Here is a 142,778-nt window from a genome sequence, read left to right on the forward strand (position 1 = left end):
TCCCAGCTCCTGCTCTCCAGCTGGATGGATAGTGCATGCACCGCTGAGCCCCTGACCTTCATAGCCCAGGGTGTTCAACAGATGTATTACACTTCAAATTAATACATCAGGCCAGGAGCTCGGGGGAGGTTGTAACTGCTTCAGCCACATCATCTGGCTAATTACACTGTGGCTCTTATCAAGCCCTGCTTTGCTTGTAGCATGCAGTGCCCTCAGACAGGTTTGGGCTGGTTAGGAAGATGTGATCTGTAGCTGGCGCTGATTATGGAGAGAAAAGGGAAAGGATTTGATGATCAGTCAACTCCAGATCTCTTTAGCGAATAAATTGGGCAGCATTTGCCCTCTGGTGAGGAAGGACAAGAGCCTAATTTAGATCTACAAAGCTGCTCAGTGAAACCAAAGCTATCCTTGGAGAACAAACTTGTCTGGAGAGACATGCTTCTCTTCTCTAATTTAAAAATCCATCTCCTTGGATCCTGAGAGAAGCCAAAGCTGCCTCCTTGCTCTTTATGGGCTCTTTACAGTGAAGCCTGGCATTTACAAATAAGGTGTAGGGGTTCATCTGATTTATAACATGAGGTCCTTAATAGTTGTAGAGCTGGAAGCCTTAATGAGGCCATGACCTGCTGCATTGCTTCCCTTCTGTTTTCAATGGTTGGCTCACTTTGTTTGTTGCTTTGTTCTAGCATAGCAGGAGCCACAAATCCTCTTGTTGCTTTATTAATAATGAATCTTATTCAGAAATTCCCAGGATATGTCTGAGTGAGGAAGAGGAGAAATCCAAAGAAGAAGAAATGTCTGGATGAGGGCATTTTGTTGACACCATGAGTCAATGGTTGGAGTAAAAGATGGTCACCGTGTTACACAGCAGCGGAGGAGATGTGGGAACCAGACAGGAGACAAAGGTGGTGAGAGAATTCCCCCTGCTCTCCATCAGCACAGACTGTCCATAGGTAAATACAACTGGATGCTCCCCAAAGCTTCGTTGTGGAGCTAATCCTGTAAAGTGCTGAACTCTCTTAAATCCCAGCTCAGTAATGCATGAGAATTTCAAAGCATCACAATAGGTTAATGCATTAGGGCTCTTGTGCTTGGATTCAGATCTTAATCATCTCAGAGAAAGGAGGCAGAGATGTTGCATTAGCCATACTGTCCTGCTGTGAAGTGTATATATTATCTGCTTCATGCCCCATTGAGCATCTGTGCATGGCTGGAACCGTGGGAGCTGCCCCGAGTCAGGGCTGTATTGCCCTGGCTGGAGGACATGTGCCCACGGTGGCCCTGAGGACCTGGAGCCAGGCTGCCAGGCAAGAGGCTGCCAGTTTTGTCTGCTCACTGTGTGCGCTTTGTGATGGAAACTAGTCTAGAAAGGAACCACGTGGGTGATGCAGCTTTGGACCATCTCACAGCAGATGCATTGCTCATTGCCAATGGGAAGCTGTTTTCTCACTATGGATGCTGTAGCTGTGTAAAGCCATGGTGGTTCCTTTGTTCCTGGAGTCTGACCATTGCCATGAGGATGCTCCAGGAAATAATCAGAGGCTACAGAAGTGCTGCAGGGTTGGAAACCCACCCACTCCACAGCCAGCTTCCTAGAAGGGAAGAAGCCTTGGAGAAGCCTGAGCTTCATAACCATATCTACTGCTTTGGAAATAATTTCAACACTTGCTTTTTCTCTGTTGTTTTACTCCCATGCAAGCGTCTCATCTTCCCTGCATGGCCAGAAGTCTCTTCCATGGTAAAAATATTTGATGTAGTTAAAAATGTCTTTCAAAGTCTTCTGGCACTTCACTGACAATCTGAAATAAATATGAATAAATCAAAGTCATTCTTGTGAGGCCAGCAGTACCTTGCAGATTTCCCCAGAGGCAGATCGAGCTGCTCTTCTGAGAAACAGCTTTGCACGTCCCTCTGCTCTGCTCATTTCAGTGCACATCTCACTGAAAGGAGATCTCTTCCCCTTCAGTGTTGGTTTTCTTCCTCTGCTTTTGCTCCACCTGAAGTGTCTGTTGATGACAAAACAGGAATAGGAGAGAGAAATCTTCTTGATCGCAAGAATGGAGAAAAAACATCAGATCAGATTTGAATGTACAGTTGGTGTGTCTCAAGCATTCCATTAACTGACTTTGTCCCATGTCAAGCCCAAACAGGGAACGAGTAAGGAGATATTACCATTATTATGTCCCACTTCAAACATGCAGATGACATTTTACAAAGTAAACAGAGGCCAAGGGCTTGCCCTGGAGAGCTGACAGTGACATCCAGGACAAGATCGTGGAGAGAAAGGGCAAATTCAAAGGAAATGTGCAGTCCTGGGATTCCATGTCACTGCAGCGTGCCTCTGCCTCCTGGAGCAGCTGAATTTTTTCCATATTGAACTAGTTACAGCAAGAGAGAGGGCTCAGCCACAGCCTACATGCAAGGACCCAACTCTCAGGGACCTTCAAACCCCTTTTGTCAGTGACTTCTATAAGACAAAAGTTATTTGAGAAATGGATAAAATAAGAGAGATATGCAGGAGTGCAGAATGTGAGGCAGTGGATTCAAGAGTTACCAGATCCTTGTAAAAGTATGGAACTCTACAAAATGACCCAAACAAATTTAACTCAAGCTTATTACTGGCTTGCCCTTATTCCAAGGACAAGTCTGAGATCTCATGGAAAACCTTGTGGGAAACACTGCCTTAGTTCTGCTTAGTTCAGTCTGCAATCTTCAATAGCTTGGATGCTTGCATTCAGTTTTTGTGAACATCTGGATTACCCAAATTATCCACATCTTTTCCAGACAAAGGAAGATAATAATAATGAGGAGGCTCAGAGCTGGGTGTGAGAATCAAGCCAGAGTTGCAGCTTTCTCCCCCAGTAAAAAAATCGTCAAAACCTTTAAATGGCATCTTTTGTCCCTGTCAGAGTGAGTCCCTTGCACATGTACCAGTGGCAGGCATTGCCTTCCAAATACACACAGGAGCTGATGGAAATTTTGTTATGGCCCAATGATGCAGAAAGAAACTGGTAGTGAGATTTAACAAGGTCACTTTAAGGCACAGAAACCTCTGTAAAATATGCTCATTCCCCACATCGTATAAAAATAGGGCCAGGGAGGTGAGGGATAAACCTTTCACTTATAGGAACTGATGATTTACGATTAATTTCCAAAAGACAGAAATCCTTTTTTAATCAAAATTATTTATAGGGTTAATCCAAAGGCAGTATTTGCTCGCCAGCTCCCCTGCTTGCCAGCACAGAAACCAAGGCAAGGTAAAGATGGATGGGGTTTGTCCATGGGATTTGAATCAGCTCTGTGCAGGAGGGTCTGTAGTCAAGGATACCTGTGTTATTTATGGCCAAGGTTTTCAAAACGGAATAGCTGATCTTTGGTCCCTTGGGTCTGGTCGCCCAATGCGTGACCTGTGCAAAGCACCAGCCTCCTTGAAAAATGGCCTTTAGAAATCCTATTTCCCACCATGAGCCTTTGGGAATTTGTAGGATCTGCTGTATCTGATGCTCGTTGCTGGAACTGGGCAGGCTGTAACCCAGGACGCCCCTGTTTAATGCTGCTGGGTGCAAGCGGAGCGGTGCTGAACCTGGCGAGGAGCAGAGGGGTGCATGAACTGCGATGTCCCCCCTCCCTCCAGATTTCATAAAGCAAAGGAGTTTAAAGAAATGGGGGTTTCTGGTTGCTGCATGGATTTTGGCTGCTGTGTGTGACTGAGCGATGCCGGTTTTACCCTGATGAGGAATGATTGCCCTTCTGCTGCCCTATTGCTGGCTGTGTGATGGAGAGGTGCTCAGTGCTGCACAGGACCTGGCCCTCAGGTTGTAACCTGCACTTCAGCGTTAAGTTAATTTCATCTCACATCTGCTGTTTATTAAATTATTGCTGGATGGTTCCCTGGAATGAGCAGTACAGATTTATATAGCATGTCACAGGTGCTGCAATGAGGGTCAGGACACTGAAAGCAAGGCAGGCAAACCATACAGGAGTCCATACACCCAGTGGCAAATGTGGTGGGGTTTGTCATTCGAAAGGCTGACAACTGTTGAGGAAGAGATGAGACAAGAAAAGACAAGACGTCTTTGGTACTACACTGATGTTATTTATAATCTCACTACAGACCTAATTTTTCTTGTAGTTTTAATCCTCCCCATTTTCAGCCTGCAACCTATTATATCGGAAGATATTTGAGATGCTTTGGGAGTAGGGAAATTATTATCCATAAAATATGTAGCTAGTATTATTAGAATAGACTTTGATTAATTTTGTAGCTGGCAACATTACCCCTGCCTGAAAACGAGATCCATTTACTATCCATATGGAAGTAATTGTGTTAATATCAAAGCTAGTTTCAAAATGAAACAGAGAGGGCTCTACTCCATGTCTCCCGTGTGAAGATTCAGGGATGCAAGCTGATGCTAACACAGGGAATCATCCTGTCCTGTACAAAAACTCTTCGTGACTTCAACAGAGTTCTTGGTGGTGTCTTTAAGGTACATTCAAGTATATAGATACATTCAAGTAACCTCTTGTTTCAGTCTCACCTCTGATTTGCGTATTGCCTGTGGACAGAGACTAATATTTGTATTTGTACTATGGGTTTGTGCAGCACCAAGCACAGCAGAGCCCTGTTCTCATGGGCAGGTTCATCAATCCAGTAACTATTGACAGCAAAGATACAAGCCCAGCCAGAAATCCCTTTCAGGCTAATTACCCTGTTTGTCTACAGGAGTGATTTTGAAAAGCACTTGGACAAGATTAAACAGACAGCTTTCGTTAATTGAGAACTGTTTGGGCTTCAGGTGCTATAAAGATCCCAGATGCCCCCACATCCACCATCTCTGGCTGCAGCTGGGATCTGCATCTCCCTCTTTATTCCTCATACTAAAAGTTTTCCTCCCTGCAGCCTGTTTGCTGGAGCGCATAGATTCTCTCCTCCTCCTAAGCAGGAGGTGGGCAGGTCTAACTACATTAAATATACAAACATTCAGTGCTCCCTCTCTGCTCCACCAAGGGCTGGCGTGGGCATCGGTGGCCCATCAGCAGCAAAAGCTGAGCAAAGGCTGCCCAAAGGGCTGGGGGAAGGGTGAAAACAGCAGCAGCAGCAGCAGCAGCAGCAACAAATAAACCCAGCAGCCAAACCGCCCCGTAGGAAAGGGGAGAGGAGCAAGCAGGAGAGCCCAGGGAGCCTGTGCATTTTGTGTCTTTACAGGAGCTTTCTGCAGCCCTTACGCATCTCTTGCCAGTGTATGTGCATCAGTGTCCCGGGGAAGAGCATCCTTTTAGGAGGAAGAGCTGGAAATCAGTCAGAAGAGAAAAGAAAAAACAAACAAACAAACTCCCCACCAGCTATTACCCCTTCCCAGAGGAAGGTGAGAGGGAGAGAGAGAAAGGAATTTAAGGGAATGAAGCTGGAGGATCCAGAGGCTCAGAGAGGAAAAGTTGCCCTGACGGGAGACTCTGCGTACTAGAGCCTGAGCTCTGCTCCACAATGGGAATTCTCGTGTCTAAAGGAAACCTCCTCCTCCTGCTGTGTGCCAGCATCTTCCCCGGTAAGTTTGAGAAAGCTCTTCTACCCCTGCTCTGCTTTTTAGCTCTTTTCTCCCTTAACCACCTCAAAGGCATGCTGCAAAGACTGGTCCCTGTGAATAAGGAATTTCCCCCATTCCTGCATCTTCCTGCCCCATCATTGCAGGTCCCCTAAATACCAGCCTCTGCTGAGCAATGCTTTGCTTTTATTTTCTGCTCCTTGCCTGATTTGATGGGGAAAGGGTTAAAGCTGCGGTGGGGAAGGGGACAGGAGGGAGAATACAGGAGGGGTTCAGCATCCTGCTTCTTGCCTGGGTTTTTCTTCCCTGGGTAAAGTGTGTTAATGTGTCTCCGGGCTACAGCTCCGGCTGGGGAGAGCACAGCCAGCGCTCGGCTAATGCTTCCCTTTGTATAATCCAGGGCAGCTAAAGACTAAGTAGGAGCCATATTCCATGAGGGATGCGGGGAGAGCCCCCGGCTCCCTCTCCCCGCCATCCATGGTGAATGATGCATCTGTGTGCAGCTAGCACAGGAGTGCAGCCCTCCCCCCGGCAGCCCCCTGGAAGAAGGGTGGCCTTCATTTTTAATAACCAACAGGCACGCACAACAGTTCCTGTAGTATACATGGAGGGTCAGGGCTGCTCCTTAGGGCTTCCAACTTTTAAAGTTATTGAGGAAAACCGTGGTCTTGTTATCTAATTTCTGCTCTCCCCCATCCTCTTCCTTCACCCATCATTTTTGTGAAAGACCAGCTATGAAGGTTAGTTTGAAGAGCTGAATTTCAGTCTGCCTTTTTTCCCTAATGCATTTGATGCCAGTTTTTGTGTGTAAATCTGATCCACCATCCCTAACTCCCAGCAGAAGTTTGCTTTTTCCTTTTTGGTTTGCTCTTCTAGCATCCCTCTTCCCTGCTTGCCGACTTCAGTGCTAGAAACTTGCCACAACGTGACCATAAAATTTAGACCAGATTCAAGGGAGAACAGCCCATGCAGTGTTTTTCAAATGGTATTACTGATGCCCCCACTTTCTTCAGATCAATCCTGCTTTGCAATAGAAACCCTACACTGGGAATTGGCCACTGTGGTTGGATAGGGTGAGAAATACGTGGCAATGCCTGGGGTAGAGGGGAGGCAAGTCACCAAGGGTGCATCGCCCTCCCATGTGACCCTACTTGCCCACTGCTGGGGTTGGCCTGGGGCTGCTCCTCGGGGCAGGCTTCAGCTATGCCACCGCTTGGAGCTGCATGTGTTTCATGCCATTGTGCCTCGTGCCTTCCCCACAGCCTTCGGTCATGTGGAAACACGAGCCCACGCGGAAGAGCGTCTCCTGAAGAAACTCTTCTCTGGTTATAACAAGTGGTCCCGTCCCGTCGCCAACATTTCAGATGTCGTACTCGTCCGCTTCGGCTTGTCCATTGCCCAGCTCATCGATGTTGTAAGTGCAACAAGTGGCCAAGATTAACCGTGTTGGGGTGTGAGGAGAGGCTCCTGGTGCATGTGGGTTTTACTGGCTGATCCAGGGTTGGGGTGGGAAGACTTTGCTCTCAGCAGGGAAGAGTTGTCACGCAGAGAGCTCTGCTGGAATGAGGGATGAGTCATGTGTGTCGCTGGTCATCGAAGTGTATCATTTTTTCTTCATTTACTATAGGCAAAATCCCAAATGCCTTATCAAAACCTGTGGGGCTGATCAGAGTAGCGCAGTGGAGCAGCTGGTATAAATGCCAGAGAGTCCTGGCTAAGGGAAAAACCAAATAGCTGATTTGGAATTCAAGCTGTAATTATTAACACTAATTTACGCAAGCTAAAAGGAAGAGTGGTTTAAGCATCTCTGGAAGATAGCTTGTCTGGAGAGCTTTCTGCAAATTAAAGTTTTGAGGGTTTTTAGCTAATCTGGCAGATGTTAACAAGAAAATTGTTTCAGAACGTTTGCTCAAATAGAAGTTACATGTGTACAAACTGCATAAGCTGTTTACAAAACGGAGTGGTTTACACTCCGGACTGATGAGCACTGAAATGTTATTTAAAGGATTACTGTATCACAGTGAGCTGGGGTCAAGTGTTGAATCCAAAGGAGATCCCTGCGGGGCTTGCAGATGTTAAGCATACACACAGGCTTTCCAGCTGGTGCAGATCTTGCTCCCGCATGCTCCTCTCTCCTGTCCCCGTCTGCACACAACTCTTCCCAGGACAGTGTGTTTGTGTCGGTACAAGTACCAGCATCACTCTCGGAGGCTCTGTGCTGCTTTTTACTGTCTTTGTGTGGCCCAGAAAAAAGTGTGATAATGGGAAGTGGAATGGAACTTAAAGACATTGCTGATGTGGAACAATCATAACAGATGACTGTCCACAATATTTTAGATTTTGAGATAAGAGTTTGGAGATGCAGAGGAAACAGAGCCAAGGTGGTGCAGGAGGTGGGAAATCAAAGAAACTAGTTGCTGGACAGTTGCATCTCCTTGTGCTCAGGCCATCGGCTTCCACCTCTGCAGCACAGACATGGTCTCCTGTTCCCCTCCTCTCTCTTACGTCAGCCTGAGGGATCCAGGGCTGTTTGCAGTTGCTAATGTTGAAGTTGTACGGTTCTCATCTGAATAATTGATAAGACTAAAGATGAGACATTAGTGACTGTGGAGGCATGAGAGAGACTTTCCATTATGCAGCTGCTGAATTGTGGAAGAGGGAGGATCGATACACCTGCTTCATAGTGCTTTTCTCAGTTTACTTAAGGAGAATTAATCTTCTTAAAATCATGTCAGTGGTTAGAAGTGCAACTAGCAGGCAGTTCCATGCTGGAGCCGGTGGGTACGGCTGGAGGAGAGCTCTCACGCCCTCCTGCCCCATTCCGTGTGGCTGGGGACTGATGACACCCCCTGCCAGCACTGCAGCACTTCAGCTGTCTCTCCTCCTTCCTGACAGTGACACTGTTTTAGTGCAAGCCCTGCTGCAATTGCTAGACCTGACATTCAGCTTCCAACGACAAGAAGTCTGAAAGAGAAATCAGAGCCGTATTCAACTCCCATCTCCTGCTGACAAAAGCTGGGGGTGGGGTAGGGGCGTGGGGATGGGACGACACACAAAAATCAATGTGGAACTTGACATCCCTGCATGTCCTTACCTCACCGTGGTGTGCTGAGGGTTTTCTGAGCCCAGAAAAAAGTGCTAAGGGATCAAGGATATGTCTAGGAGCAGCCACTGAGAAACACATCTGGCTTTCTCAGCCCGTGTCTCTGCAGGACCTCATGTGCTGCGTTCACCTTGAGAAGAGAGGCCAGGCAGGGCAACACCACCGTCTGCTGCAGCCTCTGGGCTGGCTCCGTGCGGGAGAACTCAGCCGTGCAGGCGCAGGAGACTCATCAGCACATCGCAAACCCCCTGTGAGATAAAGCCATGGACCAGAGTCCTGCTTCGCTCAAGTCGGGAGGGTGGTAGAGCCCTCGGCTGTACTGATGGGCAGGAGTTTCCACCAGGGGTATGCACCCAGCCAGGGAGGGAAATGCCAGTAAAGGGTAGCACCTGCAGGACTGGGATCCCCAGTGCAGGGACTGTGGTGGTGACCCTGAGATGCTTGAATTGCAAAGCTGTAAGAGAAGCAGATGCTCGAGGGTTGGTTCAGTCCAGGGCATGGCAGCCTCCTCCTGTGGCATTCCTCATCTCCCATCAGCACCCAAGAAGACAGCTGCATGATTTCCCTTTCTTTCTTTGTTTAACAACAAACAAAATTTGAATGTTTTTTTAATTTCTCCTTCCTCCGTGTGCTTCTGGTCCCTAACCCCGGACAAGGGTATCTCTGATCACGTTTTACACTTGGTGCCACAACAGCAGTGCAGATGCTCGGCGAGGGGAAGGCACAGCACCCACCCACCCCAGCCTGAATGTCCTGGGTTTAATGTTCAGAATTAATCCTGAACTGCCACAAGAGCAAGGTTAACAACAAACAGTTTGCTTTCAAATTGAGCCCTGTCAGTTCTGTAGCTGACCAGAGAGAGAGAGAAAAGAAACAACCACATGAAAAAGCTCCAGGCTCTGATGTGACACTTGAATCAGATCAGCACTAGGCTCTGCCCCACATAATTGGTCTGAGTTATTTACACAGGGGTTGTAACAAGCATGCAAGGCAAGCAGCAAGCAGTAATTAGTCCTACTACAGTGCTGCCAGCATTATGCCTGCATTATATTATTTAAAAGTATTTATATAGTATAGTTTTACCTTTCCATACTTTCTGTACTTCAAGCTGGGAGAAAGTCTACCAACAGACAGCATGGGTATACCTATGAGTAAAACCATAAATAAGCCCCAGAGCAGCTTGGGTTTATTCAGAAAACCCAACCCATAGCGCTCTAAGTTCATGTAGTTGGTAGAAGGATGAACACTGCTGAGCTTCATGTTCCCAGAGCTGTATTCACGGATGATGTTTCACATCTAAACTAAACACTACTTGCAGATGATGCTGAGCACTCATAGGTGTGAGTAAGGAGATCTGTATCCCTCGTTCCCCTTCCCTCAGTGCTCAGGTCAAAGCCAAGCTGTGGAGCTCTTTCTTCTGCCTGGTCCCATCATTTTAGGCTGAATCCATCAGCAGTGAGAAAAATCCCAATAAATTCAAGTCTGTCTGCTCACAAGACCGCTTAGGTGCAGGCTCAGCTGTTCAGCGGTATCAGGCAGCTGTGCCCTGTCCCATGTTAAATGACAGAAACATCTGTTTTTTAATTCCAAGATGGAATTTACATTTATTGCAGAGGTGGTTTATAATTACAGAAATGAAGTGCAATTAAGATAAATTTAATGAGTTCCTTGGGCCGCTTCATCTGCTTCTGTAACCATTGTCTGACCTTGCATTTCAGGATGAGAAAAATCAAATGATGACCACGAACGTGTGGGTGAAACAGGTGGGTGCATTGAAATACATACTTTTCCAAGTTCCTTTTCAGTTTTACAATCTGAACTCTCCCAGCTTTGTAACTGCCTTGTTTTTGGCAGGAGTGGCATGACTACAAACTACGCTGGGACCCCCAAGAGTATGAAAATGTCACATCCATCCGCATCCCCTCGGAGCTCATCTGGAGGCCAGATATTGTCCTCTACAACAAGTGAGTGTGAGCACTGTGGCCAGAGGGCAAACCCATCCTTGCAAATGTTCTCTGCCCATGGTGTTAAGGTGTTTATTGCAATTATTCCTCCTTATTTTGTTCTCTGTGGTTGAATTCCATGTAGACTGTCATAATATCGGTCCCAGATGTGCCTTAAATGACATGACTAACATTCATCACAAGGGCTTTGTTCTCCTAATGATCCTTTCCCTGGGCAGCGAGCTTTGTTGGGGGATGCCAGGTATTTTTTCTTTTCACATGTCAGATACACAATTAAGCTGGATTTGAGCTTTCAGTCCTCTTCAATTTCATTTCACCAAGGAGCTCTCCCCTAATTCATCACCATCAACTGGAAAAGCCAGTTACTGAGGATAGGCTTAAATAAGGCAAATATGCTGAAACGTCAGACTTGTGTGTCTACAAATACAGGTTTCAGGTCAACCCAATACCATTCTAGAATTATTCTTAAATACGTATTTGTTCCTTACCCCGAATGCTCGAAATCCATCTCTTGCATGGGCACTTCCTAGGGAGCAGGTGGCTATTTTCTTTCTTTCCTTTGGAGGCTGTTGATATTCTTAGAAAGATTGTCCAAGTGCCAAGACTGTTTTCTCCTTGGCTTATCATACCAGAGCTCTCCAGTCTCCTAGGATGTAGGATATCCCAGTCTCCCTCCACAGCACAGGCTCTAGAGAAAAACACTTGCTGCAAGCATCAAACAAAAACATCTTTGCATGTGATATTTTCTGAGAGAAAACACTCAGAACAGAAGCCGGGCTCATTTTTAATAAAGAGTTGCCTGGTTCTAGTTTGATATGATTTTGCTTTTGTGTTTTGGTGTTTTCTTTTTTAAAAAAAAAAAATATATATTTTTGCTGAAGGAGAAATCTGTCCAGGGAATTGTGAGCTTTGGAGACTGTGGACATTGTTATCTTTCCCATTAGCTTGTCTCTGATCCTCAGTGATGTGGAGTGATTGCAAACCTCTTGAAAATCACTGCATCCTCACATAGCACCTTTCAGAGATTAGACCAATGGAAATAACTAATTCATGGGCACTTGGACCTTCCTATCCTACAGGGACACACTCCGAGCATTAACATTGTATTACAAGTGCCTCACATTGCAGCCAAGAAAGGTGTTCACAGCTTCCACTGGAAAAAATACATGTCCTCATCCTTCTCATTGCTTAATTAATGGAAATGGTAAGGATTATTATTTTTGGAGCTTCTGGTAGTTGTTGTGGTGGACCATATTGCCAAAGGAAATAGTGCTACATGAATCTCCATCACCTATGGGACATCTGTGCTTTAAACCATCTGTTTGCTGGAGCTACCGGTACACAAGAGCCAGCTGTGTCACCTCTGCACCTTGGCTCACCGTGCTCACCGTGGCTGATGGCACCATCCATGCAAGGAGGGCCCTAGCAGTGACAAGGAAGCCCTCAGTACCCTTTTGTGCCCTAGTTATTTTGGGACTTCATGCTAAAAGCAGCCCCCAGAGGTCAGTGGGCACCCAGACCTCTGAGCTGGGTAGCCTTTGGCTTCTGACCCTCTGCCCTGCTGTCCTAGTTTGCTGCTGCTCTCACTCCGGGGAGCAGCTGCCAATCTGCTGGCCGCAGCAGCTATTCCGGAATGTCTTTCTTCTCCTCATCTGGGGTGCGAGTCTTCCAGCATTGCCCACCTTATTGCTTGGCTTGGACTGACTTGCAGGGAGGTCTGGCAGACAGCATGTCTGGCTGTGCTGGTCACCTGCTGCCGCGCACGGAGATCTAGTGCCCCAGCTACCTAAATCTGAGCTACTTCTCTCCTTTTATCCATACTTACCATTAATAATCATGCATTCCTCTGTTGGTTGTCATGAGTCTATCATGCATTTTTAATTGGTTACTTTTCTCCATGAATTAAACATGGATGTAGGCGCCAAGCATTAACCAGTCTGTAATGGTTTTCCATTAATTCTATACCTCTTTGCAGATATATTTGCCCATGCTTTTTCACCCAATCTTATGTAAACTCTTTTCTGCCCTGGGATATACTTCTCTCTTCTACCTAACTTCCTATCGAACACATCTGAAGCTGCAGTCAATATCTTAGCTGCACTGCTCTAACAACCAGGTTTCATGGGGTTTAGGGGTTGCAGGGCAATGTGGTGCAAATGCGATGCCTGCAAGGCAAAACTGGTATCATGATGGGACACCAAGATGAGGCTCTTCTGCATGGCAGCTCACCGGCTGCATAACCAGTGTTTGTCCTTGTGGGCATCTCAGCTAGGAATGTTTCAGAAAGCAAGGTTTTGCAAAGACAGCGACTAGTTATGGGTGATGGTGACAAGGATTTCATCTCATATTTTACATATATATATTATATATATATAGTTCAGAGGGAATTTAAAGTAGATGCACAAAATTCTGGGTCCCTAAGAGCAAAAGAATGTGCACAGAGACTTCAGTAGAAGCCAGAGAATGGCCACACTGGCCTTTTACACCCTTCAGGCTTTTTCATGTGAGCTATTTATTGCTCATCACATGCTCTGGCAGAAGCATGGCATTTCTGTTTGGGATGGTATCCTTTGGAAAGGAGACTTTCTGGACAGGAGATTATACAAATGCCCTTCTGTTTTCACCTTGGGGTATATATAGAAATGGCGAAATTTAAATTGATGTGAGATTTACATCTTTAAGGAAACCTAACCCCTTGTTGTGAGGTTATTCCCATATCTAAGCTCATTATTGTCAAAAACTTCCATTTATCCACTCTAGAGGCCCAAATTAAATCAGTAAACTCAGCTGGTTTGGCCTAGAGAGTATCTGTAGTTGTCAACATTCATAAGGAATCTAAAACCAAATTAATATCCGACAGGGAAATTAATATGCTGTTGAATTTTCAGGCTTGATGAGATAAGTTCCAAGGCTATGTAAACAGTTTCTACTAAATGTGACAAAACTTATGTATAACAGAGGAATATGAGTTAATAGTGAAGCAACAAAGCCTCTTCTTTGCCAAGGGCAGCTGTCCCTCAGATGAGGCTGTAAATGCTCTGCAAACACTTCCAAATAATTTATAAATGAATTATCTAATCTGCGTTGACTTATTTTCCCATTCATGAATGGATTCAAAGCACATTTTAGTTTTCCTTTGTATATTTAAAGTATATTAAAAAAAAATCAACAAAAAACCACACCCAAACCCCACATTGTTGTCTAATCAGGGAATAAGCTATTGGGGCTGCATTTTGATTTTCTTTTCACTTCTCCACTGCTCTGTTGAACTGTTTGGACCCCATGCAACACAGAAATGCCAGAGGAGAAAACTCTGTAACTGCGGGCAGGTGCTCCAGCTGCTCAGAGTTGCCTGGCAGAATACAGGACCATGTTCTTGAGCAAATTGGATGGGCAGGGAACTTGACATGTGATCTTCACTGCCTAGTTTTCAACGTGGATATCCATGATAGCATCATGACATTTGCCTTCTCTAGCCTGATGATTGTAAAACCTGGGAGGAAGCTACTGGGAACATTCAGACTTTGAAATTGTCTTCTTTTTCAATATTTTCTGGTGTTAGCTGTTCCAAAAATTAATCCCTGCCTTAGACTCCATAGTCATAAAATAAACTAAAAAAACCCAAACAAACCACAAAAAAAAAAAAAACAACCCAAAACCCCAAGATCATACATGAGGGGTGTTCAAATACAACTTTCTGTAATTAGGAGTAGGAACTATCTTGAGGAACTCACCCAGTGATAATATGGTCACAAAGGACTACGGGACTGGGTTAGGAGATGATCTGGCAGGCAGCATTTGAAAACGATGAAAATGCAGAGTTCTTTTGAACTACACTATAGCAGCTTGTTCTTTTGAACTATACTATGATATCTGCAACCAGCGAGACTTCTGGAGTAACACTGGTTTCCTGACTCATCCCAAAGCTGTTTGGAGGAGAAATACCAGAAAATGCCCTGGACTAACCTTTGAAATATTGGAAACATTCTTGACATTTTTATTTGTGCGTATGTGTGCACTTGCATGGATCTTGTCATTTTGCACCAGTTTGTTCCTATAACAGGCCCATAATCACTACTTCACACTTAAGTTTTCCTGATTCTTCTGGGAGGAATTTAAATGATTTCTGGAGAGGCATTGTATCTCTAGATGCTTTTGAAGTTTGCTGCCAAGCTCTGCCCAGTGCTACAGGAACTGATAGAAAGAAATCTGTGAGAGGGATCTCTCTGGTGGGCTGTTGCTGTGTTAGCATTCAAGGACTTCTCCTACCCTTATGCTAAGGACAGAGCTAGAGTTCTGCCTCCAAACTGCTGACAAGGGTTCTTGGCAAAGGGAAGAATTGAAGCAAAACACATGAATTCAGCGGTGTTAGAGCCTTCTGAGAAACTTGTGCTCATTTCTTTGGTGTAGCACAGCCATTTCTGAGGCAGGTGCCTATTTTAATGAGGAACAACCAAAACATCACTGATTTCTAAACATCTGAAGGAAGGAAAACCTGGGAAGCGACCTGAAGAAATCCCATCAGTGCACAGACACCTCCATCTACATACCCAAGATGTTTTGTACCCCAGTTGCCAAGACCTTGGAGATATTTAAAACCCAACTGGGCAAGGTCCTGATCCTCTTGTAGCTGACCCTGCTTTGAGCAGGGTCTAGCTTTGGACTAGGCAATCTCCAGAGGTTCCTTCCAACCTGTGCATTTGTAGTTATCAAGGTTCCTTCCAGCCTGTGCGTTTGTAGTTATCATTTTGGTAGCACAAAACAATCGTTAAGCAAAATATTCTCTGGTTTGCCTTTAGAGAGTATTTTAATCTGAACATTACAGAAGCACATCTTTAATGTATACCAAAGGGTGCAGGGCATGGTCTTTAAAGGGGTCTTGAAACTGCAGTTTTTCTCATTTACTGCTGTTTCATGAAAAATGCTTTAAATGAGGTCATTCTAGCTTTATCCATATGTGTATGTAGCTAATTTTCAGGGTTTTAAAGCTCCGTTTGGATTTAAATTGTATCATCAGAAATTAAAATAAATGTGTGCCTCATTTACATGCATTCTGAAAACATTTAATTTTGTGAGGTGATGTATCTCCCAACTGCAGGGAAAATAGAAATGGGGAAAAAAAAGAAAAAAGATTCTCCATCAGCAGAGCTTTTTAATGAAATATGGTTGATGACTGCCAGTAAAACAATGTCATTTTTGAACCCTCATAAACTTAGAAGGTTTTAGAGGAACAGCCTTTATTCTCGAAATGAGAAATCAGCGGCTGCAGAACACAGCATCGCTATTTCCTTGGCAAAAAAATAAGCAACTGTCTTCTCTCTTTAAAGATTGCTGTGCACTGTTGTATTTGACATGAAAATATAAGAGCTCCAGTACTTTATTACTGACAGATTTTTAGAGCTGTCAGGTCAGAGTAATCAGGAGAGCCTGACTATCTTAATTCCCATGTTCTTGTGATGTTTACCTTGCACTTGCTTGTTCTTCCAAACGGTTTCTCATGACAACTGTCGCAACGCAGTGGTGTGGACTGAATGAGCCGAAAATGCACTACCACTGTAAAGGAACACCTGCAGATTTTCTCTGTCCCACTGTATCACATCTCCCACCTTCCTGTGTAAGGGAATATTCATGTTATGCAGTCAGGGTTGTTGGTACAACTTGGCCAGGATTGGGTTTTCACGCAGCAAAGCTTTCCACGAGAAAACAGGAATTCCCCAGTCTCCTAACTGCAGGCTTCATTTGCAGTCGGCTGTCTCACTGTCATCCCTCAGAGGAGGCTGGGGAAAGGCTTTGGAAGACCGTCAAGAGCCAGGTGATCTTTTTGCTCCCTCTCTCATGTCAAAAGGACCAGGATGAAAGCCTCACCCAGGATCAAAGCATCCCTCTAGGTGCACCCCACATCGGCAGGGCACCAGCAAGCATAGCTTCCAATCCAGTAAGCATATGCTTGAAGGTCTGGTGTGGGTGGTAAGCTTTGGGAAGGCAAAAATACATGTATGCATGAAGGCTTAGGAAAACTGCGAACACCTGTGCACGTTAATAGCTGGCTTGGGTACAGCCTGTGTACAGCAGCTTGGCTAATGTGCCCTGCTTACAAACTGCTGAAGTATCTCTACGTTGAACTGCAACGAGAAGTTCAAACATGCCCAGTAAAGTCAGGAATTACTTCACAGCCCTGTTAGGCTGGTGAGGGAGAAGCAGGAGCATCCCAGGGTATTTTATGGCTCCTCAGAGTCATTATTTGACTCTCAAATGCATGGAGCCGTTCTGTTGCTGGTTTCACACCTGCCATGGCACTGTAGTCAAAATCCACCTTGGAAGGCAGTACCAGTGTTATTTGTAATAATGTGTGAGCCAAAGAGGACCCACAACAATGCTGTTTAGGCAATAAATTAAAAAATAATTTCCTCATCAAAGAAGCAGGTCAATCATGGAAATAATTGACACGAGATCTGCAGCATCCCACTTGGTTACATCAGTGCTTGCAAAAGAGAGGCGTGTGGCTAGTCACGCAAGGACTGCAAAACTGCCAGACGTTTCTGGAGATGAAACACAATTACATGAATTATTATTGTTCCTGGATGAATTTTTAGCAAGAGTTTCATGCCCTTTCCCAACACCTTCCAAAAGGAGAAACACACGTCTGTGTTGTTTACCCAGCCACTTACACATTGCTCTACCTAAGAAGGAAAACACTAGTGGATGCTCGTTATCCCTTTTCTGTAATGTATAATCACATTGTTTCATTAATGAATGATTTAATCATGCCTCTGAGATCTCATTAAATGCAGAATTAGATTCCAAATTCCTATTGAGATTTAGAAAGAAAACCACCGAGAACAGCAAACACTGGACTGTCACTTGCTGTGCATGTTTCATGTCTCAATCTGGCTTTATAGTGCAGGCAAAACCCAGGAGGAAAAAATAAATATGGTTTTCATTCAAAGCAAGTGGTCCTGGAGTATAAATTAGACTTAAGAAAGAACAGGTAAGAAAGAAGTTGCATGGATGGTACAATGGCATTGCTCAGTTTTACTTGCATTGGAGTAAAACACAGGGGTGGTTTTGCCTTGATCCTTTTGAGACAGCAATCTGGGTTTGTACATATTTTTAGCTTTCTTGTCTTAAAATTAAAAAAAAAAAAAAAACAAAAAACCAAACCAACACCACATTTTAAAGCTTTAGAAAAAGTTCACTTCAGAGGTCAAAAAGCACTGGGTCCTTCTGTGTTCTTTTGATTTTCAAAAATCTGCCACCAAGAGCAAAGGCTTTCCATTATAGAAACAAAGAAGAGTTTAGTAAAAACATGATGCCCCACCACACAGTAATTCTGATTTATTTTTCCATTAATTCATCTAACCTGGAAAACAGTCCTAAAAGACAAAGATCTGGGCTGTGACCCTGGGGGCTGGGAACATGTGCCATGTCTGCCCAGGTATTGTGTTAGTCAGAACAGCTCACTGAGGGCCGGATCCTGCCACTGTTCCCCAAAATAAGCAATACTTACACCAGCCTCACTGCAAGCCAGTGTGGTCATGGGCTGACAAAGATGCTTCACAGGGCAAGAGGAGATATCAGAAAGTCTGGTTTTTTTCCCTTTTTGCATATGAATTAATGGGTGGTCTCCTAAAGAAATAAATTTAGGGAAGTTCCTCTGCCTTCTGCAGCTTGAGGGACCCACCACAACATCCCTGTGTTGTTTATCTTACTGCTGGTGAGGAAGAGGAGAGCTGTGACCCCTGCGCACCCCGTCACCGTGCGGCTGCTGTCAGGGCACATCTGAGCGCTGAAGCAGCAGAGCGGGGCCAAGGGGGGTTGCCAATTGCTGGGAACGCGGCTGCAGGCTGGATGGGCTCCAGCCGGGAGGGCTGGGCAGGAGCAGAGAGCTTTCTATCTATATCAGCCTGAATAATTCATCTCAAGTTTTTAGCAGAAGCTCTCCCTCCCCTGCTCAGCTTCCCCTTTGTTTAGCAGCGTTGCTCTTTGCAACTCAGCATCACACAACAGGCTTCTTCCTCTGTATCCCCTAGCTCTGCAGCGGCGCAAGCTGGGTATATAAGACGGTCCCCAATTCCCTCCCTGCTTTTTGGATGCTCTTTTCTTTTGGATTCTCTTTTCTCTGTTCCTGTGGCTAGATATGAGGGCATTGCTCTACAAATAGATCCCACCTGCTTTTTTCAGTTGCGATTTCAAACTTTCAGACATTTGCTCATGATAAAAACCACTTCAGCTCTATCCAAAGCTCACTCATATTTTAAAACCTCTTTAACCAGGGTGTTTTATCCAGGTTGTGACTGTCTATGGATCCCCAAATCCTCTGTCTGCAAGTAGAAATCAAGGGAGAGCGAGCAGGTTTGAAGTTTCAGCCAGTCACTGCACAAAGGGGCTGCAGATGTCGGGGCTTGGCTCGTTTTCAGGTGAAGGTGTAATTTTGTGGTTTAAACATCCCGTCTCCAACCACAATGACTATTTGAACATGAACATATGTCACTTGTGCAGCTCTGAGCACTTCAGTCCTGGCTCTTTGTGTAAGCTTAAGCAGGCTGCAGACACTGCAGACACTGCCTGGGGGAAGGACACTGCTGTAGAGAAGGTGCCCATGGACTTGGCCCCAGATGTGGAGTTTACAAGTCACAGTCCATGTCCTCCCTGCGGAGAGCAGGGGAGGAACAGCGCTTCTTCATAGTCATGCAGGGCATTAATTACCTGCTGTGCTAACTGAATCTATTAATGAGCTAATTTCTTTCCGTGGCCTCCACACACCAGGGCAAGCAGTAGGTTCAACATTTGATGTGTAGTAGCAGAGCTGCGGGTGTGAGGAAGGTGTGGAGCTGTGGCTGGTGATGCTAAGGCAGGTGGAGGACAGGGCTGTCTCCAGGGCTGGGATCCCATTCCTGAAGTTTCTTGGCCTCCCTCCTCTCTCCCACACTGTTACAGCTTGAGTATGGCATTCCTTGGTGGTCTTTCTTCCCCCGAATCCCCAGTGCACTTGCCTTTCCTGTTGCCTTATTTGATTTCCCTCACCCATATCCCAGTCCCCCCGATGGGCTGGAAGCAGCTGGTGTCATGGGTGTGTGGCACGCTGCTGTGGGAATTCAGTGCGCTGATCAGCTGAGAAAAGCAGATCCAAACTGAAAAAATGCTGTTTTATGCAATAGCTTTTTCACTGGCTGGAAAATGGCTTTCTGATATAAAATTCTGGCTTGTTATCTATTTGTCTTATGCCAGCACACAGACCCCAACTGAGAGTCCCTGTAAGAAGACACCGTAAAAGACAGCTCCCTTCCTGACTGGGAAATCAAGAGATTAACTTTCATTATTCCTATTAATAGGATGTTCTTGCTGTTTTACATGTAAGAGGCTGAATGATTACCCAACACTGTTTCATTTATAGCAGCTGTCACAATTAATTCTGCAGAGCCCACGGCCACGCTACCTGATAGTGGTTCCTCCCACCTCCCTAAAGCAAACTCAACCCTTTCCAGAGAGTTTGGGGGACACCTTAGAGGAAAACTTGCGTACATTCATCTCAAGGACATGACTTATGCAAGGTGAGGGCTGACTTTTGCATGTGAATCCAGTGCCTGCATAAGCCAACAGAGTTTGAAATCCACTGGGTAGAGTGGATGGATCCAGAGTTTGCAGACAATGTGCCTCTTGCATCTCTCAGGTGCTCCGAGTGCATTTTTGGAAGCCAAACACTAAATATCCTATTTCTTTAACAGAGCTGAGATGTACCAGAGAAGCCTTATCCTTTTTTTTTATCTCCTATCTCTCCCCAGTGCTGACGGTGACTTTGCAGTTACCCACCTGACCAAGGCTCACCTCTTCTATGATGGGAGAATTAAATGGATGCCACCTGCAATCTATAAAAGCTCCTGCAGCATCGATGTTACCTTCTTCCCCTTTGACCAACAAAACTGCACAATGAAGTTTGGCTCCTGGACCTATGATAAAGCCAAGATAGACTTGGTGAGCATGCACAGTCATGTGGACCAGCTGGACTACTGGGAGAGCGGGGAATGGGTCATCATCAATGCTGTGGGCAATTACAACAGCAAGAAATATGAATGCTGCACAGAGATCTACCCCGATATAACTTACTCCTTCATTATCCGGAGGCTGCCACTGTTCTACACAATCAATCTGATCATCCCTTGCCTGCTGATCTCCTGCCTGACTGTCCTGGTCTTCTACCTGCCCTCTGAGTGTGGAGAGAAGATAACCTTGTGCATCTCCGTGCTGCTGTCCCTCACTGTGTTCCTGCTGCTCATCACAGAGATCATCCCATCTACCTCCTTGGTCATCCCTCTGATTGGAGAGTATCTTCTCTTCACCATGATATTTGTTACCTTGTCTATCATTATCACTGTCTTTGTCCTCAATGTGCACCATCGTTCTCCACGTACCCACACGATGCCTGACTGGGTGAGAAGGATCTTCCTTGACATAGTCCCACGCCTCCTCTTCATGAAACGTCCCTCCGCAGTGAAAGACAATTGCAAGAAGCTCATTGAATCCATGCACAAAGTAACCAATACGCCAAGGCTTTGGTCCGAGATTGATGTGGAACCCAACTTCGCTACCTCATCTTCCTCCAGCCCCCAGAGTAATGAGCCATCACCCACGTCTTCCTTCTGTGCCCACCTCGAGGAGCCAGCCAAGCCTCAGCCTATCTGCAAGTCCCCTTCTGGGCAGTACTCTGTGCTGCACCCAGAGCCCGTGCAGGTGACCTGCTCCTCTCCACAAGCCTCATGCCGCCCTCTGGGTGACACCCAGACCACCTCCATCTTGAAAGGCAGATCACTAAGTGTGCAGCAGATGTACAGCCCCAATAAGGCAGAGGAAGGGAGCATCCGCTGTAGGTCCCGGAGCATCCAGTATTGCTACCTGCAAGAGGACTCTTCCCAGACCAACGGCCAATCCACTGGTTCTCCAGCATCCCAGCGGTACCACCTAAATGAAGAGCAGCCCCAGCACAAGCCCCCTCAGTGCAAGTGTAAATGCAAAAAGAATGAGGCAGCTGGCACACCAGCCCAAGGAAGCAAGACTCACAGCGCCAAAGAGCAACACCTTGTGTTGATGTCCCCAGCCCTGAAGTTGGCAGTGGAAGGGGTTCATTACATCGCAGACCACCTGCGAGCAGAAGACGCGGATTTCTCAGTAAGTATGATAACTCGGCCTGCTTTCCTTGGGTAAGTCAAAAATTATCTGCTAAGGCAGCCCCCACAAACCTGGGGCTATACAGAGAATATCCTGGCTGACACGGGCTCAGCCCTCCCTGATTGTGTGGCTTTGGAACACGTTGGCCACTATAGGCACAGGTAAAGACTTTGTCCCTGGGGGCCTTGGCAGGCATGTAAACCAAGAGGGTAGCACAATCAGACTACACTCAGGGCTGCTTTAGAGCAACAGGATTCTCCAGCAGAAAATAGGAGTAAATTTGCTGTTAGGTAGGAAGAAAGCAGCTAAGATGGTGAGAGAGACCCAAAAAGCAGTCATCTGGTGGGAACACAGCAGACATCCTTTATAGAGAAACCTCTGACAGATGGGGAATTCACACTCTCAGTTTTTTATTAAGCATTAGCTCTGGCTACTGAGCCTAGGAAAGCAAATTCCCAAAATAGGTTGTGGATGTGGGAAGCATGTAGTAGCGTGGGGACATCACAGGGTATGTTTAGCTCCGCGTGATGCGATTCCTCATTAGTGGACTTCCACTGGAGCAGTTGGCTCTGTGCAGGAAGGTGGGTGGACAGACAAATTTCACACTTACTGTGAAGGGGTAAATATGGCTACAAACGGAGATGGAAAGAATTTTTTTTAATGAAGATGGTGATGCATGTACAAACACCACATCCCTTCACACCTCTTGTAGCTCTTCCCCTGCAATACTATGGATACGGTGTGCTAGCTGATTATTACAAAAAGAAGGAAGCCACAAAATAACTGAAGTTAGTGTTTGTACTAAAGTTTTATTTGGCTTTTCCTAGAGGGATTGTTCAGCAAAAGGTACTTTTTCAGCTGTGCTTACAGTTTGATTTTCTCAAGATTTAGAGTCAGTGCAAGTGCTTTTATGCAAGACTTGCTGGGCATGAAGAGTGTCTTTATATTTGCATTTTGCACAGCACTGAGCACTTAGCAGCAGCAGCAAAAGATTAAGTGCTACTGTCCATTTATATACTCTTCGGCAGCACAGTTTGAGAGGTCTCTGTTCTTTAATGTATTTCACTTTACAACATCCCTTTGAGGAAGTAACTGTTTATTCCTCATGTTGAGGAGTGACAGCCAAAATACAGAGATGGGGTGACCTACCCAAGGTCACAGAACAAATCTGTGGCAGAGAGGGGCTGTGCATCCCCACCTTCATTAGTCAGCAGCTCGGAACTTTTGCCAGGCTAAAGCACTTCACAAGTACATTAGGACCACGGGAATTAAACTCTGCTCTCTCCTCCTGGCAATAATCACAACTAAACCCATGGAAGTCAGTTGATTTTAACTCACTTGTTTCCCCATTGTGCAAAGGAAAGAGTATTACACCAATGATACCCCTCATTTCAACTGATTCTCTTTCTACTAAGCTTGTTGGTATCATCAGGAGCTGAGTCAATTAATATCTTGGGTTCTTTGCTTTTAATCCATGTTTACAACTGTCTTTAAAATTAAAACGGTCTTCAGAAGCTACAATTTTTCATCATATACCTTCTTCTACCACTCCTGCTTGAAATGGAGCAAATATCCTGAGGAGGAAGCTATTTACAGCACCAAACATCAAAAGCAGAAGAAAAGGAGCAGTTTTGAGGGCTCTGACCAGACTTGCTGCCAGCTCAGCCTGCGAGCAAAGGCACCAGCAAAACACCCAGTGATGAGCAGGGAAGGGTTGCCCCCCAGACCACCAAGCACCGGGCTCCCCGGGAAGAGCCTGCAAACCTGTCCACAGTTTTCTGCTCTTTCCCAGCAGTTGTGGCTGGCACGTTAGGCAGAGGTTGGCTTTTCAGGTTTGGGGAAATAATTGCTGATGCCACTTTGAGGCTGTACTGTTTTCTTTTTCTGGATCCAAGTAATGTTAAGTGGGAAAGCATTTTTTCTCCAGGTGGAAATGACAAAGAAGAAGGAAACGTGACCTTCTGGAATTGAAATTTACTGCAAAGAGCAGAACTGATCTAATAAAATGAGCATTTATTGTGGAAAAAATCAGTACTCAGGAATTTGCTTTCATCTCAAAATCAAATTGTGGCATTTCTTCATGGAAGTCTTCAAGAAATCTATCAGCAGGCACCTCTGATGCAGCTGCAGCCCCTGAGACACAGCTCGCTCTCTCTCGGGTAATATTTCCAGACACATGCACCTTCCCAGAATGAGAACAGAGCTTCTTTTGAAGTTCCTGTCTTTTTTTCTAAAGCACCATTGCCACAGGGGCAGTGCTTCTAAATTAAAAGTAAATAGCTCGTTTAATTAAGTGCTTCAGCAAAGAGAAAATGGGAAATGCAAGAGGCAGTTGTTTGTTACAAAAAGACGTCTGCAAACAATACAAGCACAATGGTACACTGGGGAAAACGCAAGACCGAGTTGTCCCAGCATATGATAGAAATGCCATTAGGAATTAATTACAGACTGAGAAGTAAAACAAGTCGCATGTCACACACGAGCCAAAATAACGAGAAACCAGTAGCACCGTCTGGAAAGCCTTGTTGTCCTTACGCTGTGTGCATCTCTAGACTACTCTGATAAGAAGACTTTGAAGACAGTTTAAAAATAAAATGGGAGAGAATGTAACTGAGGGGGAGGAAACACAGGATAATCTCACCGGTTTATTTTTAACAAAGTACAATAAAACCACCCGGGAATGCTCTAATCTGTGTTGCCAGCTCTGGGTCCTGGGGATCAGATGTCACCAAGGCACTCAACCCTCCACGCAAATCCCGGGGCAGGATGCCCTGTTCCTGCTCCTCAGACCTGCAAGGAGCTAGACCAGGGAAGAGCTGCAGATTCCCTCACTTTTCAGGAATTTGCGGGTGGGGAAGTCTGCTGGTTCCTGCCCGTGATCCTTTCCTGAAAACAGTTTTGAGCGAGCTTCTTAAAAACTAATCAAAATACAGCTCAGGAGTTGGGTTGGCAGATGTTGACAGCTGCATAGATATTGTCAGAGAGACCTCTGCAGATCATGCTCCACGTCAGGAGCTGGACCACAGGGAAATGCTACAGCGCTGTCAGGAAACAAAACAAAACAAAAAACCCAGATAATTTTCTTTTCCTTCTCCTCCTTTTTTCTTTTCATTGTCTCTCCATAATTTCCAATTTCACCCTTCTGTGCTCTTGATCTAAAGCTGGATATTCATTTTGCAAACATCTGACGCACTCCCAGCCATCATTTTCAAGATGGGCTGAGTATTTATGCATATACCATTACATTTGAAAGCAAATTTCTGTTGAGCTTTTCAAGTTGTTCCTCTTCTCCCATTTCCCCCTTCTTTTCTCAAAGAGAAAGTAATTTAATTTCCTTCCTTCGCATGATCTAGCTCTTACTTTTAGGAGCATAAATACTCAAAAAAGCTTCTTTTACCAGAATGGGGCACTATTTACTCAATCCAGCTTTCCAGCGGGACATCAGATGGTAAATTTCAGATTTTCTTTACACATTGGTTGCATCATGAGACATTAATCCCATAAATACAATAATCCAGAGCTTGCTTAGCTACCCTTCTCATGAGGAATTTTAAGCATCAGAGTCTTTTTTTTTTAACTTTATTTTTTATTTTTTAAATTTAGGATTTTTAAGCACTCTCAGCAAGTGACAAATAGATCAGAAAACATGTACAGGAAAGGGGACTTATCCATGGAGATCTTATCCTTGGGATGAGAGAATTCCTTTTGATTTCAAGGGTCACTGTTTCTTCTACTCACTCTAATTAATGATGGGTATGCTAAGGGTTGTACAATCATAAACCAACATGGTTTCCCCCAAGAAGGTAACACGCTTCAGGATGAACCTCTGATTACCTCTGCCTATTGAATACTAAAGACTTGCTTAACTTGGTGCTATTTTTAAAGGGAATAAAACTATCCATTGCATGAATTTTTTTAATCAATTCTTCCAGGTATTCCTGAAATTTAAGATGCTTTGTTCAGAGAACAAATTATGGGAAAACATAATATGCTCTTCAGTGTGTGCCTCATTTCCCAGTGTTCAAAGCTGCTTACTGAGCCAAGTTGATGAGCGATGCCGGATGATTTAAAGCTCTAAGGAGCAGTCGGCATGGCAAATAATGAGGTGTAGTTAAAGTTAAAGCACTGGTTTTGCTGGTGTTGCTTCTGCTGAACATTGCCTGCATTGAGGCACAGGGTGATGACAGGTGCTTTGCAAATACATTGAAAGAGCCATGATCAGTTTATGAATGGTTCAGCACACCAAAATGAGCTAAATCCACATACTTTATCTGAGAGGAGTAATATTCTTAGATCAATGAAATGTCACAACATTGGTCATAGAAGCCAGGGTGGTATATTCCCTCCCTCTGACACATCACAGTTTCTCTGTACCATCCACAAGGTATAAGATAAAATTTAGTGGGACATCCGTGACTGATGAAGAAAGAGAAAACTCAAGGTGAGTTTACAGTCACCGTATTGTGCTCAGAGCTTGTTTGTTTGGTGCCAGATGGATCATAATATTTTAGGACCTGAAGTTGCCACTATGCCTGTGAAAACATCACCTGCTACAAATGACTATTTCACTGATGTTTGGAATGCTTCCCCTTACCAAAGTGAATTTTCAGCATACTCAGCAAATCCTTAAAGAACCAGAAATCAGGCCAGGTCTCCTACAAATTGTATTTTACCTCACACCTCCTGTTCTGGGCTACTCCCTTATTATTATCTGTTTAAAGCAAACTTAGGATCTGTGGATGAAAAGGCCTGTACCGTCAGTGTTACATTACTATTGTAGTGTGTTTTTCACTCATGCTACAGCCCAATGGCTGTGGCAGCTTTGTGCACAGTGACACCACTCTTTGCTCAGGTCACAAACTGGGGGTGCAGTGAAGCAGCCCTGGCAAAGCACAGCCTTGGCTTTGGTGTCTCCTCCTTACACCACACTCCTGACTTGCTGCAACCGTGGCCACTGAAAAAGCTGGAACTAGCTCCTGCTGAGATGTTTTCCCTAAAGAGTAAGGCAGCAAGCCAGATTTCAGCCCTCGGATCTATTAATCACCAAGTGGTATGTTGTAGGAAATTATAATGGGTAAAGCCGTATCAAATAAAACGTTGCCATCTGATCAGTCCTCTTCCTCAGAAAGAAATTAATAATAATAATGTAATAAAAGAGGTTTTCATATGTATGCGGTTTCTTACTTAATGAAATAGCCATTTGCAATTCCTGCCTGATGGTATTAATAAGTACTAGACCTCCCCAGAGAGGAACTGCTGGAAATCCTCCCACAGCAAGGCAAAAGTGGAGAAAAAGCAGGGTGAGGGAGATCACCTCGCTTATTTGCTGGTTCATTTGCACTGCTTACTCACCCGAAGCTGCAAGTCCCTTCACAGAAAGAGTCTTGCTTCGTTAATCTGTAAGCAAATATGTTTACGAGCATGGGGAAACAAGTAATTCCCCCCTCCCCCCCCCCAACTAGAATAGCAGCATCACTTACACACCCAATTACAGCCGTTGCTCATGGAAAATGGGATAGTGAGTGTGCAGACGAGCTTAATTATCCACAGGCGTATGTCATCCCCAGGGAGCTGTGAACAGGGTTGGCAATTGCACACGCACACCCACACAGTCTGGGAATCTGGCTCCCACATCAGGAATTGATAGAATAAATCTGTGCCATCATATAGGGCCACTAAATGTAAGCAATACTTTCTCCTCCTGTCTCTGGCTTGAAATGAAAATACCCTGTTTTGGAATAAGGCACTAATAGTCATCACAAGTTTTAACCTCAAAGAAACGTTAATAATTGGCCTTTCATCTCTGTGTTCCCAGGTGAAAGAAGACTGGAAGTACGTTGCGATGGTCATTGACAGGATCTTCCTCTGGATGTTCATCATTGTGTGTTTGCTGGGAACTGTTGGTCTCTTCCTCCCACCGTGGCTGGCTGGAATGATCTAAATATAGCCCCAGAGGGAAGAAAGTATATCCCAGTCTATGGATTTTAGTTTACCTGGAAGGAGAGGAGCAGAGAAATGAAGGCAGCCCTTTGAATAATTCACTGCGTGTCCGCGCTTGAGTTGCTCCAGAGCTCTCTGGGAATACTTTCCGAGGTTGCATTGTTTTGCCAAGCCATTTTCATTTCCTTCATCTAATTTAGGGGAAAAGTTCTTATTAAAATCTGTACATAGCATGGTGGCATTCATTGCCATGTACTCAGCAATGTAAGAACACGAGCTTCTTCCCTCGAGCAGCGCATAAAGAGGCTTCGCATCAACCCAGCCCCTGGCAAATTCGCTCCAGTTGTCTTCAGAGGTCTCAGTGTGCCCTGCCTAGTAAGTAACCTTGCCCTGCCAAGCTGAAGTGATTCAGGACTGTGTGTCCCTGTATGAGTCATTTTATAAATAAAATTCCAGATCTGGGATACCTGTGCAGGATGTGGTCTGTGGTCAGCTGGTAAAGACAAGACAGACTGGAAAGGCTAAAAGAACTGCTCAGAGCAGCTCAGCCCCATCGGTACCAACCGTGACCATTAGCACAGCAGCTGCAGTCTTTATATTGACAGATTTTACTTTGGCCAATGCCTTGCAGAGGCCATGGGGACCACAGCTGAGTGAGGTCCATGCAAATGAGAGAAGTATTTGGGAGTAAGATTCAGACCATGTTGGTAGCCCTTCAGTGTTCTTTCAGAGGAAATCTCCTGGATGCAAGTTACGGCTGCAGCAAAATAGCAGAGGATCACGCTGAGCTGTAAAACCCTTGCTGTAGGTGGGGAAGGTGCTTAGATGTGGGGAAGCCACAACAGAAATGGAGGATGGTGTGTTAGCATAGTAAGGAAAAATGCCGTTATATGGGGAAACCTGAGCAGGACACCCAGCCACACTTGGGAATTCAGAATGCCGCTTTGCAGAAATTACAGGTATGATGGCCTTAAATTTGGCCAGTTGTGTCAGCAGCTGTGCTCTTCCCAGCTCTAGCCAAACTAAACCAACCTTTTTGCACATGCTTGCTGCGAGACCTGCGGCAAGGAGGCAGGGACAGGCACCACCGGCCAGACAGAGCGGGGCATGCTGCAGCCTTGTCTTACTGCAGGGAGACATTAGAGCATGACGGCACAGCTGAGCCAGATGTGGGGGGGAAAGGCTGGAAGAAAGTGTGGGCGTCATCTGTCTTCTGCCTCTTCCATGTATGTATTTGCAAGTGCAGGAGGGTGACCACACTGGAACAGACCGTAACTCCCCCCAGCTCAGCATCCTCTCTGTTCAGCAATTACAAACCCACCGTCCCCCTCCTTGCTGACTGCTGCGTGCCAGGTGGGAACAGCACAGCAGCACCCAGCCCAGTGTCTCCTGCTTATTTCAGAGGTCTCTTAGGCCGAAGGGCTTATAAACATTTAACCACAGTGTGCAAGGAAAGGCAGACAGACATGGTCTAAAAATACAGGTTTCCCCCGGGACCTGCTGTAACTGCATGAGTCAAAGCCCAGGATGGCAGCTGAGGGGCTCTGGTCTTCACCCAGCATCTCCTCCACAGCCCGCAGCTGGATCAGCATGCACAAGGCTGTCTGGCCACTGTGAAAGTTTGCTGCCAGGCAGCTCTGGCTGGCCCAGAGCTTCAGAGAACACACACCAGGAGAGGCAGGCAGCTGCCTGGAGGCCAGCACAGAAGGTCCTGGTAGAAGCCAGAGCCTGGGCACAGTGAGAGCCCAGGTGGGACGTGTGGCATTCCTATGCTGTAGCCTGGCATATAAAGCTTGCTTGTGCCACATGGCTCAGTGAGGAGCACAGAGCTGCACAGGCTTGTGACAGTAATGCTGGAACTGAAACAATATGGTTTAAAGAGACTTCTTTGAAATACAAGTTACTGCATTCAGTCCAAACAGTACAGGATAAAATCAATGCAGTGATCAGCCTGTTTGGCCTCATTTAAGAAGCTACAACTGACCTCTGTGTTCACAGACTCAGCCAAGTGCTTAAAATCTGTACAGCTTATAAAAACCTGGAGTAACCATGGTTTGGGCCAGATCCATGAAGAGCTGTGCTGGCACAGCACGGGGAGGGAGGATGAGGGAGCCAGAGCTGCTGCTCTTCTTTGCTTGTTTTCAGAATAAAGAGAGACTCAGTCTTTGGAGATGCTAATTTATCCCTTTTCACAGTCAGTGAGTTTGCTTATGGCAATGAAAGGAAAACAAACAGTCATACATCTTCAAGGTCTAGTGCATAAATGTACCAACGCAGCTGCAGTCTGCATCGCAGGGCTGCATGCCACGGGGGTTGGGGGGGGATGGCGGCAGGGCTGGCTTACGGTCCGTGCTGCAGGCAGGCTGGGCTCACGGAGGTGGCCTGAACTCTCTCCAGCGCCTTTTTGAATTTTGAGTGCACCAATAAAATAATCATGAAAGTGCGAAGATTCCTGACCCTGGGCATTTCTGGGTCAGGGGCATCACATCACCAGACCACAGCCATGACCACCGATGGCTGTTCAGAGCTCCCACTGCAACCTCCTCCTTCTCCCGAACCCACAAACACGGATAGCAATGGAGCAGGTGGGAGGCTTGGCTATGCATGCACATTTTTAGCAATAAAACTGTAGACACTTTCCAAGCTAGGCTGGAGAGCCAGCAGCTGCTCGAGTCTCTGCTCACATCTCCCAGCAAATGTGGGCTTGGGCAGCAGCCCACAGCAGAGCAGGGGTGGGGACATGCAGTGCCCCCACCTGGCAGAAAGAAATGATTTGGGGGTAGCAGGAGAACTGATAAGTGTTTAAGGACATGTCTATGAGTCAAATGTTTAAGGTGGCATATTGGGAAATACAGCAGGCACAGGCTGTGCTTTATTCACAGCAAAGGGCCCGTCTCAGATCTCCACGTTTTCTGCAAAAAGTTATTGCCAGTGCACACAGCATGAACTGTAGCATCTCAGGGGAAGCGTGGCACTGAGACAGCAACAGAGCAGGACCACCTGGCAAGGACATGAAACTGCAGTGCAGCCCCTGGCACAACTGCCCTGCCATGCAGGAGGAGGAAAGAGCCACATGCATCTGCTCCATTAGCACATAAAAGATATCAGGTGTGATTAGGAGTGCTAAGGATGTGGCTGTGTCCCTGAGGAGCCAGCATCACTGTGGGATCACAGGGTTTGGCAGGACAAGCTGAGAAGTGGCAGCTGAAACCAGTTACAAAGATGTCACGGGCATTTGGGGAGAAGCTGCTCTGAAGCAGGTCACTGGCACCCTCTGTTTTGCTAACATCGTAACATTCTTCATACGGTGGCAACTTCATTTCTTCTCACGTGGCATTAATAGTTCCGCAGTTTAAAGTTCAAATAAGGTCTGGCCTGCTTCTGATGTGCCTCCTTGTAAAATCTAAGGGGAGAAAATAGGAATCAACAACTACTGCTCATTCTTAGACAGGTTATTCCATCTTGGAGGTGGTTAAGGAGGATGCTATCCCTCCATAGGATTCAATGATTAGAAACTGGAATAAAAATGAGACATGAACCAGAATATAACCGTAGAATAATGAATAATTCTGCTATTCCAAACCCATGAAACACAAAGAGAGGGGTTTAGCATATGAAAGACTCCAGAAGAATGTATGCAGCCAGGCTGTTAACATTTGCAATGTTCCCAGCTCAGAACTGATTCCCAGGACTTGACTGAACAAGCTGACATCAGAAGAAGAGTGAGGAAGCAAGGCTGGGATACAGCAGGAACTCTAAAACTGCCTTGGAAGAGACCCAGAGCAAAGTAACTGGTTTGCAAGATCTGGGAGTACAAAACTAAGCCCAAAGACCCTAAAGACAGAAAGCAGACACAGATGCTGATCTTTTCTGTTTTAATTGTAGAGATTGTATCCTCACCACAGTGTTTCATGCTTTCCCTCCAGTACAGCTCTATTGGCCATGAATGGAAGAGCAAAGGCATAGAAACCTGACTGTAACAACCTCGATTCCTATAGAGGAGTTATAAAGGACTGTATGAAAAGTTTATTTGTAAAAAGGTTGTAATGATTGTTAAAAATATAAGGCATGAAATGTAAAAAAAAAAAAAAATAAAGGAAAGAAGAAAAAGGGGGTAATTGTAGAGGGATGAATCTGGGTTAATTAACATTGATAATATACAACTGTGGGCTGGCTTCAGGGGCAGAGGGGTGGGGGGTGGCTGATGTAGATAAGGTGCAGCTGTGGCTGTTCTGTTAAGAGGTTGGGCAGCCAAGGAACAGAGAGCAGCAGAGGAAGAGAGGAGGAAGGAGAAGAGAGAACAGAGAATGAGTGCCCAGGATGAGGAGAGACCAGGAGAAGGCAGCAGAGGGACTGGCACGAAGAGTATGTTGGTATGAGATGGTAAAAGACCTTGTTACAGCTGGCTAGTTTGGGGAGTGCTGTGGCAAATTCTGACCATTTCTCTGTTTTTCTCTCCACCGTTCTGGTTCCCTAATGCTCACTTTGGGTCATCTTTCCAGCCATAGGGCATGCAGGGTATTTTAGCTGCAGCTGGCTGCTGGGGTGATCTATACAATCCCCGTTCCCCCAGCATTTTCAGGGCTCTCTTCCACCATATCATCTCATTCTCCAATGAGCTAATCTGCATAGTTTGTATCACCTCCCTTTTGGATAAGTGTCTCTCTGGACCTTTATCAACAAACTGAACTTGAGGAAATCCACTTGTGCAGAGACAGGCAGGCAGAAAGCTGCACGTGTGAGATGTAAGGTTCACATGCAGCGCTAAGGAAAATCCCCCTACAACAGCCCCACCTGCCTTGATAGCCCCTATGGGCTCACCCCCCCACACCCCGCAGCAATGTCCATTTATGAGACCTTCCATCCCCACCCAGGAATCCCCCCCTTGTTTCCAGCCCTCTAAATCTGGTCAAGCTAAGCTGTAGAGCCCTGGAGAAAGCCTTGTCAGAACTGCTTGTTAGCAGTGTTGATGATTAGTCCCCTGTGCTTCTTGTATCTTACTCCCGAGATCAATGTAATGCCTTAAAGTGGTGCTTGTAGCAAAAATATAATCTGTCTCTGAAAGGCCCTCAGCCTCTGCCAAAATCCAGCTGCACCACACCGGTTGGACTTTGCAGGGGTACAAAAACCCAGTTATCCCAATTTAAGGACTGGAGGATAGAAATTTTAAGGAAACTGAAGAGGTGATGTCATATGAGACACTGTGGAAAAGAAAGTCTCTATGACACAGATCACTTAAGGGCAGTAATAAGAACGAGCAAATCAGGACAAAGAACTTGCATAAGGACAGAAAAGGCATTAGCCTGCAAAGGGGAAGAAATTATAGGAACGTGAGGGATTTCACAAGGACATGTTAAATTTATGCACTGTGGTTAATTCACATTTATCAAGAAAACAGGTTTAAATCCAGAAAAAAGAATATCCAAACTTTCATTGTAGCAATTAAAGCTTTGAGAACAAGGTCCCTACTAAGGAAAGCTGCAAGAAAAATTTTCAAATGACATTGCTATTGAATGACACTGTTCTTAACCACAGTTTGCACTAAAAGTGCTGAATGGGGCCAGAAAAGCACAAAGCATGCTAAAAAACAGCACAAGAGGGAAACCAACAGGTTGTGTTCAGCAAAGAGTTTGGGATAATCCTATCCACAAATGGCTGGATTCGGTACTCACTGGCAGAGGAGGGAACGGCAGTGTTGGCTGGGCAGGGTCTCCCTGCACCTCCACCTTTATGGCTGCTGTGTTTTTCCAGCTTCTAAAATCTTTTCTTTTTTGCTGTTCCATAGCATGCAGCATTCCCTGCTGGGTTAGGACACTCTCAGCACCTGAAATCTCTCAGCAGAAACTCTCCTTGGCTTCAAGTAATAGGTTACGAACCGCTTGCACGTGTGCGGTGTGATTCTAGGTGGACTAAATATCCATGATTTCAAAGAAACAAAACCACTCATGGACAAAGTTTAGGAACATAAATGGACAAGTTGTTTGTTCAGGTTGTCTGTCTCTTAATCAATAAGCCTTTCTGGCACCCAATTTTGTTCAAGTCCAACCCTTCATGTTGTAACTGAAATAATCAGACAAAAGCAAATGTCATGTGAAAATCTACCAGGTTAAATCCCAAGGCAGGCAGTGAGGTGGTATTGGCAACTTTCAAAAACAGTTGATAAAGAAAAATAAAGGAGCTGTATCTCAAATCACCTGCAGTTACTTTTAAAGGTTTGAACCGACAGAACAGCAAGTTCAGGACTGGGAATTTGGCTGCAATGATTTAAATCAGAAAGGAAGCAGAATTACCTGGGAAATGCAGATGTTCCACCTCAAACTGCTTATCTTCCCGGTCCCTGAGCGCTTCATGGGAGCAGGTGTAGGTTCTGCGGTGGGGGTACTCCTGCCTGCTCACCTTCCCTGCCCGCTGCCTTGCACCTGCCAGGTATCTCAGCCACCGCCTTTCATCCAGTGCTTAAGGCAGAACCATTCTGAATGCAACTTAATGCAGGTTTGGTAGGTTTCTTTTCAGAATGTTTTCATTTTTTTTAGAGAACAGGAAAAACACGGATCAAAAGCTCTTTGACTTGTATAAATGGAAACACCCCCAACTCCATAACACGTGTGCAGGGTGTGAGCACATCCCTTCTGAGCAGCGTGCTCCCAGCGGGCTGTATGCTTCAGCTCCTCTGACCTGTCCTTCTTCTGGCTGGAGCTTTGTCTGCAGCAGCACTTCATCTAAGCTAGAAAGATTTCTATTTTATATGTCAAGGCAACTCCAAATTGAACAGAAATGTTATTTTTATTAGGGTGGTATTTCTATGCATTTTCCTATCTTTTCCAAAGGGAATGTATGTCATACTGAAAACATTCATTCTTGGGAGTTTCTAGAGAATGAATGTACGTTAAGCCAAAGATTACTTTAAATACTTATGGGAAGCAGTAATCATGTTTTTATGTGACTTATTGTAGGATGACTCCCATACAAGCCTGATGTGTTCAAATATTCCTTTAGCAAAATTTCTTAATTCTATAGGATTTTTCCATAATGACAAGAAGAAATAATATTTGGTTTCCTTGTCTAAACAACCTAATTTTCTTAAGGTAGACCTCTTTCTTTTTGGTATTTATATGACAATCTACTTTATAAATGTGGATGTATTTGCTGTTAAGCTTTCAAAGGTTGGCTATAGCCGTATGAATACTGAGCTACCTGTCTGCATGTAGCTGCAGAAATTGCACTTCCGAGCTAAGTGCACTAGAATATACATGATGCTCCATTTTTTGCCTCTTACCATCTTTGAAAAATCTGTACTGAAACTTTTTGCTTCATTCTGCTTTTGAAAAAAAATGAACTTTTTTTTTTTTTTGCTCCCAGTTTAAATGACAGTTCACAAACAATTCTTTTGGAAGCAGGGACAGTTTACAAGCAGTGTAACCTGAAGCAGGGGTTGCAAAAGAGGAAGTACATTTTTATCAGTATCTGTACGGTTTTTTGTGGGTACATATTAGACTATGGCTTATGCAAGGAATGGGCTGTAACAACACAATTACCTCCATGTCATACAGTTAAAAGTCAGGCTCAGAGCTATTCAGTATTCTACCTGCTAAAACGTAAAGTAGCTACTCAGACTGCAGGAGGAAGAGATGGACAAGGTGGGCAGGTTAATCTCCAGCTCCTCTCAGTACACAAGTGTGCTCTGTCTGATCTAAGGCTTTGCTTGACAGCTACCGAGCCCCAGAGAGCAAGGCTAAATGGTGGGGTTTGTCACATTATGGGAAGGTTATCACGCTGTCTGCGGTGCATGTGTACATAATACCCCTCAAGGGAGCCATCAGCGTTTTGCCAAAAGCAGAAACAGTCAGAAAGGTGCTAGACTTTGTTACCTTGGCAGCCAACAGAAAAATGCAGTTTTGCTCCAGTAGATTTGCATCTTTGGCCATGAGGTGCTGTTTTTCTCTGTGTTGGGGACCCAGAATAACAAGCGACAAAAAAATAAACAACAAGCAGACAAATGGACAAAAATTATCTGTTATTTTCTGAGCATTTCAATACATTCTTTTTCTTACAAGTCTGTCAACCTGCACCTCTGACTGTGTCTTTGTCTTGCTGTGGGACACGCAATGTGAGTTTGAACACTGCAGATGTCCAGGGCTGAAAAACAGACAGATGAGTCATCTGAACACTGGCTGGGTCGGTGCCTTCGGTGTTTGAACGACTCGTCCGTAATGAAATGATGGGGCATTAAAAAAACACAGACAACACATTTGGTGTTCAGGTTGCTGCTTCTCTTGGAGTGCATGGAGCTTCCACCCAGAGATTTCCAGAGCAAAGCAATGTCTTCAGCTGCCTCCGCACCAGCCATCAGGGGATGAAATCTGTGTGTGGAAAGGAGATGAGGCCATTGAGCAAATGAATAAATCAGTGTCGAGTACTGAGAAGGAATGGCACAGAATTAACGCTTTCCCTTGTAAGTATTTTATTCAGTGCCAGTGATTTTCTTCATCGCCCAGGACTTTGTACAACTGAGCCTCCATGGAATGTGTGTGTATTAACTGAGATATTGCTCCTCTCTGTCCACCATGGCAATATGGCTGGGGACATTAAGAACTGAAGATGGCCCCACGATCACCCCACATGATCGACGGCTGCTGCAGTTATGTGTTAATCTATAGAGGGCAGCTAAAGAGCAGTCGATTGAACTGGCATTTATCCATATGAATTGCACATGAATCATCCTGATTGCTTTGCAAAAGGGGCTCTTGCAGGACTGACAGTGCCTGAAGGATGAGCGAAGGTCTCTGCCTGGCTTAAGAGAAGTAACCAGAAATGAGCTGCAAAATCATCACTTTTATACTGAGATAGCTGGGACTTACCTCTTCTGCCTGCCCCATAACATCCAGAGATATCACAGCCTCCTGGATATCCAGACTGCCCAGGCTGTCCTCTGACACCAGGAAAACCTTGAGGACCAGCATTCCCAGGGTAACCCTTCGGACCTGGTTTCCCCAGCACAACTTCTCCTGGTGGGCCTGAAGAAGAAGCACTGTAAGCTGTAGCACATCTAGTTTAGCCGCTGCAGTGTAATACTTCATGTATATTTTTTCCATCCTACATGGTGGTTAATTTTTCCTCATTTTGGTAAAAAATAGGGTGTGCCAGTTGGAAAACCTTTTCTGAATCCCAGTAACTAGAAGGCTTATTCTTGACCTTAAGGGTGCCCAGCTTGGCTAAAAATGGAGCCTGGTTATGAGAATCCGAAGTCCACCTACACGTCAGTGCAGAAAATCACCCTAACCCCAAGATCCATCCCAGAGTCATTGTTGTTGGTTTTTTTTGTCTTTACATCCCAACTATAAAAAATTAAATATAGAAGAATATGTTTGACCTCACTCTTTTGATAGTGCCTGCTTACGTCAGTGGCAAACCTCCCACTGATTCCAAGTAACAGGGATCAGGATGGAGGAATACACCAAATCCTAACATTACTCAAAAACCCTTGTGTGTCATGAGCTGAATTTTCAGAGCTTCTATCCCCTGAGCATCTGGTCTTGCATGCAAAAAGGCAGCAAAACTAAAACTCCCTGGATATGCTGCAGGTCATTAAAATACATCATTACCTGGGATTGGGTACCAGAGGGAAGAAACTGCCTGGAGCAGTCTCTTACATCTTTGCAGAGAGGAACCATCCAGGATGCTGCCATCAGTGGGAAGGTCAGTCTGCCCTACCACAGTGGTCCTCAGGCTGAATGATACTTTGAATCTGACAGCTGGTGAGCACCGCATGGCACCGCTGGGGTAATGTGAAGAGGTTATATTCACTCTACCTGTTCTGCCTCTGGGTCCTTGGATCCCTTCCTCACTGGCTCCAGACATCCCTTTTTCTCCTTTGGGCCCTGGGGCACCTGGTGACAGAAAAGAGAGGTGTCACTTCATGGCATTTTGCATTTCACCCTGAATTAATGCTCCTGCAGCCTCCCCAACAGGCTCTTAGATGTTGGAGTCAAAGCCCTTGGCTGTGCAGAGAAATATCTATTTCCTTTAACTCTGTCTGGGCACCTACTCTCTTTTCCAGGGTAGTGATTTGCCCATGATCAACAGGGCTCCAACTAGCATTGATCTGCAGCCTGATATGGGTGAAAACAGTTTTTTTTGCAGAGAAATTCATAGTGCTGGTGTCAGTGCTTTGGCCTGGGTGCGAGGTCCACCCCTACGCCCTTCACCTGGATCAGACAAGTCACAAAGCTGAGCCATCTCTTTGACTGGTGCTGGTATATCAGGATTGCTGGTTTTGTATGAAATTGTTCACAAAGCCAGTGTGTCTCAGAGCAACAGGTGCTTTTTGAGAAAATACCATTTTTCGTATTTTTGAGATTAAAGTATTTCAATCAGCCATGTCCTTAAGTTTGTTTTTCAGTGAGACCTGTCTTCTCCCATCTCCTTACTGGACAGACTGGAAACATCTGCAGGTTGTTCCTTCCGTTTTCTCTTAAAGGTGACATTTTGATAAGCTTTGCAGATACCAGCTATGACTGAACAGTGCCAGACTAGGATGTTAAACAGAAGATCTCTAGTCACTTAGAGGTGTTAGGACACTGCTGAAACCAATGTTTTTCATTTTATTTTGACAGACAATTACTTGAGCCACTGAGAAATGTCTGCAAAACCAAGCAAAACATATTCCCACCATTCACTCATTCATGTGCAATGACTGATGCCGCTTTCTGAGATTACATTAATCTATTTCTTTAGTCATGTGTGAGGCTTTTGTTGTTCAAACTACTGCTCCAGAAACCTACTTCCACTTTCAATAATGCTTCAGCTGCCTCATGCCTTCCCTTCAGTGTTTTCCAAGACTCGTCATTTCTGCCCAGAGGTGATCTGTTCCACCACCATGCCTTCATCCTGTGAAAATGGCTGTTTCTTTTGCCTTTCCATAGGGAAAACCTCCTGCCCTGTAAAATTAAACTCTCTGTTCCCCAAAACCTACACATCCTAGCAAACTGGCCTTCCTCTCAAAGCAGAGCTTGCAACAGAAGACAGAAGAAGACAGAGCTGCTTCTGTCTTCTCCCTTCTCTTTGAGCTGTTTGACTTGCGTTTCTCTTCCTAGAAGACAGAAGTCCAAAAGGAAATAACAATGAAATGAGATAATATCATGGGTTATCTTTACAGTACTGCTTGAGGCACTACAATGTTTAGTTAAAGTATCAAGGTTATAGTAAAAAATGCTTATGAACGCTTCTGCCCATACCTCTTTCTCCAGGATATCCATCTTTGCCTGGCTGCCCAGGAATGCCATTTTCTCCTCTTTCTCCATTGCTTCCAGGGGGACCTGGAGGACCTGGTGGTCCTGGTTCTCCAGGTTTTAACCTTTCTTCCCAAACAGGAACTGGCTTCCTGGCATGTTCATGAATGAATGAGTCAAATTTCAACACATGAGCTAGGAAGGCAAGACAGAAAAGAATGGTTCCTTGGTTGGGAGCTTCAGAAAAGAGACAAAATCAAAGGATGTTGTTTGAAAAGGTATTTAGAATGATCAGCTAGTGCTAAAAAGCTGTCAATCCAAACTGAGAAACCCAGAGGCTGAAGAAGAAGATGGGCAGCTGAGTCATGACTTTGCTGCCTGACCCTGGGCGAAACGCCGCTTCTCTTCGTGCATCACAGCACAGGGCTTTCCCAAAAGCACCCTGCCTCAGGAGGAATCGGCACAAATCACCAAAAGAATAATTTCTTTCAAATTAGTTTCAAACTTTTCCATTTAAGAAATAAAGGCATCTTTGCAATGTGCGAGAGGGTTTCCTAGGTCTCTGTGCTGATGCCACCCAATAAAACCAGCATCGCCCTGACAGCCTGTGATGGGACATCTGCTCTGCGTGGTGCTCCGCACGGCACAGGGCGGAGAAGCTCCCTGGGTCACCACAGCTTCATACTGTCTCCCCTCCTGTGTTGTTCACCACTGCTGGGGGGGTGTGAGCCCCCTCGGGAGCTGGGCTGCTTATACTCACTTTGGATCATACGCTCACAAGCCTGGCTAACAAGCTGGTAAATTGTGGCCAAGGACTGTGGTTCCCCCTAAAGTGAAACAGTTTTTTAAATTAAAAAAAAAAAAAAAAGAAAAAGGAAGTATTAATACATTTTAGAAAGGATCGATAACATAATACATGATAGCTTTCTACCCATTCTTTTCCTCAGCTTGAGTTTCAGAGACATTAATAACTGTGAAATGCAACTTTATTTATTTATCACAAAGCTCTGAAGCCATAAAATTGAAATTGGGAAACATCAATAATTGCTTTTCTCCTGCACATCAAAAAGCCCAGATTGAATCTCAATAATTACCAAAGCTACCAAGAAAGGGAGAGTAAATTTCACTCTCAAATTTTATCAAAAAGGATGCTAAGTCTGTAGCTCAGTGTTCTGTGATATGTAAAATATCTAATATGATCAGATACTACAACATCCTATCTTTGTTTAAATCTTTTATGAATATTGATTCTTACCATTACAATATTCTGAATAAATCATATATTAGTGGTCCTTTAAAAAGTTTTAGTGAAGTATGGAAAAGTGATAAAAATGCAAAAAGCTGCTTAGAAATAAACATCGACTGTAGCTGTGAAATTTCCTAACTAACACACTGCACCCTTCCAAAAATGTTTATAAAATATACATTTCTGGCTGGATCACTGTGCAGATTACCCAGACTTAAAAAAAAAAAAGCTTAGCACAACACTCAAGACAGGGGAAAAATTAAAGTTCCACTGCAAAAAAAAAAAAAAAAAAGTATAGAAAAAGAAATGGAGGGAGAATGTTGTTAATAATTATAAACCAAGGCATTAACTTGAGACAGAAGCACCTCACCCCTGGCTGAAGCCTAATTCACATAAATTAATCTTGGCAAAGCACTCGGACACCTGGAAAGACACGGGGTTTGTTTTTAACCAAAAGACAGGATGAGAACAACTTCTCACAACAAAATAACCTTCACAGGCAGCGTGGTTCTCCTGCCTTCAAAGGCTCTGTGCTGGGCCATACCAGGGGACCGTTACCAACGAGTCTCCCCTCATGCACTACATTAAAAAAAGAACAACTCTGTGAAGCCAAGTCTCAGCAAAGAATGGATTTTCAGCTGGTATTTCTTCTTCATTGCTACAATTGATACTAAGGAGCTCCTGACTGCTGCAGCCTTCTTTACATCCCACCGGCGTAGCCAGTGCTGGTGAGTGGAAAGGCAACAAGTTACAGGTACACGAAGTTACTCAACACTAGAAAGGTCCGGTTTGTATTTGTAAGCGTAACTTGCAAGCAGATTACCACATCCATTTTTTGGTTTTGTTTTTTTTTAGTGTGGGATACTGTGAAACTGTTGGTTAGTACCAGAAAAAACTTACTTTCTCTCCTCTTTCTCCTTTTGGACCTGGCAACCCCTATAAGGAAATAAAAGAGAAAAAAAAAGAAAAGACTAGGGAAAGGAAAAGGAGAGAAAAAAAAATAATCCATGGGGATGTGGGTGACATTAGTGGGACATGGAGCACGAAGTTTGTTTCCCAAACTGATCGTTTCCTTGACCTCATGACAGTGACTAGAAGAGCTTCAAGCTGATAGGAATCTTTTGGTCTCTTTTGTAAGAAAAAATAATAATAAAGCAGCTTCTGGAACAGTGGCATAAAGCACTATCAATGGGGATGCAGAAATTCCTCAACTGCAATCTTAGAACAGATTTCCCAACATAGCAGGTGGCTTTTAACATCTGAGAAGAAGAAAAAACTGTGACATCTAGACCTGCAGCTGCCCCTAGGAGCCCAGTGCTCAGGACTCCAGCTCAGAATGGACTCTCTTGCTTTACTCTAGAATCTTACACTAGAACTTTGTTGGCATGTTGGGTTTTGTGTAGCTTGTGAATCTACAGAGAGCAAGGGGAGGTGGGATTTGTTGAATGCTTTATCATCAGCTAAGTGGCCTGGGCTTTGCATATCCAGACATCTCCTTAAGAAGGATGATTGTGAATAAAATTTTCTGAGGGAGAAAAATAGTGAAAAAATGTTCTGAGGGAGAACTGCTGTGGGAACAGCTTGTTTCCACTGCATTATTTCACATCTTGACCTTCTTTGAGGCCCGAAAGCAGAAACTTACTGTTGGCCCAACGTCACCTGGAGGTCCCTTCTCTCCGCTGCTGCCTCGGGAGCCTGTCACTCCTTGGAAACCCTGCAGACAGTAATTACAAGACACAGATAAAACTCCAGTAACTTCCTAACTTTCTTCTTTTTCTGTTCAAGGCTGACATCTCCCTTCAGCTCCAGGGGCACCAGCAGCTTTTGTTTAGAGGACTCTAGGAAGGGCATTGGAGCCTTAAGGTTTGTGTCAGTACCTCGTCCAGCCATGAGTCCAATGTTAAGAGTATATCATGTATGAGTCATGTTCACATCATTTCCTATTACTGTCTTAATTATAGTCAAGACAGAAAAGCTGAGTTTTCCCAACAAACTGCAATGTGATTTTTACCCTACAGGCTTTAAAACCTTCATTACATATTCAGATTTAGACATAGCTTAGAGCATCACCCTTTTCTTCAGCCTCCTAATACCATGCTTTTTCGTTTAAGACCTGTGTTTTCCTCTAATACTTCACAACAACAGCTTAGAGAATGGGAAGTGCCTTCTTTGGTCAGCTCCTCTTTGTGACGTTTCTGTGTCCTTTGGAGCCATGAAGGGAAGAAAAAATAAGCCAAAAACCACCAGTAGAAATGCTTTTTTATAACTTTCCAGCTATTATGTTTAAGTTCAATGGAGATTAGCAACTCTTCTGATCAGCAAAAATGAAGGAAATCTTCAAGGCAGCACCAGTGCAGCTTTCAAAGCCTGCTCTGAAGGCTACAGTGATTTCCTCACGTTTAGAAAGCTGAGGTTCATCCCTGGCAGCTCCACATCTTCCCAGGATGAGCAAGTCAAAGTGACAAGCCGAACTCAACCTCAGCTGCCATAAATACCTAACTTCAGCCCAACTACCGTGGGGTCTAATGCAAAGACAGCAGTGAGCAATCTCCATCTTACACTATTCAGGATTGCCAAATTCCCTATAGTTCAGCAGCAAGCATCAGTAACTACCAGATCCACCACCCAACACCTCAAAGCAAATTTGTTTCATCTTCCCACGTGAAGCTCATGTTTCACAGAGCTTGGAAGGGGCTGTGATGCATTTGGATTAGCAGATGAATGTAAATCAACAAATGTTAAGGTTCTGCCTTCCTGGGCACAACAGAGTGCAAATACATTTATCTACATAGAGCCCTGGCTGCAAATCCTGAAAATGGTGTGGGGAGAAACCTTTCACACTTGCCTGCATCCTGCAGCTCCTGCTGATCTCAGTCCAACAAGCCCAGATACCTCAAATTCAACCAACAGATGATAAACAGTAGCACCAGAAAAGCAAAAATAGAAGAACAAGCAGCCTCTTGCTGGGTCAAAGCTTCCCCAGAAATTGCCAGAAGCAGCCAAGCTTTTTCTTCTTGCCCTGACAGTGGCAGGGAAAGGGGACATCTGGACAATGTGCCAGGAATTCCCTGTGATGCCTCAAGAAGGGGTTTTGCCCTCGCCCCTCTGGGTGACAGCTAGTTAGCAGAAACCACAAGCCCCTGCTGAGGAAGAGATTTCGATACACAGCACAGCGAGTACTCACCCTTGGTCCAGGAGGTCCTGGAGGCCCAGCTGTGCCTTCTAGTCCCCTCACCCCCTGCAAAGCCAAATCCAGTCATTTATTAACGAGAGGATTCAAAGGGACCTAGTAAGCAGTAAGGTGTTTTTTCCATGTGCTGCTGTTAACAGAAGCCTGCTAGGAATGGGTAAAAAAATGCATCTGCCAAGCAGGCAAGGAGGGTGGCACCTGGTCAAATCTGGCCAAACCTAAGATGGCCACATTAATATTTTTTTCCCCCTAATCCCGCTGACTTTGTGAAAAGACTATTCATTTATGCACTGAGTGCATTAGGAGAACTGAATGTTTCAGGTCTCTGCTGGTATGATCACAGCAGGATTTTAGGCACCCATGCATGAAAACTCAGAGGAAAGGTACTTTACCTTTGCACCTTGAAGACCATCCTTGCCCGGAGCTCCCTGCGCACCAGGAATGCCCTGTAAATCAGAATTGCTGGGTGAAGTTGGTATCTGATTGTCATTGCCCTAATTCATCTTGTAACGGGGGACTTCAGAAAAAGATGGAAGAGGAAACAGTTATTCGTTAAACAGAGCAATCGCTGTTATCCCACTTTTAATTCCATTATATCTAGCTTCCAGATAGGTCTTTCTTGCACCAACTGACTCAGTTTCCCTGGGGAAAGTGAGGACACTCCAAAACAGAAGGCAGTTTCCAAGTAGGCAACAGTAATAACTCTATGGCTTTTCAGTCTCACTCAAAGCAGTTACTGGGAAAAATGGGCAAATATCTTCAACAACTAGAAGGAACGGTGTCTACCAGTACCTGCATGCCAGGACTTCCAGTGTCTCCTTTCTCTCCTTTAATTCCCGGTGGTCCCTTGGATTAGAACAGAAGCACAGTTAGGCACACCGCAGCACCCTTTAAGGCAAACAACATCCTCCTGCTCCACATCCACGTCCTAGGTTGTTGCTGCTCTCTGCAGTGCTACAAGGTAATTTACAGCCATGTACAGCATGTGCATGGGGATTCTGCCATCCCAGGCGTGCACGCAGCAGCCTCCACCTCTGCTCCTTGCCAAGCAATGACGATCATTGCAAAGAAAAATGCTTGAATACTCCACTGGGCTGTTTTCATTAAAGGCTCATTAGGGAGAGTCTGGACAAAAGCAGTCTTTTGCCAGAATGACTAAATGCATGGGTTTGTCAGCATGAAGAAAAAAAAAAAAAAAAAAAAAAAAAAGACCATCTCTCCCTAGTGCAGCTGTCCAGCTGTTAGCAAGGATGATGTAAACACATAGATACGTTTTGGGGGCTTTATTGAGACACTCACTTCTGAGACATGTTCTAACTGCAAAGAGCAAGTGACAGAAAAAAAAAAAGGCAGTGGAAGAGATCACATACCACAGGACCCTGAACCGTGATTCCTTGGGAACCTGGAGAGCCTTGCTGGCCACTAGGACCCTCTGGCCCTACTTGTCCAGGTGGGCCTGGTTCACCCTAAAGCCAAAGACAAGAAATCAAACATAAGGAAAGAAAGCAATTAGCGCCTGCTCTCCACATGGGCTGCACTGCATGACCCGGGTCAGCATGAACCATCTGCAGGATTCAGGATGACATCATCCAGGGCAGTGAGGGGGTCTTTAGTAACCTCAGCTGCCTTTGCCTTTTAGGTCTGTTTTGGTGCATCTTTTACAGGAGAAGACAGCAAAGCTGCAGAAGGTGCTTTGCAAAGCACAATTCACCTTCCCAAGCAGCAGGGCATTCCCATTATTCAAGGTGGCCAGAGAGCAAAAGGGAATGTTCCTTTTAACCCACAGCTGAGATCTGCGTCCATTCTCATTCCTTCCCTAGCATCTTCCCCCTGTAACCATGCTGCTTTCCCAGATGTTATCCCAAAGAAGGGGACCAATGGGCTGGTCTGGCTCTGCCCTGTGTTGATCAGACGCTTGCACCAGGGCTTGCTACAGACCAGGGTTTGGGGATCCATACCCGGCCATTCCTCATGCTCACCTCAGGACTGCTCCTGAAGGTTTTGCGTGGTTCTTGCTCTGCTTCACTCCTCACTCTGCTCTGCCCCAGAGCAGCACCAAACTGTCTGGTTTGGAGGCTTGGCAGCCACAATCACAGAACAGCACAAAGACTGACCATTTTCCAGCAAGGCTGCTTTCAGAGAACATTGCTGACCACGTACATGGCATTAATTCAGTGTAATCAGGCTCATCATCTCAATTTCCAAAGCCCAACTGAGCATTTAATTAATGATAAGTGAACCCATCCTCCTCAATGCATCAGTCCTTAAAGCTCTGTTCGGGCTCTGCTTGGCACAGTGAGACAGTCCCCAGCCTAAGGAGTCCAGCCCAGACCAGGAATGAACACATCCAGCTGCGCTAGCAGAGGAGTCTGCACTCCTGCATCGTAACTCTGGCGCAGCTTGAAGCAAACAAAGCCAGAGGTAGTGCTGAGTGTCAGGACTCACCTTGGGTCCTGGCTCCCCCTGCTCCCCTTGTGGTCCTCTTCTCCCAGGGCTGCCCTGCCAGTAGGACACAAAGCTGCCATTAGGAATGTTGTCACCTTTATTGCAGTGTAACCAGGAGCCTAGGAGACAGAAGCTGGTGCACTTGGCTATGCACAGGGAATCACAGAACCATGGAATGGTTTGGGTTGGAAGGGACCTTAGAAATCATCATGCTCCACAGGCAGGGACCCCTCCCACCAGCCCAGGTTGCCCCCAGCCCCACCCAGCCTGGCCCCGAACCCTGCCAGGGACGGGGCACCCCCAGCTGCTCTGGGCAGCCTGTGCCAGCACCTCGCTGCCCTCACCACCAGTGAAGAAGTGACACACGTTTCCTGTGCCAGAGAGCTCGCAGCAAATGGAGACAAGAAGAAAATGAATCAAGTCACCCAGCAAATGTAGAAAAGAGAAGGGAGGAACAGCACAGCCCCTCCGTGACGGGCAGTGGGTGCACTGCACTCGCCCCCAGCAGGGAAAGCTGCAGTTTCAACCTCCTCCCTCCAACTCCCGCAGAGAATCCATGCCGAGACACATCACGTGTGAGCCTGGGAAGACATTTGAGAAGAAAAAGGAGTGGTGCTCCCATCCACAGCCCTTTGGGACTACGCTGGCTTTTATGCTCTTGTCCCAAGAGAACAAACCCGTGCTGAGGTGGGGGACAGCCACCAGCTCTGGGGACACCTGGCTTAGCTCTGCGTCTGCAGAACTGCTGGGTGGAGAGAAGAAACCAGTCTTCTGGCATGAACCAATATCATGTGATCTTAATCTGGAAGCTGCTATTTTTGAATCTAAAAAACACAATGGGTTTGAATTAAAAGGCACAGGAAGGCAGCTTGGGGAAAGGTGCATTCAGAAATGCCCAGAAGCTCATTTCAGAAGTCAGCTGGACCTGGTAAAAAACACTCATTAAGGGCAGTGATAAATACAAGGTGGGACGTAGCCCTGCTAACTGGAGTTTTAAAAATAGCAATGAGTGCTCCTGTGACTGCAGCAAATTATCAAGGGTTTAGTGGCATGAGGGTAAGGTTATGTGTCAAAACCGTAATTTCTCTAATGCGTAAGAGAGTCCTGCTTTTTTTAAAGACTTATACTGCAGCGATGTTTAAACCACGGGGCAATGCAAGCTGGTAATTATGCACTTAGGATATTGAAGCAAACCGTGATAGCGGAGTGTGCTGTTAATTAAACTTCCACCAGAATGAGCACATAATTACTCGGCAATGAAGCACTGTTCCTTGCAAAGCGTGGAACTGAATTCACGGTTAAACCACAGTAATGCAAGAGGTGATCTGAAACCTGTGCACTTGAGAAAGGAGGCCAATGTTTACTAAATGGTTATTTTCCAGGAGAAAAGCTCCCGGAGTTGTTGAAATGGAGTGCTCTGGACACGCTGTCAGGCTTCAGCTGCCTTGTGCAAATAAAATGTTTTTCCCCAAAACTTTCAAAAAGCAAACTTTTTTGATAACTGCTTCCTAGTGTTTGATTGGAATATTTTCTCCTGCAATTTAAGCCCACGGTGACTCTCCTGTGTCCATGATGAATAGCGCAAAATATTGCATTTGCCTTTTATCCCTGAGCATGTTACATACTTAATGACTGTTATCACTTGCCCCTCTTTTTCTTCAGGGTTTTCTTGCAGGGCACATTCACTGTAAAGGGAGAAAGCTTTGTGGACAGACAGGATTGCAGTGTCTCCCCTTTCTCTTTTCACTGCCATCTCCCCACCCCCCTTCCAACAGTTAGAAGGCTCCTACCTAACACAGAAACCAGATAGGAAGGTTTTGTGGTGGGTTGGTTTTGGTGGTTTTTGTTGTTGTTTTTTTTTCATTTACAAAGAATTTCAGAGCCTCCAATCCATGAAATCTCTGCAGGCACCAAGGGTGACCCGTCCTCCTCTCCTAAGAGGATTAACGTGGCACCAGGAACTGCTCAGCCTGTTCCCAGCTGCAGCTGTTGTGTTGCCACCTCGCCATCTCCCCATTTCATCAGCATCTGAAATCTGAAGGGCACCTCTCAGCCTCGCCCTGCGCGAGGAGGCATCTAGGACAAGAGCAAACGGCCTCCAGTTGCGCCAGGGGAGGTTTAGGTCGGATATTAGGGAAAATTCCTTCCCCAGAGGGTGGCCCAGCACTGGGACAGGCTGCCCAGGGAGTGGTGGAGTCACCAGCCCTGGGGGGGTTAAAGGACACGTAGATGTGGCGCTCAGGGACGTGGGTTAGTGGTGGGCTTGGCGGCACCGGGTTAACGGTTGGGCTCGGTGATCTTAAGGGTCTTTTCCAGCCTAAATGGTTCTCTGATTCTAAAATTTTGCGGAACCCCAGGAGCATTATCCTCATGCCTACCATGCCCAAACAACATGAATCAACACCCGTGCATGCAACATGCTGCGTGGAAGGTGAACTCACAGGGGGCCCTGGAGGTCCTGGCAAGCCCGGGCGGCCAGACGTACAAGAGCAGGCGGGAGCTAAGCTAGGGCAGGTGTCCTCATCCCTCTGAAACAAAAACAAGCCCAAGTGGCATGAGCAGCTGCGTAGCAAGAACAGGATGGATCAGAGGTAACATTTTCAGTGTTTCAAAATTCAGCCTTTCAGTTGGAGAAAAGCAGAATTTTTCTCTACTCCACTGAGAGAATTTTGTGAGCAATTCTTTTATTTTTCTGTTTAATATACAATTAATAAATTATATATATATTATTATACCTAAATATATAATGAGTACACATATATAAATATAGATATATAAATATAAATAAAATATAATTAATAAATAACAAGTTTAGACAAAAAATATATGAACCAGTCCTGCCTAAAATTTATATAACACATACTGGAGGATAATTTTCTCCTTGTTAAGTATTTGTACACCTCACAAAGCAAGTTTCTGTGTTGAGAAGAAAAGGAAAGGAAGAGCAGGGGGATGTTGTGACTCAGCACAGGGCTGAGGTGGCAGCAAAGCCGTAGGACTGTCAGAGCTGCTGTTACAGATGAGAATATACACTGCACCGGGGTTTGGAGTTCTGTTTTCTTTTGAAGCAAACACAGTTTTGTTCACTTCACCAAGAAACACACAGATGTTAATCCCAAGAGAAAAGAAAAAAAGAATGGTTTCCCTCTTGAGTCTTTGCAGTGTCATGTCAGTGCCATGGACTTGTTCCATCACCCCCAAATTCATGTCAGTTAGCAGAGTGGTCCCTCGTGTCTTACCAGTGCAGGGAGATCACAGCATCTGTCTTCCTCTGCCCCCACGCTGCTGCAAGTGATCTGCAAAGACTGCAGCTGGAACTGGGTGAAAAAGAGAGTTTGACAAGAAAGTAGCAGCGGCATGCACAGTCCATCACCAAATCTCAGGACATTCAAGTGCTAAAAATAATCTTCAGTGATAATTTAACAGGACTCTTCCATGTGATCCCAGCTATAAGTGTGCCCAAAAAAGCCACAAGATGAAAGGTACCCCTGGCTACAGGGTGTTTTACAAGCCCTCAGGTCTCTGTGTCTCGCTAAGCAAGTCAGCCAGCAGCTTCACAGTAGCAAAAGCCAAGTCTGTGGTGCACTCACAATCCTGCAGCAGCAGGCAGGTTCTCAAGTAACGGGGCTCCAGCATCACCAAAATGTGAAAGCAAACTTTGCTTTGCTGCCCTTAGGGGCATGGACACAACAGTAAATGTGGCAGCAGCATTTCCCAGGACAGATGTGATCCCCTCCCAAGAAACCCCAACCTGTCTCTCACCACATCCCTCAACTGCCACATGCGCCCATTCTGATTGACAAAGGAGCACACGCTGCACAAAGCCAAACCAAAATTATGAGGCAGATTTTTTTTTTATTTCTTTGACACCATTTCTCATCTTTTTTCCTTCCTCTCCATGCATTTAACAACAAGCAAGCTGTACGGTCCAGGCAGTGTGGCAAGCAGCATACAGGTATAGATGAGCCCCATAGATCAAGCGGCATTTAAAGATATCTTAAATTAAATAAGGTTCCATCATAACCAGTACTGAGACACTCTGCCTTCTCAAGGGCAGCAGAGCCATGGAAGACATGAAACTTTTCTGGGCTTGAAAGGCAGTGGGAGCAGGGATGGCGCAAAGCTGTTCATTATTTAGCTCGCTCTGTCTAGCTAAGCTGCTAGCAGGGAGGGTTTGGGGGGGACAAGGAAAGCACAGATTCCTGCCTTGTTGCCCCAGGCTTGCGATCAAATTAACACAGAATTTATTCAGGAAATAAGTGAATACTGCTCGAATACCACTGTCTCCTGGTTTGCTACACAGATGACCTCATATCTTACAGACAATTCCAGTGTTCACTTTTTTCCCAGTATATCTCAGATCTCTGCTTCTCTCTTTGCAGCTGGGAAGGCATATGGGACAAACTGTTTTTACTGTGCTGCTTTGAGGCAAGGGAAGTCATAAATCAACTGATGCACTGCTTTCCCCTGGGCTTCTTGATCTAAAAGCAAAGCCAAGGAGTAAAAGCTTCACATAAGTCGTGAAGGATTTTCTACAGTCCCACTGGCACATTGCAAGTAATGAACTTGCCCCTTATTCTGCAGGTATTTAACACTTGTTTTAGGGACTAAGTACAGCAACAGAATGCCAGGCAATGCCATACTTGGGTGGCTTTGCCCTTTGGACCATGCACCGGGCTGTCACAGGGCATGACACCAAGCCCATGCTTCCCCTTACTCCTCTTTTTGCAGGGAGTGGGCTCCTGTGATGCACTAATACCCCCAGGCTGGCACCGAGTGTTTGGGTTCCTTGGGTTTTTTTCAAGTAGCAGCTGATGAAGAGCCTCTATAGTAAAGATTATTTCCCTGTCATTTGCATGCAGATAGGCAATCCCAAACAGGCTGGAGATGGAGGCGCATCCAGCTCTGCTTTCAGTCTCTGGCATTTCCCGATATCACTGGGTGGGGGCTGCTGTGCACAACCTTCCCTTGCAGAAGCAAGGAACCCTTCTGTCTGCTTCAGCATCTTAGCGCAGGATCTGTGCTCCCCTGGTCCCCAGACGATGCAGCCAGCTGAAGGCACCTCCGGAACATGCTCACGCTGCTGCCTCTGATCACAGACCTCAAACAGAGGTAGGAAGCGAGGGGGAGAAACAGCATGCTAGGAAAGCTCATTAAAATCATGGAGATCAGTGGAATCAGGGCACGGTTGTGCGTCACAGCAGCATTTGGAGGAATTCAGAGTCAGAAGGGTGTGAGATGGCACTCCTCTCCATCTGCCCACCCAAGCCAGCTCCAAATTTAAGCCCCCCTCCACTCCCCAGCCACTGGGGACTCACCGATGCAGACCCGCTCCTGGGTCCTCTGGTCCTCGTCACCTTTCCCAGCATGATGAAGCCAGCGGTGGAGATGCTGCCGACAGTGTTGATAGGTTTCTCTGCTATTTTCTTACAGTCCAGATAGAGTTTGATCTTGAAGTGGCTCACAGCCACGTGCACCTGGGCGGCAGGTGGAAAGAGGTGGGTTGGAGCTCCGCGACGAGATGAGGGAGTCTTTTAAAGACAGTAATGCCTTCTGCCCAATTCCCAGACTGCTGGTGTTACTGGCGGGGTGTTTTTAGGGAGCAAATGGATCAAGGGGGGCTCAGGAATAAGTTTCAGTATGTGCTGTGTCTGCTGTGCAACACTGCACTTTTCCCTGATGTTGCCCTCACCTCTCCTTGGGAGAAGCCTTTCTGGAGTTGTAGTATTTAATAATTCAGTTTTCAGATCTAGCTAAATAATGAAACTGCCTGCAGATGCCTGATGCTCATTTGGGTGGGATATCTTTGCTCTGAGGACATAGGTGGCCAAAACCCCACCCTGTTATGAGCAATAAGGTGGCTTTCTCACAAGGCTAGATTTTATTATTCCTTCTTTCCAGCACTAACTGGTCACCAAAATCCCAAATTCTAAAAAAAAAAAATGTTTAATTTTTCAGGTTTTCCTGGTTATCAAGACCTAAAAAAACCCCTCAGTTTTGGAGTTTTGGGAGGGAAAGGGAAGCAATCAACATACGGAAATCATATTCTGAACATGGGATGAACCTTAATTCTTCACAATTATAAACTTCAGCATATCAAATAGGTTTGCCAGTTTCCTAGCAATCTGGATGCAAAGCATTTGTATAATTACTCCTCACTCTGAGCAAAACACATCAATGGCATAATATTCTCAGACTGGAGTGAGATAGTGAGCCATGTTTCTCCCTCTCTTGATAAGGACCTTATGGAAGCTCCCATAGAATATCTTCTTCACTTCCTGCTGGTCAAAGAAGACTTCCTGCAAATCAGCCTTGTAGTCATGATTGAAATAGGTCAAGGATTTCTTACTGGCTACAGGGAAAATAGGACAAATAACAGCTTAGAATTAAAGAGGAATTGATTTCACCCACGTATGAACAATAGTAAATAAATAGGTTTAAACATGGTGAAAGACTTTATATGTTATAATGAAATCCTTCTAAAGAATGGGAACGAAAAAGAATATGTAAAAGTACTGAATATGTTACAAATAGAGTAAAAATAAAAGTACCCCTTTTAATTGCACCAGACGGTATTTAAAATGCAAGGTTGGCAGCAAAACAAAGCTTCCCGAAAAACTGCTGCTGTGTAACAAAAACGTTAGAACTTGCCAAGTGAATGCCGAAAGGAGTTCTGCTGCTCACACAAACATGAAAATATGTTAATACAATGTCTTCAACAAGAAACCTTACGGTCAAGGTTAACGCCAAGGAGAGGCTGGAAGTCCTCATCTGTTATTTGCCACACAGCGAAGGGCTCCTTGGGGGTCTCGGGCAGGAGGCGCAGGAGGATGCTGATGGTGTGTTCAGGTGGGATTGCAAAGAGGTGGACGTCACTGCAATAAGATAAGCCAAGCAAGGGTCAGAAGCTTAAAGCAGCGAGAGCCAGCAAGCAAAATCCTACAGAGAGGGCTCATCCATCTTGTTTCTTGGGCAGGGTGGCCTGGAAAAGCTTCACCCCCAGGAGCTGAACAGGATATGCCAGGAGACAGCCTGACCCCTATTCTGTGCACCCACCTCAGGCTGTTGAAGCCTGTGCTGAGTGACGAGCCCTCAAGGGCCTTGCCCTCATGCTGGGGGGGATACCCAGGTGGAGCAGCTGGTGTCAGTCCATCACTGCCAGAGCTGCCTTGGGGAAAGCCAAGACACAGTGGGTGCAGCCTCGATGCTTTTCAAAACAGCCCAGTGTAGCTTACAAAACATCCCTGCCAGGCTCCAAAACACTGCCCCAGGTCTCCTCTTCAAGAAGGAGGAATAATTCTCCTGTATTCATGGGGTAAATCTTTAAGCCTTGGCAGACATCAGTGTACGTGCCCTTCAGGAATAAGCTCAGAGCCCACAGAAAGCCCCCTCTGGGTCCCTGCATCCCAGCTGCAAAACCTGGGCTGAGCGCTGGAACTCGTGACTGTGCAGCGATGCCGGTCAGCAGCTGCTGGCACAACCCTGCTCCCTCCGCAGCCGCTGCCAGACCCATCAAAGCACCCTGGGTAGGAGCAGCAGCGAGAGGAGACAAGGCAATGAGGAAGGTCAAATTGGTTATGCCTGAAATACATTTGTAATCTGAAACAGGACACATTTGCATGGGCGTATACACAACTCATCAAGCGTCTTTTCAGGACTGATTCATAAATAATGCCAGGTTCTTCTTTCTCTCTCTGTTTCTGAAGGAGTAATGTCCTTGGAAAGGCATATATAGAAGCTGAACAAAAGGATTTGCCCATAATTTTCTGAGTATTTAGACCAAAGGGTTCTCTGAATCTCTCCCACTCTGTTTACTCTTAAGAAGATTTGCTTCTTTAACTAAGATTAAACTGAGCCAGTGCCTCAGTAATTAGGCTTTAAACAAAGTAGCACTGAATGTCAGGAGTCAGATCATTCCTGATTTATCATTGTAAAAAATGAATGAGGTCATGGGAGCTGCCTGGCCCGCCTGGGACCCTGCTGAGAAGCTTCGTGTTCAGTGAAACAGGGTCAAGTCACAGCCCAGAGCTACTGGTTATGCCCTCTCATCAATACAGACCAAGCTGCAGAGAGCAGGTCTGTCTCCACACCAGAGATGTTGGGAGAAGGGATTGAGGATGAAAATATGACCTCAAACTGCCATCACTGAAGTGTATGTGGTTGTGGATGGAATGCCTAAAGAATGGTGCAGCGTCTATACCTGACATGATCCTTATGCCCATCACAGCAACTAAAACTGCTGGAAAAAGTGACTTGGTAAAAAGGAAAAACCTCGCTGTGAAAATGGTGGGGCTGTGCAAAAGATATAATGAATAACCCTACTGTGTCGCCTTAACTTCTGTGTGGCACGTTACAATTCCTCTTGAGGAAAGTCAGAGGTTCATTTCTTAATATATTAAGGAAAAACTCTCTGGCGTTCTTTTCAGTCTAGTACGGTCTGATTTAGCTCATCAACTTTATCATTTCATTTTGAAGTTGCCAGTGGGGCTGCACCATTCATCCACAGATCAGTGATACTCCTCTGCTGTGAGCATAGCTAATGTGTGCACATGAGACGGACCATGGAGATGACACCGGTCACAGCTCCACTCCCACCTAGTCCTCTGGGTGAGCTGAGTGTCTCGGAACAGGGTGAAGGTACGGGAACCACTGAATATGAAGGGCTCCATGGCTACGCCTTTAATGGAGGCATATTCCTTCTCTACCAAGCCAAAAATCTCCATCATATCAAATCCTGGAGCAGACAAAGAAAAAGAGAAAAATAAGTGTTTAGAAATGAGAAGTGTGATTGAAGAACAGGTAGAATTAGCCTCTAGCTAGCATGGAGAAGGCAATAGGAGAAAGCGCCAGAGCAACACGGCACCATCAAGGCTGTGCAAACCCACTAGAAACCTGGAGCGTGCTCCACAAGTGGCAGCCAAGGAAAACAGTTCATGCCTGCACCCTGCATACACCTTCGCTGTAATCCTCTCCTCTTGGAGAAGAACAGACTAAAGATGGAGACTTTCACAACTGTGTTTTCAAACGTTCAGAATGAAAAAACAAATGTGAAAGAAGTTACTCCAATAATTTCGCCTTTTCAACCAGATGCAAATCTTCACAAGACATGGAGCCAGTCCAGTAATTACTAGGAGGGAGAAAAAATTACTTCTGCTCTGAAATGCCTTATATGTAAGAGTCAGAAAAATTAGGAAAGAACTTTAAAATATAAGCATTTCTATTTCTCTCTGTTTTCACAAGACACCCAGGGGTCACCTGCCTTATGCGGTCTGCAGAGATTTCTCCCACTGACATCTCTGACAATCGCCTGCTTGGTTCATGCAGCTTCATCTCACTCTCCCCGCTCACCATTAAAGCTCCAAGTCATTTTCTCATTTCATTTTTCTGTTCAGTATGACAAGATCTTGCAACTAGGATTCTTTTTTTAGTTAATCTGAATTTGCAGCAGGCTGGGATGAAGGCAATAGCTCATTTTTTAGCAGATGGAAAGGCTACAATTTTATTTCAACAGGGTGCTTTCAGTCTGGATTCCCTCACCTATTCACCATTTACAATTTTCTGCAGTTTCTTGGCTTGAGTTTTTATTTTGCCTGGGGGTTGATCTGGGGTGTTAGGGTTTTTTGTTGGGTTTTTTTTTTTTTCCCCAGTTTCAACAGTACTAGGGAGTTTGCCAAAAGAAATGACCTATTTGAGAACCATTTATCTGTTGTGGAGCTTCTGGCACTGGAACTTTCTTTAGAACATGCAGGAAATATTGTATCGTAAAGACTGAGAATAAAGCTTGAGTCACAGTTATAACTATATTGTAATATAATTGTATTATTACCAGATTGGGCATCTGCCTTGTAAGGGTTTCAGTGAACTGCTAAGGCAATGGGCTACTCCTGCCACCTTTGTCAAGGAGAAGGAGAGGTCAGCATTTGTTGTGGCTGTATGATTTGATTGCTTTAGCTTCTGCATCCATGGACAGGGCAACGGCACAGAGAGCCAGGGGGATGCACATCCCACAGGCTGCGAGGTCTGGGGTGGGAGCTGAGGAAAGATGAAGTGACCAAACCATGGAGTAACGGCAGAGCTGAGAACTGAAGCCAGTTTCTCATTCTCACCCATATCACAGCGCTCTTTGGGAAGGAGATGGTAGCACTTTATAAGCAGAACTAATGGCTTTCAAAGTAACCCTAACAGCGTGAGCAGCTGTTAGGGCAGAGGCAAGAGAAACGGTAACCTGCTACCTTCTCAAAGCCCACACTGCGGGGAGCACCTTGGGTATCTGCACCTCCTCTAGAGGATGCTAAGGTGATCCTGGGGACAGACGGAGTTTTTCTTAAGGAGCCTATATGAGGTAGGAATTGAAATCCTCTTGAAATTCCACAGCTGTTTGAAGACAGCTTCCTTAAGACTGGTGAAAATCCCAGCGTTAAGCACTAACAGCTCAGAGCATGAGCTGGTGTGACAGCAGGGGCATACTGATTTGGTTAGTGCAGAATATCCTTCTGCTTGATAAAGGCTGTTTTCCTATTTCAGTTCTCAGACTTCTCCTCTTTCCCTTAAGACAGGGAAACCATTTCCCTCCTGCTCAGATCCTGCATATTTCTCAAAAGCCAAGACCAGGTAGTGTTTTCCCATTCACAGCTCAGCACCATCAGGGCTGGATACGGTACCATACCTCGTACGGAGCCTTTGGTAGAGCTGATGGTGGGGCAGGCTGTGAGAAGAAAATAAAAAACTGTTAGGGAAGAAAAGACAGTAGGGGATTATGGAAGCAAAATTAACAGAGCTCCTCTAAGCAGAGCAATGGAAAAACACAGCAAAACTTAAGAATATTCTACAGCTTAATTCATACCCTGGACTTTAACCTTGTTTTTATATATATGGAGAGAGAAAGAGAATTTATGTTCATGCAGACATAAAGGTTGTTTTTCAGCTTGCCCATTGCAAAACAAAAAATACCCTCTTTCATCATCAAGCATCTTCATGATCGCTTTCTTTTAACTAACTCACCTGGCACCTTACACTATGAAAATACAAAGGAGCGTCATGTTCTGCAAGTTTCTCTTTAAAAATGGACATCAAAACACAATTTTTTTTTTAAAAAAATAAAACAGTGCTTTTACTGCAACATGCACCTTAATGGTGTTGTAATTAAAGATAGATATCTGCAGTTCTGAATTTTGTACCTGAAACTCAAAGTGCACACAGCAAAAATATATATCTCAACCTGAGAGTCTGGCTTTTGAATTCTTTTGAACAAAAAGAGTTTTGGCAAAGTTTTGCAGTTTGCCTTTCAGAAATTCCCTTGATGAATCCTCTGAGATGCCACAGGGCAGAAAGAAAAACCAGAGGAGGAAAGGCTGGGATGTGAAGCTGGAACACAAGGCGCCATGGCTATAAGCACTCTCCATTTAAAAGGCTCAGGTAAGGGGGGTTTTAGAAAACAGCGCACAAACATCACTTTCAATTATCTGCTGCCATGTGTATCCCAGGCCATGGGTGCCAGATGGAGCCGGGACAAAGGGAATGCTTGACGCAAAATGAGAAACGTCCCTGAAAATCAAGGACACTTGACAAGATGGGCTATTTCATAAATGGTTTTCTAGGTCATCAGTATAATAGAATCTAGCAGATCATTATACGAAGGCTTTGTTACAGCCTTGCTAGTGCTATCCTTGCATCAGTGCCGTTTTGTATCTCATCAGAAAAGAAGGGTTTCCAATTTTCCATACTAACTTCTGTAAAATGTGTACAAAATTTAAAGGGGGTGACCTACCCTCCCCAAAGCACCCGAGATTCCTAAGTCCTTAGGAGTTTCAATGTCATTCTTCATGATCAAGACAAAGAAAGGGCACCCGGACCTATGACTTTGATGGACACAGGACTGCTGAAGCCAGGAGTTAAACTACAAAGACCTACAAGTTGCCACGACCTCCATCATTCCATTATTCAACCTGATGCATAGCTTTATACATACATACCATAATTCCGGTAGAACTGGATATAAAACTATTGAAGGGATCTATGGAAATCAGTGAAGAAATCAGTTACGGAAGCTTCAGTCTCAAACCCATCTCTTCGAGCTTGACCAGCCTCTGGCTGTGGAGCAGTGTCCTGCACCCAAGATGAGCTGACTCATGTCCCCAAGCTGTACACTGCTCTTTCCCTTCCCCTTCCAGAAACCAAACAGCTTTCCAAAGGTGAGGCATTGCTCAGAATTGAAGCATGATGTAGAAAATAAAAATAAATCCCCCCACAGTCATATAAGCAAACTATAAACCTTCCCCTTTACCAGATACCTGACTCTCACTGCAGTCAGGGAGCTCCTTCTGACCCTTGCCTAGACCCCAGGGTCCCTCTTGCCAACATCCTTGGCAATTCTCACCTCCGTCCCAGGCTGGAGGCACTGGGATTGCTCACAGCTCTTTGATCTGGCAATGCTCAGCTTAGATGAAGCATATCAGAATCAGGGTAAGAATCCCTGACACTGGCAGTTTGCAGTTCTGCTTTGAAGATTTTTTCCTAGACTTTCCAGCCTAGGACTCTTGCTGCCTTGTGCCTTGTTGTTCTTTTTTTTTTTTTTTCCTCTGTGTGTGTGTGTGTGTGTGTGTGTTTATCTCCCCAAATCCCAGCAAAATACAGCTATTCACTGTACAATAAATGTTCACTCCTGCAACATCAAACCATTTCTCTCAATAATTTAGGTACATGTCAATGCTGGAGTCTTCTACTGCACATTCAACAGGTCTCCCAACATTATTACGTATCGTCTCCACTTCTTCTTCAAAAAAAGTTACTTTATAGAACATACAGAATTCAATATTTCTTCTATTATCTTTTCAGCTATCATAGCCAAACAGCTATATTGAATTCTGCAAGGTGACTCATCAGCCTTACGGGAGGATCATTTTCTGCTTGAAAGTTCGCGGGACTTCTCCACTGTGGTCTGAACACCTGTAGATTTCCTCAAGAGCACACTTGAAAACTTAGTCTGATATGTTCTGTGTTGTGTATAAACTAAAAATTTCTCATCTAATCTGTTTCATTTTTCCTTCTTGGCTTCCCTCAATATATTTTAAAACTGGAGGTTTGTTTAGAATAATTTAAAATAGGAAAAGCTAACACTGCCACAATATCTGTATTCTAATGTTTACTTCTTAATAATTTTTTATAACCCTATTAATTCAACATTTCTCACTAATCCATTTCATAGTATGCTTTATATCAGTTATAAGAACATACGCTCATTAAATTTAATAAGGGACTTTACAGAGAACTTTAATTTAAAACATGTAATCATTCCCTTTGCTCCATTTTGGTTCAAGTTGTGCAGAAATCCTCTAAAAATACTACCACTCTGTTTACTAAGTGAGTCTGGATTTAAGAAGTTATGTAGTTTCTGGCTGTCCTTGGACAGTCCCCAGAGGCATCTGTCAAGGAATGACATACCCACCCCTGCCGGCTCTGCAGAGCCCACACTGTGCAATTTGTTAGTGAAAAGAAGAAAAATAAAAAGCAAGACTTTATAGGAAGTAATTTACCCTCTGTTTTAGATGGAACGAATCCTCGTATTGAAGGTAATTTAGACAACACAGGAGCTGAAAAAGAAAGCAATGCATGTGTGAGCTCTGTTCTTCAGGACCGTGACACCTTCCTTGAGACCCAGATGGTCACCAGCCCTTCCCAGTCATCCTGGAATTGCCAACAATGCACAGGAGTGGAGAAATTGGGAAAGGATTCTCCCTTTTCAAGGCTAGTAGCCTACCACACTGAGCAAAACCCTGGCTTTGCCCACAGCCCAGTGCAAGCGAGGACATTGCTGTCTGATAGACATTGTCTCAAGACTGATAGATGGAAGATTATGAAGAACATGCACACTCTGACTGATACACTTACTCGTCCGTCCCGTTGTGGATGTGGTCTCACTCTCTCCTGTGTAGTGGATGGCAGAAACAATCACCTTGTAGGCTCGATCAGGCAGCAGCGACTGCAGGGTCACGCTGCTGCTTTTGCCAGAAGCCATGATCTATAGCAGGGTGGAAAAAGAGCCCGGCATTTGGGCAGGCTTCCCGTTATAGCTCTTACTCACAGCCCAGAGTTACATGGAGGGGTTCTAGTGGCACGTGCTGGGACAGCAGGGCTCAGGGCAGCATCCCTCCCTGGTTCAGGCAGCAGCAAGAGCAAGCCGAGGAAGCCTGGCTGTGCATTGCCAGCAGAGCAGCCGTGTTCAGGGGAAGAGCATTTTCTTATGTAAAGACCCCAATATTCCCCACACAAATGCAGAAGTGCATTATAACACTCTGTGTTTGAGTATAAAATCTAAGGTTTAAAAGGTTAATATTTAACCTCCATAAGTCAGAGGGGCAGTGGGTTTATCCTCTATCCCTCTGCCTCCAAGAATTCCCCATGGCAGTTCAAGGAGGGCAGAAAGCTGCATTAGCAGCTTTGATGGACACAAATATCTTAATCACAAAGAAGCCTGGAGGTCCTCTTCACAAAGCAACTCATCAGCAAGTCAGGGAAGAGATTTGCTTTTGTAGTCCTGTGAACCAGTATCCTTATGGTAACTGCTACTGGAGTGCGTGGAGTGGGCATAAAATTGTCCCCATGTCCTTCTGGTCCAGTACCTGTCACCTACAAAGGAGCCCGAGACTTACTGTTTGCTGAGCACCAGCATCCGAAACAGGGCTGTAAGTGATTTTGTAGTGCTGTATGCGGCCGTCGGGGGGGGTCCAGTGGACCTGGAGGCTGGTGGGGGTCTCAGAGTCGATGAAGAGGTTGGTGGGTGGGCTCCGGGAATCTGCAACGGGGATTAAAGGTGAACAGCATAAAAGACAAGCAGTAATGCTTGTCGATGGGCCACGTGCTTTCCAGCCCATCTCTGAACGCTTCAGTGCTCAGCTGTGCTGTGCTAAGAGCAGAGGCAGTCATCTTGGGCACCAGGCAAGAGGGAAAACAGATTCTGGAGGGATGAGGATTCCCCAAGTACAACACAGTACAACTCAAGCATTCAGCAATTTGAATCCTTGGACATGGAAAAAAAAATTTGGAAGGGGAGAAGAGTCCTGGAAGCACAAAGGAAAGAGATATACATGACCGACAAACACCAAAGCATGCCCTTCACACAGACCCAAACTGCAATTGAATTTTATCAAGGAACTGGAAAAACAGCTTTATTGCCAATTAAACCTGGATCACACATCAAAGTTAATCCATCATAATTGCTAATATTTTCCAGCTTTTTCTTTCTATTGTAAAATTATTCTTAAAACCCCCAGAGCAGCCAGCCCACGACAGTTTTGTCTAGCAGTTCTCACACCACCACCCACAGCCTCAGGGAGGGGATCACATACGCTACCTGAGCTACACTCCCTGTGCTGGTCCTGCACGGTGATGTATGGATGTATCCCAGGCAGGTGATGGTCTGAGCCATGGGCAGTCAGGAGAGGGTTTGCCAGAGACCAAAGCTGAGCAATTTTTAATTATACAAATGCGTTTCTTTCCCTGGGGTCCCACTGTGTAGCAAACACAACTTGGTGACAGAGGCTGGAGTGATTTCTTTGAGCAGGGGCTGGGAGTTAGTATGAGAAAGGCAAAGTGGGCCAAATCCATCCGCTGTTTGAGCAAGGGGCTCAGGACCATGGGCTCATCCATTCCCGGAGCTTGTTTCCAAGCAGTGTCTTGCTCTGCATAAATGCATGTGTCTGGCCTTGAACCCATGCTGCTGTGAATGCACAGAAGTCTTGGACAGAGAAAAGGAAGCATTTATTCAGAAGAAACTAAAAATTATGGGCGAGCCCTGAAGATAGTCAAGGGCACACTCCAGGCTAGGAGATTTCTGTTCTGCAGTTTTACCTGTAAAGCTCTTCTGCCCACCCAGCAAAGTCTAGGGTGACCTTAGAGCACAGGCTCCATGAAGATCATTTGCATCTTCATTGATCCTCCTTCTCTTTTCTGTATAAAATAAGCTTACTTTTCCCGAGGCTGAACCAAGATTGCTAGCAGCTGAATCAGGCTGGAGGCTCTTCCTGTGCATCATCACAAGGTAAAGTGGAAAAGAAAATAAGTGTGGGAGGTAAAGTCACTTCAACAGCACTATTATTAGTGCTGTGCTATACATCTGCATCTTTGCTGGCTGCCCTGGCTATTTCCTTGAGCAGAGGCAAGTGGAGACACTGCTTAAGTGAACTTTAAAGGGAAAGTTAGGGAAAGTCTTCTGAGTTGGTTTTATTCTGGAAAGCCCGCAGGCTTGGCAGAATTTGATGGCGTGGATCTGACAGCCAGGGGAAAGGTCACCTCTTGAAGCTGCCCAGGAGGATGGAAGCATCTCTGACACAGAGGACACCATCTGTGTCTTCAATTACCTCTTGAACCTCTGCTTCTCCATAGGAGGAATCCCAGCCTGCTCGTTCTCGGGTCTAACCAGCATCACAGGCACATTTTCAAATGAGAGTAAAACCCTAGAGTTCACCCCATCAAAATACTCATCTGCAATGATTATATAGGTAATTTTTTTCCCCCTCGCTGCCATGGGTTGAAGCTTCTCCCTCACATTTCGATCCCTTTTATTTGCAATGTATGCTCTGCTAGGAAGAGCTCATTGATGAAGAGCTTGAAGGCAGTTACCAGCCCCAGACTGGAGATGCTGCTGGCACAGCTTAGCTAGAGGAACGGCACCTTCTGCTCCACTTCAGTGCAAAGTCAGCCAGGGTGGCTCAGCCCAGCTGAGATGAGACACGTTTGCGTTCTCTGGCCTGGTAACAAAAACTTCCAAGAGACACTTTCTGAGCAGATAGAAAAGATGGGGAGGGGTAACATTGCCAAATTTGTGAAGATGATCTTCCCAAGTCTATATTTACTATTTTTTATCTCATCATGCCTAAGCTGAGGGACTTCTTCCATGGCCCCACCTCTGTGGTTCTTATTCTGATGGACCAACAGACTGTGTGGGCTGTCCTACTGCAGTCTGGTCCATTTGTGCCTCTGCCTGGAAAAGCCCCTGTCAGCAGAAGATTGAGATTCAGAAACACAGTTGGGATATGGTGGCTGAACATGTCACCATTCCCACACTGAACCTGGGACACAACACGACCTCACTTTAAATTCCTGGGTAAGATTTGAGTTAAACTGGGCAAGGATGGTAAGCAATACCTAAGCATTTATGGTGACAGCATATCTTAGCTGACAGCTTGAATAAGTTGTTAAACCGCTGAAATTCTTTTACATATAAAATCCACCTTGAAGTGCTGCCCTTGCATCCAGGTTCCCAAGTCATGTCACAGCCCTTTTACTGTGGGGAGAGTCCCTGTGTCACCATGGGCGGCTAACAGGTCCTGCAATGCTCATTCACATCACTGCTGCCTCAGAGCCTCAGTCCTGAAACACTGTGGCAGAGAGACACCCCCAATATCCTTGTCCTTCAGAACAAAGAGGTGACTGCTTTGTAAGATAACAAAGCTCCTTTTCCTCAGCCTGGGTGAAAGAACTTCCCCTCAGTACAAAAGAGATCAGCAGGATAAAAAGCCACCCCTTCCAGCATCTTCCAAGGCCACCCCCTTCCAGCATCTTCCAAGGCCACCCCTTCCAGCATCTTCCAAGGCCACTCCTTCCAGTATCTTCCAAGGCCACCCCTTCAGCATCTTCCAAGGCCACCCCTTCAGCATCTTCCAAGGCCACCCCTCCCAGCATTTTCCAAGATCTGCTCAGCAACACCTCTGTGACCCAGAAGCTTCCTCTTCCAAAAAGCATCTTCTGCACTCCCACTGGCTTGCGTGAAAGGCTTGTACCATTTGAAGTACCACTAAGGTTATTTATTAATATGACAAATGATCGCTGCGTAGAGCCTTTGGTAAAGGATAAGGGCTTTGTTACACTTGACAATTTATAGTAATGTACTGAAATGAGAGCTCTTAACCCAAATGAGACTTTAGTCTAATTATAACAGAGAGACAAGAAGAAACATCAGAACCATGGATAAGCACATGGTAACAATTTCGTTATCCGTGGGAAAGACATCAGTGTGCTTTTGTTTCTGCTCTGCCTCTTGGTGAGTCTGCAGAGAAAGGTTTGCTTAACTGGGTTACTGAAAAATAAACCTAAACTTTTTTTTTTTTTTTTTCACCCTAGTCAAGACTAAGAATTGAAAACATTCCAGTTGCTCCACACATTTTGCAACAGCTAAAGCACTCCCTTTTGCACAAGATTTTGCTTGGATTTTGGACTCATGTAAAACTAAGGCAGTGGCAGGGAAGGACTGGACTCGTGGAAGGAGAGAGGCAGCTGCCAGCCCTCCCTCACTAGCACAGCAGCAGGGAGGGGTGCCCTTCTCCTAGAAGGACGCCCAGAGCACCTGGCACTAGTGGTGGGAATGAAATTAAGTTGTCTATCTTGATTATTTGTGTTGCCACAATCTCACTCCACATAAATAGTTAAATAATCAAATATACAAAAAAAAAAGACTGAGGACCTGAGTTTTTCCAGCTGCACATCTTAACCTCAAAATTAATTTTTACTTCCTCTTCCTCTCTCTGAATACGTAAGTACACCATTACTTATACACCAAGTGCTGAGCTAGATAAGCAGATAAGATGGGACCTGGACCATAACCACTGTCTCCAACTTCTGTTCCTTTTCCAGCTAAAGCTGTTCAGCTCTTTTGAGTTCATAAAGTCTTCGGGGATAAATCTCATCCATAACTTTGAAAGAAAATTTTCTTCCTACCAGGAAGAGGAGAAACCTCATCCCAAGCCCAAATGACACATCACAGTGACAAATGGTTTTGGGTTTTATAAGAGGATGATGTTTCCGATGACCTGTTGTCTGTGAGGGCCTGGTGTCTGCAGGGTCAATGGGTGTTTCAGGTGGGGTGAGAAGGATCAGTGGTCCTGAATAAAATGAACCCGTTGTTCTCGCCTTGCCCCAGGGAGGAGCATGGTTCCATTTCACAAAAACAACGTGCAAAGACCATTGCTCTGACCTGGCATTTTTTTCCCTTAACCTTCAAAGAAGAAAGTATTCCAAGGAGGACGAAGGACAGGGACAGAAGCTTGTGTTACCAGTGCTTCCTGCTGACTTTCACTTCAGCCGCTGCCCTTAAACTTCAGTGATTCTTGCAAATTCTACTGAGATGTTTTTAAGAAAACTTACATGTCTTGACCTATTCCTATGTAAGGGGATGTTGCCAGGAAAGAAAAAGGGAAAACCAGTGATGAAAAGAAAAGCCGTTCTCAACCTCCTCTAACACATACTTTTGTTTTTGTTCAGCACAGCCTTATTGCTGCTATTCTCCAGGTTGCCACCCAGAGTCTACCGACCTGAGGAGAACCAGGTAGCTTTCATTGGTGTTTCAGCCCCCAGAATTTCATTTTATAATGAAAATTAGAGTGAAGCAGGCTCAAAAAATCAAACCAAGGGTCTGAAGATTGCCAGATAATATAAGAGATTGTTCTGCTCTAGCTGGAGGAGTTACCATTCACCAGCTCTGACACATAGATTGACCTTGTTGGACACCCTAACAATGCATCATTACACAGTACAAGATGGTAGCTTTTGCTTGAAACAATAAAGGCTTGAAGTATAACCACATCTCAGAATTTCTCAGAGTCCTGCCTAGTGCCACATCTTCCCATACATCCATTGTACAAGCCTTATTCCATTTCCTGGAGTCTACAAGTTTCCTCTGAACTGTCTGGTATCAGCACCGCCTCCTGGAAACCACCACCTATCCTTTCTCCTGCGCCACGTCTCACTTTAAACATTAAAAAGAGAGAATCACCATCAAAGACATCGATTGCACATGCAAATATTGGCCCTGAGGAGTGTGTGGCACTGTCCTGACTGCTCATGCAAACCCACCAGCAGCACCCAGGCACTGAGGCTCCGGTTTGGCTGCCCAGCTGCACACTCGACTTCTTTGAGTGCTTTGCTTTCTTCATGCAGTAAGGAAAAGTCTGACATCCCTCAGGCATCCTTGTTCCTTTGACAAGGACAGCAGCTGACCAGCAGAAGTCAAATTGCCTTCCATGTCCCAGCGGGGTGCCAACACCAGCAAGGACCGGCTTGTCCAAATATGCCTAAGAAGGTCGTTCACGGGGGGTGAGGAGCTCCTCTGACATTTTGTAATTCATGGCCTAAAACAGCCATTGATTTTCTGAAGCCTCTAAACAGCTCTAATTGTCCTTTTATCATTATATACCTGTAGGATGCCCCCCCCCCCCGCTTTTTTTTTTTGGTCAGTATGAGGCTTCTGGTACTTGCCAAAAGTAGCTCTCTATAAACAAATGCTATTATTAGTCATTATTAATAAAACCTGAGCTTCTTATTCCAACATCACCATTTACTCTGAGCTTCATCAGCTCAACACCAGCCTAAACGAGATTATTCTGTGAAGCAGGCTGAGAGATAGAGGAGGACTCCGCTGTTGAATGAATTGTGTTCCACTCACTGCCAACAAAGCCATTATACAGGGAATACTAATTAAGAGGACCTCTGGGAGTGCCACATTTTAACCTTATACCCTGCCTATAGAAAGCAAGATTTAAATAATGCTTCCAAGGCAGAGGCTGCCTGCAGGATTTTCTCTCATTTTTGTAAGTGTCCCTCAGATGAAGCACAGCTCAGCAATGATGTAGCTGAAGTAATCCTCACCCTCATTAAAAACAATATTTCACTAACAAGAAACATTTGTTAGGCTGCACAGTGTCACGTTCAGCTGAACACCCAACAGAAAGCCAATTCATTTGCATCAATCCATTGCACAGAAGCAGGGGAGGAGAAATTAATGTATTCTGCATGAAGCATGTTGCAAGGGTATCAGATACCTATAAGATGCACCAGCCTGCTTGTGTTTGCCCAAGCTGTTTTTCTCTGGACAAATTCAGAACACTTTAAGAAGGTGGCTAAATATCTCTAACTCCTGTCAGACATTCAGATTTGGGATTTCAGAGCTGGAGATAACCAGATCTGAGCTGCTGGTCTGTGATGGCGTCTGAGGCATCCTGTGCCTTGTTTATTATCCCTAGGCTGTAGACAGTGAGCACTGATCACTTACTGGTCCGGTGTTGAACAGAAACCGTGTCACTTCGAGCACCATCTTTGTAATAGGCCCAGATGGATATTTTATAGTCAGTGTTCTTCTGCAAGCCTGGCAGGACAGCAGTTGCCACATTTCCAGCGATGGAGAGCTGCAGAAGGGAAGAAATGAGTCAGTCGAGTTCCCAGGCATCCCTAAGCTATCTCATGCCATCCAAGCATCTGGCTCACAGATCGCCTGTAGGCACAAATGAGTTAGCACTGGGCTTTGGGGACAAAATCTACTGTTGTGGGTTGCACACATCTAAGCAAAGGCAAAATTCCAGCCCTGGTTAATGCAGACTAGATGCCCGTGCATTACAACCCAGTTATATTCAGCAGCTACTTCAGTCCCCCAGTGCAGTGCCCTGACACAGGGCAGCCCACCTGCCTGGGGCATGAAATCCCTTTGCCCAGTTTCCAGCTTTTAGGTGTGCTGAGGTTGGAAGCCCCAGTGCACCCCTATTCCAGCCCAGGTGTGAAGTACTGCAGGACAGACTCGTTTATTTAAACCACTGTATAAACAGCTGTTTGCATTTGTACTGAAAATAGGGGCTTGCAAAGGCAGAGGTCCACCCCTGCCCCTCCAGCACCAGCTCTGCCTCTGGTCATTCTCCTCCCTGTGTTCATCATTGACCTCATTGATGAGCAGTATCCCAAAAGTAGTCAGTGCTCACCGGCACGGAGGAAAGCAGAAGTTGTTTCACCTGTCTTGGAGGTTCAATGCCTCTGGCTATAAATACTTGAGTGTTATCTTTGTCTTTTTTCACAACAACTTGACATTGTGGGCTGGTGATTCTCTGCAACCCCAGATCTTTTTCTACCGAATTGCTTCTTAGCTATTTGTTCTACATCCTGTATACCTGTAGTTAATTATTCCTGCCTAAGCTTAATACTTTCTGCTTGTCCCTATTGAATTTCATCCTTGAGATTTTCCAGAACACTTCTGCAATCTTCCTAGAGCCTGTAGGACTCTGGCTTGCTGTCCCTCCTGCTTCCAGCACTCAAGGTGACTGCTCCACTGAACAGAGCCAGACCCAGGACAGACCTTGTCTTATTCTACAGGCTCCTTCAGCTGGGTGCCGAACTGCTTAATTGCTCGAGGGCATTAACCTGAATAGCTTTACACCGACCTATGCCACTGAGTTCAGAGCCATCATGTAGGCACGAGGCCAGGCCAGCCTCCCCCAGAGCCGCGTGTGGGTCCGTACCTCCTGAGGCTTCTCTCCACTGACTGTGCTCCATCTGATCTGATAGACAACCACATCGGAGGCAGCAACAGCTTCCCACTGCAGGCGAAGGCTGTTCCCAGAGAGCTCGGTAACTTTCAGTGCACGCGGCGGGGGGACCTTTACTGAGGGAGGCAGAAGGAGAAGGAGCTGAAGCGAGGGCATTGACAGCGCCTTGTCAGAACCAAGGTGGGGAGCAGATGGTCAGGGAGCAAAACATCGACCAGGCAGATGTCTGAGACCAGCCAGTCTTTCACTTCTTCAGACCCATATGCCAACAGCCATCAGGACAGAGACAGGTAAATTATTTTTAAAACCCTAATTAAGAAAGATTATCTCATTTGGGGAGAGGACATGTATCACACGGGTATTGTAAAGGGGAGAAGGCTAGGAGGGCTCTCAAGGACACAGAGGTTGGTGATACATCATGCTTTTTCTTCATTTGCTTCCTTTCTTTATTCCTTCCACCTCATTTTCAACAGAACACAGTTGAACGTACTCCACACACACAAAACAATAGTCATTCAGGTTTTATGCAAGGGCTTGGGTTGTGAGCTGTTGGGACCAGTCCTCAAAACATCCCAGTTCAGACACACATCAATTTTGTCACCTTGTACTGGGACCAAAAGCATTTTCATTCCCTACTTACAGGTGGTAACGTTGCCGGTAATTGGAAAGGAGTCCCCTTCATCATACGTAGATCTGACACTGATGAAGTATTGGGTGAGGGAAGACAAAGGTCTCAGGACAGTGGATGTTGCAGTGCCAGGAACCTCCACCTGCAGTGGAAGAGTTGTGTGAGTGTTGTCAGAAGGGCTGAGAGAGTTGGGGTTGTTCAGCCTGGAGAAGAGAAGGCTCCAGGGAGACCTTACTGCAGCCTTTCGATACTTACATGGGGTTTCTAGGAAAGATGGGGACACACTTTTTACAAGGGCCTGTAGCTATAGGACAAGGGGTATGTTTTTAAACTAAAAGAGGCTTGATTCAGACTAGTTATAAGGAAGAAATTTTTTACAATAAGGGTGGTGAGACACTGGCACAGGGTGCCCAGAGAGGTGGTCAATGTCCCATTCCTGGAAACATCAGGTCAGGTGGGACGGGTCTCTGAGCAACCTGATCTAGTTGAAGATGTCCCTGCTCATTGCAGGGGAGCTGGACTAGATGACCTTTAAAGGTCCCTTCCAACCCAAACTATGCTATGGTTTGAAGAGAAGCATGGGTACAGCTGCAGAGGGTTTAGCACATTGGGTAGCAACTGCATCAAAAGCAGAGCTAAAACAATACCAGCGGATAAGGTCTCCCTAAACCGTGCAGCTGAAGGAAAACAAGGCAGTGCCTGACCTTCCAAGTTTCTTTTCCTTCCACCAATCCCTTGAGGACTCACCTCCCCAGTGTTGCTGCCCCTGCTAGAAACGTAGGTGAGGTGGTGAGCTTTCACGGCTGAAGACGCAGCTTCCCAGCTGACTCGAACAGATGCATGGCTGAGCTCGGAGAAGCTCAGGTATCTGGGAGGACTCAAGGCCACTGCAACAACAGTTTAGTGACAGCACTCCGAGCTTTCACAGGCTGCACAATGGCAATGCCACCATTTGCCTCCTGCTGCTCTTAGATGACCCCCACCTTGAACCCAGAGACTCATTCACCATGCTGGGAAGATACTCTCTTTGTACCACTACCATACTTGCCTCTAGGAGGTCATCAAAGCCTACCTGGGCTTTGGGTGAAGAAATAGCCAAGTAATTCCCCTTTTTATCCCCTGACAACAAAGGTCTGAGGGAACAACTCTTTCAGAAGTCCTTTTTTACCAGGGGAAAATCACTCCTTTTTCACAGCTCACCACATAATTAGAGATCCCCTCAGGGACAAATATTCGCTTAAGATCAGGCAGGGAAGAGACAGGGTGTTTACAAGCTACACGCACAATATGGGAAGCACCTCACTGAACAAGTCTCTCCTGCCTTAAGTGTTTAGTAACAACTCAGTAAGCAGCAGCAGCACTTACGGGTGGTTTCCTGGATGCTGGCTGGATCACTCGCATCTTCCCCGTACATCGCGTACACTGCGACAGAGTACTCCGTGCTGGGTGACAGCCCATCCAGCAGGACCTCAGGCTGGACCACCTTCACCTGTCAACAGAGAGATAGTTTGGGGTAGCCTTCAGCTCCAGGGTACCTGCCAGTGCACTCAACAGGACAAGACTGTACAGAGACACAGGCCAAGGACCCTTTGGTTACGCTAAGGGGACTTGTCTCCTTTGGGATGTCACCACTTGGGTAGGTGCTCTGCAGCGGTCAGTGCTCTTCCTTTCTTCTCAGGGGACAGCCAGGTACTCATCACCTTCTGCTACCCTGGTCTGCAGAGGTGTAAGTCTCTTATACAGAAACGCTGCTGCTGTTCTGGGTTGGATCAGGGGGCACGCGAGGTGTGACCCCACTTTGCTCGGACACATGGAAAGCTCCCGCAGAAGAGCTGCCTGCCGATCGCAGCCGGCTTGCTGCCACCTGCCCCTAATGCAGCACAGCCACAGCTCTCCTCCTTCAGTCTGCTCGCTGCAGAAACACCCAGAGACTTTCAGGAGTCTGCACGCAATGGACCACAGTTGTATAAAAGCCTGGGAACATTTTAATGCCGGTTTTGTGGATATCCTGTAGCCCTGGAGCATTGCACTCTTACAGTGGGTAGGTCAGGTAACTGCCGAAATGTTTTAATATGCTAAAATACAACTTTGTATGTTGGTCTCTCTTCAAATGTTCTGAATCTTAAAAAAACCCACAAAATTATGCACTGAAAGCAGAGTATAAACATGAATTGCCCTGTTTTAAGAATGATCCTGCAATTGCTGCTGTTGCTGTGCATTCAGGGGGGGAATCTGAGACACAGAGGCAATACATGTTCCCACCCACCCCCCCGCCTCCGCCTTTTTTTTCTTTTTAATTAATTTCCTCAGCCTACAAGTACTCCAGATAACTCATTAAAATGCACACATGAAAAAAAGGTTCTTCGGTGTTTTTAAGGATTTTCCATTCATCAAACATTGTTTCATTCTTATGCGGTGTCGTCAGTTTGTTTTTCGAGGTCAACAAAAACAGCCCTAACAAAGGTTCCATTAACAGTTTAAGATGAACACAGTGAAGACATTTATGTACAGCCTCAAGGATACAGCAATTACACCTGGGGCTGCAAAGATATGAGTTCAGTGCCTGGATTTCCAGGGCCCCATGAAGCAATGAGTTTTCTCCCTACTCCTTAATTGCCCACGTGAAACCTTCACGGTTATAAATCGCTTTGAGATATGGTATAAAAAAAATAATTTTCCATGAAAGATGTCACTGGCAATAATGTTGACACTTTTTTTTTTTTTCAAACACACGATACCAATTCACAAAGGTTAGAGCTAGAACTAAACTCAGCCCACACAGAGAAAAAATTATATTATCATTATTCCCATGAACTTTACCTCTGTTGTATAGTCCTCTGCTCCATTGGGTGCTGCGGAGCAGAGCACCAGGTACTGCGTGGCTCCCTGGGCTGCCTTCCAGCTCAGCCTGATACTGTTGTGGCTCAGCTCAGAGACGCGCAGGGACCGAGGGGAAGACAAAGGCACTGAAAGGAAAAACAAGGCAGAAAGATCTCTTCAGCATATGATGTCTGCAACAGCTCAAACCCCAGAGAACACCTGGCTTTGCATCAGCTACTGCAAGCTGGTGGGCATCTAGCCCACATCTAACACTGTGGAGCCACCACTTCACAGAGAATAGGTTTAACTCCTTTGGAGCCCAAGGATAAAAAAACAGCAAAGAGCTGTAAGATATTTCTAGCATGGTGTGTTAATGGCATGTCAGTGGTCTACTTTGCAGAATTACATAGGTGGAAAGGGACCCTGAAGGTCTCTGTTCAACCTGCAGCTCAAAGAGCAGGTTGCTCAGGGTCTTGTCTGGTCAAGTTCTGAACATCTTCACAGATGGAGATAGCTGTAAACAGACTGAACTTGAGGAAGGGTGAAAAATACAATGTCAGGCTCCAGTCTGAGATGGTTGCAAAGAACAAAATTAGTTTACCTATTATAACCATGCATCGGCATAATTCTCTCTACTCACGACTTACATGTGGAGGTGACGCCTCTCAGCCCATCCCCAACAGCTGTGTCATAAATAGGAAACACCGAGACCAGATACTCCGTGTGCGAGGTCAAATTGGAGAGCTGCAGAGAGGAGACTGCTCCATCTAAAACCACCTGAAAACACAAAAAGGGCTGTCAAGGCAGAGAGATGCTAGCCAGCCTTCAGCAATGGAATGGCTGAACTGCCCTTCCCTAGCAACCATGGCTTCTTTGTGGCAGATCTGTGCCCAGAAACATGAAGTCCAGTTGTCCTCTGCATTTTGTGCAAGCTAGCATCTCCCCAAAATAGAGAGGTAAGAGGCAATAAGCATTTCTGTTCTCCTCTAAGGCTGGGGTCTGTGCAAATACCAAGCACAAGACCCTAATCATGCTCTCACTGAAATCAGTGGAAATCCATCAAGAATCTGGATTTGCTTTTCTAAGTCATATCCATCCCAGATGAGCATCCTTGGACAGCTCTGTGTACCTGAGCATCCTTTTTGAGTCAAAACAGATGCTTTAGGGAGGGAATAGCACTGCAAAAGCAAAAAACTGATGCAGCATGGCTTCCAGTGTTTCTGGCAAGCTGATGTTTATCCCATTTCTTCTTCTGTCTTTTCATCCTATCAGCTGATCACATTTACACTTGTGCATTTAATTTCATCCCTGGCTTCAGCTGATATCCCACAAGAACTGTACCTCTACCTCATCTTTTTCTCTCCTCAAGCCTACTTAAATTCCCAGCCACCACCTGGAAGATGCTGCAGCCCCAGACGACCAGGGAAAGGTCTCTCACCTCTTTGGGGACACCACCCTTCGATGGATAATACACAATGCGGTATTTCTTTGGTGGTCTCACAGGAGGACTCCAGGTCAAGTGCATGCTCTTAGAGGTCACAGCTGATATTTTAAGGTCAGTTGGGCTCAGCTGGGGACCTGTGTTCGCAGGGATATCTGTCACAGCGCTGCCTAGGAATTAAAAACACAGTTACTTTCCTACATTCAAACTTCTCACACCAAATGTACTTTCCAGCTCATAAATATGAGTGACATTTTTCAAATGAAGTTACAATCTCCTTCCCTATAGAGTATAGAAACTGTCCAAACTACTCTGAAACAAATATTTTAGAACTGGGCATACAGAGAACATAAATACTCCATAGAGAACAGGCTGTATATTTTGCAGGGTGCTGGGAATATTTTTTCAACACAAATCTGCATTTTTGCATGTATCCAAAAGATGACCTAGCTTCACTCAGTCACAAAAATCTGTCAAAATGAACAAGCAGAAGTTATTTTGGTTTCTTTTCTGAGCAGCTCATCTTTCTTCAGCCTAATCTGCACCTTTGAAAAATGTCTAATTATATCGAACAAGTACAAATTAATGAGTAATCAATTTATTTATATGAATTGTTCTCCACAGCATTAAAATAAAAGTATGCTTGAAAGTTGGATTTTCCCATTCTCCTTAGGCCAATCTTTGAGCAGAGAGAGACGGAAATATGTTGGAAATATGTGCACGATATTTCTCCTGAGGATCTAAGCTAACATCTGGAGTGGTTCTTTACTCTTTTGTTCATCATACAAGCTGCACTCCAGCAAAGGAAAGAAATAGGCTGTTTGGTTTTAACTTGAAAGTGTCTTGGAGATCCATCATTTAAAGTAAAGTGTGGAGAAAAATAATGTGCTTAGGCATTTTATCATCTCCTCTTCCTACCTCCAATGTTTCTTCTGTACACTCTCCCTAATGCATTCTCAAATTAGCTCTTTTTCTGCGTCCTTTTGGTCGGAAGAAACTCAGAAAAGACGGTTACAATGCATTTATCATATATATCTATATGATAATGGAAGAGGGGAAAGACATCCCCTCTTCCTTGCTATGGTAGTTATTGTCATTAGGTGATGATGTCCATTAAGAGTTATCCAGACCCCTGGTAGGAAGGGCTGCTGCCTGTATTGGCTCACAGGCTGGAAGCAAGTAACTAAACCAAGAGCATCAGAATGCAAACATCTACAGGTAACATCTCTCTGTGACTTGTTAGAGACAGCAGGGAGTCTGCAGCGGAGTGAGAGCAGAACTGCATCCAGAGGGTCTTGTAGAAGACAATGATGACAGGAGAAACCGGCCAACTTGTTGACAGGGCAAGGACCATTGTCAGGCAGAAAGAGGGCTGAGCAAGTAGGTCAGCACTGGAGGAGGAAAGTGAGGTGGTGGAGCGCATAGAAGGAAAGGTATGAGAAAGGGTCAGTCCTGATGGCAAGGAAAGTGCATGGCTAGCAGAAGGAAGCTCAGCCCTCCCTGAGGTTTCACTTCACCTGTGTTTTCCTTGTTGCTCTTCTCTTTGATCCTGGTGCACAGGACCTGGGTGAGCCTGCCAACCAGAGAGCTCAGCAGTGGGAAATCCAGCACGTTATACACAGTGAGCTCCAGCGGCTCCGAGGCCACCTGCTTCAGCTCTGCCTCATCCGCGTTCTTCACCCCTGCAACCACAGCAGAGAATGAGAGTGAGAAACATCCCAGGGAGAGCAGCTCCTGCCTCCTGCCTCTGTGGTGTTGGTTTATGGGCAGGATGGGTCCATCGTCATCCTGCTCTCCAGGCAGAGCCTCCCAGTCATTCCAGTAGGGGGCTGGTGTCTGAGAATGACCTTGGACTTTCCTGCAGCCACAGCCTTAGTCCAGCCTGGGAAGGGCTTTCAACTTCGTGGGCTAAGAATGTCTTTAGTGGCCTGGAGACAGTCCAGTGAGTCCTCGTTCTGTTTCTCTGCCTCCTCATGCTCGCAGGCTTTGCTACCAGGAAGGCAAATAATTTTCACCCTAAGAGGCAGTTGCATAAATGGGGGAAGGAAGGAATGAATAAACAACAATTTTGCATTTATGAGGTGCCAGCACTCCCCACAGAGAGTCTATTATTCATCAGAACATCACATTGCATTTCAGGAGAGTCAGGGATGAGCAAGAAGCAGACCGTTTATTTAGCAGAACTTCACCATCACAGAGCATCCTCCATCCCCTCGTTAACCCTCTGCAGAGCAAGCTCTACAGCACACAACCTATTTTGTTTCCCAGTGCTAGGCTCAGGGCTGCCCTAACATTGCCCAAGCAGCACCATCACCAGGCAGGGATCCCACCTGGTTGCTCAAGTCCAAGACCACTACCCCAACAGCTTTGCGAGCCTCCCTTCCTCTTGCTCTGCAGGGAGAGCCAAGGTGCTATTGAGATTAACACTCAGGCCCTGATGTCTAAAGACCAAACAGGATGATCTTTCTCTAACCAGAGAGGAAAGGCAAAGACCCCAGCCAGGATCAGCTCTCCCAGCGATTTCAGGCACACAGCTGTCAGCCTGTTGTGCTGCACAGCACACGTCCATGGGAGGAATCACAGTGCCAGCCACTTAGCTACATAACCCTACACAATAAAACCTTGCTCATGTGTTCCCAACATAAATTAGCACTTAAAGTTTTGGGGACCGCAATGTTAGGAGAGTTTTCTATGCAACTTTTATTGCTCGTGTATTAGTCTCTAGCAGAGCCGTGTAGTTATCAAGGACATTGCTGCTCAAGGCCATTTTGTGTTTCATTATTGCCACTGGATAGTGAAGAACAGGCAATGTTATTATTCAGAGAAATGGAAAGTTGTGAGAGGCAGTAATTACAAAGAAGGTCTCCTGCCCTCCCCAATACAATATTCTCTTGCCTAATTCCACAGCTGAGAATATTGTTCTGATGGCACAGGTCTCTGAGGCTCACAAATGTCTTATAGACGGAAGGTGTGAAATCTCTCGTGTGAATGAATGTTTTTGCTAAAGAAACAAAATACCCTTTTAAGACACTGCCTGTGCTGAATAAAAAGTTAATTTCCATCCTACTCACAAAGCAATGAGGTCTTACCCACTACCTCAGTTTTGCAGCTTCAAGATGCTTCTATGAAAGTTGAGGAAACATAACCTTCAATGTGAAGATCAAAAGTAGGTTGGCTTTGTCCTACAGCTTGTCAATGGCTGTGATCTTACCAATGGCAAATATCTCTATGCCCAGGTTTTTCAAGGTCTGAGCAGCCAGGTTGGCATCATCCTGGGATTTTCCATCAGTCAGGAGTATTACCAACTTCTCAGCCTCCAGCCGGGCACCAGCAGCCGGTTTCAGATTCTGCTCCAGGACGTGGGTGAGAGCCAGACCTGGAGAGGAGCAGAGATGGGGGCTGTGCTACAGCCTCGCAGACAACCCCACCGCCTTTACTCTTGTCTCTGCCCCCACAGAGACGTCATCCCATGGGAACAGCTTCCCCTGCTGCAGCCAAACAGGTATTTTAACAGACACCTGCAAGATGGAGTTACCTGTAAAGGTGTTGCCGCCCTTGTACCTCAAACTCCTCACGGCTTCCAGCACCTGGTCCCTCGTAGAGTAAGCACTCAGATCCCACTCCGTGCGGGGATCACTGCTGTACTGGGACAGCCCTGGGGAAGACAAGAGCGATCAGCATCATGCAAGCCAAGGTAAGCTGCAAGGGCAGAAACCCTTTGGGGAGGCAGTGTCAGGCTTGCCATGGGAGGATGGCACAAAATAATGAAAGGGAGAGGAGGTGAGCAGATTTGGCTTCTAAGTCCACTTCTCTGCATGGTCCTTGTCATGCAGGCAGCAAGATGATGCCCCAGACCCCACTGGTACAGTGGTACTTACCCTGTGATGATGCTCTGAACTATTTGATAAGGTCTCAATGTTAATTGGGGTCAGACCGGTTGGCTACAAGGAGGTGGAAGGATTTACACTGTCCTTTTTCACGTACAGCCTGGCCAGTATCAGCACCACTCAGAACCGGCAGCAGCACCATTCTGAGCTAAGCTCAGAGCAGCTCCAGTGCAGCTTTGCCACTGCATCTGCCTGCACCTGCTGCGGAGGCCGAGCATCTCCTCAGAGGCAGGCAGCAGATCCCAAATATCTCGGCGTCGACAGAAGCCATCGCCGCTGTTGACTGTGCAGCTGTTGCTTACAGCCACTAGAGGCCAGAGCTTGCTACCAGACGGGCAAAGCTGTCACGAACAGCAAGCACGGACCGCACTCTAAAGGAATAAAAGCTCCTCAGAGGAGCACATAACCACAGGAAGAGAGACCATGACCCCTTGAAACACGGGCTTCCCAAGGTCAGGAAACAGCAAAGTGTCCTACCTACTCTTATCTTGTCTTGGTCAATACTGAATGGGGAAATCAAATTGCTCAGGAACTCCTTAATCAGCTTGAAATTGCTGCGTCCGATGCTCCAGGATCCATCCACAAGCAGGACAATATCAATCATCGCAGATGTGTCACACTGGAACTGGGAACCTGGAGGGGAGAAAGATCTCATATTGAGAAAACCAATTGTAAAGGAGGACAAACTGCTTCGGTTTTAAGACAAGAAGCAAATCTGCAGTGTAAGGACTTGTCTGGATGGTAAATTGGACCATCTGCCAGCCTGATGCATCCCAGCACCTTGGGAAAACCACATGGCTAAGGATAACCCCTCTCAGTACCAAGAAACTGAGTGGTGCACAGCTGCATTTCTGCAAAGAACGGGTTAAAGCTGTCAGGAGGCTGTACCTAACCCAAGCACCACTCTCTGCAAGCTGTCAGCTCCATTACATCTCAGCCCCAGCCCAGAGCTTCCCTTGTATTTAGCCTATGTCTCCAAGAATTGCAGGTGATTGCTTAATTCCGTTCCATCACGAGATCCCCTGTGGGCTCTAATTATTTCATGGCTTTATATTAAATCCAATCTCTCTGTAAAAACCTGCTGGCATCACAGATACTCAAGCCCTGCCTTTCTCCCCACCCCAGGCCTGCAGCTTAACAGAGGATAAGATGGGACATGTTGCTCACTGAATGCATCTTCCTTGAATATTTTTCAGATGGGGGATTTTCCATCTTTGGTGGAAGGAAATAGGTATCCCATCAAGATTCAGTGGACTCAGAGAAGTTACTACCCTATCTCTTTTCACAGTCACAGATTCCTGCTGGCCTCAAGGGACCAAAAGAGGATGCTCTTGCCAATCTCATTCCCGCCATTTCAACAGTTCTGAGAGCCACCTGCCCTGCCATAGTCTCAACTGACGAATCCGAAGGACCATGGTGGATCAGTTATCTATGAAACATGAAGAACAAGTCCAGAAGGTGGAGCAGGTTGAATAATGAACATCACTGATGCTCTCCTCCCTTTCCGAAGGCTTGGAAAGGCCCATGGGTGGAAGGGGTCTGTTCAAGAATACAAACTCTTACATGGATCTGTCTGAAGCAGGAGGGGGTGGCAACATGAAGAGAGAGAATAGTGGGAATGTGATAAGTTACATCATCTGGAAGGAATTTTTAGCCTAGCTTCAGTTTGCCTTAAAATCAGTGATGTTCTACAGAACTCCCAGTGATCCTTGACAGTTCCCCAAAGTGCAGCCTAGCAATGGAAGGCACTATCAGCAGTGCTGTACTCCTGAAAATCTTGGTGACAGGTGGGATGGAAAGCTTGTATTCAACAAGTGTTAGGGAAAACAGTAGGGAAGAAGCAGCAAGACATGTCTGAAAGCCCTCTCACCTCGCCTCAGTGAATCCTTTGTCGCTTTTTCTTTTCCTAGAGATTGTCGCTCTGAATTTCCAGGAGTGCGCTGGGACAATTTCGTGGTTGTTGGTGTTGCTTCTGTCACACTGGCCTCCACACCGGGCTGGTTTCTTGTTTCTCCTGAGGCCTTTGGCTGGTTGCCCTTCTGCCTTTTTGTTTCAGCTCTGTCCTTTGCTGTGCTCCAAAGAGAAAAATCCCCTTGTCCCTAGCTGTGTCATCCCATGCAACCTGCTCTGCTCGTCAACTGATTTAAGCCACATTTGACAGAAGTACAGGGGGCTCAGGGAGGATAAAAGTCCTACAAGCTTTATGCAAAGCAGTAGTTAGATGAAGGAGACAATCTTCATTCATGCTTCTCTGAGAGGGCTGCATGCGGGCTCATGAGTTAATAATAATGTTAGTAGTGGATCACATCAAAAATTTGTCCTTCCCATTATCTTTAATGATGAAATATAATGAATGTTTATAAAATACAAATCTGGGAACACATACCGTGACACCTGTTACCCACTGTACTCTCCAGACCTCAGCAATCTGTGACTCGGAAACACCCTGAGCTAGTGCAAGCCTTTTTGCAATATGGCCCTGATGGATCTTTCTTCCATCAGCACACGTAACTGCCTTTTGAACTCATGCAAACCTTTTTGCCAGATACGTGAGAATCTATGCAGTTATATACAGTCCTCAGCCACAGGGGAGGGCTCACACCTTCTGGCAGACTCTCTGCAGCCAGCCTTGGCACACCAAGCCGAGGAGGTCAAGCACCATTAACCCCAGTGCTCAGCTGGTTCTCGAAGGATTGGCTCTCAGTTGACTGTACCTGCTGAATCTGAATACCTCTTAGCCCTGGGAATGCACAGATGTGCTATTTCAGGTTGACTGGCAGGAGGGGCAAGTATTTTTAGGTTGCTCACTGTGTTTTTGTAGTCAAGAACTGCATGCAAGCACTAAGACTGGGCTAGCATGCCTCACTGAGGGAACGGCCCTGATGAAGGGAGCAGGGAGAGGGTGGGAGTCGTTTTAGGGACAGCTGTGCTTAATGCTCCAACCACGGGAGCATGGAAGAGACCACAGCTCAAAATCAACCCAACATGACTCCAGGGCAGTCACTGCACCCACCTGGCTGTGTCAAGAGGGCGTTCAGGGGTGGTGGGGTGGCCTCTGCCACCCCACTGTGCTCAGCTGTTGAGTTCCCCCAAGAGGTGAGATTCTTTCCTGATGCAGCTCCTGAGTTTCTTCGATTATTTCTAGTCTGGGATGCATTTTTTAGTTCCTCTACTGTAGGAAGACCAAAAACAGAGAAAGTCATCTAGACAGGTCTGTGAGTCACAGTCCACCCTTCCTCCCCTGGCTCTTCACCATCACCCTTTCTAACCTTCCAATGAAAATAGTAGCAGGCTCTGTGATTGCCGCAGAGCCTGCAGGGCATATGCCAGAACTCCGAGGAGCCACATCTCCAAGAGCCTTAGGAGGTCTCTGAATAGTAAAACGTAACACACACTACTTACTCACAAATTTCCTCTTGGCAAACAGGGCTTCCTGGGAACCGTTGAGCACGTAGACCTGCAGTGTATATTCCTTGGTAGGGCTCAGCCCCCCCACTGTGGCTTTGGGAGTCTTGGTTTTCAGCATGACTTCTTGCTCCGAGTCCCCTGAGGTGGGATGAAGCCACAGTTCAGAGCCTGTTAGAGCTTAAATTTAAGCTGACAGTAGCAAAAGCACCGCTGAAATGCCGGGAATGTCTGCCTAGGGACCTCAGTCAACTCTTACTTCTTTTTTTAAATTTTGTGGATCTCTGATTTTCGCTTTTTTTCCTGATCCAACGTTGAGAACGTTTAGGATATTTTTTTTTTAAAATCCCTGATGCATGCCCAAAATGGAAAACCAGTTTGTGCCCAGCATTAGTGCAGCTCTCACCAACTTCTCAAGGAGTTGCTGAGTGGAAAGTCAGTCAGTCTTCAGAGGATAAAGACTTGGCAATTGTTAGTAAATACTGCTTATAAAAACATCCAACCAACTGATGTGCTTGAGGTCATACGTGACAAAATGAGGCAGTGGCTTGGTGTCTCTGGGATCATCACTGGCACGCGGGACTCATCCCAGCCACTCTTGCTGTGCTGTCTCTGCAAGCCCTGTCTCTCTCCAGGGGCAGCTGCTCTCTGGGAAGAGACAGCTCATTTCTGGGGTCAGCACTGCCTCCAGACCCCTCCAGCCATGTCCCACGGTGTTGGGACCTGCCCTGGGTCTGTGATGCCTTGACCAGCCAAGAACTAGGTGATTTCTGCACTGGCACTGCAGTGAGCAGGTGGAGCGAGGCAGCTCTGCAAAGCAGCAGCCAGTTGCTGCACTGTGCTCTCTGCACTGCACAGAACGGAGAGAGGCAAACCAGCTCCTAAACCCCTCTGATTACGAAAGGTCTACAGGCTTGAAATTATGGAGACGGATGTGTTTCTGACCCCGGCATCCCTAAGCTCATGCCTAGGGCTGGAGATGGAGCTCCCAGCCTGCTAAGAGGGAAAGCCTCAGGCACGTGCAGGGCGTGCTGGCGGGGATTCCCTGCATTCCCGGGATGCTCATGGCTCTACTGAGCTGAGACCAGGGGAGGAGCAGGGCAGGGAAGGAATGAGAAACCTCCTGCTCCAGCTCGGGAAACAGGTGGGGGCTAAGCTAAAAGCGGGTGGACGATCACAAGAGCTGTGCCGCATGCACTCTTGCCTGGCAGCTCCCTTCTCCGGCTTGCTGGGAGAGCAGCAGAGACTGAAACCCAAATGCCAGCCAGGGCTAAGGTTGCCTCCAACCATCGCTCCCCACCAAGGGACATCATGTCCTTCCAACACCACCAGGTTCGTTGTCAAAAGTCAGGGAAGCTGTAGCTGGGCTGGGGTAGGGAGCTAAGGGGGCTGAGCTCTGCCACACATGGGGTCAAGGAATTCCACTCCCATGTTCCTGCTGGTGGGGGAAGAGCTGGGAGCTCCCACAGAAGAACCAGACAATGAACCTTTCCTCATCTTTTTTCTCACGCAATTCCAAAGAGCAACATTCTCTGGCTAAGCCTTTCCCGTAGGATAATGAGAGCTGGATTCCATCTCTCTCTTGTGAGCGAGTGACAGGGGGACTGTGCCTGCAGCGATGTGGCACTACAGACTGCTCTCCTGGTGACCCGAAAGACTTCTTGTCTGCACTGTGTGTACAGCTCGATGGAAAGTTTTGACCTAGGTAATCACTTGCAAGCAGAACAACCAGAGGATAATTTTCTCTGCCTTATCCCTGTCACCTTAAGTTCTAAGTAATGCTCTCACCAAAGTCCTGTTGTCCACCAGTCACAACGTGGAGCTCAGTCCTTCACTCATACGTAAACCTCTGCTGGTTCTGTTGTCCAGCGCACCAGCACATACCTGCCATGGGCTTCACCCGAACTTTGTAGCCATTGATGTTCCCTTCTGTCTCTTTCCATTTCATTTGGAGCCTGTCTTCTGAAAGGACAGTGAGTTTAAGCCGGCCTGACCCTGGGGAGGAGAAGATGATCCGTGCTGTTATGGATGCAGTTCTTCCCTCCATACATGCACCCACCAGACACCACAGATGCCACCTCCTCTACAGACATGGGAATGGTTGCAGTGTAGAGGAAACCTTCACCATCTCATGCAAGTCCTCAGCAGCCCCTGACGCTGCACAGCAGCTCCTGCAATCCCCCAGCACCTCTGCCAGGAAACCCTCCACAGGTCACTGCAAACCTGTAGCCTCCACCCTACATGAACAGGAGTTTCTCAGGTGCTCAAATGAGACCTCCATATACATTGCTGCAAACAGGGAAAACAGCCTGCCCGTATTGGTGAAGGCTTTCTCTGCACCCCTCGCATCTTGGAGGACTCTCCTGGAAGATGTCATGCAGACTGTTCTGTTTCAGCAAGTGTGTTTAGTGCCAACATCTGAAACGGGAGGGCAGAAAACAGCCCAAAGGGCTCAGTGAAGCTCCTCAGTGGACTTGGGCTGCTGAGAAATAGACATTCCCCAGCTGATGGATCCCATACTTCTGCAGAAAGACCATTTCAGAGGCAGCTCCAAGGACCAGCTGGGTTTAGAATGAAAAAAAAAAATTTAAAAAAAAATTAAAAAAAGAATAAAAAGAAAGAAAACCTGATAAAGTGTAAATAACTGTTCCTGGCAGCACCGTAACTCATGGGTACCAGCTTGTATCAGTTTGCTGCAGGGAGCAGAAAACTAAATGACAGATCCTGAGGAAAAAAATAGTATCAGACAAGGAAGTAAAAAGAAGAAAGAGCACATTCTCTTATCATCTCCAGATTTCACAGATATCTTTTAAACCCCAGCTAGATGTCTGAACTCATGTGTCACTATTTGAATCAATGATTCCTTGGTAAAACATAGCCGTACTGTCGTGCAGATGTCACCATATGATACTTTTTCACTTGACTGGATATAGGATGGCAACTCAGCAGATTTATTTCCCCTCCTTCCTGACACTGCACCTATAGCTGCCTTTCCAGCAGGCTGCCCTAATTTGCAATGAGTGAGTGCGTTCTTCGCCTATGCACTAGAAGCATCTGCACTCAAATGCCCCCGTCATTTGTAGTTGCTACCAATCTCTTTCCCTTTACCATTACTCACAAAAAAAGCTTAGGGTGACCTGGAGTGTCTGGCTAAGTGCTGGCAAACTGTGTTGCTCAGGACTCCTCAGGTCCCTAATCTGTTTTCACATGATGTCCAGACATCTCCTGACATCTTTGCCCTGAAGTCACAGCCCAGGAAAGCAGTGAGAGCTGGCAGTGAGGACTTGCTAATCTCAGCCCAACATCTGTGCCTTAACCTTTCCTTGCAGAAACTTCCTGCAGGCTGCCCAACAAGCAGATAACTATTTTGGGGAAACAAAGCTGAGATTCACATCTAACCCCTGGCAAATCTGAAGGGGAAGAAAGAAAACGTGGGGAAGAAGGGTGAGGGGCAAAATCAAATCCCAGAATCATGCCTAAAAGAAATGGTAAAAGATCATTGAACAATAAGGGGAATTCATACTTAGATTAAACATGAAGCTGTCTTCTTTTGGCCGAGTGTGGTCCAGCTCCTCAAGAAATCACTCTAGGAGCCCAGAAGCTAAAAAGGCAAGAATGTCCCCAGACAGATGAGGACAGCATCCTCTAAAGCACCATTATGTGCTGGATGCAAATGAACCCCGGTACCATGAAAGCTCCACTGTTCCCCTGCCCTGTGTTGGATGTGCACTGTTTGATGCTGTGACCTTGCTTTCCGGCTGATAGGGAGTTAAGCCCAGATTTAGCTGCAGAGGCTGGTCTGGAAGATACACAGCATGGAGACACGTTTGTCCAAACTCTGAAGTGCCATCACCACTCTAGAAACATTTGTGCTGACCGCTTCCACAGAAGGCTCAAATGGAATACAAATGCAATCCAACACCAGAAAGGCTATGGTGAGGTGCTGTCGGTATTTTCTGCTCATTTATGGCACTATGGGCATGCTATAGGTTACAGGAGGAATGCACCTTATGTGCTTTTTTCTCCAGATGTCGCACCACAGATCATCGATACATCCAAAGTTTCAAGGCACAGGACAAAGGCAGTGACTAACAGAAGCAACGCCCTTTTGCTTCCTGATTTCAAGCTCCATTTGCAGATCACACAAACACCCTTCATTGCTGACACAGGCTGAAATGCAGCCCCGGTGCGAGGGAGCGGCACGCTGAGCTGCTGCCAGTGATGAGCACAGGCTTGGCAGGGTGGGGAGGGATCGAGCTTCTCCCCCCACATGGGTCCCCTGACCTCCCATCGCTCTTCGTGTGTGCGAACAGGCTGTCTGGAGCTTCACCAACAGACACCAGCGCACAGCATCCCCCTGAAATCCTGCGTGTGAGCAGGAATGTCCCTCCCATGCGGTGCCACTGCTGCAGGAAGGGCTCTGGCATGGGCTGGGTGAACCCAGGTGACAGCCGAGCCACCGGGAATGGCCCAGAGCAAGGCAGGCGGGCTCCTTACCTTGGCCCACTCGTCCCCAGACATGGCTCGCCACAGGCAGGCAGGCAAAAAAGAAACAAGTGTGGATCAGCATAGTGACCAGGACCTACAAGAGGGCAAACATCAGGAAGGAGAAGGAAATGTTACATTTCATCATGTCAAAACCCAGATTTTTGCACTCTTAGTTCAGGGACCACAAGCTGAGATCTATAGCTCTATGCCACACCGACAGCACTGGAAGGATGGATGGAGAAGCACATATGAATTTTCCTACAATTCCTAGATATTCTTTTATATTCTTGGTCTCTCCAATACAGCTGTTCAATGCCTTGGACTAGTACTAAACTGTGTTTAGAAACCTGACGGGGAGTAGGCTTTGTTTGCTTTCAGCGTGCTTGGTCCTGGGGATGGGCACTGCTCCCTCAGTAGGATGGGCTCAACAGTGGTACAACAGCTGCTGGGCTCTGCTCTGACCGTGGAAACAGGCAACACTGGCCGAATCACTGGCTAGACATAGATTCCAGAACAACTTCTCATTTAAAGCATACAAGTAATGAATTCCAATTATCATGACCAAAATCAACATAGGTATACAAACGCACAGCACCTTTCTCATGTCCCCGCAAGGCACACACTGATCATGAGGGGGAAAGCATTCAGAGGAGCATTCTTTGGCAGACAGACTCCTTACACCGCAGATGTAATGACCCTGTAGTCGCTGTGATAAAGCAGTTATGCTGCAGGAGGGGTAGGTCAGTTTATATGTCAGCCGTTCAGAACCGAGGGGTTTATTTCTTATTTCACGGTGGAGTTCCCGAGAAGCTGCATTCAGGACTTGCTGGGATAGTCCTGTTTGAACTTGTTCACCTGAACAGACTGTAAACAGATGCAGCTACAGACTTAATCATGGCAGAGGGTCAGTTTGGCTTAGAAGTAACTTCTGCAGCGTTGACAAAACCGGCTGGCTACAGCCAGCCAGCCTACAGCCCACGGACCTCCAGTACCTTCAGCTATCTCTGCTGGCCTGGCTTTCAGTTTTGTTGAGTTTGGGTTGGAAATGTCAGCTCAGCATAGAACCCCCCTGATGGAAACAGTGCCTCTCCCTCGTCTCAGTCTCAAGACACCAGGTTTTAAACATACACTGTTGGCCTTCTGCAACGCATCATTGGCATCTGTCATTTTTGTGCTACGTATTTCAGCCTTATTGCTTTTGGCAGAACCAGACCATACACAGGTTTCCTCCACTGCTGTCTGCAGTGACATTTCACTTCTATTCATTGTGATGGACAGGTATTTAGAAGCTCCTGGCAAATGCCTATTTCCCTTCAAATACGTCAGCTTTTTAGCAATTTCAAGGAAAAATAAATATGCACATGAGTGACCCAGCCATGATCTCCTGGGGTTTAAATCAGTTCTAAATGCTGTAAGAACGAATGGAAAAATATGCAAGTTATAACAGGGAGATGTTAACTCAGTCTGTGATTTATTTATCTTTTTGATTGAAGATCAGGTTATACAGAACAACTGCAGTGTAACTAAAGCCCTTAGCCATGGGAAACACTTGTGCTTTTTTTCCAGCTAATAAAATGAAGTCATTGCTTATAAAAAAGAGCAAACATTTTACAGGTGGGTTTTCAGAATCTGACTGCCACCTCCAGAAAAGCCAAGCCTGCCCTGGCTGCAGAGGTACGTCTACCAAACAACAGCAAAAAGTCTGCATTTTTGAAAAATTCCCCAAACCAAAAGTTCATCTGTGGCATTTTGCAATGCCACCCAAACTGCTCTTGATTTCCTTGCAGCTTCCCCGTGGCTCTGCTGGCCAACAGGATGTCAAACTCTGGCAAAACCACTGGATTGTGTATGATCTTTTTATGTTAACCAGGGTTATATGGGATGCAAAGCCCAGTGAAAGGAATACACGGGCTTCTCCAGCCTGCACTGAACTAGGGTCTGATTCAGCCGAGAGCTCCCACCCCTATGTGCCAGTAAGGACGAGTTCAGTGTTAAACTTTCATTTATAATTAAATATATATATATATATATATATAAAAATTCAGTAAGTCCCCAGGGTGTGGATCTTTACTGCGACTAAAACAAGGAACAGGGACTTCAGCTCTTCTTCCAAGCTCAAGAGGCAAACCCATCGCTATTTTGCCTCTTCTCCAACTGTCATTTTCCTAGCGGTAAAGCAGGAGTAACAAATGCACCTGTTTGAAGTGGTGGAAGATACACGGCTGGAGGAGCTCTCTTTCCCCCACCTTGCCGAGCTCCTTCTCTACAGGTTGCCTGCTGGACCCCAAGCCCTCACCCTGGGCCTCTGTGGTCCCTTCCCACCCATTTCTGCCCTCACTGGTGCCACCAGCCAGACAGGCTGAGCTGTGGACCCTGGGACTGAGGGGACCACAGTGACATCAGCCTGCTGGCGGGCAGGGAGCCTCCGGCACGCCGATCTCTCTCTCCCATTACTCATCCAAGGAAGGAATTTGGAGCCAGCAACACATGCAGCATGTGGTGAGTATTTCCAGGGCCTGGAAAAAGGGTCGGGGGGGATGACACACTACTTCCCGCTTGCCCCAGCTGCATGTTCAGAGGGGATTTGGAGGTTAAGGCAGTCAGGGATCCCCTTATTTGTACAGGAAATTTTAAAACGCTTTAATTATAGAAAAAAATATATATTAAAAAAAATCAAAAACTGCCGCATAGTTACATCAGCATAACTAAAAGTGGGGGTTCGGGGGCACTGTGAATTATTGCCACAGTTCAGGGAGATTTGCTCATCCCAGAGGTCATCCCCGCCTCCATGCAGGAGGGCTGGCAGGAGCAATGTCACCGCACAGCCGGGACAGCCCTGTGGCAGGAACCAGCCACCTGCCCGCGGCAGCCAGTGCAGGGAGCAGATCTGCCCCATGCTCCGAGTACTTTGCTAGCTAAAGCACCTAAAACAGACTAAAAAAAAACCCACTTCATCAGCTGTTTTCTATTTTCTCCTGGAAATCTGTGTTTCAGTGCCACTACTGAACAAAAACTCACAGTTATTCCAGCAGCAGCTTCAAAAAAGTAAGGCACAAGTTTCACTTCTAGGCTGAGCCTTTGCAGCTCCCCACAGCTGGTGGTACAGCCCCACTCCACACCTCCAGGTGGGAAAAACCCACCCAGACAGCTGCCACGGCAAACAAACCCCTCCAAGTACTGTCCTCTCTAGTAACAATTTCCAGCAACTTGTGTACTGTTAACCACAAAACAGAGGAATGAAAAACCAAACCATCAAACAAATTGCATTTCTCACAGCCATCACTCCAAAAGAATTGCTAAATCAGTCCCAGCAATATTTAGACCCAACCTGCAGTGAACGTAAGTCTTGAAGCTACTTCACCATAAGAGGATGAGACCTGCCAGCCCTGTGCAGCATCGGCAGTGCTGCCCAGGCTGAGCTGCACTAGCTCCAAGTTTCCCAGAGAGCAAAACCCTGCAGAAGTTCACAGCTCTTCCAATACCCACGCGTGCCCCAAAACCACACAGCCCCTCCTCGGCATCCCCGCAAACCGAGCCCTGAAAAGGAATGAACCACAGACCTCTGCAGAGCGGCACGGTTTTCCCTGGAGTCAGCCTGGGAGGTGCGATGAATCCAGCTACATTCTTAAATTGGGGGAGAAGCAGCCCTGGCGCCTCATCTGTTCCTCAGCGTGATCAGAGATTTCAATTCCCAGACGTCAGGAGGGATAAAGAAGGGGAGGGAGAGCAGGGGGAGAGGGACAGCGGCTCCCCCACCTCCCTCTCACCACGCAGCAGAGAGCACTGCTTGGCTCCTACGTGCAGCTAAATAAAGCATGCACAAAAAGCAAGAGACTCCTTCTATGAAAAACAGTAAATAGGGTTTTTTTAGTGGTTTTGCTAACTAAATACTAAATATATGTCTAGGAAGCTGCACACTGATTTCCTAGAGCGCAGCAACAAGTTGTGGCTCCCGCCCACTGTCAGACTCCCAGGGATGAAGTCAGTCCAGCCCCATTCACATCCCATTAAATATTTTTGAGAGCCCGGCGTTTGCACTGAAAGCAAATTGCATTGCATTTGTTTAAGGAAATTAAGCACATCTGTAAGTTTTGCAAGGCCAGAGGCTGAATCATGAACTGGAGCTCAATGGTGCTGCAGACTTCCCAGCTGTGGGACACAGCCCTGACCTCCACCGGTATGTGGTCCCTGGCCCTGGGAGCACCTGGAAGAGCCATCCAGCTTCACGCCAGAACCTTTCCTGGAAGATTTTGTCCTCACTGCCAGGATGGAACAACTGACAGCGGCATTTCTCATTGCGAATGGAGGGCAAATTTTCAGCTGCATCTCCAGGGATCGTCAACATCAGTCCCCACTGCAACAGGATGAGCTGCAAGAAACTTGCAATTGCCATTTGATGGGAAACACAGAGACATTTGAAAGTTAGATGAAAAAAACCCCCACATAATCATAGTTTTCAAATATTTTGCACAATAAACAAACATTTGGTAGTTCACTGCAGGTTTGTTTTGTAATCTAGTAAGTATTTAAAAGCATCACTATATACAGCACAAAGGATAACACCCAAATGAAGCACTTAAATCTCATTAAAGCAAAACATGGAGCATTTGGTACCCTGTGGAGAGGAGGTTGTCGCTGCCCTGTATGTAAACACCACAAATTACCTCTCCTGTAATTCCTACCGGATTTCAGTAGTTGCTCAGATTTGCTACAATTTGAAGCTCAGAGAAGGTGAGAAAGGGAAGAGCACAGATCTCCTGTATTTCACTTGCAGGGAATTCAGATCCAGAGCTAAAATTCATGCCCTGTTTACCTCAGAAAACTCTGGAGCTGTTTCCAGTGCTTATGTTCAGGCTGTTGCTTTCTGGCCCACCTTTCCCAAGGTGCCCACACAAGGCTGCAGTCTCCTGGCTTGGACTTCAGTTCAAGCCCAGGGCTCTGGGTTGAACCCTGGAGCCAGCACAGGCACCCAAGCCCTCCCCGAACAGCCACACAAAACAGAATTTAAAAAGCAAAAAGGCAGATGGGTGCTGCTTCGCTTGTGCACTGGATAGCTGGCAATAACAACTGTAAGCATATTGACAAACAGCTTAAAAACCTGTCTGGTTTCACTTAGGGGCTGGGAGGACCCCGGTGGATTATCAATGCAAACATCTTGTTTGGACCATGTCCCAGGAACGCTGTGCTCCAAGTAGTCTGATCACCTCTGCACCAGTGCTGGGGGAGCACACATCCCTTTCTACCCAGGGAAAAAAGAGACAGACAGCAGTAATGCAATACCTAATATACAGCTGACACCAGATTTTCCAAGAAATTCAGCTCCCACTTTAACACAAATCAAAATTACTTTTTGTTGTTGTTTGGTATGGGGGTTTTTGGGGTTTTTTTTTAAAGACTTGGTGGGTGGCCAAAAGAGCTGCACTGAAGGACCTGCCCTAAGCAAGAGTGCTGGAAATCACCCTCCTGTATGCACAGCATTGCAGGTGGATCACACGCAGGATGCTCTGTGAACTGGAAAGCAAGAAAACTCCCCACTTTCTTGTTGTTACCTGTTATTCTAAATTTAATTCACTTTCGGAGTAGTCTGAGTATGAATATTCTGCATTGCCTGCAAACGCAATCACCCTGGGAGCAGCAGGGTCCGGGGGCTGGATGCTGGTGGATCTCGCCCATTTCTCGTCCCTCCCAGAGCCACGCTCAGGCTGGGACACATTTCCTTTTGGACAGACACTGCTTAGGCTCCCCTTGCCCCTGCTGCCTCCTGTCACTAGGCTGGCAGCAGCCTAGGATGTTTGGGACCTTTGCCTGGCTCCATGCCGAGGTGAAGCTGCTTAATGGATTTAAGCATTACGAGGAGCTGGGGGCACAAAAAGCACAATGGTGGGAGCCTCACCTCTTCAGGAAACAGCCGGGAAGAGCAACCAGCCCTGGCTGTGAGCGTGGCCAAGCCAAAGAGTAGAAGGAGCCTTGTACTTTCCCTACAAGGAAGCATACATTGTTGTATTCATTCCCTTATTTTCTTGACAGTCGATGGCATGGCTTATGGGACCATCTGGAAAGCACGTTGTGTTCTTGGTAGACTGCAGACAACTCAGGGGAGCTCAGACGTACTCACTTGCTTGGTATCAAACTTCTTGCTGCTTAACAGCTGTACCAGCTGTACCACCTTAGACCTGTTCTAAAGCTTGGTTTCACGATGTGCTGAACTCTCCCACTGGCATTAAAAAAGAGCTGCAAGAGCTTAGACCCTCTCAAGATGAGGTAGAGCCAAATATTTCAACAACATCAAAATCCGAGACTTGCCCATTAGAATGTATTTATTTGAAAATATATTAAATGCCTGGCTAACATTTCACAGTGAATGGTCAGGCTTGGTCCCCCCAACAGTCCATCCCTGCCCACGGAGCGCCCTGCCTTTCCAGACAGCAGTGGGATGAGACTTCACTCATTCAATGGCTTCCATGACTTCCAGCACGAGAGTTCGTGGCCCTGTCATGATGAGGCTGCTGATGGTCTGGTAGTCCAGATGCAAAACATACATACCATTCACTGAGAAAACAAACTGGCACACCTGCAAGGAGAGGAGGGGCAGGTAACCTTCGGTTGACGTCTTCATGGCAACTTCTACCTGTGACTGACTACAGCCAGAAGCTGCAATTGCAAATAACTTGCTACAAAATTCTGCAAACCCTAAAGCATTACCACTCCATAAGCTACATTAATAATCACTGTGCTACAATCACTATATCATAAAAAAGGGACCAAAGGGATTTAGACTGTGAGCTAACAGAGAAAAGAAAAAAAAAAGAAAAAAAAAAGATTAATTTATGAGCAGTGGTTCATTTCACAGATGGAAATGAGGCACAATATTAACATCTAGCAATCTGGTAGCAAATGAGATTAGGTAAGGAGAAATTAACTGGGCTCTTGAGTAAATGAAACAAATTCATCTATCCCCTTCCAATCCTGCCTGAAGCAAACAAGGAGTCACACTCTGCCTCTGAAGAATCCCATTATTTCAAATATCCATCTGACTTTAGACTTATATCAGCTTGTAGAAATTATTCCCTTGCTGCTGGGGTTTTCATAGGGAACTGTGAAACTCAACATTCCTTTCGCTCACGCCTAAAGCACTACACACAAACCCCGTACATGCCTGGGTATAAAATGAGTTTCAAGCCCTCAGTTCATTTCACCTGAGCTGGAAATACTGGAAGTTACTTGATGAATAAAATCAAGGCATCAGTCTGAGGTTATTAAGCTTTCATGTAGGTGGAGGACAGTTCCACACACAGCTACACTGTTAATAGCAGAGAAACACAAAATGCATTGCAAGGGTCTGCTCCTTCCCTGCTTCACCGGGGTTATATATACTTACTGGACTGAACTGGGAATTCTCTGCTGTTTTTTCTTTTTAGTAGCTCAAACAGTTTCAACAGCTCCAAAGTCTGCCATGGGGACAGTTTCATTTTGACAGGTTTTTTTAAGTTTTAGCTGCCCACAGCCCCTGTGCTGCCCTGGCAAAAGGCAAACGTGCCACCATGCAGCCACACACAGGGCGCTCTGCCTGCAGAGAGCATCCCTCCCTCCACCTCTCATGGCACTGCCAGAGCTCCACACACCGACTCCATTGGATTGATCTCCACTGCAGGAGGTGGGATTGTCACAGAGGATGTGTTCAGTTCAAAAGGCTCAAGCAGAACAGAACTTCTGCCTCCTGTTCAGTCACCAAGAGTGAGAAGTACCTTCATCCCTGCAGCAGCAGCGGGTCCTCCTGGGTCCACTGCCTGGATGTGGCAAGGTCTTCCTCCTCGGACCACAAACCCCCAGCCCACCGCATCCCCCACAATCTACAAGCAGAAAAAAAGGTTTTTAAGAACTAAGGGACTGGATAGAGAACATGCAACAGTTCCTAGCGAGATGGAGAGCTTTGCTCCTGATCTGCAGTGGGTAGGAAAGGGCTGTGCATCAAGTGGGACACAGCACCACAGATTAATTGCCCTCTGCAAAGCTGCTTTCTGATTAATAGTCCCTGTGAGCAAGTGCAGAAGAGTCAAGCACAGGCAGCATGAAGCTGAAGTGCAAGGCATGCACCAAGAACACGTTGAGAACATTTCCAGAGCACGCGTGTGGTGCCCTTTCCTTGACCCAGGAGAGCATTTCTAGGGTGGAAGTAGCCACTCTTCATTTTTCCCCACTCTGATCTTGGTCTGTCAGAGCAGTTTGCTGTGATACTGTGGCCATCTGATGTGACTAAAAGAGAAAAGGAATTCCCAAAGGACTTTGTGCATTACCCATATAAATAAATAACAGCAACTGCACAGCTAAGCAGAAGGAAATGAGCCATGAAGGGCCCAGGCTGGCAGAGTTGAAGGGCAGGGCAAGAGCATTCAGGAGGAGAATGAACGGCATGTCCTCAAACATGCCACACTAATCACCAGCTTTATTTTTCTTGCTCATTCCCACCAATTTCTACAGCACAGTTAATTTGAGAACCTGATCCACAGCTCCTCTGTAATCCCACCTGTGTCAAACCAGTATGGCAAGACAGCTTTCATGCTTCCTAAACTGGCCGCTGTGAGATTCCCCATTTCAAAGGCAGGCAGGAAAGGGCTGAGAAGTTTTTCACAAAAATAAACAAGCACAATAAGCTCCGCAGGGCAGGAACTGTCTTGCAACATTCCCACCCAGCACCCACCAGCCCTGCCTTGACTAGTCCTACAGCTTTAGAAATAACTAGAAAAGTAAAATCTCAAAACTCAGGTTGTCTGCAGCATCGTGGAGATTTTGCACTGTCTCTGTTTTATCCATGAAAAAGCCCATTATAAGAAAGGCAAGAGTGGCCCTTGGATGTTCCCTGTTCAGCGATGCTCTGTCAGATGCTGATGGATCATGTCAACACGTCTAAGCTGCAGCAGGAGCCTGAAAGATGCATGAAGCTGCACACCACCCTGTGTGACACAGAGGACGAGTGTCAGTCTCAATTGTCACCAGCCTTCACCGATTCTACAGTTTGCATGGAGCTGGATGCGACATAAATGGAAGGTTTTCTGTCCAGGAAACATTCGCTTTCCTGATCTAGCCCTTTGATATACATCAAACTGAAGCAGGGGCTGCGCACATTTTCACCCACAAGAATATCTGAAGGCACCAACCCACTGAGGCTCAGTGAGAAAGAGATGATGTGACATGCACCCAAAGTTTCACCGCAAAGCGGCCAGAGCAGCAGGCAGAGTTATCTAAGAGCAGGCAGCGCGCTCGCTGCCGTTGGGTTAGCAGTACCGTTCGCCAGGGTCACTTACAGTCAGTGTTTTCTTGATGTAGGGGGCCCCAGGGGACAGGAGCTCTTCATTGGTGACGGGTCTCTTTAACACTAGGGCAGAAGGCGACAGATCCTGTCAGAACCAAGGGTTTCATGCAGCAAAGTGCCTAACGAGGCAGCCTGGGGATTACCATGGGCTGGAGAGCAGATGTTAGAACCAGCACAGTTACCACACAGAGAAATCGTTACATTCATCTCAATGTTTTTCAAAACACTTGCACAACTTTTCAAATGAAGCCTCAGAGGTGAGGCTGAGCCTCTCGCAAGTCCCCAAGCCGAGAGGGGCTGGGTTTGGACCTGAGGCTCAAGCTAGCCCCTGCCCTGAAGGGACAGCTCTGTCCTGTGCAACAGCAGGCCAATGCAGAAGCCCAGACCTGATTTGGGGTTGCATTCAGCCACAGGAGGGAATACCAACGTAGGAGCAGTGCTGAAGTAGGGGTTGGAGTTTCCAGCGAGGGAAGTGATGCTGCTCCTTCGAACCGCTGAGACGATTTTGATCTCCTTGTTGGTTTGGACTGAAAGAGGCAGAAATAACAATTACCCAAGGAAGGAACAGACTAGTTTAAAATAACAAACATCCTCCACCAGCCTGGCCCACACCTGAAAGGTGAGCATGCACTGAAGATGGCATTTAATAGCTTCGAAGAAAGATCAAGAGCTGAGTTGATGGTAAGCTGAGTTATTTTCCCTAGATGGGGAGCTGTGATAAAGACTGTTGCTGCATCGGGACATCTACCACAAACCAGTGGGATAGGTGGTCACTCCATGGGAACCCTGGAGGAACAAACACCCTACACTCTGCTGGAGCAGCACCCTCGGCTCTGAGGTACTCTGGTAACGTAACCCCTGCTTTCATACCCCTCTACAAATACATCCACAGTTACCAGAGAGAAAGCTGGTGTTGCCTGGCTCCGGGTTGAGCTTGCGAAGACAGAAGGGGCTGTCCGGGCTCTCGGAGAGGGTGCGAGAAGAGTTCTCATTGAGTAACTCTGTGAGACGGCGCCTCCGTCGAAAGTTGATCCAGAATTGGTAGAGGATGTCACTGTCAAAGAAGTGATGCCTATTGGAGACTAGGAGAGAGCAGGGAGAAGGGAGAGGCTGAGGAGGTGTGAAAAATACATAGCAAATATACCAAGGGACCCAGATGAATTTCTTTTAACGTCTGTGTGTTCTGCTGCAGTTTTTCTGACTGTTTGAGAATGCTCCTTGCAGGGAAGGAGGACCAGCAGGGCCACCTCCCCGAGAGATGTCATCTCCCAGAGGTGAACCACCGAGTCTCAGCCCTCCACCTGCCCCTGTCCCAAGCCATTCAGAGGATTCCCCGCCTTCGGAATTGAAAGCTTAATTCCTCCAGATGGTTATGATCTCCAGCCAAGCCGGGCTGAACATTACGTCCTCGCAACCCAGCCCTCCAAACCCAGGGGTGCATCCCACTCCTGCAGCCGGAGGCTTTGAAGAACTGAAGAGCAATAGCTCAGATTTCAGCTCAAAGCCTTTGTGGGTGGTGGAAGATTGCTCCAATTTCAAAGGTCACCAGCTCCAAACATAGAACTAAAAGGCCCCGTTGCCATCTCCAAGTGGGCACTTGACCAGCACTTGTTGCATGACATGAATGGGGATTTGTTCTTAGCACAGCCTTGACAGCTATGCTTATCTCTTGCTTTCCACCCTCGCTCACCATGCTGAATGATCCCATGCTCCAGCAGCGCCCGGCCCAGCTCCACCGCTTCCTTTCGGTTCTCTACTTCTCCCTCCTGAACAAGCCAGTCGATCATTTCACAGCCCAGGAAAGTCCTCTGGTACTTGACTGAATTCTCCTCTCTCACCTTCAGAATTGACCCTTCCACGCTCACCAGCCTGGCACAGAGGTGGGACAAGCTCCGTGACGCTGCACAGCCCTGCCGGCCCCGCGGGCTGCTGCCGGCCAAAGCAAGGAGCAAGGCCAAGAGAAGCGGGTAAAGCGTTAAAGCCAAAACACTGCTGCCTGGGAGCAGTGGGAAGAAAGGGAGAAACGCAGTGCCGCAGTCAGGCAGCTTTGTAAATCCTTGTGACAGCAGAGGAAGCAGCTTCAGCAAAACCAGTTCAGCTGCAGCCTCAGCTAAAGACCGCAGATGAAAGCCAAGCAAGCAGCCGGTGCGTGCAACAAATGGCAGGCAGTCCGAACTGATGGAGAAGGTGTCTGTTAGTAAACACATACTCAGTTTGCAACATGGGAGAGCTAAATCCAGTGTCTCCACGAGAGGGTGCAGCGGGCTCGGCTGTGAGACACGCTGGATGCTCTCGCTGGCCACCACCGCCCAGCAGAAGCGAAGTAGAAGGGATGTGCATCTGCCAGAGGCACAGGGAGACATCCGAAATCACCGCGTGCCTGCCTGAAGGACTTCTCCCTCAGTGCCAGGTTGTGGATCTGATTGCCAGGGTCTGAGGGCAGACGTGATGCGAGGAGGATGCTAAAGGAACCAGGTCCGGAGCTTGGTCTGTGGCTGAAGCCAGTCTAAGAAAATGACTCATGAGGTGCCCGGCTAGACGGCTTGGATTTAGAACCAGAACTAATAAAGACAAAGAAAACTAAACACTTGAAGGTGGAAGGAGTTTTCCTTACTGTCTGAGAATTAGTTTTTCTGTTACAGATTTTGCAGATAGGCTAAGTGAGGTGGCGGGATCCAGGTCCCTGGGGGCCCTGAGGGTGCTATACCCTGCTGATTTTGGTGGCAAGTTAGTCCTAGCAGTGCTGATGGAAGCAGCTCACGCAGGGAGGCTGGGGGGCTGCTGGGAACAGCCATTGTGCCCATCCCAGGAGCACTCACACTGCAGATAGCACTCTAGCACTTCCCCAGGCTGGACCCCAGAACCCACAGTTGGGTTGGAGCCCCTGAAAGCATCCATAGGTTCTGAGTACAACTTCTGCCCCAGCCCCAAAGAAGCCAGTTGTCCTGCAGCTGCGACACGGCTCAGGAAACAGCATTTCCCAGTGCTACAGCATGGGGTACCGAGAAGGCAGAGAAAAGGCAGCTGTAGGGGTGGCTCCCAGCCGTAGAGCATCATCAGCAAGCACAGTCCCAGCGCCCCATGCAGAGAGCTGTTTTGCAGGGGAAGGACTTACGTACTTCTCGTAAAGACTCTGGCCTCTCATGAACACCTTCACATCCTTGCTGAGAGGGAAGGTCCCATCATCCTTGCGGAAGCGATACAGCAGCTTGGCATCCTTGTAGTCCGAGTGCTCGTCGCAGACTGGAAGGGGTTCAGAGCAGGGATGTCAGTGCTGCAGGCAGCTGTCGGTCCGTAAGGGACAGACAGAGCTGCACAGACTCGGCAGGGTATAATTCGAGGTTAAAAGCTCTGGGGGCTGCATGTGATGTCCTTCTCTATGCCCCTCATATCACGGAGCAACCAGAAGCTGAGCCTTCGGTCCCCATATGAGCTGCTTGTGAGTGCCTACAGCCCGTGCTGCTGGGAGAGGTCAGTCCCACTGAACAGACAGGGGAAAGCCTGAGTTTGCATCCACATTTTGATCCAGACACTAAAATGTTAATTAGAACAAACAAGGAAATTTTTTTGAATTTAATTTAAATGGTGATGCTTTGCTTTAGACTAAAAGAGAACAAACAGAATTGTCTCAATCAGTCTTTTTAAGAAAGACATAGCCACATGTAAGTAGACTTGGAGGACAGGAGCAAAAAAACCCAACCCTCGCTTCATCCAAAAATGCTATAAAATCACCTCTGTCCCTGCCAAAATTACTTGTTAGCCAAAACATATAATGCCACCAACTTTTCCACACCCTTTTGTGCCAACCCTGCTCAATACATTTGCATGGCAAACTGACCTCAAGAGAGAAATTTTTCTTCAGAGCTAGATGCATACAACTGGAATAATCAAATCTGTATGAAAAGCCTCTGTTTAACCTTGGGGATAAGCACAGAGTCTGTAAATGCATGGCCGTTAAGTGCATGCAACATTTAGCAGGTAAATATTTGGGATACAACTTTGAGATAAGCTTGCCTGAAACAGATTCCTAGACTACGAGTCAATAAAAGCCAAAACCACAAACCAAACCAACAAAAACAGCCCCCAAAACATCACAGTCCAGCTCTTAAATTAGTCAGCCTGCCTTTCTTCAGGTCCATCTGTTTGAAGCAAGAAGGAGAAACTTCATCAATAAAAAAAAAAAATAATAAATAAATAAATAAAAAAAAGAGTAAAGAATATGCCTGGAAAAACAAAGAAAAATGAAAAAAAATACCCACAAAGATTTCCTCGCTAAAGTAATGTAAAGTGAAATTCAAAAAACACAAAATACTTCTTGTGAAAATGTTAACACTTGTTCATTCTGAGCAGACTGGCAAAGCTTCACCCCCTTTTGGCAAGCAGCAAAATGCTATAAACTGCCAGCCTATCTCAGGTTCATCGTTCCTCCTGAGTGGCTGTCTGGGTGCGAAATCGGGATGCTGAAGCCCATGACTCACCAAGCAAGAAGGCAGGTCTGGAAGGTTGTTTTAAAAGGCAAAAGTTTGCATCTTCTTAACTCCAAGGAGCAATGATTCAGACGACATTGCAATTGGGAATTAAGCGCAAAACCTTCTGCGCCCATGGAAAACCTAAGTGTTTTTGCTGTTTGAAGACCAATTTCAATCTGCTTCCAGCACGTAACAGAATAACGGCTCAAACCACATCAGACCCTTAAGAGGCAGCGCAGACAATGATCTCCATGAGATAATTACTGTCTCCTGGATCCCAGTGGAGAAAAGGGGAAGAACTGGGACAGCCTCTTGCAAAGCACTTTGCACGGTGCTGCGGTAGCTGGCAGTCCTGTTTCCACAGGACTAACAGAAATTCGTGGTCACAAGGCAAGTTGGAGAGTCAACTACTGTGTCCTGCCAGGAATTACCGCAGAAGCAGAAGGGATGTGTCCGTGATAAGCAATCAAAACAGCACTGGTATCCAGTACTGCCCAGGTTTAATTTAAATGGATTTATTTGAAACCGTTGGCTGGACAGATGGAAAAAATAATCAGTTTTAAGTGTTAATGGTTAACTGAGAACTCACTGCTTCAGCTTTATGCTTTCGTGATAAAGCACAGCAGCAGTTTATTTTTATTCAAGGCAGCTTAATGTAAAGGGCATTAACCTCAGCAAGTAGCAGATGGCGACAGAGAGTGTTTGCATTGCAGTGGTCAAAGGCAGCTATTTCTGGACCCTGGAGGAGAGGGGGGAAGAGAGGGCTGGGTTTGGTGTGTTTGCCATCTGCTTCTGGCTCCTCAGCTGCATCCTCTGGTGACAAGCTGCCACCCAGCGCCAGGCTACCACCGCCCGTGTCCCAGGGACTTGGGAGCACCAGAGCTCAGCCACGGGTCAGCAGCAATTCCCACCGAGGGCTGCACCGTCCGAGGCTGGTTGGTCATCCAGGGATTTTGATTCTGTTTGGGCCTCGAAATCCCAGAGAGGAGCAGCTCTTCACCGGTCTGAAGCATGGATTTCCCGCTGTTGTAGCGGGACCGAGGGCTGGACCTCGGGGATTGCTCTGCAGCTCCGGGACAGGCACAGGCCACACCACATGACCTGAGCTAATCCAAACACTGCTGAAAGTTCCAAATAATTTTTAAAGAGAAAAAAGCCTGAATACTTGAAGCATCAAGCTGCTTTCCCCTGACTCCCCTCCTTTCGTTGTTTTTTTCCTTTGGGGGGGGGAGTATTATTATTATTATTTTTCCTTTTAACAGGTTCCATGGACAAGCCTTTGAAATGGCATACTGCTTCAGCCCATTTACAGGTACTGGATTACTTCCCACTTCAAGTGATGTGGGCTCCACACCCCTACTTGTCTCACCTCAGCATGGATGGGGAAAACTGAGGAGTGCTGGGTTCTTACGGTAAGAAAAAAAGAATTTTCCTGCAGATGCGAAGCCTGTGCTATAATTCAACTTCCACTTCTGCATGACACAAACATGAGCTAGACCACCTTCTGTAAAAATATCCACCACTGGCTGCCAATGCAGTTGCTGCAGGGCAATACAGGTCAGGCATTCCTCAACTTGCTTTTGAATAAAGACACCTCAGATGCTGGTCTGTCTGTGGGCAGGGACCTGGCCCATCCCCCAAAGCAATGCAGCTTCACCCAGCCCCACACAGCCTCTTGCCTGCCCATCACCTCCCAGCTTCTCCAGGAGCCCTCGCCCACAGGAGGTCGTGAGCAGGGACCTGACCACGTTGCCATATCCCAGGCTGATGGACACACACGGTGACCAGACATGGAGCCCCTCCCCAGGGAAGCTCCGCGGGCAGCAGAGAAACCCACACACCGTGATGAATGATGTAATGGTCCATTAGCTTCTGCATGAGGCGGATGCCCGTCTCTCGGTCTGGTGCTTCTTTGTGGTCGATCAGCCAGTCTGTGAGCTCCTTCGCCACGAAGCAGTTTGGGTACGTTCGGAGATGGTAACGTCGGTCCTTAATGAGCTTCCCATCGTGGAGGCGAAGCCTAGAGAGAAAGCCAGCCATTGAGCAGAGCTGGCGTTACAGGGGAACTTGGGTCCAATAGCCCAGCATCTGCCCAGCCTGGAGAAACCAAGGATGATTTGGGACTTCTGGCAAGCACCCAGCGCCTTATAAATTCGACCAAACCTCTTGGCTTTGCAAAACTGCATCAGTTAATCCTAGGGAGCCTCTCCCTCATCCCCTTCTTGCCTCCTTATCACTACACAGATTATGTAATTGCCTGCACCAGACTTAGTCTGAGCCATACGTGTCTTTTTGTTCTAAGCAAGCCTCTAAAAAATACACAGCAGCTAACTGAAGCTTGTGAAGAAGGGCCAAAACCCAGGGAGGGGGTGGGGAATAGTAGTACATAGATTTGTCATCTTGGCATGATTTTGTGTCTAGTTCTTCCCAATAACCATGAAAGCAGGAATGTAGCTGCCCCCAGGACAAAGTCTTAGTCATAGCTCGGGGTGGGAGCAGCAATGGGAGCAGCAACAGGAGCAGCGATGGGAGCACTCCTTTCTCCCGCGTGTGTCTAAGAGACAAGTGCCAGCTGATCCTATGCACTACCTACTAATCCATGTACCTACCATTTCACAGCAGCGGACAACAGCCCTGACATTTTCTGGTTCAAACTGGGATAGATTGGGACAGAGTTTACCAAAACAACAACCGCCCTACGCTGCAAACCCTGACGTGACAGCCAGCCTGTGACTCCAACAGAAAGATACACCTGGATGAAGGTTACTCAGGTGAGTACGGCTTTGACTTTTTAAAAGGGCCTTAACAACCGAGCAAGCTACAGAGATCTTATGTGTTCCAGCCAAAGCCAACTCAACTTGGCAGGAGATCTGTCCGGGAGCCAAACCTTTGCCCTGTAGCCATGACTGTTCCCAAAATACTAACCTTGGAAAACGCCCCGTGCATGCAGCAGACTCAGAGATATTAATTAAATAACTCCTCTGTAACTCCAGGATGTTTCTGGTTTCAAATTATTCATTTCAACTCCTCGTTTTGCCTTGGGCCAATATATTTTACAACGGCATTAATCACTGCAGCCTTTCTTTATTCCGTGCTTCAAGTTCTTTTGTTCTTTTTGAAGCAGGTATGCGTACGACACAGCACATTGGACAACAGTTTCAGGCACCATACAAGAAGTTTTAAATATCCTAAAAATCTCTTAGATAATAATGGATTATCCTATATTGTAGGATTTACAAATACCAGAGTCTCAAAAGTCTTAAGATAAAACCTTTTATTGGGTGAAGAATGAGTAATTGATTGTTGTAATTAATGTTAAGGCTACTGTGAGCCAATATAATTCTTAACAGATATTGTCAGAGCTTCCTGGTAACTGAAACACTGACCCAAAGGCTCGTGCAGAACCAGCTCCTGGCCTTGCCTCCAGACCCCTCCCTCACATACTGGGGTCTATATGCGGCGTTTTACTCCCTTTACCTGGAAGGCTCCTTCCCACGCGTGACCAGCAGTTGCCCTGCGTATGGGTTTTACCTGAAGAGAAAGCCCACAGACAGCTGCCTGCTGGTTTTAGAGTTTTTAGCATTTTCCCTTCCTTTATTTCACAGTTCACTGTCAAAATGCAACCAGACAGAGTCAGCAAATGGAGAGGCTCCCCATCCAGCATCCCTCTGCTACAGGAGAAGACAGTCAGTCATTTTTTATATTCTTTCTTTATAATCAGCAAGTGGGATGCCACTTTAGAGGTGTGTTTGGCAGAGATAAGAAATGTACCAAGAGTATTCTATCGCTATCAACAGTCTGCAGGAGCCTATAAAGGCTATATATATACACTCATACACACACACACATATATAGACACACATATATACACACACTCCTTCACCCACAATAACACACAGACCATAATCAAACAAGGCTTGACTAGAAACTGGCTGGGAGAATATTATTTCCCTTCTAGGTCTATTTTTATCACATTTCAGAGTACTGCAGAAAGTACACGGGTCCTGGGGGAAGGAGAAAAGAAAAAAGATTTTCAGTAAAAAATACTACTAAAACCTAGGATTTAATATATATATACACACACACACACACATATTTTGAAACTATTCCGTCGGGCACAATTGCTAGGACAGGAATGAAGTGGTATTTAAGCACCTCTGGAGCAGCAGCATCTTGGACCCTCATGGGCTGTTTTAAGGTTGTGACAAGTTTGCCCTCTTGCCTGCAGACCCAGGGCAGTGGAAGATGCACAGCTCAAGTGTCCTGGTGGTCTTTTCACTTTCCTCTTGTTTACTGTTTCCCATCAACTACAAGGAGATAAATTTTGTCCTTCAGGCAGACAAGGACATCACACCCACTGCGCCTCTGAACGGCTCAGCTGACACTCTCCAGAAACCAGCCCGCATATGATGTTGCAAAAACAAAGTCAGTGAAACTGTGAGTGGTTTATAATCATGCTTCTACATAAAAAAGTATTAAGGATGGATGTATAATACAAAATTATGAGTTTTCTAGATGCCAAAACCTGTCCCATGTACACGTTACCTCTTCAAAAGGGGGGGAAAAAAAAAAAGAAAAAAAAAAAAAAGAAAAGCACAGAACAACACAAGGATAAAATGCTTGCTGGAACATGAGAATCAACCCTTATTAAACACTCCTGGCTTGGCACTTGGTACGCTGCTTTGAGTAGACTGTGTTAGGTAACCGAATTGTTTCTTTGACAAGGTCACTACAAAGGCATCATTATTCATCCTGTGTAACCTTGTTGAAAGGGAGATCCACAGCAGTGCAAATAGAAGGGAAGAAACAAAAAAAAAAACCCAAAAAAACCCCAACCAACAACCCACAAACCTCTAGGGGAATCAAGAGTTCAAGTCACTTCAGCTTTTACAAGCACAACTTCCCTGCTCCTCTGGCAGCCCCGTGTTGTCCCAGCAGCGTTATGGACGTCCACTGCTGGAGAGCAACGCCAGGAGATCCTCTCTTGGTTACTTCAGCGCATTCACATTTCATGAAATTTCAGAACCAAGTCTGAATTAGGGCATTTGCTGAAGCAAAGGGCTTTCCTGTATTGGAAAAATCACTATTTTTATTGTGTCATAGTTGTCATGTGTCAAAGTGACAGTCATTCTGCACCCAGTACCCACACGTGCCTGTGCGGAGTGGGAATGTCTCCCTGTGCTGCTCTCCATCACCCCCCACCCACTTAAACAGACCTTGAGCATCCCAAATGCCAAGGTGGATCTCTCAAGGATATCAACTCAAGTTCACATTCCCATAGCAGTTAAGCATAAACAAATGGCCCTGGAATGATGCATCACCGAAAGGATCTTTTCTGTTCCTATCTTTACAGAAAAAAACTCCCAACAGAAACAACAAAAAAAACCCCAATAACAACCAAAAAACCCAACAAACAAACAACTAAGTGCTCAGTAAAAGACAGCAACAACCACAACAGCAGATCTGCAAAATAGCTGCTGGAGAGGCACATTCAGGCAAAACAACTGCTGCAAACAGGCTCAGCAAAACCCGGTTTGCTGCACCCCCAGTCTGCAAAAGCACCAGTAAGTTCAGGGGGCAGAGGGGAGTGCTTTGCATGCCTGTCGCAGCCCATAGCGGTGCAGAGATGTTTTATTTTTCTACTTGTATTTAAATGTATGTCTAGGAAAACAAGACTTCAATCTCAAAAAGAAATCCTGGCAAGCACAAGCCTACTTCCCAGTCCTCACTTTCACCAGTGCTGAAAATGTAGTAATAGGCTTTTTAAGGTCATTCTGATCATGTAGTCTCATCTTCCAAATAACATTCACCTGGTGACTGCCACATCAAGCAGTGTCCCACAACTCCTCCAGGAAGACATCCCCACTTCAAGAGACCCAGGGTCAATAGAGAATCATCAAACCTCCTGTGGACCCAAGATTTCTGGCCAGAAATACAAATTTTGGCATGTTCAGCTACAGACCTTTAAGTGAGCCCCATTTCCAGAGCATCAAAGCATGAGCACTTTATTTAACAGAGTCAATTTGAGTATCTAAATAAAACACCCAGCAAGTTTGAAAATTTCATACAGTGGCTGAAATCACTGTTTTGTTCTTCATTAGAAGAGAACTTTCTTTCTCTTCTCACTTTTTCTACCCGAGACATAAATTTACTAAGTATATTTTACATTTTAAAGTGATTAATGCAGCTTAACAGAGTTATTAGAGAACAGCTGGTTCACTTGACCATGAGGAACACCCAGAAGAAAGCACACGAGGGCTTGTCTGTACTTGAGAAACTCAGATTACAGCAGGGTGTGAATCCAAAGCCTGGTAGTTGTTCCAGAATATCTCTGTGCAGATAAGCCATTTGTTGCAATTAGAAATGACTAATTGGGCCTCTCTTACAGAATGCCACCCAGGAACACACAACACCCAGGGAAAACTAGTGGGGTTTTCATGCAGGTTTGTATGTCTGAAACAAAAAGAACGACAGCGGGAGCCGTGAGGAAGGAGCTGAGACAGCAACAGCAGCTCTCTCAGACCCAAGACCAAGATATCAGCGGAAATTATCTTCATGTTTTTGACGGGGAGAGACTCAAGCCCCAAAACTCCTCTTCCCCTTCCATGGGCTAGCATCCCCATGGAAGCAGGAGGACCCTGGCAGACAGACAGCCTGAAGCACAGCAGCCAGGCTCCCCTCAATTCCTTTAGGATCTGGTTTGTTCCCAGCCATCCCCACACAGCATTCCCTCACCCCTCGCCTGTGCAGCTATTTCTGGCTAGGAAACACATCCTGACACTGAACAGACTCATCCCTCTGGCCAAACCAAACTCGGAGGGATTTACAAACTCGCTGGGAAGCCAAAGAACTGTTAAGATGGAGCAAAGGTTTGTTTGATTAAATGCAATAGTGGGGAGGCAGGGCAGGAAGTGGAGAACAGGGAAAAACAAATGTTTGAGATTTTGTGTAGACACAGCAACGTTATTTGCTGATGGAGGCTTACAGAGTCAGGGCAGACCAAGAGGCTCCTTTACATGCTGCTTTATTCCTCACGTGGGGAAAAGCCAGGGAGCACAACACAGACATTGAGCTAGCCCTGCCTCATCTGCTCTCGCTGAGACAGCATCCAGCTTCTTTGCCTCAGTTTCCCCATTGCTACCTACCGGGCATCCAGGCCCCGGGAGGATTCATACCACCAACTCCGTACCTGGCAGGCTGTAAGATCCCCAAAATACAAGTGGCAGACTCGAGCACTCGGTGTGTTCTGCTCTGCACCACTCCATTCTCCTTTCAGCCAGATAGGCTGCAGGGGAAGGAGGAGCCCAGCTCCAGGTTGGTGACCATCCCATCACCCTCTTCCCTGAGTTTTACACCCCGTGCTGGCCAGCAGCTCCTTCCAGTCCTTCTGCACTGGGAACAGGCTCCTGCCCAGCCCCAAGCAGAAGGATGCAACTGCTGGTGCTAAGCCAGCAGCAAAAGGACCCACGTCTCCATCACTGTGAGGGCTGGTACTCTGCTGTCCCTCCTTAGCGTTTCGACCCATTACTCACAACCCAGCTGAAGGAGAACAACCCTGCTGCATGAAATCCACCTGCTCTTGTCCGTGCAACAAAGAGCTCCAGCATTTCAAGAGCAGGTCAGGGGCTTGAAGCAGTTGAGGCTGCCCAGAGGCAGATTGGGTCTGCTCCCTGTGCCGCAGCATCTGCAAAACAGCCTGTCTCCCAGGATCACGGGTGTAGCACGCGCCAGCTCCCGAGGTGAGAGCTCTCACCTTGTCCCTCTACTTATATGTGATTCCTGCCCCTCCTGTCACCCCTTCCAGCAGGGATAACCTGCGCCTGGGGTAGCAACCTGAACAGGAGCAAGCAGTTCGTGATTGCAACCTGCTGTGATGGGTTTGGTCTGAAAACTCTCAGGTTTAGGGAGCTCCCTAACCTTAACCAGAAAACTCCAAGGCACTTCAGCTACGGAGCGGGGGGAGCAGAAAAAGACAGCACCCCAAGACTGCATCCATTTTGGGTTTCCCATTCAACTGCATCCCAGTTGTGCTAATGGAAAGATACTCTCTCCCTGCATGAACCTTGCCTCCCTTCAGGCTTTTAGCATCATTTTTAAAGGCTCAGGGTACATTCACACTGACAATAAGGAGTAAAGTTTCCATACAAATATTGGGAGGAAAAAATGAGTTGGTATTTCTGGTTTTCAGAAGAGCATAAGCCACTTCATTCCCCTGGCACATGGACCCAATCACAATATTAGCACATGGCTTGATTATTTTATTTTCTCTCTGAATATCTGACTCCTTCCTTTGGCCCAGGCTATAGGACTCATTTTAAACCTCCATCACTCCAGACAAGTAAAATACTGGAAATATAAATATGAATAGGCCTACCCTGCCCATGGGATGGAAAAAGTCATAATTTTACATCTCTTGCACTGAGTTATTGAAATGAGGCAAGTCATTCAGGTCAGTGGCTGCTTTTCCCTGTAAGAAAGTTAAGCTCATTTTCAAAGCCTCGCTTACAGCGTGGACTGCAAATCCTGCAAAGGCAGAATGGTTGGTGCAGCCTCCACCCCCAACAGCAGCTCCCCCAGTCACTACCTAAGGAAAAGATTTAATTTCTGGAGCTAGGACAGTAATATTTGTGAAAGACAATAGACTGGAAACATGGCTAATCATCATTTAAAATCCAGCCACTTGGACGTTGGCTGTGTTTTCAAGATGGGGCCCTAATCCTCAGTTGGAAATTATCAATCCTTGATCCAGTACAAGTAATAAAGCTAAAAGCTAATGTGACTCACAGAGAATGGACAACAGAGTGGGTTTTAGGAATCTGATACTAGCACACTTGGGCTCCGGACTCTTTACATTATTCCAGGATATATTTCCTATTTTCCACCCACATTTCAAAACAAAACAGAAGGGCTCCAGGTACAAACAAGCAAACTCTACTCAAGAACTAGAAAAGCCTACACTAGCATGTTTAGAAGCAAGGGAAGGTGGAGGGCAAGGGGGACGGGGAGGGGGGGGAGGGTTCTGACCCCAGATACACAGGGAACATGATTTCTCCACTACAGAGGTTTTCTTGCATAGGAGAATATATTTCTGGCTTCATAAGAAAAACAAACTGAGAAGCTACTCAAGGACTGGGACTGAAAACCAGCGGTAGTTCCCAAAAGTGACTTTCCAGAGAGGGAAGATCCTACATGTTGCTGTGCAAAACAATTCGGGTGCTTGGCACCCATGAGGTGACCTCTCAAATCATCCTCAAAAGTCCGAACACCTCGGAGGTGGTGCTGTCCCCATCCAGCCAGGGACCAGGAACCCTGGGGAGGCTGCTCGGCGTCACCGCATCAGGCTCTGCACTTGGGGGAAGATGCAAAAGGAGCAGAAAGACCCTGTTGCCTTCTCAAAGCACCTCCAACATACACACACACCCCTGCCCGGCACCGGGAGGTGAAGGGCAGGAGATGCCCAGGGAGGAGCAGCAGGACAAGGTGATATGGGAAGGGATCTAGTTCACCAGTGGTGAAGTGAAGGAAGGATCAGCAGGTACTGGGGAGTGGGGGACACTAGCTGGGTGGGAAAGAGCTCACTCAGGGGTAAAACTTTGCACCTCCTGCTAACAGGGTACAGTCCAGAGCCCCAGGTACAGCCCTGCCCCAGCCTGGAGGAGGGCCCCATCACCTCCTACCTCAGTTGCTCTCCAGCAATCATCACCTCTGCCCTGTAATGCTGCTCCGTGGCTTTCTTCTTCAGGCTGTTGCTCAGGCTCTCCATGCTGGGCTGCAGGCGGGCGGCGCCGGGCAGATGCGCCCGCGGCCCCGCACATCCCGTGGGATGCGGGGTGAGGAGATGCCGCCGCAGCGCGGTCCCCAACCGGCTGGCAGGGGGCAGGGGGCAGCCTGAGCTGCCGGCTCCGGCTCCCTCCTCCCCTGCCCCGGAGCCTCCGGAGGAGGAGCCTCTGCCGGCTGAGCCCGGCTCTGGGGCTTCCCACCCGCTGCCTCCAGCCGGGCTCCGGCTGGGAGCCGGGAAGGTGGCAGGTCCCTTTCCAGCAGGCTGGGGACCGTGTCCTTCCCCCGTGCTTTGCGCAGCTGACTCCAGCAGGCACACACAGGCTGCAGGAGGAGTGGTTTGATCAGCAATAAGACGGACAAAGTACTTCCTTCTGCTGAAGTTCTCTATGAAGGGTTCACGACGTGCCAGTCCCCGGTGCAAGCCATGAGGCTTGTTCTCATCCTCTTCCCCAAGGGCTTCCCACCTCTCCCCAGAACCAGATGCATCCAACACCATGGCCAACGCTTGCTAAAAACCGGGCTTAGAGCAGCTTGAGTCATTCCTCGTTGTAGCAGCCATCACAGAGGTTGGCTGGAGAAGCACGGGCTGTAATTAGCAAGAGCTGGCACTGATGAGTCTGGGACTCTGTTGATGCCAAGCTGTTTGCCTGTATGGTGCTACTAGCTACAGCATTTGAAACGGACCTCCAGGCACTGGTACCTGCCGCAGCTGCTACCAGCCGTTTCCATCATTTGAGGTATTTGGTGTGATACATTTTGACTAGCAGGCCAGAGCTGACCTGAAAGCAATAGCATTCAGCAGAGAAATAAGCAGAGGAATTGGGATGTGGAGATGGTTAATGACATCCATTGTTACCATCAGATGCATGTGCATTTGTATTTCCATTAGTTAAAGGAGTGAAAAGTACTGGCTGGCATGGAGGACCAGACCTCAGAAACACAAAACAGGGGGAAACCCACCAAAAGAGAACGTGGAGAAGATGGGGGTGAGGGGTGGGAAGGAACTAGTATCAGTTAAGATTCTGATTCAGTGTGAAGTCTAATAAAGCAGCAGTAAACTAAATGCTGTCTTTAATTACATCCTCTTTAGCAGCAATTCACCAGCCAGCAGCTAGTTAGCCAGTACCTCCATCAGCACAAGCAGACCCCTCCAGGCTTACACCCCCCTCGCCATAACACGACACCAAACAAGCTCAGGTTGGCATTTAAAGAAGCACAGCACGCAGCGGCCGGGCCGAGGTCCCAACTCAAAGGGAAGCCTGTGTGCCTCCTGTCCCGGAGGAGCAGCGAGCTGGCACGTGGGACCACGCAGTCTTGGCACTCCCGAACGAGCTCAGTGTCCTAAACCACCGCTCGCTGCCCGTGGTGGCAGGACGGCATGCGAGCGGGAAGGGCCAGCTTTTGCAGCCTGCCTGCCGTCCTGGCTGTGCTGGCCCTGGGCCACCTGTGCCCCCGTGTCCGTACCCTCTGGGACCTCTCTCCCAAAAGCAAGTTATTGAAACACTTTTGCCACCAAGTCTTAAGAAGTGAGATGGTGATCCCTGGGCTCCTGGATTCCTAAAAGATGGATGCTGAAGCCTTTCAAGGGGAAAACAGGTACCTTGCAAGCTCTTCGGAGTCCTGGCTGGGGTGCTGAGCCCAGTAACACCCCACTGTTGATACTGTCACTGGCAAATACTGCTAGTTCTTGCAAAGTCAGGAGAGGATTTTCATACCACCCCAGGAGAGACTCAGCTTTTGTGTCTGCTGTCCTGTGGGTGCCAAGGCACACCTTTGCAAGGGTTGAGTCCGTGCCACACAACTCGTTCCTCAGGGTGCAGTCTGCAGAATCACTTTGCTGATGGGTGTAAGTGGGGTTCATCTCCCCATCTGGCAGCCACGTTCTCCCTACTTGGATGGCTGCAAACTTGGTTGACTCCATCTGGTACCCTCTGGGTTTTCTGCCCCATAACACAGCCCTACATCAGGCTTTCACTGATTTGCACAATTTGTTCCATCACGTCCACATCCTTTTTGGCGATCAGAATGCAAGCACAGGCCCTCCCACAGAGGGTACCATTGCCGACCCAGGTAGGACTGGCACCTGACACTAGGAGAGACATTCGTACCCCTGAGCAAGCATTCAGGGTGTGCACTGCCCATCTCCACGTAGCCAAGTACAAAGCACAGCCTGAGCAGCGGGAGAGAAGGTGGGAGAAGATGTTTCTGCACATGCAGAGATGGGGACAGAGCAAGGAAGAACAAGCGACTCAGGGTAAAGTCATGGCTGTAGCTAGAGGTATGTTGGTCCTCTGGCCAGCATCACTGCTGGCTCTGCTGATGAAGGAGCAGCAGAGCTGTAGCTAGCGGGGCTGAACAAATCTCAGTCTTAGCGCTGCTGTCCAAGCCAAACAGCTGCTGCAACCTGGACGCACAGAGAGCAGCAGTGATGGGCTGCACCAACAAGGCTTCTTGTATCCAGGCTCTCCTAGAGCGTACTCTCTCCCACGTCCTGCTGATCACACCATGCCATAAATGCAAGAAAACAGGCCCCCCTTGTGCACACAGGCAGGCTCAGCCAGCAGCCCCAGGGCAGCTCTCAGAACCTTTCCTGGAATCCACTTGGATGTCACTGATGCCTCTGTGTCTGTGCCAGTCTCAGCAAAAGGGCTTTTAAGGTGCTCTGGGGGCAGGCAGGGCTCATCCCTGCCCACTGCTGCAGCATCCCCATCCGTAACGTGGCTGTGTGCGGGGGGGAGAGCTCCCCCAAAACCTGCCCAGCGCATCCCAGTGCAGGCAGCCGGCTCCTGCACCCCACCAGCACACAGCAGGGCGATAAGCACTGCGCTCATCCTCAAAGCTGAAGTCTGACTCTCATCCATCCTCCCCCAGGCCATCCAACCTGGAAGCCACCACAGACCTCATCCTTCCTCCTAGCCCGTGGCAAACTCGGAGTTTGCCCACAACAGCACCTGGAGGCGGCTGCTCTCCTGCACTCACGGTGTGCATGGGGCTGCTTTGGATGGTAGAAACACTAGCGCAGAGCTAAAAGCAGAACGATGTAAGGTTAATGTCACCTCATTATCAGCGTAATGGGTTGAGAGGATTCAGCTGCTGCTCTGGCTGGTCCCACGACCATGTCCTTTCACGGTGGAGGTGCACAAGAGACCAGCCGCTCCCCCTTTGCTTTTTTTCTGGGTTGAGTGTTCTTTACTTCAACTAGGGAGGAACTGCTGCTGTTTTATTCACTGGATATTAAATGTCTTCCTTAAAAAAATAAATGAAAAAGAGTATTTCAAGTGAAGCTCCAAGCCTGAGAGTGAATATTTTGCTGTTATAGTAACAAGGTAAAGGATTTCAGCTCCTGCCAGCTTCTTTCATTAAAAAACACAGGAGGAAAAAAGCTTATTGCTTCCATAAATAACCTGTAAAATGTACCCTTTAAATTAGACATTAATGTTTCTACTTAAGCCTCAAAAACAAGGAAGAGAAGTTACTAAAAATACGTTATCTCCCCTTCCCAAGCCCTGAGAGTACTCAGTTATGAGAGCAGAGGAAGGCGCAGCAGCCAGCAATCTCCAGGTCTGCTGAGGATGGTGGAGTTGTGCTTGGAAAGCTGCTGTGGGCCTGACGGGCAGCTCGATGGGCTAAACCTTCTCATGAGAGGACAGAGGACCACTGTAAAATTACAACTGTTACAGAGAAGGTGACTATGTCTCCCAAGGATCAGGGCCAAGCTCGTGAAATGAGTCAGCAGGCAAACTGTAGGATTTTTTTTCCCCTTCACCAGCATAAAATTAAATTGTGTGATTTATCACCACTGGATATTAAGCTTCAAAATCTAAACGGATTAAAAAAGGGATTAGGTAAACTCATGAAGGACAGCTCTTGGTATTGAACATGGTAATCCAGGTACTTATTTCTGTCTTCATTGCTGGAAGCTGCGAGAATATGTTAATGACAAGGTTTCTCACCATTTTGTATCCTCTTTCCATGGCATCTGCTACTGGTCCACATCAGAGGGAGGGTCTAGACACAGAGAAACTTCTGCTCTCCAACAGCACAGCAGTCTGAATGCCACAACCTTGGGGTTTTACAGTGGCATTTAGTAGGAAGAGCATCTCATCAATTCAGAGAATTGCAGCACCCAGCTCTTCCCCGACCTCAGGGGTATCCTGCCGCAGGTCTGGCACCTTGCCCCCACAGCATTTGGTCACCAAAGGGCATACACCCCGAGCAAGCCGTTAACTCCATCCTGGAGCTGACAGTATTTCAGGGCTGGGAAAAACAAACCCTAGACATGTCTCCCCCACTCCCCATACACGCAGGGATTAATTAGATTTGATTAGTTATCAGCTAGATCTACAAATGAAAAGCGCCATTCATGGTACGGCTTCGGAGTCCAGGGCTGCACCGAACGTGCACACAGCACTGCAGAGCCACCTCGTCCAGGGCTCCCTTCCCGAGGAACTCCAGCATCCGAACATTTCTGCATCAACAGATTAGCAAGTAGTTTGTCTTACTAAGTGTTCAGAAGAGATCAAGGCACCTCTAGGTACAGCCAGGGATCTTGGTGTTCAGCTCCTGACATTGTTACAATGTCAAGTAGAAGGTTCAGCACCCGCTGATTTATTTTTTTTCTTCTTTTTCCCCAAGCAGGGCTGAGGGAGAGACAGGAGGGAACTAGGTGAGTTTGTTTTTACATTATAAATGCACAAGCTGTCAAAAGGTAAAATACTGTTTGTAAAGCACTCCTTTTCTGCAGCAGAGGACACGGCGAGTCACCCCTGTCAACGAGTGCACCAGCTGCCCTAGTCCTTTGCCTAAATTTTGTCCCCCCCCCAGCAGCTCAGGGTCCCCATTCCAAGCAGGCAAGCGAAGAGCTGGAGAAGTCTCCTGTGCAGGGCAGGAGAGCCTGGCAACAGGCTGAGATTCTGATTTTCCCTGCCCCGAGCCAGCCGCACGATGCCAGCAGCCCGCAGCTGGCCAGTGGCCATCGGCTCTCGCCCCGCATGCTGATTCTGATTCAGCCTGGGGAGGGGTGGGGTGGGGAGAAAAAGAAAAAAGAAGTTCACAGCCAACACCAGCGCAGTAAAATCCCTGATTTTGCAGGGCCTGTGTTTCGTTTGAGCAAGAAAGCCCTCCCCAGGTCAGGCACAGCGAGCTCTTCTTGCCTGAGGCCACCTTCCCCAGGGGTGACTCCTGGTCCCCAGCAAGGTGTGTTCACCTGGGCTGGAGCCCGGCCAGCTGGGCTGGGCAGCAGAGGGTAGGGCATTGTTCGGGAGCCAGCCTTTCAGGAAAAAAAAAAAAAAAAAGCTCATATTTGGCTGCAAAGCTCGAAATCCACCCCCGGGGCTATTTGCTGCTTAACTCATTGATGTCGGTGCCACAGCAGATGCTGGAGGCCACCGCACAGCAAACACCTCCATTAAAAAAAAAAAAAATCCAAAACCAAAAAACCCCACTTGAAATAGCACATCAGCAATAGTGGGGGCATCTTGCATGGAGACCTCCCACCCAACAGCACCCAGGGGAACGGTCTCATAGCCGTTAAAGCCAGCCAGCCAGCCAGCCGAGATGGCTGGGCACCAGGGAAGCGTGCTGCTCCACAGAGACTCCTTCGTTTTGGTGTTGGAAGCTGATAACGAGACTGGACAGCAGCATTCTGCGAGCCCAAGTAGTTGGAGAAGATTTATTACCTTCTAGTGGCAGAAAATGAGCATGTTATTCAGCAATTTCTCATTAGCAAGTTATAAATCTAAGCCGGAGCTCTCATGTCATTGAGTGTCCTTCATTTTGTTCCAGAAAATAAATTTGGATGTTAGAGCAATATATATTGCTTCTCTCCACAGAAAAGAAGGACTGCTAACCCCGAGCAATCAAACATAATTCAAAATAATCTGGCTGGCTTCAAAACAGCAAATAAGGGGAACTGTGTTTCCCTTAAAACTTTAAACAATCACAGTTCAGTCATGGTTCTCCAAGACTACAAAACTATACAAAAGAAAAAAAACCTACAAAACTACAAAACTATACAAAAGAAAAAAAACTACAAAACTACAAAACTATACAAAAGAAAAAAAACTACAAAACTACAAAACTATACAAAAGAATAAAACTTTAGCTTGCAAAAAGAAAAAAAAAATTAAAACAAATCCAAACCAAAACCAAAAAAAGAACCAAACAAGAAAACAACAAAACAAAAAACCAAAAGCCAAAAAAATTAAATTCTCCCACAATTACATTGCTTCAGGACCTGCAGCTTTAATGAGAACACCACCAAACACTTACCTTCATAATGAACTAATAAAAGTTTTCATTGAAAACAAAAGAACAAAGAACAGCAAAAGAAACGCTCTTATGCAACAAGACATGGAACCTACATCATCTTCATCTCTTCATTCCTCAACAGGGATTAGAAGAAACATTAATTATTAATTGTCAATATTATAATATCAAAATTGTTAATTATTAGAAGAAACAAAAAAACCTGGAATAGTCCTTTCTGCTCCCATACTGCTGCTTGGGTGTGAGACACCCAAGCGGGCCAGTGAGTTTGCCCGCAGGGTGAGGCTCTTCAATGCATTTTTAAGATCACAGTCAGGTGTTGCAGATTGTTCGGAGAGGGACACAGAGACTTCCCGGTCCCTTCTCCGTGGTCTGCGAGATGCACCTCCGCTGGTCCGGCTCCACAAAGGCTCCAGGAGGAGCAGACTGCAGAGCTGCTCTCTGGCATGGTCTGGAAACCCTCACCTGGGCCAGGACCACATCAGGCACTGCATGGGGCATGCAGTCGCCACTTCTAGTCCCACATTTCTCCCAGAGAAGAAACCCTCAAGCTTCAGAGGTGGGAAAGTCTCCAGTCTCATGCTGTAATAGGAACACATTAATTACAACTAGCCTACAACGGAATGCAGCCGAAGGAACCCCTTCTGGCAGGGGAAGGGTAATCCTGCCATGATCCACTGAAGAGACTGCTGGCTGTTGCTGTGCCACCCCTGTACCAGGAGCGATGGAGAGCACAGCCCTGTCCCAGCTGTGCCACCCCTGTACCAGGAGCGACGGAGAGCACAGCCCTGTCCCAGCTGTGCCATCTGTACCAGGACAGCTCTGCCCTAGCTCTGTACCACGGCTTTGTTGCTCCCTTGTTACAAAGGGCTGTTGCGCTGCTTTAACAGCCGCGGGCCAGGGTAATGAGGGTTCTCATAACAGCCTAGAACCTGGTGTTTGTTACAGCCTGAGCTTTAACAGCCTGAGCTCCAGTCAGCCTGGTGCACTCAGCCACAGAGAAGGGAGCACAGAAATCCCAAGGCAGCAAGTACGATCAAAAGGAGTCCCTGCGTGTGGTTGGAGGAGAGGAATTTGCATCATGTAGGCTTGATAGCACAGAAGTCAAAGGCAGAGGGCAGGCTGCAGCTTCGGGTAAGCAGATACACGAGCAGGAACACATTTCTCATCCTGCATCCAGCTAGTCAAACCTCACTTGAGCTAGGTGTTCCTCCAACAGCCACGCACAGTAACACAATCCCCTCTAGAGGAAGGAAGGAAGAAGTGAGGCTTTTCACCAGCAGCATCCCTCTGACCACAAGCTCCCAGAGAGCATCTTCCACGTGAGCTGGTACACTGCCCCGGTCCTTCCTTCGTTACAACCAGTGTGAGAGAGGATTTGCACTGGGACTGATCCAGAGGAGTTTCAGCCCAAGGAACGCACGCTGCAGAGCCCTGCTTGTGTTAAGATTACACAAGCAAATGGTCAACAGCCCAAGGAAGGTTTACTGGTCCTAAGCTGGTGCCATGAAGCAGCTACTCACAGCACAAGTGCTTCCCACTGGCATGGATGCTCAGCCGTAATTCATCAGAACACATCAGCTTCAGTTTTATTGTCACACCTCCTGGTCCACTGGCAGCAGCAGCCAACCAGGGCTGAGCCGTTTCACCTCCAGTGCCTTGTGGGTGCTGGAAGGAGATGGGTCACAACTGGAGAAAGGCAGGTGACCCTCGGGACTGCACTATGGGCAAAGCCCAGGGTGTACATGGCCTTTTACAGGTGAATAAAGAAGTCCTTCGTAACCATCACGGAGAGGGCAGACATTTAACAGATATGGAGACAGATAAATCTGTTCTGCAGAGGTTTAATGTAACTAGCTGGGCTATCACTAGCAGCCTAGGTTACACAAGAAGTGTTCATTCCACTTCTTTGATATGCTTTCTGCTCCATACCAAGTTACATAACTATCTTAGAGACACACCTTGGCGTGGGGAAGAAGTTTGAGACCTGCAGGCAGTCTTAGATTCAGATGTGCTCCTGTACTGCAGTAACACCGGGGAGCTTGAGTTGAAGGGTTAAGCCCTGTTTAGATGGATTTGTAATTCAAATCCAGTGTATTGCATCGTGATACACCCCAAAAGAGACAGCCGATGGCTGGAGTCAATAGGAAATTTGTGAACACAGAGTTGAAATAGCAATTCACTCTTGAACTGTAACAAGCCTCTATGCAATAAACAGGGAAAGGTTTCAGCAAAGCAAATTCCTAGTTTGACCTTGATCACAACAGCCTTTATATAGCCTGGCACCTCAATTTACATTTATTAACCATCCATGTCAGCAGAGTAGGAAAAAAAATCTATGTACAAGTGGGTTTTGCCCGAGGTAGTCAAACCCTTGTATTTAAGGCAAGTTGAGCAATCCAGTGAAGAACTGCCATACTATGCAGCAGCACTTCAATCAGAAATGGAAATTCTTTTTTTTTTTTTTTTTTTTTTTTCCCCCCACAAAGACACACTCCAGCCTTTCTGTATCTCCTGGCAGAAGCCGATTTATCTCCTGTAAAACTGAACAGCCTCAGCAATGCAGAACCACCTCTCGAGAGGGAGCACACTTTGGCAGAGCTTGAAGGGGAAGACAAAAAACTGGTTTACAAACTGTGAAGAGCTGATAGCACTGGATTTTCCTGCTGGAGCAGTGCTCATGATCCTGGCAAGGTAGAACACAGCTGTATTCTTGGCTGTCCTTGTAATCAGCCCCACCAGAGAGACTCTCTCCCACTTGTTCTCAGCAATTGCAAGTACAAGTAGGCTTCTTCTAGGAGGTCTTTTCAGTATTTATTTCATCTCTTCCATTTTTAGCCAGTTTAAACATTGCCGCTGTGGCAGTGTTGGTGAAACTCAGAGATGGGAGGCAAAGCTGAGGACAGAAAAACACAGCAGTTTCACCTTGCCTAAATTTAGCGTTGGCGACTTGCTGAGAAGAGGAGGCTAACCTCTCTTTTCCCACAGTACTGATGAGATGGAGCTTCTGGCTGACAGAGCACAAACAGCCAGAGCCAAGGCCGGAGCACGGCTTGGCCTCCGTGCAGATTCGTGCCTTTACAGATGATGAACGATCATGCTGCACAAGCTTCAGGGTTTACAGCTTCCCAACAGGGCAGCCCAGCTCCACTTCACCTGCCTTACAGGACTCCCAGATTTCACCCGGCGGCCACATCCCACCAGCCTTTGGCAGAGCGGAGGGGAACAGCCTTCACCCTGTCCCGATGCCCGCTTGGTACTGGGGTACCCGCGCTGAGCAGGTACACCTGCTCTGAGCCCGTGGAGCTTGGGGAAGGCGATGGTGGGCAGCAGCTCCCGAGGGAGCCAGAAGCGTATTGTGAAAGGCAGAGCGCCGGTGGTGGACCTGCTGGAGTAGGTGGAGTGCACGAGAAGGGAAACCAGGACACACCGCGTCCCCGCTGCCTGCTCAGGCACCTCAGAGGGACAGATGTTGGGTTCCTTAAAGTCAGTGAGCTGTGAACCCCGGGAAAGCCAGGCAGCCATCTTCTGAGCCTGCGTCTGCTACGGAATGTACGCGAACATCTATAGAACGGCAAAACAGCTTCAACTGCACCAGCTCGTTAGTGGGATCAGAGCGCCAGGCTGCCAGCTGCCAAGGGACAAAGAAACGTTCACCCAGCAGAAGCCAGTGGGACATTGTAACTGTAGTAGTCATCTGTTCTCCCTCAAGTCAAGGGCTATGATATTTTCTGGTCTACAGACTCCACTTTTTCTATCAGCTTTTGCTGATTGCACTCAGCTTGAAATTCACGACACACATTACTGCTTTCTGGGGAGTTTCGTACATCCCGAGATCACTGGCCTCCAGATGCTGTCAGAACACAGGGCCAAAAACCTCCCTCCAGAACGAGCAGAGCCTGTTTACTTGGAAGTCATCCCACCTGAAAACTTTGCATCCAGCTCACAGAGCAGCCCTGAACACAGGGTGTTAGGGCAAGAATGGACAAAGGGTATCAGTGGAGTAATACCAGTGATGTTACCCAACCCAAACGTCCACCTTTTGGTGTGAAAAACAATTACATTGCTTTTACAATGCAAGCAGGATTCAGTCCTGCCAACCAAGGACATAATACAAGATAATTTAAATTTACATAAAGCTCAGTGCAGTCATTAATCATCTGGAGTACTCACGTGGCACTCTGGCTAACGAAGGAAACTGGAATCCAAATGTGAAGATTCACCACCAGCTGAAGGACTCGTCTGAGGAATCTCACTTCTTGGAAAACTGCTTTGAAAGTTTTTTTCTCCTGTGATAAGTGCCTCTGTAGATAAGCTAATAAAAATCTCAGAATACATCCATCTATTTGCAACCACTTTGATTTCTATTTTATAATTCTCTTTAAGTAAGAGGCAACCAATATTGTCTTAAGACTGTTCCTAATTCAAACGGATCTTAAATTAGCATTTAAAGGTAGATGATGAAACTCCAATGAAATATAGAGATGATACACCTGGTTTTGGCTCTGTCATCAACACTGGCAGCTTCTTTTCTCCACTACTGGCAGTGAAGAATACGTGTGACACCAGCACATTAATAACTAACAGCATGAATATATGTGTTATCATTAGTGCCAGTTACTCTCCTCCAACATGATAATTTTATGCTCATACTGAAACAACACTCCCCTACTTTCTTAATTATGAAGCACCCTGGTTTGCGTTCACTCTGTGACGCTAACCACAGTAAGAACTAACCGTTCAAAAGGTCACATAAGCTGTGCTAATGCACGTGGGTTTGAAGTTAAGTCTCCTGAAAAAGGGCTAAACACCATTCTGCTCCATATCTCTTTGCTTTATTGTAATGCTCTTTAAAAGATGACACTGCAGTTCAAGTCCGGTACCACTCTACAGAACAAGGACTAGTGTTCACTGAAATTGCCATTCCTGTGAACTTCACAAAAAACACGTCAGGAAAATTAAAGATACAGTACTCCATACTGAGCGTTTCTGCTGGCATGAAAATGAGAGAGGGCTCTACTAGAGGTCACTAAGCCTAACAATCAAACTCTAATAACGGACATAAAAATGTCTCTTCATTTCTGTTTAAATCACTGATTACCCAAGCCTTTCTTCACAGGATCATTAATATTGCCAAAGTAAGGTGAGAAGTGAAATACCTTGGTAGACTGCCATTCTCCAAGAGGACCACTGTATCTTTAAATGTATCCTGGTTTAAACAACAGAGGTTTTACCTACACTTCTTAAATTATTGCACAGATCATTACACTGATAAATACATCATGAACCTATGGAATGTTACAGTCTGGCCTGGAAAATAAAAGCAGCAGCATTATCCTTGAGGTATCAACCATAAGGGAGAGCTGGACAAGCAGTTCTTGAAATGTAATAATTATTAACAGGTTTCAAATCACAAATGAAACATTTTAAAATAATTCCTAACTCCTAGGATTAGTTTCCTGGTTTGGGAACATTCCCCAAGACTTTCACTCTTTTGCAAGTGGCACATAGCTTGAATGTCTTCAAGTTTTTCTTATACCAGACTACCTGTAGGAATCCAGCTGCTCTCTATTTTCCAAACCTGAAGCCATACAAAGAAATAAAAGAGTTCGAAACACCAGGAAATTTAAACTAAACATTGTAACGTCCAATTGTTGCAGCAGTCATTTCATCTACTGTGCTCTCTCCTGGCACTTGGCTTGTACAACATAAAAATGTTAATGCGGTGTGGGAGTGAAAGGAAAGCGGAGCCCTGGTCATCCAGCAAACAGACGAAGCACATGGTGCCACTGACACCTTGCCAAACCTCGCGTTCACTCGGATTCCTGGCCGTACCCTCACTTAGATAGGTGGCCCCAGCTCCAGCAGACCGCACGCAATGCCCCCAGTCACAGTGCTCGGGATCAGGCCAACGGAAACAAAGAAGAAGATTTGGGAAGAGAAGGGGGGATTAAAAAGAGCGTCTAAATCATAAACACTCGTTCCACACACACAACTTCACTGGATGCATTTCTCCCAATGGCAGAAACTTCCCAGCCACCTACCCCCCAAAAAAGTAAAATCCAATAAAACAGAGGCTTTGCAAAAGAAAATGTCTTCATTTCATCCTCTCCTCTGGAAGACATGGCAAAATATTTATAGATTCAGACAAGTCATTATAAGAAAAGTAATTTCCCTGTCAAACCAGGACCGGTTGGTATACTAGTTTTGTGGCTGCAGTTACGCTTTCTGCCATTATATTAGGTTTTACTATCTTCCAGTAACACCTTTCTGGGAGTTGTAGCATTTTGTTGTATCTCTACTGCACTGCAAAAACAGAGACGGCAACTGTTCTGCCACCATCTCCTCAACCAGAAGAAAAATCACTATGCAAAGCTTCTGCCTGAGTAGGGCTCTGGCTGTTGAGTTTAATTTATAACAAAGTTTGAAGAGATACAAAAATAAAACCAGAAGAAAAAACAAATGGCTCATGCCAATCGTAGCTGCAAGTGATATATAAATAAACCAGTTTTCTCCTAGGCAAACCACACAGCTGAGGAAAACGTACGTGTACACATCACAATACTGTTGATTGAATGGACTGAAATAAAGTTTATCCTGCTATGAGCTATTTCAGGAGGTTTATGAAGGAGAAACTGTAATAAATTTGTACACAGGAAGCTCAATCAGCTTCACATCACTCTGGACAGACACCAGCAGTCAAGACAGTGCAACCCATCGGGCGCGTTTTGCCGTCACCGCTACTGCAACACTTCACAAAGACTACCCGTTAGTCACGGACGGGGCAGTGCCACTTCACACACACCACACGGCACCGCCCTCACGGTACATGCATTACAGTTTCGTACGGGCAGCAGACAAGTGACAAGTAGGCAACAGAGGTGTATGCATAAAAATACAAAGTTACGCTTGACATGCAATTGAGCTGTGACAAAGGTATACTTGGAACTGGAGAAAAAGCAGAACAAAAATCCTCGTTTTACAGTCAGGCTGTAAACGTCCGCCAACAGTACCGCAAGCAGCATTGTAAACCAAGATGTCTCGTGCCTTCTGCACTTCCAAAGGGTCAGCGTGCCCGCAAGAATGCCTCGGGCGCCCTGGATGGCTCAGCCTAAGTAGTGCTTGGGTTGCGAGCAGCAACGGGTCCTGCTGCATGAGCTTCAGAGACCACACTGTCAGGAGAAGCAAGGTGAAAAAAGAAATCCCAACTCTTGCAGGACAGGGTGAGAGAAGACTAGAAAAATATTTTGTTCACCATCTGAAAGATCCTACTAATAGAAATACAGAATCGGGCTATAAACAGAGCTACTTCTATGCTGACTTAAGCCGCCTTTAATATCTGCTACTTTTGACGTGATTCATGATTTTCCTTCCTTTTTAACCTCTTTATATTACTACGAGCTCAAAAACCTCCGTGAAGAGGCATTATTTAAGGTAACTTAGGTCGGTTGTTTGCTTGAACTAATTTTAAAAAGAAAAGGCTTTTTAGGTATGTATGAAGATTTACAGTAAAGAACTCCATGCTGGTAGCAAAGCAGACTACATGACAACATCATGATTCGAAGTTTTCAAGCGAGCTGATTGTTTTCAGGCCAAGTGTACATTTGCAACCCAACCTCAAAAATACAATGGGATACAAAGGACACCTTTGTTTTTAAAGTCACAGTTCTTCTGTAGAAGTTACAGTTTGTGTCATGCAAAGCAATTTGTTGGGTCAAAACTGAGACATAAATGAATCTTCTATTCCATTCCTTAATGCTGACAAGGAGTTTCTAAAGTTTCCGAAATAGTGTTTCTTTAACAAGATCCAGAAAGAAAATGGGGAGGAATACATGACAGAAACAGAAATACAGCCTGACATATTAAAGATTCATTTGGAAAACATCTGCTTAATTTAAATTTTACTATTAAATCCAGACATCTACTTATCTTGAAAGGGGCTTGCTGCCAGCCTCTCCAAAACGTTCTCATATTTTCCACCCACTTTTTCTTACTGGAATCTTTTTTATAAATTTGTTTCACTGCCAAGTTGCCAAACATATCCAAAAGGCCATAAGCAACAGAAAGATTTCATTTTTATCAGAACAGATAAAATAGATGGGTAAAAGGAAAAAAGACAGAATAAAAACAGACTATATAAAATACTCAGACTGGGAGAAGGGCATAGGTAAGGAAGGAGATTGCCACAACTTTGTCTTTTGTGTATGAGAGCTGCACTGTGCTAACTCTTAACCCATTAAGCAGGAAGGGCAAGTAGAGCCATTCTAGATATCCCATCACAGCTCAGGTCAAAACTGTAAGTTTACACAAATAATTACCTAGCTCTAGATTCCTTATAAATCTAAGGGGAGAATATAAGTTGTAAAAGACAAAAAAAAAAAATAATCTTAACGTTTAAAAACAAAACTCTAATAAAACAGTATCTTAAAAACCATCTTGAATTGCCAGACATAATATGGTCAGCGCAATCCATAAGGCATTTGAACTGGATCTATTCAACTGCAGTTTGCTCATTTAATAGCTGTCCTTTCAAGACACACCCTGTCCTTTGTTTGCATTAAACACCTCTAGTCATCTCAAATTGTATGAGGACTGGATGAATACCTATTAACCTACACATGCAAGGTTGAGCCATGAAAGTGTGCTTGCACTGATTTTTTTTTCCTTTGAACACTCATGTTAAGAAAGTCACTGTAGTCAGTTTCAATAGTGCAAGGAGAATGCAGTTATCACTATCTTTAAAAAAGGGAGAGCCACCTTTATGTAATAAAAGATTCTGATGCCTTTTTCTTTTTTTTCCTAAACTGGGATAGAAGAACGAATGGGAAGCACAAAAGTAACAGATCAGTAAGGTCAATCACGATACTCCAGTTGCGTGTAAAACTTTCTCCCCTCTATCAGCCAGCATAGCCTCCCCTCCCTAGCTGTGCAAAACAGAGTTAACAAGAGTTCTACCAGTTCTGGTTATCCCACCCATCATCAGCTGAAGATGCCTTTTTTGTTGCCTTAGGAGGTTTTCTGGTCTTGCTCTCCCCTCCTGTGTTTTCCCAGTTGGTCTCCCAATTTTCCCAGCTGTCGCTGTTACTGTTCTTGTTGTTGGAGACTGTTCCCGAGCCCCACACGTCCCAGCTATCAGAGCTCTTCTTCTCTGTGGAATTGTCCACATAGGTCCAGCTCTCACTGCTTGGAGATTTATGAGCTTTTGGTGGATCTGAGTTGCCAAAGGTCTCCCAGAAGCTTTGATCTACAGCATTGTTCTGGTAGCCCTCCCCTCCACTGTTCTGGTAGCTGTCTCCTTCAGCTGGTCTTCTATAGGGTGGGGGGAAAAAGAAAAAAAGTTAGAAATAAATTAGTTACAAGAAACAAAAACAAATGATCACCAACAAAAGAAACTATAACACTACTGCCTTTGTTTAAACAAAAACTGCAGATAAAGGCAGGAGAAATAAATATATTGCTCCAAATAGCACAAACTTATATTCCAATTCATAGATTTTTCTTAAGAACCTTAAGTACTAATAGGCCCAGGGCAAGGGGGTATGCACCTGGAATAATTTTAAAACCAAGGTGCCACACACTATCTTACTCTCAGTTTAACAACTATCATAAATACTTAAACTGAATTCCTCCTGTATTACATACAGGAGGACTACTAGCAAAGACAGAATAATTTCTCTATATTTAAAAATTACCTGCTACTACTATACTGCATAGAACACACAGGAGATAAAATTATGCATTTAAAGAGACACAGAAACCAATAACAAAAAAATACCTTTCAGAATTATCATCTGGTTTCCCAGAAAAAAAAGTGGTGACATCTCGCCATCCCTTACTTCCAACTCCCTGAACCTAGAGAAGAAGACACCCCATTCATTTGGGCTGAACCAACACCTTTTCCAAGTCCAACAGCAAGAGCCACAACACATTCCTCTACTTGCTCAGATAAAGAGAACACATTTAACCAGAAAATTTCACTCACAACTTATTCGTATTTTTGACATGGTTGATGGAAAGAACAAACATTTGACACCATCATGCTGCTGGAAGATGTGAAAGTAGGTCAAGTTTAGTTCTTTCACTTACCGTTATCAATAACAGCTTTTGAATTCTCTCCTAGACTTCCGTAACAAAAACGCTGGAATTACTCCTTACATAAAATTAAGCCTAATGACAGCACTGATTCTTTGATGTTATGATTCATATAACTAGTATTTAATATTTACACTGTTCTGCAAAACTACTCTCACCCCATTTCAGGAGTATTATTTCACTGCCCATGTAAAACAGGCCAAAAGTTGAGTTCTAGAATAAACATGATTGCGAGGAGAATCCTTTGGAGGTTGTTATAATGACTGGCATTGGATTAGAAACACAAATTCTGAAGTATCACCCACAGAAGTTACCATTCTAAGTCACAGATAAGGAAGATGATCTCAGAATTCAGACTTCCAAGTTGCCAGGGTCTAAACAGAACAGGTAACATTACTTATTTTATTCAAATAATCCCAACATTTAAGAAACTGAACTAGTACGTGATAGAGCTTCCAGTGCTGACTCTCACAGAGCTAGAATGACAGACCCTCCAAGGTAACACCGTAGAAGTTATCAAAATTGGTATTAGATTGTGCAAGAATTCTGTACTGAGCAGTTGCAGACAGCACTTACCCCATTACCAAGCAATGACAGCAAAAGACAAAGAAAAAAGGTACAGAACATCAGTAAGTTTAACCATACAACTGTACACAAGCTGTCTCCATATTCTCTAGCAGACATTTTCTTTTTGTGTTTGGGACACGGGCTGCCTAACTGCATCATGCCCTCGATGAAACTATTACGAGGACGACATCACACTCGATTAGCTTTTTGATAACCCAACAGAAGCACTGCACGCTGAAAATTACACTTCCAAAATTTCTGTATTCAATGCAAGCAGAGACTAAAAGCCACATTGTGGTTTTGTTTCACTACAAACTTTTCATAAGAATATGGAGACTGGCTTACTGTTTGGCCTCCTTTAAGACAGGCAGGCCACTTCATACCTTGCTGGCCAACTGTGATACCCCCACGGTGACCTCCTCAAATATTTTCCCCTCTTTCACCTACGTGAATCAAAGTATTGGTAATTAGTCAAAGAATTACTGAAAAACAAAAAGTGTAGGAAAAAAAAAAACCAAACAACAAACTAAACTGAAAGTGAATAAAAATATACTTAAGTCAAAACTAACCAAGTTAAGAAAATGACATATAAAGTCCACTGATCTATAATGCAGCGAACCTCAATCCTTTGAAGTTTGTGGAAACTTTCTACTGATACATATACAGTTTTGAGGAAGAAATCATTACACTAATGCTGAGCATAAAAACACCAGTACAAAAAAAAAATCTGAAAATACGACATTTTATGAATATATTTTACAATATAAAAAGATTTAGTTTGGAGATTAAAACTGATCAGAACTATTATCTGTCCTTTATATATACTTATTTCAATATTAAAGGGGCTTTAAACGTTGGACAACCAGAATACAACTGGTGCCTTTCATCAATTAATACTCAGTAAAAATAATGAAAATACTGTTCCAAAGCCAATGACTTCATATAACCATGTATGTGGCAAGCAGTGATCACTGAATACTTACTTCAGAAAGTAACTTATTTAAAACTAACAGTGCAACATCATAAGGTAAATAGACTTCTTTTTTTTAATATAGAATGCAACACTCCTCATTAAATTGCCCTAAAAAAGTAAAAATCAGCTCAAGGAAATACACCCTAAAAATAACCCTGAAAATAAGGCATGTAAGCACTCTGAAATGAGCTGTGGATAATTCTAGGGACTAGGAAACCAATTAGAGTCTTTGCTTGTGATTTGAACTGCTATGGAAAGAACATTGAATTAATAAAGGTAACGCAAGAGATATTATTTTGTAATGTGATTAAAAACATTCTTTTCAAATTGAAAATTAATCCATTTTGTGGTGGCATTGGTTCTCTTATGAAAATAAAAGTAGTCTGCTTTATCAATACCAATATATTTTGGGGAAAGGTATACAGGGAAGTAAAGCACCACATTCTCAGAAAAGACTTCATCAAAATTTTGGAGCTGATCCAAAATTCGAGAAGCAGAGAACAAACACATGCCAAATGGGGAAGCTGTAAAACCACATTTTCCTTAAAACATATGAAACAGGAAAGCAACAGGGTGCACACTAGGGAGAATCTTTGACTAAAATTTGTAGTATCCGTGATCACCAGTCACTTCAGAGGACTGCCTTCTTTTTTCACATGCCCACCAGCGATTATGTGTATTGACCAAGGTCAGCACGTGCGCTTTCTTCCAACTGCTGCTGGAAGTGCCCTTAGCCACACATTTTTGGTCACTAACAATTCTAAAGGGAAGGTGAAAATCTGCTTCAAACTATTTTCCTAGAAACAACACATTACCTAGAACAGTTAATCAGAATGTTACTGGCACACTTTTCGTCTGAATGCATGCAGAACTTGGTTTCAACTGACTATCAGAGTATCCTGAACAAATACCAAATAAAGGTTGCAGGAATGTGTTACTTTTATTGACAAACTGTCCCCATTCATCTTAAAACATCTGCTTTATCCTGAATTCTACTGCCCCTGATGAGGCAGCAGATGAACTACAGTGGCTCAAAGATGCTTAGCTAAATCAAAACAATGCTGGCAGCCAGATGGGTAAAACACTATGAAATTAACACTCAAAGATGCTACTGCTAATATATTTCTTTTTAGTAACTGATTTTCAGATTCGTTTAGAGTGCGTTTTCATCTTGTCCCATCTTCCATTATTGAAAGCATGAAATCTACAAAATAGTATCCAACAGGGAAGAATGTAAAAAGACCCTTGTGGACATGAGAAAGATTGGTGGAGGGAAATTACCCTCATATTTTATTTCTTTCCTAACATACTAGCTTTGAATTATTTGATGTTTCCCTTTAGCTATTGTGTTCATGTATGAAAAACCAGAAGGATGCACTGACAAACTGAGCAATTTTGGCAGGAAGAAACAATCCCTCCCTAAGTCAGCATAACCATGCTCTGCAAGTAATTTAACTAGTTCCAAAGTTACCTTTTCTTGTGCAGGTTTGAGAACATTTTCATTTAATGTCTGACCTAACTCTGATGCCTATTTAAAAGCAAAACAAAAACAAAGTCAGTCATATTTTCCTTTGGATAAAAAATAAAAACAAGAAAAAACAAAACCCAAAAAACACAGCCAACATCTTCTGCAGGCTCATTTCTCAGCAGTATCTCCAAAAACACGTGAAGCCTTAAGCTTAGCAGAATGAGCTGAAAAGCACACACAGCACAGTGCTGCAGAAAACATTAAATAAATTAAAAACAGATACAAATGGCAATAGGTCATTGAAGATGCCCAGAGCCCAAGCAAAGTCTGACCTTGCACTGGAAGCAGAAGCAATGGTTCAACCAGCAACAGCCTAGAAGATGGGACCTGGCTAATGCCTGCAGCTGAATATTTGGAAGAACAGACTTCATTCACCCTTATTTTTCCTTAGAAATGGAATTGCATGTAGAATTAGATCTTTTTGGCCAATTTTTCACCAATTCTTCTGTCTTGTAATGCTGGTACTGTCATCTATTAGTAACAGCCCAATTGTTTCTAAGCAATACACAAGAGCCAAAGCTGCGAGAGATTTTTGTGATCTTTTTCAAAGCTCCAAGTTTGCAGGGAGAGAAAATAAAGAACTTCAGAAATCTATTCCAATCCAGAACAAAATGCGTAAGGATATTGTACTTCAGAGGCATCTTACAAAAATGCAAGCCTACAGTACAAATCACAAAATTACTTTCATAAGACAGTATTCACAAGGACAGCAGGGTTTGCAAAGGTTTCATTTGAAATCATTCCTTTCCCTACCACCATAATAACCCTTGATTGACTTGAACTTTTCTTCAGAATTGCCACATTATACTGACTACCTTCTGAATTAGCCCAATTAATCCAAAAGGGCCAATACACTTGCCAGACAAGCATTATTCCTAAACATTAGCAGAGACTAATGACATTTAATTTCCTAAGAGTTTATATCTTACTGCTAACATTGGTTAGGCTGTGAGTCTTCCTTCATTCATGTGTTTCCTGGGGATGGGGCACCCTGAACATCCTTCCTCCACAGACTCCCAAGTGCGTAACAAGCCTTCCCCTTCGCCACAGCTCTGCTCGCATCTCCCCTCTACCCAACCACCATTATCTCCAATACTTCCACTCCTTACCAGTGCAAGTTATTTGAGAAGACAAAGGCAAAAAGGTAACCCCATTTCCACCTAGTAAGAAATGTGAATCAAATCACATAAGGCTTGTTATCATTAGAAGTGAGGCTAGAAAGTGTTTAAGAAAAACAAGAAAGTAGATTTTACATGTTTGAAAAAATCCTTCAGAGTCTATTAAACCTGGAAAACTGTTTATGTTATATAATAAAGACTGTAATACACTACAACTTACAGTTGAACTATGCTAAGTGGAATCACTGCTAGAATTCGGAAGAATTCTTGTGTTACCCCATTCACTCAACCACATAATTTTGTAAATATGGGAAAGAAAGATTTGGGTACAATTGCGTTTCCATCTGAATCACTTCTTCCTCTTTACTGTTGTCAAATTTGGGATAACATCCTAAGTACCATTACAAACCCTACACGATGGGGCATTTGTTACAGTCTGCCTTCCAACACCACCCCAGGGTAGTTCTTGGTATGCTGCATTCCCGAATCAGACATGCAAACAGAAATCCTGCAATTTGTGATTACAAAGAGCATGGACAAAAGTACAGAGTATTTTCTGAGATCACTGAGCTTGGATACCTCTATCCAATTTAACCTATTTTAAGCAGATTTGAAGAAATACTACCATATGAAACACACAACATTATTCTAAACAGATTTGACTTAAGGCAAAATAAAGAAAAGACAGCTCAAGAGCAAATGCACATATTCAGCACGAATAGTGACAAGGAGTCCATGCACAAGAATATATGTGAGGGTGTTACCGGCTCTGGCTGCTGCTTGTAGCCCCAAAACTTTACCCAGACAGCAAAAGAGAAAGAGCAAGGAAGGTAGAAGCAGCTTTTAGCAAAAAATTGGCAGCATTTTTTCAGGCAAGTTAAGTAGCATGAACCTTTTCTAGTTTTAACATCTACTGACAAGACAAACAGTGAATATGTTTGGTCACTGGACACCAAATATATTTTCGAACAACATATTACTCAAAAAGATGTTAAATCTGTTCTACAGAGCCAAGGATGAGATGTTTCAGGAACAAAATTTAAGCTTCAGTAACACAGCTTAGACTCTAGAGCCCCATGTTGCTGTGGTCCTCGTCAGTAGATGTGATGAGCTTTTACATTTAGTATTATATTTACATTTGATAATAATACCAAAAAAAAAAAAAAAAAAGAGAACAGTTTTCTAAAAGGCAAACTGCTGGAAGGAGTGAAAGAGGAAGACTTGTGTAACATTTAAGTTTTTCTTTCATAAGCCAAGCAGCAGATACCTTCAAGCTTCTAAGTAGCAAGTTTGGGTGCTTTAACAAGACATTTGTGTTGCAAAACATGCAGAAGTTTGGCTTGCTATTTGGAATATTAAAATCCTACTGCATACATCCGTCTGAACAGCAACACCTGCAGTTCTGCATTTGTTTTGAGCAATACCATCCTACACATGCGAGGTTAATGTTACACATACAAAAAGAGTTGTAGTTCGAAGTAACACTCCCTATACCATGTATTAATATACATAAGCCCCCTCTCACTCAGAACTTCGGCACATTGAGCATCCTATTATTTTTCACATTTTTACATTTGAATTTAAAACTTCTCCATGCAAACAGATCTTGCTTATGTCAGAGCTCTGTGTAATTCAGGTCTGACTGTCTCTGTTTAACCCTAGTTTGAAAGAAGAAATGCTTTTGCAATTGCTGCTTACTTAAATACACACAAACAGGTTAATTTAATAACAGTATCAAGCAGTCCACATTTGTAATATCTTATTAGTGTTTAGTAATGGAAAGATTGCTTGCATTACATTATATTGCCAAGAAAACTACTTCAAGATAGACCATATTTAAGGTTCACAAAAATAAAATAAGGGTATTTTAAGTTTGCCAGCATGCATGAATTAAAGCATTTCATTCTACTGTCTCTCCAATACACCCAACAGTTACACACAGCTGAGTACCACTGTTTTATTTCTTGCTTAATTTGATCACTGCAGTTGACTGCAATTCCCATGGAAATAAAAGCTAGAACCTAAAAATTACTATGTGCACTATGAAGGAAAAACACACTGGTCTGTTGTTGATCAAGTCTAAATCAGTTGGTGCAGGCAAATACATGACATTTCGAGCCAATTACAGTCAATAAGACAGAGCTAAATCTATAATCACCTTTTGACTTGCTTGGGATCCAAACCTGCTAGCCTGTGAAAAGAAGCAAATGCATTCAAGCTTATTACGAATAAAACTTTTGATTTTTAAATTCATGCAGCGTTTCCGAATGTGTGATCCTCTCCAAGAAGAAAGGACCTTTGCCAGAACTTGACAGTGAACACAGAATATCCATATTCACCACCTTTGGCATTCCAGATTGCTCTGGGGAAGCATCAGTCTTTCTCAACTTACAGCCAGGGGAAGAAAGGGTCAATATAGACTAGACCTTGGTGGGCTAATGTGGATGATTATCAGTATTTTTGTCTCTCATAATGTCACCCAAAGTAAAAGAGAACTGTTACACTCATAAATGTTTGGAAGAATACTAAGCAAAGCTGAAAAAAGTTGTAATGCATTATTTCCACAAAAAATGTTTCCACCATCATCTACGTAAAACATAATAAATTTTTATTTCCTCTGGGTTTAGTCTACAGTTAGTTGAATGATTGTCATATATGTGTGCAAATCTGCAGAACATGCAGAGCATGAAGACCATGCCTGTTTTTCCCACAGTGTCCCTCTGGGCACAACCTCTGCCCACCAAGCTTTCTATTTAAACTGACCAAAATGCTGTAGTTAGAGAGAAGTCAGAAGGAAAGAAAAATTATAAAACCATCAGCAGTTTGTAACTTGGTATTAAATTCCTGCTGAAGAATGCAATGTTATCTTATTTGGCACAGACCAAAATTTCTGCTTTATAATAAAAATTCTTTTTGAGCTGTTTCTTGATGCTTACGTCCAGTGGACAAATTTACAAAGTGTCCATCCAGAAACATAAGAAATAGTCAAGGCAGAGATCTGCATTCAGTATGCATCCATTTTATAGGCAAGGATACACAAAGAGCAGAATTTAGTTTGTCTTGGTAATATTTTTTAAAGATACATCACTATTAGAACACTAACAGAACCTTTGAGTTTACAAGAATTACACTGAAATACATTTTGTTTACTTACACCCTCTTTAGCAGCTGAGGCAATTTTGCTTGCTCCAGTCGTAAAACTGCTCCATCCCTTTAAAGAAAGCGAGAATGTCACAAGCTATGTGTGAATAACACTAATGAACAACCACGTGTTCAGTATTACATGTTAAATTAAGTCAAAATGTCCTCCCATATAGCTTGTCCTGTAGTCACAAGAACTACGTGCTAATAAAAGCAAAAATCAGTTTCTCATTTAACTAATGTAGTGATGAACTTCCATTATTTGTGTCCAAACACCTGCAATTTTAACAAACCTGAGTGCTTTAGATGTTATTCTACTAAAAATGGATATATGAAAAAAAAAAATCCCTCCCCTCTCCCCCTCAAGAAAAAAAAAAAAAAAAAAAAAAAAGACGACATTAAAACCTTAGTAAGCAGATAGTGGTGCTTCAACAGGATGGGGAAAAAAAACAAAACCAAAAGAACCACATCAATGAGCAGCTAAAATGTATGCCTGGAAAAGCTGAAAAGAAGAATTCGTGCTCAAAAATATGAGGCAGCAATACACAAAATGCCTATTCAGCAGTTTTCCACTTCATAATAAAGCTTCAACCTGCTTGTTCCCTGCAAATTTTATCCTTAAAAACAAAAGAAATCTTAATTATTTCCTCACTGATTCTTGGAGCATCTGAAAACCATTAGCTATTTCTTAAAAAGTTTTCTGTAATGCATCCGAAAAGTTTTCTTCTAACTACTGATTTGCCAGATACTGATTAAAAAAACTAGCTAAAAAGTAGAGCAGGAGAGTGGTTGTAATAATTATTTTTTTTTAAACAAAATCATTAAAACCCACTTCACTACTGTTTAGATTTTAGTTCTTTTAACTCATTTATCCAGAATCTGCCCAGTAAAAGAAGTGGGGAAAAAAACCCACCCTACTTTAATGGATAAAAACCAGAAACAACCTTTAATATATCTGTGGTTTTCCTTGTATATAATAATGAATGAAGAAACAGATACAAGGTTTTTTCTTTGCAGATCATCGCCACCTAATTTTAAACTGTGGTACAGAATCTTTTAAATGTAGCATTATGAATGCAAGGTTAATATCCATGTCTACCACTGCCTTTTATCAATTTGATTTCCATTCAAGTGTAGAAGTTCTGTTTAACGCGTGGATACTTTGGTATATATAGGTAATATGTTACCTTTTGGGTAGATTTCCATACAAAGGTTGTAAATTGTAGAATCTTTTTCTCATTACCCCTTCTATTTCATTTGACTACACCACATATTTAGGTTGAGGAAACGTCTTTTTAAAAAAGCAAACAATTTTCTGCCTATCCTTTTCAAATCTCTTCATTAATTGCCCTTCTTGTCCTATGCTGAAACACTGGAAGATGACTACATCACCAACTGCAAAAAAGGCAAAAGTGATGTGTCTTGTAGTTTTTCTGTCAAGAATAGTCTCAAGAGGCTCCAGACAAACTTAAACTGCAATTACATCTGCTCTTTACAGAACAAGTTGGATAGCGTTGTTGGTGTGAATTCTACAGAAAACGCTCCTTCCGATATGTAACAGCAGAAAATAATGTATGTACATAAATGTAGCATGTGTGGGGAAAAACAGTCATACACTGTGGAAGGAAAATTGGTTTCCTCACCAGGATGAATATGCATGCAAATATTCAGTTTCACTATAATAAACGACTTTAAATTGCACTGCAGTATGTATCTGTGGTCACAAGAGGGCATTTTAATCACAGGTTTCAATGACATCATGTATTCAAATAAAGCTTGACAGTAACCCGGACAACAGAGTGCCACCTCTCCTTCGCTGTCTTAGCACATCTGCAATACATTACAGATGTGGCTTTTAATACGAGCTCTGGCCTACAACCTATGACATACCTAGAAAATATTCAGCAGACCTATACTAAGCACCCTGTGGGATCACCTGGAACGCTCTTCAAAGATTCAGGCATTACCTTTTTCTGTTCTGTTCTACTGAAATTATTATGTTTAAAAAAAAAAAAACCAAACCAAAACAAAACCACAAACACCAAACAAAAAAAAACAACCAAACAATGGAACCTGGTATGGATATTTAGACCAATGAGGACCTACAGAAGACTACTGGCTGCTAACCCTGGTAGAAAACCTTACTCTACTTCAGCGTGACTTGAAATCCCAAATATTATTCAGCACTGTTACTTTGCAGCCTATCAAAGCACCAATGTGTCTGTCCCTCACAGCCTCCAACTTTATTCCCATTTTCCTTCAACAACGCATCTTTCACTATCTATACTTTAATCATGACAACTGCTCAACCATATGCTGCTATCTTTTCACAACCTGTCACAAGTATTTCAAATGTTTTCATCACTGCTCAGGGCTTCTGGCACCCTTATACACACACACTTCAGTTGTTTTCCACTGAACACGCTAATATGGCTAATCCATTTAGAGCATTAGCAGCCTAACTGCTGTTCCCAACAGGTAATTATTTCTCTTTTGTTTTTCTCCAAGCCCTGTTCAGTATTAGTTCTTAATCCATTCCTATATTCTCATTTCCTTATTTCTATGAGCTGATACCAGACATAATTCCTCAGTTTTTCTCAAGTTTCTCCCTTCATTTTGCCTTTGGAAGTCCACCAGTATCTTCTTCACTCTTTGAGAATACAACCAATACCCTGCATGTGTCTATCTACCTGCAGTCTTTAGTTTCTCTTCTCCACTTACATTCTCCCACAACAGGGGATAGAAAAGAAGAAAACGGTAATTCAGGTCACAGAAAGTTTGACATGATTTCTTACCGAGTACAGTGAAGACATAGCATTATTCAGGAAGTCATCCTCTTTTTTTGGAGGGTTTACTGTGTTTCCAAACCCCACGTAGCGGTTCTCTTGGCCACTACCACAAGAAAATGAATAAACAGCATCTGTATTTGCATGTGTTCATTAAAACCATTAAAAAACCTGACAAACATAAAAAAATGACAATTGTTTAACGGACTTTAAAATACACCCAGAAAAAAAAAAAAAGTCCTAAAGCAGCCAGCACCCGAAATACAAAACCACTCACTTAATAAAGACATAACACCAACAAGGATCCACTGGGGAATCCTTGCAAATTAAAATGTCCCCTATTAAAGCTGATACGGTCTTAATGATTCTCCATGTTTAACAGATCACTGATATCAGAAGTCTGAGTAAATCCTAATAAAGCAATACATGAAAATGGGAAAAAGAAAGAAGAAAACAGTGTTAGCTTTATAAAAACCCCTGTTTAACTCATATCACTATAAAATACTATATGCACTAAAAATTCCATCGTTTGGAGCCCACCACAGCAACATTTTGAGCTACAAGCTCTTTCTTCAATGCTATTCAAACATTTTTGCTATGCAAATGCTTAAAAGGTACCTTCTTCATCTTATCCCTTATCATGTATTTTTATATATGTATATAAAAATAAAATATATTTTTAATAATAAACAAGATGTAACTTAACTAGTTAATCAGGATCACAGTTGTGTAGCTGTAGTATAACATCCAAGCCTTTGTTATGCTAGGGGGCCAGGCACTCAAAAATAAATACTGCATTACCCTTGGTAGGAGCTGACATCATCATTTAACCAGTCTTCAAAAGCCTTGTCTGAAGAGGCAGTTGCAGTCTGAGATTGTCCAGCAGAACTACTGAAAGATTTAAGAATTGAACTGCGTAAAGCAAAACCCACTAGCTCAGCAGTGCAGCCTGACGTATATCATCATAATACAGGTGCAAAATTGATTATTTCTTTTATCTATCAAGCAGGGAACTCTAATGCAACCACTAAAAGCCACTGGAGTATTGAATGAATAAAGCAACAGCAGACCCCAACAATGCTATGCAGGCTATAGCTAGCTCCTGAACTTGCCAGATGACAACTAGGAATGAAGTGCTTGTTCTCTTGATTTACGCTTTTTCAGTTAACTTGATTCTTTAGTGGAAAGACTAATAAACACTGCATGCAAAAGCAAAAAAACAGAACTGCTGCAGTCCAGCTTCGACACCCCTGTGAGTAATTACCACCACACAGAAAAAGTTTGTTTCTTCCCTGGCATTCAATCACTAACTGGAAGAGCACTGTAGTTAAGGTAAGGCTGTGACACACTACGTGTGATTGACACAATGACTAGTCCAAGGTGTATTACAAGCTGAGATAAAAGCAGCGTGGCTTGTTCTCCGCTCTTGCTCACTTGTCTCTGCCATGGTTTAAGGTTCAGGTGGAGGAGGCGGCGGGAGTTACTACAGAACCCTGCTACCTCATATTCCTGAATTTCAGCAAAAGAAATGCTTGTTCAGACAACACCATCAACAGAACAAAACCAGAAGACGCTAGAACATCAGGCTTTGATCCTGCTGCAGACAGATCAACATCAGATAACAAAAATACATACCGATGAGTTGAAGAGAGGGACATTTTAGGCTGAGGTGGGGTCCAGTTCCTGGCAGGAGAAGTTTCAATGGACCACTCCTTGCCTTCAGCTACGGTAGCTACCTAGAAGAGGTAGGAAAATAATCAAGAATCCTAGGTCAAAGTTTTCATGCAAGTTATACACAGATCCTGTAAAGTGAGGACAAGTCATTTCTCCCAATCTGCTGCCAGCTGCATAGATCAATTAATTTGTTTCCACAATAAAGCCATTTTTTTTCTGAATCTTAGGCTAGCAAAGTTGAATTGAACACTGATTTTATTTCTGGCAGTTCTTCAAACTTCTTCAAACAGGCAAATCTGGTTTGAAAAGACTAGATTAATTAAGAGATATAAGCACTAATGACAGAATAATGGAGCAATAGAAAGAGGTGGATTTATACTCTGGCATAGGGCAGCTAAAACACACGCACAGAATTTAAAAGCTCTCTGCCTTCTTCAAACAAAGGACCTGAACTTCATCTCTTCACCCCATACTCTTCCCCCAACCAAGTCATAACTTCAGCAAGTTAATATAAATTTCCGAAGGCCTTGCCCCAGAAATCCTACAGTTCCCTGTTTCACACACTAAAAGGCCTACAGCACACAACTTATAACTTCTTCGCTATCATCATGATAGTCCACTTCAGCCAACCATCTCCTATTCCTAGCAACTTCTAAAGATGCAAAGAGACAACTCACAACAAACTTCAAAGCTGCATGAATATCCCAGTGAGCACAGAATGTACCTTCTTACCCCTTCCATGGCAGCGTCAGCATAAAAATACAGTATCTTTGTAAGTCTCTAAGCTCCTGAGTTCAAGTTGTTTGTTATTTCATTTCTGGAAATTCCAAACCTCCACAAAATGATAATGCCATTACCATTACTGACTTGTTTATAGGCCTGCTAGTGTTTGGCAAATTAATCTACCATTTTGTTTACTGCATCCACAACAGATTGATCAACAGTCATTTCAGCTAAAACTGTACTGCTGAAGTAGTAAACTGTCTACTGTGGACTGCGACAGCTCCACTGACTAAATAGTTGCGACAAACTGTAGCAGTGAAAATCTGAGTCACCTCAACCAAATGCAGAAGAGGAAGTTTCTAATGAAAACTCTTACAAGAATTGGGAAGAAGCACCCTAAGACTTACCCCTTTCAAGAACCACTACAGTGGTTCAAAGGGTTACTACACTACTCACTTCCCTGCCAGCCCCCACTTCAAGAACAACTGTTTACAAAGTACTTTGATACTTTCAGAGGGTAGGGGATGAGGACACAGCCACATAACTGTAACTTACCTGATCCCTAAAAAGAGCTGCAGCTTTGCTGTTGTACTTTTCTTGCATTGTCCAGCAGGGATCATAGTCATCTTGAGACTCTAAGAACTCTCGAAATTTGCTATTACCTCCAGCCTTCATTTTCTCCAGCTCAATATCCTTCCATTTGTCCATGGTTACAGAACGTACAAAACTGAAACACAGCGGAGGGTTTAACAAAATTAAAATCACAACTTGCTATAATTTCCTGCTATATCAGCAAGGACAAAAACCCTATTCCCGCCTTATTACAATCTATCTCAAGCATTGGGAGTATAAACGTGTTAGAGAACACTCTCTAAGTACAGATACATCATTACAAGAAAGTGGTCAGATCCTCATTGAAATAAGCTAAAATCATGCCGTTTATTGGCACTTAGAGAAGACAGTCAACAGAAGTCAAGTGACAGAAAAAACAGCTTTCTTCAAGTCCAGAAATTAATCTAACCCACTATATTAAAGAAACTTTTCTCACACTTCTTCACTGTGCAATTTTCTTTTCCTGTGTTCTCACAGTTACACTTAAGTGACCTGTTAGGACATCTCCTGTCCCACTCCATGCTTCTGCTCACAACAACCCTCAAGTAGTGACAGCTCACTGCCTGAAATAGCCAACCTTTTTAACCTGACCTCATCCCAGGGCATTTCTGACTGCAGTCAGCACCTCAGCTCTGCTTTGAGCCATAAATTCTTGCTACTGTTCATTAAACAATATTAAAAAAAAACCCAAACAAAAAAAAAACCACAAAAAACCAAACAGTGCCCTGTTGTTAAATACAAGGTCACAGGGGCAAAAAAAAAGTGAGACATCATCATCATCAAGAAGGCTCTTTAAAACTTGTATCTTGACTGATTTCTTTCTTTTTGTCCCTAAAGAAATACCCTTCATCATATCCTCACATCAGTAATTTAATTTTTTTCTTTTATGTAACATACAGAATAGTTCCAAACTCTCATTTCCTACGCAATTTCTATTCACTAATGAGTTTCAAATCACTCTTTGAAAAGCAAAGCATGTACTTCCGAATGACGTCCTTGCTTTGGCCATTTCCCTCCTGGACTTTCTCCACCTTTATCATTGCAGTAACTACCCCATGTTCTGCCCCCGTTATATATACATGCACACAACATATACACAGTGAGTCCCTGAAACACATAGCAGTTCTTATTCCATAGATTCCCATCTCAGTTGAGTACGTTTCTTGGAAAAAAGCAAACCCGATCACTTATATTTTAAAAAAATTAATATCCCAAACAGAATAAAGTATCTTATACAGTTGCATACACTACAGAACCATCCTGTAAGCATACTGTGACTTTCTTTGGTTGACTCTCAAGCTGCTCTAGTGCTACTCTAGTTTTCATCAATGAAGTTTATACAAGGTTACAAGAATAGAGTGCAAGGACTACTGCAGTATTACCAAACACCACCACACAACCTCAGGATGTAGCTGGAGACATTGCTTTCTAGAACTGGGCACAACATCACCACACTGATGCAGCACACACCCTGACTAATTATAGACAAGGCATAGAGAGTAAAGCTTGCTTTGGGGAGGAGTATGAAGCAAAACTGCCAGTGAAATGTCAGATTTGAGACATTCTATACCCTTCCAAAACAATACATGCTGTTCACAGCTCATAAATCACCCTGGGGTAACCCAACTCAGTCCATAGTCTGCTTGAAAGGCTGACCTGAGGTGAACTCCCAAGCCTCGGTGTTTTCCTGAGCACTCAAGGCAGATCCAAATTCCGTAGGTCACACTCACCCACTGGGGGTTAAACGCACCACATTCAAAACAGACCTGCGAGAGAAAAACAATTATCTCTAGCACTCAGCCATCACTTGTTCATGAAGTTTTCACAGTACAGCTCAAAAAGTCAAATCATGAAGACGTTACACACAGAAAATAATTTCAGAAGGGAGAGTTTTCAGTGTTTGGAAACACCTCCCCTGACAGCATAAGCTCCCTTCAAATAAATATTTATGCTGCATGGAAAAAAATACTCGTTAACTTGCCTGACTCTGATTATAAAAAATCAGTGTACCAGCTACCAAAAACCAGTGAGAAAATACAGATGAAAAATTGAAATTAATGAGCAAACTTGATTTCATTTCCATATTGCCTTGTAGGAGGAGAAAGTAACCAAACTGAATTCCTGAGATTTCCTTGGCAAAATAAAGATGCAGCACTTAAAGTTTGGAATGTTTATTCAGTCATACTACAGTTTGGCAGTAAATGATAGCAGATCTTAAAGAAAAATCTCTGTTTAAATAGCTTTATTGCTCATACAGTGCAACAACTTAAGTGCTTATGACTGGAATCACCATTCAAGGTTTAATGCATCGATATAAATAAAGCTGAACCTGTCCATGTGCTACCACATTTAAGGTAGCATATAATCAAGTTACCACAAAAAGACAGTTTTAGTTAAGCTGCGCCCAAGACTCACTTGTTTAGTAGACTCCAGGGGTTACAGTGTTAGTACAACTCCTGAAAGACTCATGCTAAATACACAGCAATGTATTATAATACGTAAATGAATAAAAGTTACGGGAACTAACACAAATATGAGATAGCCAAATTTATACGCTGTCATTAATTAGCCATCCTAGTGCTATAAAGACGACAGCTGTAGTAGACCACAACATATATCTGGGTTAGGTAAAAAGAAAATTCAAGTCTATGCAACTAATCTAAAGAAGATTATAATTTTCTCACATTGTTCTCATCTTGTGCTCTGACTTCCTTGAGAACTTTCCTTGTTCTTGGACTTGCCATGATTCTACAAAAGAAGAAAAAAAAGTCATATTCAAGGATTTGATATCGGCAAGACGTTCAGTACCTTACAAGTATATCTCTATGAGAAAGAGCTTGCAATCTAAACCACTCAATCACAACCAACTGCAGGAGAAAAACAAACAAACAAAACATCACCAAACCCATCACCTTACTTTTCCATTTACTTTGTAAGTTTTGAGGCGTTTAGTCATCTTAAATCATCCACAGGAAAGGTGCAATTCAGCCATAGCTGAAAAGGGGGCAGGGGGTGAAAAACATGGAAACCCTTCCATGGCGTATGTGGTATGAAAACAGTCTCTTACTTGATGTGGCTCCCACTACCATTTCTGAAAGCACTTTATAATCATGCATGATTACATGGAATGACATGCACACAACTAGAGACCTAAGCAAAAAATCGAACCCCCTACACTTCAAAGTGCTGAACACATTGCTAAAGGAGCTTTTTACTAGAAGATGCAGAAAAATTATGATTTTCCAGAAAGATTGAAATTTGCTTGTAAATCGAATTCAAAGAAAATAAGGCAATTATTGGGACCTTTTACATAAAATAGCATTCTAATCCCGACGGTCACATCTCATTGGCAGACCACATCATCTTTACTCTTTAATTTTTACAAAGCATGAAACGCAGCAGCAGGGAACAGTGTCAAGCTACAGATAAAAGTTACATTAAGAGAAAAAATGTGATTCACACACAGTACACATCCTGGAAAAACTGAAAGTACACAATGCTCACGATTAAAAGAAATATAGCGTAGGATGCAGCATAAGACTGCAATGTAGGTAAAAAATGAATTGATACTTCCAACTAAGTTGGTACTATGATATTTAAATTAACTTTACACAATGTATCTTCTTCCTTTTTATGTCCAGTCCATCTTTTCATTTCTACTCCAGAAAACGAAATTCTAAGATGTAATAGAAGACAGAGAAGTCACCAAACTCATTAGAAACAGCACCAACTATTACATGTCATGCTTATTGGTCTGTGAAGATACAAAGCAAAAAAAACAGGTCCATGTTTTCATCAAATACTTGTCTGAAAGGCAGAAATTCTTTTACGCAAGTCTTTGACACTTGTTCACTATGCTATTTGACTAAACAGTTATAAGCCCTTCAATTATCAATAGGATTAACAATCTTGCAATAATTTTAGAAAGTAAAGATTGAGCGTTATGTACAATTGCTGCAAGCCAGTAGGAGATGGAGGGAGAACATATCTTTAATTAGAAAAGGAAGGCTATTTTAAAAGGAAAAAATGCCACAGGCAAGGAAACATTAAATTTGTATGAATGCGGCAACGTCAATTTCTTAGACATCTCTAAAGCAGAACAGCCTTCCTGGGAACCGCAACCACAGCGGTACAAGAAATACAATTATTTGCACCACCAGCTAAGACAACATGATTCCGAAAGAAGTTCAACATTGTACCTACATATTATCACTGTTAAAAGTAGAAGTTAATTGTGGCAGAACTCACTGCCTTTAAAGCACTACTTGCTTCATAAATATCTCGTTGACAAATACTTAGTTCTGTGTAATTTAAGGGACAAGGTTTTCACTGACATTTAGAATATGCTACCTTTCATTCTTAATTAATATGTATTACAAAAAACAGGTAAGTTGTGAAAAAAAAGTGGGTTAGACTGAAAAGGTTACTGTAATTAATGGTGAGTAAAATCTTCCAGTCATCCTGCATCAAATTAAAACTGAAGAGAATTATCTTTATCTATAAATAGAAATTGTGTAACTTTCAGAAAAGCAAAGCAAAAGTGTGGCAAGTGACCCTTTGTATAATGAAACACACTTTCTCCCATAGTATTCCAATAGCAACATTTTACATAACTTCCTCCTGCAGGAGGAGGGAGTTAACACTATACCTAAAACACATTCGCTCGTATCTTAAACGGAGATCATAAACACATTTACATAAAGTCCACATCTTCAATTCCACTATTTTTCACTAGCAACATAAGGAAAAATTCTTCCACAGTACAGAAATTAATAAATTAGCAGTAATAGCCAGGCAGACAATTGCGCAGACTTTGGGCCTTCCTCTCTGCCATTTTTGTTACATTTTCTTTGCATGCCAGCTCCCTCTCCTCAGGGCTGGATTTCCTCAGCAACTTCTTGTACCGGTTAACAATGTCCCTCTCTTTGGCTTACTGCTCATTCCCCTTG

The 142,778-nt window shown here is 45.2% G+C and overlaps 4 protein-coding genes across 18 annotated transcripts in view; 1 reads left to right on the top strand and 3 right to left on the bottom strand.

Annotated features, from left to right (window-relative positions):
- Window positions 1–5,016: 5,016 nt before the first annotated feature.
- CHRNA4 (cholinergic receptor nicotinic alpha 4 subunit) lies at window positions 5,017–29,761 on the top strand. The gene is made up of 6 exons (XM_037403336.1): window positions 5,017–5,546; window positions 6,806–6,957; window positions 10,365–10,409; window positions 10,501–10,610; window positions 20,393–21,773; window positions 27,589–29,761. Exons 1-6 carry the CDS (start codon window positions 5,486–5,488, stop codon window positions 27,712–27,714), a joined length of 1,875 nt encoding a protein of 624 aa, XP_037259233.1. The 5' UTR covers window positions 5,017–5,485; the 3' UTR covers window positions 27,715–29,761.
- A 5,951-nt stretch (window positions 29,762–35,712) lies between these two features.
- COL20A1 (collagen type XX alpha 1 chain) lies at window positions 35,713–80,426 on the bottom strand. Its single transcript, XM_037403314.1, has 37 exons — window positions 80,299–80,426; window positions 79,910–80,068; window positions 78,767–78,964; window positions 77,374–77,529; window positions 76,545–76,664; window positions 76,221–76,385; window positions 74,527–74,691; window positions 73,007–73,179; window positions 72,216–72,345; window positions 71,569–71,714; window positions 70,114–70,237; window positions 69,496–69,635; window positions 68,761–68,890; window positions 68,094–68,236; window positions 66,863–66,995; window positions 60,471–60,613; window positions 59,710–59,839; window positions 59,355–59,411; window positions 56,489–56,527; window positions 54,418–54,556; window positions 52,555–52,697; window positions 52,065–52,174; window positions 51,141–51,299; window positions 49,062–49,139; window positions 48,264–48,350; window positions 45,823–45,876; window positions 44,748–44,843; window positions 44,170–44,223; window positions 43,770–43,823; window positions 43,372–43,425; window positions 41,830–41,901; window positions 41,088–41,123; window positions 39,702–39,768; window positions 38,948–39,136; window positions 37,523–37,600; window positions 36,572–36,727; window positions 35,713–36,073 (listed from the first exon to the last, which is right to left on the bottom strand). Exons 1-37 carry the CDS (start codon window positions 80,420–80,422, stop codon window positions 36,060–36,062), a joined length of 4,215 nt encoding a protein of 1,404 aa, XP_037259211.1. The 5' UTR covers window positions 80,423–80,426; the 3' UTR covers window positions 35,713–36,059.
- A 10,662-nt stretch (window positions 80,427–91,088) lies between these two features.
- On the bottom strand, window positions 91,089–108,566 carry LOC119154842 (DEP domain-containing mTOR-interacting protein-like). Its single transcript, XM_037402802.1, has 9 exons — window positions 108,246–108,566; window positions 100,410–100,588; window positions 97,219–97,342; window positions 95,790–95,968; window positions 94,996–95,181; window positions 94,486–94,626; window positions 94,092–94,162; window positions 92,535–92,639; window positions 91,089–91,360 (listed from the first exon to the last, which is right to left on the bottom strand). The coding sequence occupies exons 1-9, from the start codon at window positions 108,329–108,331 to the stop codon at window positions 91,235–91,237; spliced, it is 1,197 nt and encodes a 398-aa protein (XP_037258699.1). The 5' UTR covers window positions 108,332–108,566; the 3' UTR covers window positions 91,089–91,234.
- A 10,865-nt stretch (window positions 108,567–119,431) lies between these two features.
- ARFGAP1 (ADP ribosylation factor GTPase activating protein 1) overlaps window positions 119,432–142,778 on the bottom strand; it is a 25,123-nt gene continuing 1,776 nt past the window's right edge. The window contains exons 3-15 of one of the 15 annotated variants that reach the window (XM_037401883.1): window positions 140,514–140,577; window positions 139,486–139,595; window positions 137,773–137,944; window positions 136,456–136,556; window positions 135,622–135,708; window positions 134,830–134,926; window positions 132,048–132,104; window positions 131,052–131,084; window positions 129,658–129,687; window positions 127,719–127,775; window positions 125,658–125,717; window positions 124,391–124,461; window positions 119,432–123,924 (exon numbers count right to left, since the gene is read on the bottom strand). In XM_037401883.1, coding sequence (XP_037257780.1) covers window positions 123,567–123,924; window positions 124,391–124,461; window positions 125,658–125,717; window positions 127,719–127,775; window positions 129,658–129,687; window positions 131,052–131,084; window positions 132,048–132,104; window positions 134,830–134,926; window positions 135,622–135,708; window positions 136,456–136,556; window positions 137,773–137,944; window positions 139,486–139,595; window positions 140,514–140,573 — 1,293 coding nt within the window. In that variant the 5' untranslated portion in view covers window positions 140,574–140,577 and the 3' untranslated portion in view covers window positions 119,432–123,566. Of the gene's footprint in view, window positions 123,925–124,390; window positions 124,468–125,657; window positions 125,718–127,718; window positions 127,776–129,657; window positions 129,688–131,051; window positions 131,085–132,047; window positions 132,105–134,829; window positions 134,927–135,621; window positions 135,712–136,455; window positions 136,557–137,772; window positions 137,945–139,485; window positions 139,596–140,513; window positions 140,578–142,778 lie in introns of all 15 variants that reach the window. The other 14 variants (XM_037401881.1, XM_037401882.1, XM_037401880.1 and 11 more) reach the window with 14 other exon arrangements.

This window comes from Falco rusticolus, chromosome 10 (genome assembly GCF_015220075.1).
Source record: "Falco rusticolus isolate bFalRus1 chromosome 10, bFalRus1.pri, whole genome shotgun sequence".
In the NCBI taxonomy this organism is placed as follows: domain Eukaryota; kingdom Metazoa; phylum Chordata; class Aves; order Falconiformes; family Falconidae; genus Falco; species Falco rusticolus.

Excerpts from the sequence above, each read along its gene's own strand:
- CHRNA4 (XM_037403336.1), top strand. The coding sequence starts at position 5,486 with ATGGGAATTCTCGTGTCTAAAGGAAACCTCCTCCTCCTGCTGTGTGCC. Across the intron at positions 6,958-10,364 it reads TTGCCCAGCTCATCGATGTT|GATGAGAAAAATCAAATGAT; the intron begins GTAAGTGCAACA and ends CTTGCATTTCAG. Across the intron at positions 10,410-10,500 it reads CGAACGTGTGGGTGAAACAG|GAGTGGCATGACTACAAACT; the intron begins GTGGGTGCATTG and ends TGTTTTTGGCAG.
- LOC119154842 (XM_037402802.1), bottom strand. The coding sequence starts at position 108,331 with ATGGAGAGCCTGAGCAACAGCCTGAAGAAGAAAGCCACGGAGCAGCAT. Across the intron at positions 95,182-95,789 it reads GCATGGGATCATTCAGCATG|TCTCCAATAGGCATCACTTC; the intron begins GTGAGCGAGGGT and ends GCTCTCTCCTAG. Across the intron at positions 94,627-94,995 it reads CAACACCAGCTTTCTCTCTG|TCCAAACCAACAAGGAGATC; the intron begins GTAACTGTGGAT and ends TGCCTCTTTCAG.
- COL20A1 (XM_037403314.1), bottom strand. The coding sequence starts at position 80,422 with ATGCTGAAAACCAAGACTCCCAAAGCCACAGTGGGGGGGCTGAGCCCT. Across the intron at positions 77,530-78,766 it reads AAAGGATTCACTGAGGCGAG|GTTCCCAGTTCCAGTGTGAC; the intron begins GTGAGAGGGCTT and ends TCTCCCCTCCAG. Across the intron at positions 76,386-76,544 it reads GGGCGGCAACACCTTTACAG|GTCTGGCTCTCACCCACGTC; the intron begins GTAACTCCATCT and ends GCTCCTCTCCAG.